General features: G+C 40.1%; 1 protein-coding gene, 1 long non-coding RNA gene and 1 other non-coding gene across 5 annotated transcripts; 1 reads left to right on the top strand and 2 right to left on the bottom strand.

Moving 5' to 3' along the window:
• The first annotated feature begins 59,512 nt into the window (after window positions 1-59,512).
• Window positions 59,513-88,583, top strand: LOC138743563 (integrin-linked kinase-associated serine/threonine phosphatase 2C-like). The gene is made up of 5 exons (XM_069899066.1): window positions 59,513-59,599; window positions 59,736-59,857; window positions 74,284-74,403; window positions 78,410-78,491; window positions 80,855-88,583. Exons 1-5 carry the CDS (start codon window positions 59,513-59,515, stop codon window positions 80,993-80,995), a joined length of 552 nt encoding a protein of 183 aa, XP_069755167.1. The 3' UTR covers window positions 80,996-88,583.
• Window positions 88,584-92,739: 4,156 nt separating this feature from the next.
• LOC138743721 (uncharacterized) lies at window positions 92,740-116,376 on the bottom strand. 3 transcript variants are annotated; one of them, XR_011345033.1, is made up of 4 exons: window positions 116,293-116,376; window positions 101,951-102,081; window positions 93,444-93,602; window positions 92,740-93,004 (listed from the first exon to the last, which is right to left on the bottom strand). It is a non-coding gene; the product is annotated as an uncharacterized lncRNA (long non-coding RNA). The 3 variants fall into 3 exon arrangements; XR_011345032.1 differs by lacking the exon at window positions 116,293-116,376 and adding an exon at window positions 103,608-103,768; XR_011345034.1 differs by lacking the exon at window positions 116,293-116,376 and adding an exon at window positions 103,608-103,768 and having other exon boundaries at window positions 102,011-102,081.
• Window positions 115,153-115,259, bottom strand: LOC138743754 (U6 spliceosomal RNA). The gene has a single exon (XR_011345057.1). It is a non-coding gene; the product is annotated as a U6 spliceosomal RNA (small nuclear RNA).
• Window positions 116,377-143,551: the final 27,175 nt, after the last annotated feature.

The raw sequence follows: 143,551 nt of genomic DNA, 5'->3' as shown, positions 1-143,551 counted from the left end.
AGGAGATGCTGTTAACATTGGCAAGTAAAGCAGTTTTAGTTGAATTTTGGAGGAGTAGGTGTTAACCTTGGCAAGGAAAGCAGTTTTAGTTGATTTTTGGAGGAGAAGGTGTTAACCTTGGCAAGTAAAGCAATTTTAGTTGATTTTGGAGGAGAAGGTGTTAACCCTTAGCAAGTAAAACAGATTTAGTTGATTTTTGGAGGAGAAGGTGTTAACCTTGGCAAGTAAAGCTGTTTTAGTTGATTATTGGAGGACAAGGTGTTAACCTTGGCAAGTAAAGCAGTTTTAGTTGATTTTTGAAGGAGAAAGTGTTAACCTTCGCAAGTAAAACAGTTTTAGTTGATTTTTGGAGGAGAAGGTGTTAACCTTCGCAAGTAATGCAGTTTTAGTTGATTTTTGGAGGAGAAAGTGTTAACTTTGGCAAGTAAAGCAATTTTAGTTGATTTTTGGAGGAGAATGTGTTAACATTGGAAATGAAAGCAGTTTAGTTGACTTTTGGAGGAGGAGGTGTTAACATTCGCAAATAAATCATTTTTAGTTGATTTTTGGAGGAGAAGGTGTTAACCTTGGCAATTAAAGCAGTTTCAGTTGATTTTTGGAGACGGTGTTAACTTTGGCAAGTAAAACAGTTTTAGTGGATTTTTGGCGGAGAAGGTGTTAACCTAGGCAAGTAAAGCAGTTTTAGTTGATTTTTGGAGGACTAGGTGTTAACCTTGGCAAGTAAAGCAGTTTTAGTTGATTTGTAGAAGAGAAGGTGTTAATATTGGCAAGTACAGCAGTTTAGGTTGATTTTGGAGGACAAGGAGTTAACATTGGCACGTAAAGCAGTTTTAGTTGATTTTGGAGGACAAGGTGTTAACATTGCCAAGTAAAGCAGTTTTTGTTGATATTTGGAGGAGAAGGTGTTAACCTTGGCAAGTAAAGCAGTTTTAGTTGATTTTTGGAGAAGGTGTTAACATTGGCAAGTAAAGCAGTTTTAGTTGATTTTTGGAGAAGGTGTTAACCTTGGCAAGTTTTGCAGTTTTAGTTGATTTTTGGAGAAGCTGTTAACATTGGCAAGTAAAGCAGTTTTAGTTGATTTTTGGAGGAGAAAGTGTTAACTTTGGAAACTAAATCAGGTTTTGTTGATATTTTGAGGAGAAGGTGTTAACCTTGGCAAGTAAAGCAGTTTTAGTTGATTTTTGGAGGAGAAGGTGTTAACCTTGGGAAATAAAGAAATTTTAATTGATATTTGGAGGAGAAGGTGTTAACCTTGGCAAGTAAAGCAGTTTCAGTTGATTTTTGGAGACGGTGTTAACTTTGGCAAGTAAAACAGTTTTAGTTGATTTTTGGTGGAGAAGGTGTTAACCTTCGCAAGTAAAACAGTTTTAGTTGATTTTTGGTGGAGAAGGTGTTAACCTTCGCAAGTAAAGCAGTTTTAGTTGATTTTTTAGAGAAGCTGTTAACATTGGCAAGTAAAGCAGTTTTAGTTGATTTTTGGAGGAGAAAGTGTTAACTTTGGCAAGTAAAGCTGTTTTAGTTGTTTTTTGGCGGAGAATGTGTTAACATTGTAAATCAAAGCAGTTTAGTTGAAATTTGGAGGAGAAGGTGTTAACATTGGCAAATAAATCAGTTTTAGTTGATTTTTGGAGGAGAAGGTGTTAACCTTGGCAAGTAAAGCAATTTTAATTGATATTTGGTGGAGAAGGTGTTAACCTTCACAAGTAAAACAATTTTAATTGATATTTGGAGGAGAAGGTGTTAACCTTCACAAGTAAAACAGTTTTAGTTGATTTTGGTGGAGAAGGTGTTAACCTTCACAAGTAAAGCAGTTTTAGTTCATTTTTGGTGGAGAAGGTGTTAACCTTCGCAAGTAAAACAGTTTCAGTTGATTTTTGGTGGAGAAGGTGTTAACCTTCGCAAGTAAAGCAGTTTTAGTTGATTTTTGGAGAAGTAGGTGTTAACCTTGGCAAGGAAAGCAGTTTTAGATGATTTTTGGAGGAGAAGGTGTTAACCTAGGCAAGTAAAGCAATTTTAATTGATTTTTGGAGGACTAGGTGTTAACCTTGGCAAGTAAAGCAGTTTTAGTTGATTTGTAGAAGAGAAGGTGTTAATATTGGCAAGTACAGCAGTTTAGGTTGATTTTGGAGGGCAAGGAGTTAACATTGGCACGTAAAGCAGTTTTAGTTGATTTTGGAGGACAAGGTGTTAACATTGCCAAGTAAAGCAGTTTTTGTTGATATTTGGAGGAGAAGGTGTTAACCTTGGCAAGTAAAGCAGTTTTAGTTGATTTTTGGAGAAGGTGTTAACATTGGCAAGTAAAGCAGTTTTAGTTGATTTTTGGAGAAGGTGTTAACCTTGGCAAGTTTTGCAGTTTTAGTTGATTTTTGGAGAAGCTGTTAACATTGGCAAGTAAAGCAGTTTTAGTTGATTTTTGGAGGAGAAAGTGTTAACTTTGGAAAATAAATCAGGTTTTGTTGATATTTTGAGGAGAAGGTGTTAACCTTGGCAAGTAAAGCAGTTTTAGTTGATTTTTGGAGGAGAAGGTGTTAACCTTGGGAAATAAAGAAATTTTAATTGATATTTGGAGGAGAAGGTGTTAACCTTCACAAGTAAAACAGTTTTAGTTGATTTTTGGTGGAGAAGGTGTTAACCTTCGCAAGTAAAACAGTTTTAGTTGATTTTTGGTGGAGAAGGTGTTAACCTTCGCAAGTAAAGCAGTTTTAGTTGATTTTTTAGAGAAGCTGTTAACATTGGCAAGTAAAGCAGTTTTAGTTGATTTTTGGAGGAGAAAGTGTTAACTTTGGCAAGTAAAGCTGTTTTAGTTGATTTTTGGCAGAGAATGTGTTAACATTGGAAATCAAAGCAGTTTAGTTGATTTTTGGAGGAGAAGGTGTTAACATTGGCAAATAAATCAGTTTTAGTTGATTTTTGGAGGAGAAGGTGTTAACCTTGGCAAGTAAAGCAATTTTAATTGATATTTGGTGGAGAAGGTGATAACCTTCACAAGTAAAACAATTTTAATTGATATTTGGAGGAGAAGGTGTTAACCTTCACAAGTAAAACAGTTTTAGTTGATTTTTGGTGGAGAAGGTGTTAACCTTCACAAGTAAAGCAGTTTTAATTCATTTTTGGTGGAGAAGGTGTTAACCTTCGCAAGTAAAACAGTTTCAGTTGATTTTTGGTGGAGAAGGTGTTAACCTTCGCAAGTAAAGCAGTTTTAGTTGATTTTTGGAGAAGTAGGTGTTAACCTTGGCAAGGAAAGCAGTTTTAGATGATTTTTGGAGGAGAAGGTGTTAACCTTGGCAAGTTTAGCAGTTTTAGTTGATTTTTGGAGAAGCTGTTAACATTGGTAAGTAAAGCAGTTTTAGTTGATTTTTGGAGGAGAAAGTGTTAACTTTGGCAAGTAAAGCAGTTTTAGTTGATATTTGGAGGAGATGCTGTTAACATTGGCAAGTAAAGCAGTTTTAGTTGAATTTTGGAGGAGTAGGTGTTAACCTTGGCAAGGAAAGCAGTTTTAGTTGATTTTTGGAGGAGAAGGTGTTAACCTTGGCAAGTAAAGCAATTTTAGTTGATTTTTGGAGGAGAAGGTGTTAACATTGGTAAGTAAAGCAGTTTTAGTTGATTTTTGGAGAAGGTGTTAACCTTGCAAGTTTAGCAGTTTTAGTTGATTTTTGGAGAAGCTGTTAACATTGGTAAGTAAAGCAGTTTTAGTTGATTTTTGGAGGAGAAAGTGTTAACTTTGGCAAGTAAAGCAGTTTTAGTTGATATTTGGAGGAGATGCTGTTAACATTGGCAAGTAAAGCAGTTTTAGTTGAATTTTGGAGGAGTAGGTGTTAACCTTGGCAAGGAAAGCAGTTTTAGTTGATTTTTGGAGGAGAAGGTGTTAACCTTGGCAAGTAAAGCAATTTTAGTTGATTTTTGGAGGAGAAGGTGTTAACATTGGTAAGTAAAGCAGTTTTAGTTGATTTTTGAGGAGGAGGTGTTAACGTTGGCAAGTAAAGCAGTTTTTGTTGATATTTTGAGGAGAAGGTGTTAACGTTGGCAAGTAAAGCAGTTTTAGTTGATTTTTGGAGGAGAAGGTGTTAACATTGGCAAGTAAAGCAGTTTTAGTTGATTTTTGGAGGAGAAGGAGTTAACCTTGGCAAGTAAAGCAATTTTAATTGATATTTGGAGGAGAAGGTGTTAACCGTCGCAAGTAAAGCAGTTTTAGTTGATTTTTGGAGGAGAAGGTGTTAACCGTGGCAAATAAAGCAGTTTTAGTTGATTTTTGGAAGAGAAGGTGTTAATATTGGCAAGTAAAGCAGTTTTAGTTGATTTTGGAGGAGAAGGTGTTAACCCTTAGCAAGTAAAACAGATTTAGTTGATTTTTGGAGGAGAAGGTGTTAACCTTGGCAAGTAAAGCAGTTTTAGTTGATTATTGGAGGACAAGGTGTTAACCTTGGCAAGTAAAGCAGTTTTAGTTGATTTTTGAAGGAGAAAGTGTTAACCTTCGCAAGTAAAACAGTTTTAGTTGATTTTTGGAGGAGAAGGTGTTAACCTTCGCAAGTAATGCAGTTTTAGTTGACTTTGGCAAGTAAAGCAGTTTTAGTTGATTTTTGGAGGAGAAGGTGTTAACCTTGGAAAGCAAAGCTGTTTTAGTTGATTTTTGGAGGAGAATGTGTTAACATTGGAAATGAAAGCAGTTTAGTTGACTTTTGGAGGAGGAGGTGTTAACATTCGCAAATAAATCATTTTTAGTTGATTTTTGGAGGAGAAGGTGTTAACCTTGGCAATTAAAGCAGTTTCAGTTGATTTTTGGAGACGGTGTTAACTTTGGCAAGTAAAACAGTTTTAGTGGATTTTTGGCGGAGAAGGTGTTAACCTAGGCAAGTAAAGCAGTTTTAGTTGATTTTTGGAGGACTAGGTGTTAACCTTGGCAAGTAAAGCAGTTTTAGTTGATTTGTAGAAGAGAAGGTGTTAATATTGGCAAGTACAGCAGTTTAGGTTGATTTTGGAGGACAAGGAGTTAACATTGGCACGTAAAGCAGTTTTAGTTGATTTTGGAGGACAAGGTGTTAACATTGCCAAGTAAAGCAGTTTTTGTTGATATTTGGAGGAGAAGGTGTTAACCTTGGCAAGTAAAGCAGTTTTAGTTGATTTTTGGAGAAGGTGTTAACATTGGCAAGTAAAGCAGTTTTAGTTGATTTTTGGAGGAGAAGGTGTTAACCTTGGCAATTAAAGCAGTTTCAGTTGATTTTTGGTGGAGAATGTGTTAACATTGGAAATCAAAGCAGTTTAGTTGATTTTTGGAGGAGGAGGTGTTAACATTGGCAAGTAAAGCAGTTTTAGTTGATTTTTGGAGGAGAATGTGTTAACATTGGAAATGAAAGCAGTTTAGTTGACTTTTGGAGGAGGAGGTGTTAACATTCGCAAATAAATCATTTTTAGTTGATTTTTGGAGGAGAAGGTGTTAACCTTGGCAATTAAAGCAGTTTCAGTTGATTTTTGGAAGAGAAGGTGTTAATATTGGCAAGTAAAGCAGTTTTAGTTGATTTTGGAGGAGAAGGTGTTAACCCTTAGCAAGTAAAACAGATTTAGTTGATTTTTGGAGGAGAAGGTGTTAACCTTGGCAAGTAAAGCAGTTTTAGTTGATTATTGGAGGACAAGGTGTTAACCTTGGCAAGTAAAGCAGTTTTAGTTGATTTTTGAAGGAGAAAGTGTTAACCTTCGCAAGTAAAACAGTTTTAGTTGATTTTTGGAGGAGAAGGTGTTAACCTTCGCAAGTAATGCAGTTTTAGTTGATTTTTGGAGGAGAAAGTGTTAACTTTGGCAAGTAAAGCAGTTTTAGTTGATTTTTGGAGGAGAAGGTGTTAACCTTGGAAAGCAAAGCTGTTTTAGTTGATTTTTGGAGGAGAATGTGTTAACATTGGAAATCAAAGCAGTTTAGTTGACTTTTGGAGGAGGAGGTGTTAACATTGGCAAATAAATCATTTTTAGTTGATTTTTGGAGGAGAAGGTGTTAACCTTGGCAATTAAAGCAGTTTCAGTTGATTTTTGGAGACGGTGTTAACTTTGGCAAGTAAAACAGTTTTAGTGGATTTTTGGCGGAGAAGGTGTTAACCTAGGCAAGTAAAGCAGTTTTAGTTGATTTTTGGAGGACTAGGTGTTAACCTTGGCAAGTAAAGCAGTTTTAGTTGATTTGTAGAAGAGAAGGTGTTAATATTGGCAAGTACAGCAGTTTAGGTTGATTTTGGAGGACAAGGAGTTAACATTGGCACGTAAAGCAGTTTTAGTTGATTTTGGAGGACAAGGTGTTAACATTGCCAAGTAAAGCAGTTTTTGTTGATATTTGGAGGAGAAGGTGTTAACCTTGGCAAGTAAAGCAGTTTTAGTTGATTTTTGGAGAAGGTGTTAACATTGGCAAGTAAAGCAGTTTTAGTTGATTTTTGGAGAAGGTGTTAACCTTGGCAAGTTTTGCAGTTTTAGTTGATTTTTGGAGAAGCTGTTAACATTGGCAAGTAAAGCAGTTTTAGTTGATTTTTGGAGGAGAAAGTGTTAACTTTGGAAAATAAATCAGGTTTTGTTGATATTTTGAGGAGAAGGTGTTAACCTTGGCAAGTAAAGCAGTTTTAGTTGATTTTTGGAGGAGAAGGTGTTAACCTTGGGAAATAAAGAAATTTTAATTGATATTTGGAGGAGAAGGTGTTAACCTTCACAAGTAAAACAGTTTTAGTTGATTTTTGGTGGAGAAGGTGTTAACCTTCGCAAGTAAAACAGTTTTAGTTGATTTTTGGTGGAGAAGGTGTTAACCTTCGCAAGTAAAGCAGTTTTAGTTGATTTTTTAGAGAAGCTGTTAACATTGGCAAGTAAAGCAGTTTTAGTTGATTTTTGGAGGAGAAAGTGTTAACTTTGGCAAGTAAAGCTGTTTTAGTTGATTTTTGGCGGAGAATGTGTTAACATTGGAAATCAAAGCAGTTTAGTTGATTTTTGGAGGAGAAGGTGTTAACATTGGCAAATAAATCAGTTTTAGTTGATTTTTGGAGGAGAAGGTGTTAACCTTGGCAAGTAAAGCAATTTTAATTGATATTTGGTGGAGAAGGTGTTAACCTTCACAAGTAAAACAATTTTAATTGATATTTGGAGGAGAAGGTGTTAACCTTCACAAGTAAAACAGTTTTAGTTGATTTTTGGTGGAGAAGGTGTTAACCTTCACAAGTAAAGCAGTTTTAGTTCATTTTTGGTGGAGAAGGTGTTAACCTTCGCAAGTAAAACAGTTTCAGTTGATTTTTGGTGGAGAAGGTGTTAACCTTCGCAAGTAAAGCAGTTTTAGTTGATTTTTGGAGAAGTAGGTGTTAACCTTGGCAAGGAAAGCAGTTTTAGATGATTTTTGGAGGAGAAGGTGTTAACCTAGGCAAGTAAAGCAATTTTAATTGATTTTTGGAGGACTAGGTGTTAACCTTGGCAAGTAAAGCAGTTTTAGTTGATTTGTAGAAGAGAAGGTGTTAATATTGGCAAGTACAGCAGTTTAGGTTGATTTTGGAGGACAAGGAGTTAACATTGGCACGTAAAGCAGTTTTAGTTGATTTTGGAGGACAAGGTGTTAACATTGCCAAGTAAAGCAGTTTTTGTTGATATTTGGAGGAGAAGGTGTTAACCTTGGCAAGTAAAGCAGTTTTAGTTGATTTTTGGAGAAGGTGTTAACATTGGCAAGTAAAGCAGTTTTAGTTGATTTTTGGAGAAGGTGTTAACCTTGGCAAGTTTTGCAGTTTTAGTTGATTTTTGGAGAAGCTGTTAACATTGGCAAGTAAAGCAGTTTTAGTTGATTTTTGGAGGAGAAAGTGTTAACTTTGGAAAATAAATCAGGTTTTGTTGATATTTTGAGGAGAAGGTGTTAACCTTGGCAAGTAAAGCAGTTTTAGTTGATTTTTGGAGGAGAAGGTGTTAACCTTGGGAAATAAAGAAATTTTAATTGATATTTGGAGGAGAAGGTGTTAACCTTCACAAGTAAAACAGTTTTAGTTGATTTTTGGTGGAGAAGGTGTTAACCTTCGCAAGTAAAACAGTTTTAGTTGATTTTTGGTGGAGAAGGTGTTAACCTTCGCAAGTAAAGCAGTTTTAGTTGATTTTTTAGAGAAGCTGTTAACATTGGCAAGTAAAGCAGTTTTAGTTGATTTTTGGAGGAGAAAGTGTTAACTTTGGCAAGTAAAGCTGTTTTAGTTGATTTTTGGCGGAGAATGTGTTAACATTGGAAATCAAAGCAGTTTAGTTGATTTTTGGAGGAGAAGGTGTTAACATTGGCAAATAAATCAGTTTTAGTTGATTTTTGGAGGAGAAGGTGTTAACCTTGGCAAGTAAAGCAATTTTAATTGATATTTGGAGGAGAAGGTGTTAACCTTCACAAGTAAAACAATTTTAATTGATATTTGGAGGAGAAGGTGTTAACCTTCACAAGTAAAACAGTTTTAGTTGATTTTTGGTGGAGAAGGTGTTAACCTTCACAAGTAAAGCAGTTTTAGTTCATTTTTGGTGGAGAAGGTGTTAACCTTCGCAAGTAAAACAGTTTCAGTTGATTTTTGGTGGAGAAGGTGTTAACCTTCGCAAGTAAAGCAGTTTTAGTTGATTTTTGGAGAAGTAGGTGTTAACCTTGGCAAGGAAAGCAGTTTTAGATGATTTTTGGAGGAGAAGGTGTTAACCTTGGCAAGTTTAGCAGTTTTAGTTGATTTTTGGAGAAGCTGTTAACATTGGTAAGTAAAGCAGTTTTAGTTGATTTTTGGAGGAGAAAGTGTTAACTTTGGCAAGTAAAGCAGTTTTAGTTGATATTTGGAGGAGATGCTGTTAACATTGGCAAGTAAAGCAGTTTTAGTTGAATTTTGGAGGAGTAGGTGTTAACCTTGGCAAGGAAAGCAGTTTTAGTTGATTTTTGGAGGAGAAGGTGTTAACCTTGGCAAGTAAAGCAATTTTAGTTGATTTTTGGAGGAGAAGGTGTTAACATTGGTAAGTAAAGCAGTTTTAGTTGATTTTTGAGGAGGAGGTGTTAACGTTGGCAAGTAAAGCAGTTTTTGTTGATATTTTGAGGAGAAGGTGTTAACGTTGGCAAGTAAAGCAGTTTTAGTTGATTTTTGGAGGAGAAGGTGTTAACATTGGCAAGTAAAGCAGTTTTAGTTGATTTTTGGAGGAGAAGGAGTTAACCTTGGCAAGTAAAGCAATTTTAATTGATATTTGGAGGAGAAGGTGTTAACCGTCGCAAGTAAAGCAGTTTTAGTTGATTTTTGGAGGAGAAGGTGTTAACCGTGGCAAATAAAGCAGTTTTAGTTGATTTTTGGAAGAGAAGGTGTTAATATTGGCAAGTAAAGCAGTTTTAGTTGATTTTGGAGGAGAAGGTGTTAACCCTTAGCAAGTAAAACAGATTTAGTTGATTTTTGGAGGAGAAGGTGTTAACCTTGGCAAGTAAAGCAGTTTTAGTTGATTATTGGAGGACAAGGTGTTAACCTTGGCAAGTAAAGCAGTTTTAGTTGATTTTTGAAGGAGAAAGTGTTAACCTTCGCAAGTAAAACAGTTTTAGTTGATTTTTGGAGGAGAAGGTGTTAACCTTCGCAAGTAATGCAGTTTTAGTTGACTTTGGCAAGTAAAGCAGTTTTAGTTGATTTTTGGAGGAGAAGGTGTTAACCTTGGAAAGCAAAGCTGTTTTAGTTGATTTTTGGAGGAGAATGTGTTAACATTGGAAATGAAAGCAGTTTAGTTGACTTTTGGAGGAGGAGGTGTTAACATTCGCAAATAAATCATTTTTAGTTGATTTTTGGAGGAGAAGGTGTTAACCTTGGCAATTAAAGCAGTTTCAGTTGATTTTTGGAGACGGTGTTAACTTTGGCAAGTAAAACAGTTTTAGTGGATTTTTGGCGGAGAAGGTGTTAACCTAGGCAAGTAAAGCAGTTTTAGTTGATTTTTGGAGAAGGTGTTAACATTGGCAAGTAAAGCAGTTTTAGTTGATTTTTGGAGAAGGTGTTAACCTTGGCAAGTTTTGCAGTTTTAGTTGATTTTTGGAGAAGCTGTTAACATTGGCAAGTAAAGCAGTTTTAGTTGATTTTTGGAGGAGAAAGTGTTAACTTTGGAAAATAAATCAGGTTTTGTTGATATTTTGAGGAGAAGGTGTTAACCTTGGCAAGTAAAGCAGTTTTAGTTGATTTTTGGAGGAGAAGGTGTTAACCTTGGGAAATAAAGAAATTTTAATTGATATTTGGAGGAGAAGGTGTTAACCTTCACAAGTAAAACAGTTTTAGTTGATTTTTGGTGGAGAAGGTGTTAACCTTCGCAAGTAAAACAGTTTTAGTTGATTTTTGGTGGAGAAGGTGTTAACCTTCGCAAGTAAAGCAGTTTTAGTTGATTTTTTAGAGAAGCTGTTAACATTGGCAAGTAAAGCAGTTTTAGTTGATTTTTGGAGGAGAAAGTGTTAACTTTGGCAAGTAAAGCTGTTTTAGTTGATTTTTGGCGGAGAATGTGTTAACATTGGAAATCAAAGCAGTTTAGTTGATTTTTGGAGGAGAAGGTGTTAACATTGGCAAATAAATCAGTTTTAGTTGATTTTTGGAGGAGAAGGTGTTAACCTTGGCAAGTAAAGCAATTTTAATTGATATTTGGAGGAGAAGGTGTTAACCTTCACAAGTAAAACAATTTTAATTGATATTTGGAGGAGAAGGTGTTAACCTTCACAAGTAAAACAGTTTTAGTTGATTTTTGGTGGAGAAGGTGTTAACCTTCACAAGTAAAGCAGTTTTAGTTCATTTTTGGTGGAGAAGGTGTTAACCTTCGCAAGTAAAACAGTTTCAGTTGATTTTTGGTGGAGAAGGTGTTAACCTTCGCAAGTAAAGCAGTTTTAGTTGATTTTTGGAGAAGTAGGTGTTAACCTTGGCAAGGAAAGCAGTTTTAGATGATTTTTGGAGGAGAAGGTGTTAACCTTGGCAAGTTTAGCAGTTTTAGTTGATTTTTGGAGAAGCTGTTAACATTGGTAAGTAAAGCAGTTTTAGTTGATTTTTGGAGGAGAAAGTGTTAACTTTGGCAAGTAAAGCAGTTTTAGTTGATATTTGGAGGAGATGCTGTTAACATTGGCAAGTAAAGCAGTTTTAGTTGAATTTTGGAGGAGTAGGTGTTAACCTTGGCAAGGAAAGCAGTTTTAGTTGATTTTTGGAGGAGAAGGTGTTAACCTTGGCAAGTAAAGCAATTTTAGTTGATTTTTGGAGGAGAAGGTGTTAACATTGGTAAGTAAAGCAGTTTTAGTTGATTTTTGAGGAGGAGGTGTTAACGTTGGCAAGTAAAGCAGTTTTTGTTGATATTTTGAGGAGAAGGTGTTAACGTTGGCAAGTAAAGCAGTTTTAGTTGATTTTTGGAGGAGAAGGTGTTAACATTGGCAAGTAAAGCAGTTTTAGTTGATTTTTGGAGGAGAAGGAGTTAACCTTGGCAAGTAAAGCAATTTTAATTGATATTTGGAGGAGAAGGTGTTAACCGTCGCAAGTAAAGCAGTTTTAGTTGATTTTTGGAGGAGAAGGTGTTAACCGTGGCAAATAAAGCAGTTTTAGTTGATTTTTGGAAGAGAAGGTGTTAATATTGGCAAGTAAAGCAGTTTTAGTTGATTTTGGAGGAGAAGGTGTTAACCCTTAGCAAGTAAAACAGATTTAGTTGATTTTTGGAGGAGAAGGTGTTAACCTTGGCAAGTAAAGCAGTTTTAGTTGATTATTGGAGGACAAGGTGTTAACCTTGGCAAGTAAAGCAGTTTTAGTTGATTTTTGAAGGAGAAAGTGTTAACCTTCGCAAGTAAAACAGTTTTAGTTGATTTTTGGAGGAGAAGGTGTTAACCTTCGCAAGTAATGCAGTTTTAGTTGACTTTGGCAAGTAAAGCAGTTTTAGTTGATTTTTGGAGGAGAAGGTGTTAACCTTGGAAAGCAAAGCTGTTTTAGTTGATTTTTGGAGGAGAATGTTAACATTGGAAATGAAAGCAGTTTAGTTGACTTTTGGAGGAGGAGGTGTTAACATTCGCAAATAAATCATTTTTAGTTGATTTTTGGAGGAGAAGGTGTTAACCTTGGCAATTAAAGCAGTTTCAGTTGATTTTTGGAGACGGTGTTAACTTTGGCAAGTAAAACAGTTTTAGTGGATTTTTGGCGGAGAAGGTGTTAACCTAGGCAAGTAAAGCAGTTTTAGTTGATTTTTGGAGGACTAGGTGTTAACCTTGGCAAGTAAAGCAGTTTTAGTTGATTTGTAGAAGAGAAGGTGTTAATATTGGCAAGTACAGCAGTTTAGGTTGATTTTGGAGGACAAGGAGTTAACATTGGCACGTAAAGCAGTTTTAGTTGATTTTGGAGGACAAGGTGTGAACATTGCCAAGTAAAGCAGTTTTTGTTGATATTTGGAGGAGAAGGTGTTAACCTTGGCAAGTAAAGCAGTTTTAGTTGATTTTTGGAGAAGGTGTTAACATTGGCAAGTAAAGCAGTTTTAGTTGATTTTTGGAGGAGAAGGTGTTAACCTTGGCAATTAAAGCAGTTTCAGTTGATTTTTGGTGGAGAATGTGTTAACATTGGAAATCAAAGCAGTTTAGTTGATTTTTGGAGGAGGAGGTGTTAACATTGGCAAGTAAAGCAGTTTTAGTTGATATTTGGAGGAGAAGGTGTTAACCTTGGCAAGTAAAGCAGTTTTAGTTGATTTTTGGAGGAGTAGGTGTTAACCTTGGCAAGGAAAGCAGTTTTAGATGATTTTTGGAGGAGAAGGTGTTAACCTTGGCAAGTTTAGCAGTTTTAGTTGATTTTTGGAGAAGCTGTTAACATTGGCAAGTAAAGCAGTTTTAGTTGATTTTTGGAGGAGAAAGTGTTAACTTTGGCAAGTAAAGCAGTTTTAGTTGATTTTTGGAAGAGAAGGTGTTAATATTGGCAAGTAAAGCAGTTTTAGTTGATTTTGGAGGAGAAGGTGTTAACCCTTAGCAAGTAAAACAGATTTAGTTGATTTTTGGAGGAGAAGGTGTTAACCTTGGCAAGTAAAGCAGTTTTAGTTGATTATTGGAGGACAAGGTGTTAACCTTGGCAGGTAAAGCAGTTTTAGTTGATTTTTGAAGGAGAAAGTGTTAACCTTCGCAAGTAAAACAGTTTTAGTTGATTTTTGGAGGAGAAGGTGTTAACCTTCGCAAGTAATGCAGTTTTAGTTGATTTTTGGAGGAGAAAGTGTTAACTTTGGCAAGTAAAGCAGTTTTAGTTGATTTTTGGAGGAGAAGGTGTTAACCTTGGAAAGCAAAGCTGTTTTAGTTGATTTTTGGAGGAGAATGTGTTAACATTGGAAATCAAAGCAGTTTAGTTGACTTTTGGAGGAGGAGGTGTTAACATTCGCAAATAAATCATTTTTAGTTGATTTTTGGAGGAGAAGGTGTTAACCTTGGCAATTAAAGCAGTTTCAGTTGATTTTTGGAGACGGTGTTAACTTTGGCAAGTAAAACAGTTTTAGTGGATTTTTGGCGGAGAAGGTGTTAACCTAGGCAAGTAAAGCAGTTTTAGTTGATTTTTGGAGGACTAGGTGTTAACCTTGGCAAGTAAAGCAGTTTTAGTTGATTTGTAGAAGAGAAGGTGTTAATATTGGCAAGTACAGCAGTTTAGGTTGATTTTGGAGGACAAGGAGTTAACGTTGGCACGTAAAGCAGTTTTAGTTGATTTTGGAGGACAAGGTGTTAACATTGCCAAGTAAAGCAGTTTTTGTTGATATTTGGAGGAGAAGGTGTTAACCTTGGCAAGTAAAGCAGTTTTAGTTGATTTTTGGAGAAGGTGTTAACATTGGCAAGTAAAGCAGTTTTAGTTGATTTTTGGAGAAGGTGTTAACCTTGGCAAGTTTTGCAGTTTTAGTTGATTTTTGGAGAAGCTGTTAACATTGGCAAGTAAAGCAGTTTTAGTTGATTTTTGGAGGAGAAAGTGTTAACTTTGGAAAATAAATCAGGTTTTGTTGATATTTTGAGGAGAAGGTGTTAACCTTGGCAAGTAAAGCAGTTTTAGTTGATTTTTGGAGGAGAAGGTGTTAACCTTGGGAAATAAAGAAATTTTAATTGATATTTGGAGGAGAAGGTGTTAACCTTGGCAAGTAAAGCAGTTTCAGTTGATTTTTGGAGACGGTGTTAACTTTGGCAAGTAAAACAGTTTTAGTTGATTTTTGGTGGAGAAGGTGTTAACCTTCGCAAGTAAAACAGTTTTAGTTGATTTTTGGTGGAGAAGGTGTTAACCTTCGCAAGTAAAGCAGTTTTAGTTGATTTTTTAGAGAAGCTGTTAACATTGGCAAGTAAAGCAGTTTTAGTTGATTTTTGGAGGAGAAAGTGTTAACTTTGGCAAGTAAAGCTGTTTTAGTTGATTTTTGGCGGAGAATGTGTTAACATTGTAAATCAAAGCAGTTTAGTTGATTTTTGGAGGAGAAGGTGTTAACATTGGCAAATAAATCAGTTTTAGTTGATTTTTGGAGGAGAAGGTGTTAACCTTGGCAAGTAAAGCAATTTTAATTGATATTTGGTGGAGAAGGTGTTAACCTTCACAAGTAAAACAATTTTAATTGATATTTGGAGGAGAAGGTGTTAACCTTCACAAGTAAAACAGTTTTAGTTGATTTTTGGTGGAGAAGGTGTTAACCTTCACAAGTAAAGCAGTTTTAGTTCATTTTTGGTGGAGAAGGTGTTAACCTTCGCAAGTAAAACAGTTTCAGTTGATTTTTGGTGGAGAAGGTGTTAACCTTCGCAAGTAAAGCAGTTTTAGTTGATTTTTGGAGAAGTAGGTGTTAACCTTGGCAAGGAAAGCAGTTTTAGATGATTTTTGGAGGAGAAGGTGTTAACCTAGGCAAGTAAAGCAATTTTAATTGATTTTTGGAGGACTAGGTGTTAACCTTGGCAAGTAAAGCAGTTTTAGTTGATTTGTAGAAGAGAAGGTGTTAATATTGGCAAGTACAGCAGTTTAGGTTGATTTTGGAGGACAAGGAGTTAACATTGGCACGTAAAGCAGTTTTAGTTGATTTTGGAGGACAAGGTGTTAACATTGCCAAGTAAAGCAGTTTTTGTTGATATTTGGAGGAGAAGGTGTTAACCTTGGCAAGTAAAGCAGTTTTAGTTGATTTTTGGAGAAGGTGTTAACATTGGCAAGTAAAGCAGTTTTAGTTGATTTTTGGAGAAGGTGTTAACCTTGGCAAGTTTTGCAGTTTTAGTTGATTTTTGGAGAAGCTGTTAACATTGGCAAGTAAAGCAGTTTTAGTTGATTTTTGGAGGAGAAAGTGTTAACTTTGGAAAATAAATCAGGTTTTGTTGATATTTTGAGGAGAAGGTGTTAACCTTGGCAAGTAAAGCAGTTTTAGTTGATTTTTGGAGGAGAAGGTGTTAACCTTGGGAAATAAAGAAATTTTAATTGATATTTGGAGGAGAAGGTGTTAACCTTCACAAGTAAAACAGTTTTAGTTGATTTTTGGTGGAGAAGGTGTTAACCTTCGCAAGTAAAACAGTTTTAGTTGATTTTTGGTGGAGAAGGTGTTAACCTTCGCAAGTAAAGCAGTTTTAGTTGATTTTTTAGAGAAGCTGTTAACATTGGCAAGTAAAGCAGTTTTAGTTGATTTTTGGAGGAGAAAGTGTTAACTTTGGCAAGTAAAGCTGTTTTAGTTGATTTTTGGCAGAGAATGTGTTAACATTGGAAATCAAAGCAGTTTAGTTGATTTTTGGAGGAGAAGGTGTTAACATTGGCAAATAAATCAGTTTTAGTTGATTTTTGGAGGAGAAGGTGTTAACCTTGGCAAGTAAAGCAATTTTAATTGATATTTGGTGGAGAAGGTGATAACCTTCACAAGTAAAACAATTTTAATTGATATTTGGAGGAGAAGGTGTTAACCTTCACAAGTAAAACAGTTTTAGTTGATTTTTGGTGGAGAAGGTGTTAACCTTCACAAGTAAAGCAGTTTTAATTCATTTTTGGTGGAGAAGGTGTTAACCTTCGCAAGTAAAACAGTTTCAGTTGATTTTTGGTGGAGAAGGTGTTAACCTTCGCAAGTAAAGCAGTTTTAGTTGATTTTTGGAGAAGTAGGTGTTAACCTTGGCAAGGAAAGCAGTTTTAGATGATTTTTGGAGGAGAAGGTGTTAACCTTGGCAAGTTTAGCAGTTTTAGTTGATTTTTGGAGAAGCTGTTAACATTGGTAAGTAAAGCAGTTTTAGTTGATTTTTGGAGGAGAAAGTGTTAACTTTGGCAAGTAAAGCAGTTTTAGTTGATATTTGGAGGAGATGCTGTTAACATTGGCAAGTAAAGCAGTTTTAGTTGAATTTTGGAGGAGTAGGTGTTAACCTTGGCAAGGAAAGCAGTTTTAGTTGATTTTTGGAGGAGAAGGTGTTAACCTTGGCAAGTAAAGCAATTTTAGTTGATTTTTGGAGGAGAAGGTGTTAACATTGGTAAGTAAAGCAGTTTTAGTTGATTTTTGAGGAGGAGGTGTTAACGTTGGCAAGTAAAGCAGTTTTTGTTGATATTTTGAGGAGAAGGTGTTAACGTTGGCAAGTAAAGCAGTTTTAGTTGATTTTTGGAGGAGAAGGTGTTAACATTGGCAAGTAAAGCAGTTTTAGTTGATTTTTGGAGGAGAAGGAGTTAACCTTGGCAAGTAAAGCAATTTTAATTGATATTTGGAGGAGAAGGTGTTAACCGTCGCAAGTAAAGCAGTTTTAGTTGATTTTTGGAGGAGAAGGTGTTAACCGTGGCAAATAAAGCAGTTTTAGTTGATTTTTGGAAGAGAAGGTGTTAATATTGGCAAGTAAAGCAGTTTTAGTTGATTTTGGAGGAGAAGGTGTTAACCCTTAGCAAGTAAAACAGATTTAGTTGATTTTTGGAGGAGAAGGTGTTAACCTTGGCAAGTAAAGCAGTTTTAGTTGATTATTGGAGGACAAGGTGTTAACCTTGGCAAGTAAAGCAGTTTTAGTTGATTTTTGAAGGAGAAAGTGTTAACCTTCGCAAGTAAAACAGTTTTAGTTGATTTTTGGAGGAGAAGGTGTTAACCTTCGCAAGTAATGCAGTTTTAGTTGATTTTTGGAGGAGAAAGTGTTAACTTTGGCAAGTAAAGCAGTTTTAGTTGATTTTTGGAGGAGAAGGAGTTAACCTTGGAAAGCAAAGCTGTTTTAGTTGATTTTTGGAGGAGAATGTGTTAACATTGGAAATCAAAGCAGTTTAGTTGACTTTTGGAGGAGGAGGTGTTAACATTCGCAAATAAATCATTTTTAGTTGATTTTTGGAGGAGAAGGTGTTGACCTTGGCAATTAAAGCAGTTTCAGTTGATTTTTGGAGACGGTGTTAACTTTGGCAAGTAAAACAGTTTTAGTGGATTTTTTGCGGAGAAGGTGTTAACCTAGGCAAGTAAAGCAGTTTTAGTTGATTTTTGGAGGACTAGGTGTTAACCTTGGCAAGTAAAGCAGTTTTAGTTGATTTGTAGAAGAGAAGGTGTTAATATTGGCAAGTACAGCAGTTTAGGTTGATTTTGGAGGACAAGGAGTTAACATTGGCACGTAAAGCAGTTTTAGTTGATTTTGGAGGACAAGGTGTTAACATTGCCAAGTAAAGCAGTTTTTGTTGATATTTGGAGGAGAAGGTGTTAACCTTGGCAAGTAAAGCAGTTTTAGTTGATTTTTGGAGAAGGTGTTAACATTGGCAAGTAAAGCAGTTTTAGTTGATTTTTGGAGAAGGTGTTAACCTTGGCAAGTTTTGCAGTTTTAGTTGATTTTTGGAGAAGCTGTTAACATTGGCAAGTAAAGCAGTTTTAGTTGATTTTTGGAGGAGAAAGTGTTAACTTTGGAAAATAAATCAGGTTTTGTTGATATTTTGAGGAGAAGGTGTTAACATTGGCAAGTAAAGCAGTTTTAGTTGATTTTTGGAGGAGAAGGTGTTAACATTGGCAAGTAAAGCAGTTTTAGTTGATTTTTGGAGCAGAAGGTGTTAACCTTGGCAAGTAAAGCAGTTTTAGTTGATTATTGGAGGACAAGGTGTTAACCTTGGCAAGTAAAGCAGTTTTAGTTGATTTTTGAAGGAGAAAGTGTTAACCTTCGCAAGTAAAACACTTTTAGTTGATTTTTGGTGGAGAAGGTGTTAACCTTCGCAAGTAAAACAGTTTTAGTTGATTTTTGGTGGAGAAGGTGTTAACCGTCGCAAGTAATGCAGTTTTAGTTGATTTTTGGAGGAGAAAGTGTTAACTTTGGCAAGTAAAGCAGTTTTAGTTGATTTTTGGAGGAGAAGGAGTTAACCTTGGAAAGCAAAGCTGTTTTAGTTGATTTTTGGAGGAGAATGTGTTAACATTGGAAATCAAAGCAGTTTAGTTGACTTTTGGAGGAGGAGGTGTTAACATTCGCAAATAAATCATTTTTAGTTGATTTTTGGAGGAGAAGGTGTTGACCTTGGCAATTAAAGCAGTTTCAGTTGATTTTTGGAGACGGTGTTAACTTTGGCAAGTAAAACAGTTTTAGTGGATTTTTTGCGGAGAAGGTGTTAACCTAGGCAAGTAAAGCAGTTTTAGTTGATTTTTGGAGGACTAGGTGTTAACCTTGGCAAGTAAAGCAGTTTTAGTTGATTTGTAGAAGAGAAGGTGTTAATATTGGCAAGTACAGCAGTTTAGGTTGATTTTGGAGGACAAGGAGTTAACATTGGCACGTAAAGCAGTTTTAGTTGATTTTGGAGGACAAGGTGTTAACATTGCCAAGTAAAGCAGTTTTTGTTGATATTTGGAGGAGAAGGTGTTAACCTTGGCAAGTAAAGCAGTTTTAGTTGATTTTTGGAGAAGGTGTTAACATTGGCAAGTAAAGCAGTTTTAGTTGATTTTTGGAGAAGGTGTTAACCTTGGCAAGTTTTGCAGTTTTAGTTGATTTTTGGAGAAGCTGTTAACATTGGCAAGTAAAGCAGTTTTAGTTGATTTTTGGAGCAGAAGGTGTTAACCTTGGCAAGTAAAGCAGTTTTAGTTGATTATTGGAGGACAAGGTGTTAACCTTGGCAAGTAAAGCAGTTTTAGTTGATTTTTGAAGGAGAAAGTGTTAACCTTCGCAAGTAAAACACTTTTAGTTGATTTTTGGTGGAGAAGGTGTTAACCTTCGCAAGTAAAACAGTTTTAGTTGATTTTTGGTGGAGAAGGTGTTAACCTTCGCAAGTAATGCAGTTTTAGTTGATTTTTGGAGGAGAAAGTGTTAACTTTGGCAAGTAAAGCAGTTTTAGTTGATTTTTGGAGGAGAAGGTGTTAACCATGGAAAGCAAAGCTGTTTTAGTTGATTTTTGGAGGAGAATGTGTTAACATTGGAAATCAAAGCAGTTTAGTTGACTTTTGGAGGAGGAGGTGTTAACATTCGCAAATAAATCATTTTTAGTTGATTTTTGGAGGAGAAGGTGTTAACCTTGGCAATTAAAGCAGTTTCAGTTGATTTTTGGAGACGGTGTTAACTTTGGCAAGTAAAACAATTTTAGTGGATTTTTGGCGGAGAAGGTGTTAAGCTAGGCAAGTAAAGCAGTTTTAGTTGATTTTTGGAGGACTAGGTGTTAACCTTGGCAAGTAAAGCAGTTTTAGTTGATTTGTAGAAGAGAAGGTGTTAATATTGGCAAGTACAGCAGTTTAAGTTGATTTTGGAGGACAAGGTGTTAACATTGGCACGTAAAGCAGTTTTAGTTGATTTTGGAGGACAAGGTGTTAACATTGCCAAGTAAAGCAGTTTTTGTTGATATTTGGAGGAGAAGGTGTTAACCTTGGCAAGTAAAGCAGTTTTAGTTGATATTTGGAGAAGGTGTTAACATTGGCAAGTAAAGCAGTTTTAGTTGATTTTTGGAGGAGAAGGTGTTAACATTGGAAATCAAAGCAGTTTAGTTGATTTTTGGAGGAGGAGGTGTTAACATTGGCAAGTAAAGCAGTTTTAGTTGATATTTGGAGGAGAAGGTGTTAACCTTGGCAAGTAAAGCAGTTTTAGTTGATATTTGGAGAAGGTGTTAACATTGGCAATTAAAGCAGTTTCAGTTGATTTTTGGTGGAGAATGTGTTAACATTGGAAATCAAAGCAGTTTAGCTGATTTTTGGAGGAGGAGGTGTTAACATTGGCAAGTAAAGCAGTTTTAGTTGATATTTGGAGGAGAAGGTGTTAACCTTGGCAAGTAAAGCAGTTTTAGTTGATTTTTGGAGGAGTAGGTGTTAACCTTGGCAAGGAAAGGAGTTTTAGATGATTTTTGGAGGAGAAGGTGTTAACCTTGGCAAGTTTAGCAGTTTTAGTTGATTTTTGGAGAAGCTGTTAACATTGGCAAGTAAAGTAGTTTTAGTTGATTTTTGGAGGACAAGGTGTTAACTTTGGCAAGTAAAGCAGTTTTAGTTGATTTGTAGAAGAGAAGGTATTAATATTAGCAAGTACAGCAGTTTTAGTTGATTTTCGAGGACAAGGTGTTAACATTGGCACGTAAAGCAGTTTTAGTTGATTTTTGGAGGAGAAGGTGTTAACCTTGGCAAGTAAAGCAATTTTAGTTGATTTTTGGAGGAGAAGGTGTTAACATTGGTAAGTAAAGCAGTTTTAGTTGATTTTTGAGGAGGAGGTGTTAACGTTGGCAAGTAAAGCAGTTTTTGTTGATATTTTGAGGAGAAGGTGTTAACGTTGGCAAGTAAAGCAGTTTTAGTTGATTTTTGGAGGAGAAGGTGTTAACATTGGCAAGTAAAGCAGTTTTAGTTGATTTTTGGAGGAGAAGGAGTTAACCTTGGCAAGTAAAGCAATTTTAATTGATATTTGGAGGAGAAGGTGTTAACCGTCGCAAGTAAAGCAGTTTTAGTTGATTTTTGGAGGAGAAGGTGTTAACCGTGGCAAATAAAGCAGTTTTAGTTGATTTTTGGAAGAGAAGGTGTTAATATTGGCAAGTAAAGCAGTTTTAGTTGATTTTGGAGGAGAAGGTGTTAACCCTTAGCAAGTAAAACAGATTTAGTTGATTTTTGGAGGAGAAGGTGTTAACCTTGGCAAGTAAAGCAGTTTTAGTTGATTATTGGAGGACAAGGTGTTAACCTTGGCAAGTAAAGCAGTTTTAGTTGATTTTTGAAGGAGAAAGTGTTAACCTTCGCAAGTAAAACAGTTTTAGTTGATTTTTGGAGGAGAAGGTGTTAACCTTCGCAAGTAATGCAGTTTTAGTTGATTTTTGGAGGAGAAAGTGTTAACTTTGGCAAGTAAAGCAGTTTTAGTTGATTTTTGGAGGAGAAGGAGTTAACCTTGGAAAGCAAAGCTGTTTTAGTTGATTTTTGGAGGAGAATGTGTTAACATTGGAAATCAAAGCAGTTTAGTTGACTTTTGGAGGAGGAGGTGTTAACATTCGCAAATAAATCATTTTTAGTTGATTTTTGGAGGAGAAGGTGTTGACCTTGGCAATTAAAGCAGTTTCAGTTGATTTTTGGAGACGGTGTTAACTTTGGCAAGTAAAACAGTTTTAGTGGATTTTTTGCGGAGAAGGTGTTAACCTAGGCAAGTAAAGCAGTTTTAGTTGATTTTTGGAGGACTAGGTGTTAACCTTGGCAAGTAAAGCAGTTTTAGTTGATTTGTAGAAGAGAAGGTGTTAATATTGGCAAGTACAGCAGTTTAGGTTGATTTTGGAGGACAAGGAGTTAACATTGGCACGTAAAGCAGTTTTAGTTGATTTTGGAGGACAAGGTGTTAACATTGCCAAGTAAAGCAGTTTTTGTTGATATTTGGAGGAGAAGGTGTTAACCTTGGCAAGTAAAGCAGTTTTAGTTGATTTTTGGAGAAGGTGTTAACATTGGCAAGTAAAGCAGTTTTAGTTGATTTTTGGAGGAGAAAGTGTTAACTTTGGAAAATAAATCAGGTTTTGTTGATATTTTGAGGAGAAGGTGTTAACATTGGCAAGTAAAGCAGTTTTAGTTGATTTTTGGAGGAGAAGGTGTTAACATTGGCAAGTAAAGCAGTTTTAGTTGATTTTTGGAGCAGAAGGTGTTAACCTTGGCAAGTAAAGCAGTTTTAGTTGATTATTGGAGGACAAGGTGTTAACCTTGGCAAGTAAAGCAGTTTTAGTTGATTTTTGAAGGAGAAAGTGTTAACCTTCGCAAGTAAAACACTTTTAGTTGATTTTTGGTGGAGAAGGTGTTAACCTTCGCAAGTAAAACAGTTTTAGTTGATTTTTGGTGGAGAAGGTGTTAACCTTCGCAAGTAATGCAGTTTTAGTTGATTTTTGGAGGAGAAAGTGTTAACTTTGGCAAGTAAAGCAGTTTTAGTTGATTTTTGGAGGAGAAGGTGTTAACCATGGAAAGCAAAGCTGTTTTAGTTGATTTTTGGAGGAGAATGTGTTAACATTGGAAATCAAAGCAGTTTAGTTGACTTTTGGAGGAGGAGGTGTTAACATTCGCAAATAAATCATTTTTAGTTGATTTTTGGAGGAGAAGGTGTTAACCTTGGCAATTAAAGCAGTTTCAGTTGATTTTTGGAGACGGTGTTAACTTTGGCAAGTAAAACAATTTTAGTGGATTTTTGGCGGAGAAGGTGTTAAGCTAGGCAAGTAAAGCAGTTTTAGTTGATTTTTGGAGGACTAGGTGTTAACCTTGGCAAGTAAAGCAGTTTTAGTTGATTTGTAGAAGAGAAGGTGTTAATATTGGCAAGTACAGCAGTTTAAGTTGATTTTGGAGGACAAGGTGTTAACATTGGCACGTAAAGCAGTTTTAGTTGATTTTGGAGGACAAGGTGTTAACATTGCCAAGTAAAGCAGTTTTTGTTGATATTTGGAGGAGAAGGTGTTAACCTTGGCAAGTAAAGCAGTTTTAGTTGATATTTGGAGAAGGTGTTAACATTGGCAAGTAAAGCAGTTTTAGTTGATTTTTGGAGGAGAAGGTGTTAACATTGGAAATCAAAGCAGTTTAGTTGATTTTTGGAGGAGGAGGTGTTAACATTGGCAAGTAAAGCAGTTTTAGTTGATATTTGGAGGAGAAGGTGTTAACCTTGGCAAGTAAAGCAGTTTTAGTTGATATTTGGAGAAGGTGTTAACATTGGCAATTAAAGCAGTTTCAGTTGATTTTTGGTGGAGAATGTGTTAACATTGGAAATCAAAGCAGTTTAGCTGATTTTTGGAGGAGGAGGTGTTAACATTGGCAAGTAAAGCAGTTTTAGTTGATATTTGGAGGAGAAGGTGTTAACCTTGGCAAGTAAAGCAGTTTTAGTTGATTTTTGGAGGAGTAGGTGTTAACCTTGGCAAGGAAAGGAGTTTTAGATGATTTTTGGAGGAGAAGGTGTTAACCTTGGCAAGTTTAGCAGTTTTAGTTGATTTTTGGAGAAGCTGTTAACATTGGCAAGTAAAGCAGTTTTAGTTGATTTTTGGAGGAGAAAGTGTTAACTTTGGCAAGTAAAGCAGTTTTAGTTGATATTTGGAGGAGATGGTGTTAACATTGGCAAGTAAAGCAGTTTTAGTTGAATTTTGGAGGAGTAGGTGTTAACCTTGGCAAGGAAAGCAGTTTTAGTTGATTTTTGGAGGAGAAGGTGTTAACCTTGGCAAGTAAAGCAATTTTAGTTGATTTTTCGAGGAGAAGGTGTTAACATTGGCAAGTAAAGCAGTTTTAGTTGATTTTTGAGGAGGAGGTGTTAACGTTGGCAAGTAAAGCAGTTTTTGTTGATATTTTGAGGGGAAGGTGTTAACATTGGCAAGTAAAGCAGTTTTAGTTGATTTTTGGAGGAGAAGGTGTTAACATTGGCAAGTAAAGCAGTTTTAGTTGATTTTTGGAGGAGAAGGAGTTAACCTTGGCAAGTAAAGCAATTTTAATTGATATTTGGAGGAGAAGGTGTTAACCGTCGCAAGTAAAGCAGTTTTAGTTGATTTTTGGAGGAGAAGGTGTTAACCGTGGCAAATAAAGCAGTTTTAGTTGATTTTTGGAAGAGAAGGTGATAATATTGACAAGTAAAGCAGTTTTAGTTGATTTTGGAGGAGAAGGTGTTAACCCTTAGCAAGTAAAACAGATTTAGTTGATTTTTGGAGGAGAAGGTGTTAACCTTGGCAAGTAAAGCAGTTTTAGTTGATTATTGGAGGACAAGGTGTTAACCTTGGCAAGTAAAGCAGTTTTAGTTGATTTTTGAACGAGAAAGTGTTAACCTTCGCAAGTAAAACACTTTTAGTTGATTTTTGGTGGAGAAGGTGTTAACCTTCGCAAGTAAAACAGTTTTAGTTGATTTTTGGTGGAGAAGGTGTTAACCTTCCCAAGTAATGCAGTTTTAGTTGATTTTTGGAGGAGAAAGTGTTAACTTTGGCAAGTAAAGCAGTTTTAGTTGATTTTTGGAGGAGAAGGTGTTAACCTTGGAAAGCAAAGCTGTTTTAGTTGATTTTTGGAGGAGAATGTGTTAACATTGGAAATCAAAGCAGTTTAGTTGATTTTTGGAGGAGAATGTGTTAACATTGGCAAATAAATCAGTTTTAGTTGATTTTTGGAGGAGAAGGTGTTAACCTTGGCAAGTAAAGCAGTTTTAGTTGATTTTTGGAGGAGAAAGTCTTAACGTTGGCAAGTCAAGCAGTTTTAGTTGATATTTGGAGGAGAAGGTGTTAACTATGGCAAGTAAAGCAGCTTAAGTTGATTTTTTGGAGGAGAAGTTGTTAACATTTGCAAGTAAAGCAGTTTTAGTTGATTTTTGGAGGAGAAGGTGTTAACCTTGGGAAATAAAGAAATTTTAATTGATATTTGGAGGAGAAGGTGTTAACCTTCACAAGTAAAACAGTTTTAGTTGATTTTTGGTGGAGAAGGTGTTAACCTTCGCAAGTAAAACAGTTTTAGTTGATTTTTGGTGGAGAAGGTGTTAACCTTCGCAAGTAAAGCAGTTTTAGTTGATTTTTTAGAGAAGCTGTTAACATTGGCAAGTAAAGCAGTTTTAGTTGATTTTTGGAGGAGAAAGTGTTAACTTTAGCAAGTAAAGCTGTTTTAGTTGATTTTTGGCGGAGAATGTGTTAACATTGGAAATCAAAGCAGTTTAGTTGATTTTTGGAGGAGAAGGTGTTAACATTGGCAAATAAAGGAATTTTAATTGATATTTAGTGGAGAAGGTGTTAACCTTCACAAGTAAAACAATTTTAGTTGATTTTTGGTGGAGAAGGTGTTAACCTTCGCAAATAAAACAGTTTTAGTTGATTTTTGGTGGAGAAGGTGTTAACCTTCGCAAGTAAAGCAGTTATAGTTGATTTTTGGTGGAAAAGGTGTTAACCTTCTCAAGTAAAGCAGTTTTAGTTGATATTTGGAGGAGAAGGTGTTAACCTTGGCAAGTAAAGCAGTTTTAGTTGATTTTTGGAGGAGAAGGTGTGAACCTTGGGAAATAAAACAATTTTAATTGATATTTGGAGGAGAAGGTGTTAACCTTCACAAGTAAAACAGTTTTAGTTGATTTTTGGTGGAGAAGGTGTTAACCTTCACAAGTAAAGCAGTTTTAGTTCATTTTTGGTGGAGAAGGTGTTAACCTTCGCAAGTAAAACAGTTTCAGTTGATTTTTGGTGGAGAAGGTGTTAACCTTCGCAAGTAAAGCAGTTTTAGTTGATTTTTGGAGAAGCTGTCAACATTGGCAAGTAAAGCAGTTTTAGTTGATTTTTGGAGGAGAAAGTGTTAACGTTGGCAAGTCAAGCAGTTTTAGTTGATATTTGGAGGAGAAGGTGTTAACTATGGCAGGTAAAGCAGCTTTAGTTGATTTTTTGGAGGAGAAGGTGTTAATCTTGGCAAGTAAAGCAATTTTAATTGATATTTGGAGGAGAAGGTGTTAACCTTCACAAGTAAAACAGTTTTAGTTGATTTTTGGTGGAGAAGGTGTTAACCTTCGCAAGTAAAGCAGTTTTAGTTGATTTTTGGAGGAGAAGGTGTTAACCTTGGGAAATAAAACAATTTTAATTGATATTTGGAGGAGAAGGTGTTAACCTTCACAAGTAAAACAATTTTAATTGATATTTGGAGGAGAAGGTGTTAACCTTCACAAGTAAAACAGTTTTAGTTGATTTTTGGTGGAGAAGGTGTTAACCTTCACAAGTAAAGCAGTTTTAGTTCATTTTTGGTGGAGAAGGTGTTAACCTTTGCAAGTAAAACAGTTTCAGTTGATTTTTGGTGGAGAAGGTGTTAACCTTCGCAAGTAAAGCAGTTTTAGTTGATTTTTGGAGGAGAAGGTGTTAACCTTGGGAAATAAAACAATTTTAATTGATATTTTGAGGAGAAGGTATTAACCTTGGCAAGTTTAGCAGTTTTAGTTGATTTTTGGAGAAGCTGTTAACATTGGCAAGTAAAGCAGTTTTAGTTGATTTTTGGAGGACAAGGTGTTAACCTTGGCAAGTAAAGCAGTTTTAGTTCATTTTTGGAGGAGAAGTTGTTAGCCTTAGCAAGTAAAGCAGTTTTAGTTGATTTTTGGAGATGGTGTTAACATTGGCAAGTAAAGCCATTTTAGTTGATATTTGGAGGAGAAAGTGGTAACATTGGCAAGTCAAGCAGTTTTAATTGATTTTTGGAGGAGAAGGTGTTAACCTTGGCAAGTAAAACAGTTTTAGTTGATTTTTGGAGGAGAAGGTTTTAACCTTGGCAAGGAAAGCAGTTTTAGTTGATTTTTGGAGGAGAAGGTGTTAACCTTGGCAAGTAAAACATTTCTAGTTGATTTTTGGAGGAGAAGGTGTTAACCGTGGAAAGCAAAGCAGTTTTAGTTGATTTTTGAAGGAGAAGGTGTTAACCTTGGCAAGTAAAACAGTTTTAGTTGATTTTTGGAGGAGAAGGTGTTAACCTTGGCAAGTAAAGCAGTTTTAGTTGATATTTGGAGAAGGTGTTAACATTGGCAAGTAAAGCAGTTTTAGTTAATTTTTGGAGGAGAAAGTCGTAACGTTGGCATGTAAAGCAGTTTTATTTGATTTTTGGAGGAGTAGGTGTTAACCTTCGCAAGGAAAGCAGTTTTAGTTGATTTTTGGAGGAGAAGGTGTTAACCTTGGCAAGTAAAACTGTTTTAGTTGATTTTTGGAGGAGAAGGTGTTAACCTTCACAAGTAAAACAGTTTTAGTTGATTTTTGGTGGAGAAGGTGTTAACCTTCGCAGGTAAAGCAGTTTTAGTTGATTTTTGGAGGAGATGGTGTTAACATTGGCAAGTAAAGCAGTTTTAGTTGATTTTTGGAGGAGAAAGTGTTAACGTTGGCAAGTCAAGCAGTTTTAGTTGATATTTGGAGGAGAAGGTGTTAACTATGGCAAGTAAAGCAGCTTTAGTTGATTTTTTGGAGGAGAAGTTATTAACATTTGCAAGTAAAGCAGTTTTAGTTGATTTTTGGAGGAGAAGGTGTTAACCTTGGGAAATAAAGAAATTTTAATTGATATTTGGAGGAGAAGGTGTTAACCTTCACAAGTAAAACAGTTTTAGTTGATTTTTGGTGCAGAAGGTGTTAACCTTCGCAAGTAAAACAGTTTTAGTTGATTTTTGGTGGAGAAGGTGTTAACCTTCGCAAGTAAAGCAGTTTTAGTTGATTTTTTAGAGAAGCTGTTAACATTGGCAAGTAAAGCAGTTTTAGTTGATTTTTGGAGGAGAAAGTGTTAACTTTGGCAAGTAAAGCTGTTTTAGTTGATTTTTGGCGGAGAATGTTTTAACATTGGAAATCAAAGCAGTTTAGTTGATTTTTGGAGGAGAAGGTGTTAACATTGGCAAATAAATCAGTTTTAGTTGATTTTTGGAGGAGAAGGTGTTAACCTTGGCAAGTAAAGCAATTTTAATTGATATTTGGTGGAGAAGGTGTTAACCTTCACAAGTAAAACAATTTTAATTGATATTTGGAGGAGAAGGTGTTAACCTTCACAAGTAAAACAGTTTTAGTTGATTTTTGGTGGAGAAGGTGTTAACCTTCACAAGTAAAGCAGTTTTAGTTCATTTTTGGTGGAGAAGGTGTTAACCTTCGCAAGTAAAACAGTTTCAGTTGATTTTTGGTGGAGAAGGTGTTAACCTTCGCAAGTAAAGCAGTTTTAGTTGATTTTTGGAGAAGCTGTCAACATTGGCAAGTAAAGCAGTTTTAGTTGATTTTTGGAGGAGAAAGTGTTAACCTTGGAAAGCAAAGCTGTTTTAGTTGATTTTTGGAGAAGGTGTTAACTTTGGCAAGTAAAACAGTTTTAGTGGATTTTTGGAGGTGAAGGTGTTAATATTGGTAGGTAAAGCAGTTTTAGTTGATTTTTGGAGGAGAAGTTGTTAACCTTGGAAAGCAAAGCTGTTTTAGTTGATTTTTGGAGGAGAATGTGTTAACATTGGAAATCAAAGCAGTTTAGTTGATTTTTGGAGGAGAAGGTGTTAACATTGACAAATAAATCAGTTTTAGTTGATTTTTGGAGGAGAAGGTGTTAATCTTGGCAAGTAAAGCAATTTTAATTGATATTTGGAGGAGAAGGTGTTAACCTTCACAAGTAAAACAGTTTTAGTTGATTTTTGGTGGAGAAGGTGTTAACCTTCGCAAGTAAAGCAGTTTTAGTTGATTTTTGGTGGAGAAGGTGTTAACCTTCTCAAGTAAAGCAGTTTTAGTTGATATTTGGAGGAGAAGGTGTTAACCTTGGCAAGTAAAGCAGTTTTAGTTGATTTTTGGAGGAGAAGGTGTTAACCTTGGGAAATAAAACAATTTTAATTGATATTTGGAGGAGAAGGTGTTAACCTTCACAAGTAAAACAGTTTTAGTTGATTTTTGTTGGAGAAGGTGTTAACCTTCGCAAGTAAAGCAGTTTTAGTTGATATTTGGAGGAGAAGGTGTTAACCTTGGCAAGTTTAGCAGTTTTGGTTGATTTTTGGAGGAGAAAGTTTTAACCTTCGCAAGTAAAGCTGTTTTAGTTGATATTTTGAGGAGAAGGTATTAACCTTGGCAAGTTTAGCAGTTTTAGTTGATTTTTGGAGAAGCTGTTAACATTGGCAAGTAAAGCAGTTTTAGTTGATTTTTGGAGGACAAGGTGTTAACCTTGGCAAGTAAAGCAGTTTTAGTTCATTTTTGGAGGAGAAGTTGTTAGCCTTAGCAAGTAAAGCAGTTTTAGTTGATTTTGGAGGAGAAGGTGTTAACCCTTAGCAAGTAAAACAGATTTAGTTGATTTTTGGAGGAGAAGGTGTTAACCTTGGCAAGTAAAGCAGTTTTAGTTGATTATTGGAGGACAAGGTGTTAACCTTGGCAAGTAAAGCAGTTTTAGTTGATTTTTGAACGAGAAAGTGTTAACCTTCGCAAGTAAAACACTTTTAGTTGATTTTTGGTGGAGAAGGTGTTAACCTTCGCAAGTAAAACAGTTTTAGTTGATTTTTGGTGGAGAAGGTGTTAACCTTCCCAAGTAATGCAGTTTTAGTTGATTTTTGGAGGAGAAAGTGTTAACTTTGGCAAGTAAAGCAGTTTTAGTTGATTTTTGGAGGAGAAGGTGTTAACCTTGGAAAGCAAAGCTGTTTTAGTTGATTTTTGGAGGAGAATGTGTTAACATTGGAAATCAAAGCAGTTTAGTTGATTTTTGGAGGAGAATGTGTTAACATTGGCAAATAAATCAGTTTTAGTTGATTTTTGGAGGAGAAGGTGTTAACCTTGGCAAGTAAAGCAGTTTTAGTTGATTTTTGGAGGAGAAAGTCTTAACGTTGGCAAGTCAAGCAGTTTTAGTTGATATTTGGAGGAGAAGGTGTTAACTATGGCAAGTAAAGCAGCTTAAGTTGATTTTTTGGAGGAGAAGTTGTTAACATTTGCAAGTAAAGCAGTTTTAGTTGATTTTTGGAGGAGAAGGTGTTAACCTTGGGAAATAAAGAAATTTTAATTGATATTTGGAGGAGAAGGTGTTAACCTTCACAAGTAAAACAGTTTTAGTTGATTTTTGGTGGAGAAGGTGTTAACCTTCGCAAGTAAAACAGTTTTAGTTGATTTTTGGTGGAGAAGGTGTTAACCTTCGCAAGTAAAGCAGTTTTAGTTGATTTTTTAGAGAAGCTGTTAACATTGGCAAGTAAAGCAGTTTTAGTTGATTTTTGGAGGAGAAAGTGTTAACTTTAGCAAGTAAAGCTGTTTTAGTTGATTTTTGGCGGAGAATGTGTTAACATTGGAAATCAAAGCAGTTTAGTTGATTTTTGGAGGAGAAGGTGTTAACATTGGCAAATAAAGGAATTTTAATTGATATTTAGTGGAGAAGGTGTTAACCTTCACAAGTAAAACAATTTTAGTTGATTTTTGGTGGAGAAGGTGTTAACCTTCGCAAATAAAACAGTTTTAGTTGATTTTTGGTGGAGAAGGTGTTAACCTTCGCAAGTAAAGCAGTTATAGTTGATTTTTGGTGGAAAAGGTGTTAACCTTCTCAAGTAAAGCAGTTTTAGTTGATATTTGGAGGAGAAGGTGTTAACCTTGGCAAGTAAAGCAGTTTTAGTTGATTTTTGGAGGAGAAGGTGTGAACCTTGGGAAATAAAACAATTTTAATTGATATTTGGAGGAGAAGGTGTTAACCTTCACAAGTAAAACAGTTTTAGTTGATTTTTGGTGGAGAAGGTGTTAACCTTCACAAGTAAAGCAGTTTTAGTTCATTTTTGGTGGAGAAGGTGTTAACCTTCGCAAGTAAAACAGTTTCAGTTGATTTTTGGTGGAGAAGGTGTTAACCTTCGCAAGTAAAGCAGTTTTAGTTGATTTTTGGAGAAGCTGTCAACATTGGCAAGTAAAGCAGTTTTAGTTGATTTTTGGAGGAGAAAGTGTTAACGTTGGCAAGTCAAGCAGTTTTAGTTGATATTTGGAGGAGAAGGTGTTAACTATGGCAGGTAAAGCAGCTTTAGTTGATTTTTTGGAGGAGAAGGTGTTAATCTTGGCAAGTAAAGCAATTTTAATTGATATTTGGAGGAGAAGGTGTTAACCTTCACAAGTAAAACAGTTTTAGTTGATTTTTGGTGGAGAAGGTGTTAACCTTCGCAAGTAAAGCAGTTTTAGTTGATTTTTGGAGGAGAAGGTGTTAACCTTGGGAAATAAAACAATTTTAATTGATATTTGGAGGAGAAGGTGTTAACCTTCACAAGTAAAACAATTTTAATTGATATTTGGAGGAGAAGGTGTTAACCTTCACAAGTAAAACAGTTTTAGTTGATTTTTGGTGGAGAAGGTGTTAACCTTCACAAGTAAAGCAGTTTTAGTTCATTTTTGGTGGAGAAGGTGTTAACCTTTGCAAGTAAAACAGTTTCAGTTGATTTTTGGTGGAGAAGGTGTTAACCTTCGCAAGTAAAGCAGTTTTAGTTGATTTTTGGAGGAGAAGGTGTTAACCTTGGGAAATAAAACAATTTTAATTGATATTTTGAGGAGAAGGTATTAACCTTGGCAAGTTTAGCAGTTTTAGTTGATTTTTGGAGAAGCTGTTAACATTGGCAAGTAAAGCAGTTTTAGTTGATTTTTGGAGGACAAGGTGTTAACCTTGGCAAGTAAAGCAGTTTTAGTTCATTTTTGGAGGAGAAGTTGTTAGCCTTAGCAAGTAAAGCAGTTTTAGTTGATTTTTGGAGATGGTGTTAACATTGGCAAGTAAAGCCATTTTAGTTGATATTTGGAGGAGAAAGTGGTAACATTGGCAAGTCAAGCAGTTTTAATTGATTTTTGGAGGAGAAGGTGTTAACCTTGGCAAGTAAAACAGTTTTAGTTGATTTTTGGAGGAGAAGGTTTTAACCTTGGCAAGGAAAGCAGTTTTAGTTGATTTTTGGAGGAGAAGGTGTTAACCTTGGCAAGTAAAACATTTCTAGTTGATTTTTGGAGGAGAAGGTGTTAACCGTGGAAAGCAAAGCAGTTTTAGTTGATTTTTGAAGGAGAAGGTGTTAACCTTGGCAAGTAAAACAGTTTTAGTTGATTTTTGGAGGAGAAGGTGTTAACCTTGGCAAGTAAAGCAGTTTTAGTTGATATTTGGAGAAGGTGTTAACATTGGCAAGTAAAGCAGTTTTAGTTAATTTTTGGAGGAGAAAGTCGTAACGTTGGCATGTAAAGCAGTTTTATTTGATTTTTGGAGGAGTAGGTGTTAACCTTCGCAAGGAAAGCAGTTTTAGTTGATTTTTGGAGGAGAAGGTGTTAACCTTGGCAAGTAAAACTGTTTTAGTTGATTTTTGGAGGAGAAGGTGTTAACCTTCACAAGTAAAACAGTTTTAGTTGATTTTTGGTGGAGAAGGTGTTAACCTTCGCAGGTAAAGCAGTTTTAGTTGATTTTTGGAGGAGATGGTGTTAACATTGGCAAGTAAAGCAGTTTTAGTTGATTTTTGGAGGAGAAAGTGTTAACGTTGGCAAGTCAAGCAGTTTTAGTTGATATTTGGAGGAGAAGGTGTTAACTATGGCAAGTAAAGCAGCTTTAGTTGATTTTTTGGAGGAGAAGTTATTAACATTTGCAAGTAAAGCAGTTTTAGTTGATTTTTGGAGGAGAAGGTGTTAACCTTGGGAAATAAAGAAATTTTAATTGATATTTGGAGGAGAAGGTGTTAACCTTCACAAGTAAAACAGTTTTAGTTGATTTTTGGTGCAGAAGGTGTTAACCTTCGCAAGTAAAACAGTTTTAGTTGATTTTTGGTGGAGAAGGTGTTAACCTTCGCAAGTAAAGCAGTTTTAGTTGATTTTTTAGAGAAGCTGTTAACATTGGCAAGTAAAGCAGTTTTAGTTGATTTTTGGAGGAGAAAGTGTTAACTTTGGCAAGTAAAGCTGTTTTAGTTGATTTTTGGCGGAGAATGTTTTAACATTGGAAATCAAAGCAGTTTAGTTGATTTTTGGAGGAGAAGGTGTTAACATTGGCAAATAAATCAGTTTTAGTTGATTTTTGGAGGAGAAGGTGTTAACCTTGGCAAGTAAAGCAATTTTAATTGATATTTGGTGGAGAAGGTGTTAACCTTCACAAGTAAAACAATTTTAATTGATATTTGGAGGAGAAGGTGTTAACCTTCACAAGTAAAACAGTTTTAGTTGATTTTTGGTGGAGAAGGTGTTAACCTTCACAAGTAAAGCAGTTTTAGTTCATTTTTGGTGGAGAAGGTGTTAACCTTCGCAAGTAAAACAGTTTCAGTTGATTTTTGGTGGAGAAGGTGTTAACCTTCGCAAGTAAAGCAGTTTTAGTTGATTTTTGGAGAAGCTGTCAACATTGGCAAGTAAAGCAGTTTTAGTTGATTTTTGGAGGAGAAAGTGTTAACCTTGGAAAGCAAAGCTGTTTTAGTTGATTTTTGGAGAAGGTGTTAACTTTGGCAAGTAAAACAGTTTTAGTGGATTTTTGGAGGTGAAGGTGTTAATATTGGTAGGTAAAGCAGTTTTAGTTGATTTTTGGAGGAGAAGTTGTTAACCTTGGAAAGCAAAGCTGTTTTAGTTGATTTTTGGAGGAGAATGTGTTAACATTGGAAATCAAAGCAGTTTAGTTGATTTTTGGAGGAGAAGGTGTTAACATTGACAAATAAATCAGTTTTAGTTGATTTTTGGAGGAGAAGGTGTTAATCTTGGCAAGTAAAGCAATTTTAATTGATATTTGGAGGAGAAGGTGTTAACCTTCACAAGTAAAACAGTTTTAGTTGATTTTTGGTGGAGAAGGTGTTAACCTTCGCAAGTAAAGCAGTTTTAGTTGATTTTTGGTGGAGAAGGTGTTAACCTTCTCAAGTAAAGCAGTTTTAGTTGATATTTGGAGGAGAAGGTGTTAACCTTGGCAAGTAAAGCAGTTTTAGTTGATTTTTGGAGGAGAAGGTGTTAACCTTGGGAAATAAAACAATTTTAATTGATATTTGGAGGAGAAGGTGTTAACCTTCACAAGTAAAACAGTTTTAGTTGATTTTTGTTGGAGAAGGTGTTAACCTTCGCAAGTAAAGCAGTTTTAGTTGATATTTGGAGGAGAAGGTGTTAACCTTGGCAAGTTTAGCAGTTTTGGTTGATTTTTGGAGGAGAAAGTTTTAACCTTCGCAAGTAAAGCTGTTTTAGTTGATATTTTGAGGAGAAGGTATTAACCTTGGCAAGTTTAGCAGTTTTAGTTGATTTTTGGAGAAGCTGTTAACATTGGCAAGTAAAGCAGTTTTAGTTGATTTTTGGAGGACAAGGTGTTAACCTTGGCAAGTAAAGCAGTTTTAGTTCATTTTTGGAGGAGAAGTTGTTAGCCTTAGCAAGTAAAGCAGTTTTAGTTGATTTTTGGAGATGGTGTTAACATTGGCAAGTAAAGCCATTTTAGTTGATATTTGGAGGAGAAAGTGGTAACATTGGCAAGTCAAGCAGTTTTAATTGATTTTTGGAGGAGAATGTGTTAACCTTGGCAAGTAAAACAGTTTTAGTTGATTTTTGGAGGAGAAGGTTTTAACCTTGGCAAGGAAAGCATTTTAGTTGATTTTTGGAGGAGAAGGTGTTAACCTTGGCAAGTAAAACAGTTCTAGTTGATTTTTGGAGGAGAAGGTGTTAACCGTGGAAAGCAAAGCAGTTTTAGTTGATTTTTGAAGGAGAAGGTGTTAACCTTGGCAAGTAAAACAGTTTTAGTTGATTTTTGGAGGAGAAGGTGTTAACCTTGGCAAGTAAAGCAGTTTTAGTTGATATTTGGAGAAGGTGTTAACATTGGCAAGTAAAGCAGTTTTAGTTAATTTTTGGAGGAGAAAGTGGTAACGTTGGCAAGTAAAGCAGTTTTATTTGATTTTTGGAGGAGTAGGTGTTAACCTTCGCAAGGAAAGCAGTTTTAGTTGATTTTTGGAGGAGAAGGTGTTAACCTTGGCAAGTAAAACTGTTTTAGTTGATTTTTGGAGGAGAAGGTGTTACCCTTCACAAGTAAAACAGTTTTAGGTGATTTTTGGTGGAGAAGGTGTTAACCTTCGCAAGTAAAGCAGTTTTAGTTGATTTTTGGAGGAGATGGTGTTAACATTGGCAAGTAAAGCAGTTTTAGTTGATTTTTGGAGGAGAAAGTGTTAACGTTGGCAAGTCAAGCAGTTTTAGTTCATATTTGGAGGAGAAGGTGTTAACTATGGCAAGTAAAGCAGCTTTAGTTGATTTTTTGGAGGAGAAGTTGTTAACATTTGCAAGTAAAGCAGTTTTAGTTGATTTTTGGAGGAGAATGTGTTAACCTTGGGAAATAAAGAAATTTTAATTGATATTTGGAGGAAAAGGTGTTAACCTTCACAAGTAAAACTGTTTTAGTTGATTTTTGGTGGAGAAGGTGTTAACCTTCGCAAGTAAAACAGTTTTAGTTGATTTTTGGTGGAGAAGGTGTTAACCTTCGCAAGTAAAGCAATTTTAGTTGATTTTTGGCGGAGAAAGTGTTAACTTTGGCAAGTAAAGCTGTTTTAGTTGATTTTTGGCGGAGAATGTGTTAACATTGGAAATCAAAGCAGTTTAGTTGATTTTTGGAGGAGAAGGTGTTAACATTGGCAAATAAATCAGTTTTAGTTGATTTTTGGAGGAGAAGGTGTTAACCTTGGCAAGTAAAGCAATTTTAATTGATATTTGGTGGAGAAGGTGTTAACCTTCACAAGTAAAACAGTTTTAGTTGATTTTTGGTGGAGAAGGTGTTAACCTTCGCAAAAAAAACAGTTTTAGTTGATTTTTGGTGGAGAAGGTGTTAACCTTCGCAAGTAAAGCAGTTATAGTTGATTTTTGGTGGAAAAGCTGTTAACCTTCTCAAGTAAAGCAGTTTTAGTTGATATTTGGAGGAGAAGGTGTTAACCTTGGCAAGTAAAGCAGTTTTAGTTGATTTTTGGAGGAGAAGGTGTTAACCTTCACAAGTAAAGCAGTTTTAGTTCATTTTTGGTGGAGAAGGTGTTAACCTTCGCAAGTAAAACAGTTTCAGTTGATTTTTGGTGGAGAAGGTGTTAACCTTCGCAAGTAAAGCAGTTTTAGTTGATTTTTGGAGAAGCTGTCAACATTGGCAAGTAAAGCAGTTTTAGTTGATTTTTGGAGGAGAAAGTGTTAACCTTGGAAAGCAAAGCTGTTTTAGTTGATTTTTGGAGAAGGTGTTAACTTTGGCAAGTAAAACAGTTTTAGTGGATTTTTGGAGGCGAAGGTGTTAATATTGGTAGGTAAAGCAGTTTTAGTTGATTTTTGGAGGAGAAGGTGTTAACCTTGGAAAGCAAAGCTGTTTTAGTTGATTTTTGGAGGAGAATGTGTTAACATTGGAAATCAATGCAGTTTAGTTGATTTTTGGAGGAGAAGGTGTTAACATTGACAAATAAATCAGTTTTAGTTGATTTTTGGAGGAGAAAGTGTTAATCTTGGCAAGTAAAGCAATTTTAATTGATATTTGGAGGAGAAGGTGTTAACCTTCACAAGTAAAACAGTTTTAGTTGATTTTTGGTGGAGAAGGTGTTAACCTTCGCAAGTAAAGCAGTTTTAGTTGATTTTTGGTGGAGAAGGTGTTAACCTTCTCAAGTAAAGCAGTTTTAGTTGATATTTGGAGGAGAAGGTGTTAACCTTGGCAAGTAAAGCAGTTTTAGTTGATTTTTGGAGGAGAAGGTGTTAACCTTGGGAAATAAAACAATTTTAATTGATATTTGGAGGAGAAGGTGTTAACCTTCACAAGTAAAACAGTTTTAGTTGATTTTTGTTGGAGAAGGTGTTAACCTTCGCAAGTAAAGCAGTTTTAGTTGATATTTGGAGGAGAAGGTGTTAACCTTGGCAAGTTTAGCAGTTTTGGTTGATTTTTGGAGGAGAAAGTTTTAACCTTCGCAATAAAGCTGTTTTAGTTGATATTTTGAGGAGAAGGTATTAACCTTGGCAAGTTTAGCTGTTTTAGTTGATTTTTGGAGAAGCTGTTAACATTGGCAAGTAAAGCAGTTTTAGTTGATTTTTGGAGGACAAGGTGTTAACCTTGGCAAGTAAAGCAGTTTTAGTTCATTTTTGGAGGAGAAGTTGTTAGCCTTAGCAAGTAAAGCAGTTTTAGTTGATTTTTGGAGATGGTGTTAACATTGGCAAGTAAAGCCATTTTAGTTGATATTTGGAGGAGAAAGTGGTAACATTGGCAAGTCAAGCAGTTTTAATTGATTTTTGGAGGAGAAGGTGTTAACCTTGGCAAGTAAAACAGTTTTAGTTGATTTTTGGAGGAGAAGGTTTTAACCTTGGCAAGGAAAGCAGTTTTAGTTGATTTTTGGAGGAGAAGGTGTTAACCTTGGCAAGTAAAACAGTTCTAGTTGATTTTTGGAGGAGAAGGTGTTTACCGTGGAAAGCAAAGCAGTTTTAGTTGATTTTTGAAGGAGAAGGTGTTAACCTTGGCAAGTAAAACAGTTTTAGTTGATTTTTGGAGGAGAAGGTGTTAACCTTGGCAAGTAAAGCAGTTTTAGTTGATATTTGGAGAAGGTGTTAACATTGGCAAGTAAAGCAGTTTTAGTTAATTTTTGGAGGAGAAAGTGGTAACGTTGGCAAGTAAAGCAGTTTTATTTGATTTTTGGAGGAGTAGGTGTTAACCTTCGCAAGGAAAGCAGTTTTAGTTGATTTTTGGAGGAGAAGGTGTTAACCTTGGCAAGTAAAACTGTTTTAGTTGATTTTTGTAGGAGAAGGTGTTAACCTTCACATGTAAAACAATTTTAGGTGATTTTTGGTGGAGAAGGTGTTAACCTTCGCAAGTAAAGCAGTTTTAGTTGATTTTTGGAGGAGATGGTGTTAACATTGGCAAGTAAAGCAGTTTTAGTTGATTTTTGGAGGAGAAAGTGTTAACGTTGGCAAGTCAAGCAGTTTTAGTTCATATTTGGAGGAGAAGGTGTTAACTATGGCAAGTAAAGCAGCTTTAGTTGATTTTTTGGAGGAGAAGTTGTTAACATTTGCAAGTAAAGCAGTTTTAGTTGATTTTTGGAGGAGAAGGTGTTAACCTTGGGAAATAAAGAAATTTTAATTGATATTTGGAGGAAAAGGTGTTAACCTTCACAAGTAAAACAGTTTTAGTTGATTTTTGGTGGAGAAGGTGTTAACCTTCGCAAGTAAAACAGTTTTAGTTGATTTTTGGTGGAGAAGGTGTTAACCTTCGCAAGTAAAGCAGTTTTAGTTGATTTTTTAGAGAAGCTGTTAACATTGGCAAGTAAAGCAGTTTTAGTTGATTTTTGGAGGAGAAAGTGTTAACTTTGGCAAGTAAAGCTGTTTTAGTTGATTTTTGGCGGAGAATGTGTTAACATTGGAAATCAAAGCAGTTTAGTTGATTTTTGGAGGAGAAGGTGTTAACATTGGCAAATAAATCAGTTTTAGTTGATTTTTTGAGGAGAAGGTGTTAACCTTGGCAAGTAAAGCAATTTTAATTGATATTTGGTGGAGAAGGTGTTAACCTTCACAAGTAAAACAGTTTTAGTTGATTTTTGGTGGAGAAGGTGTTAACCTTCGCAAGTAAAGCAGTTTTAGTTGATTTTTGGTGGAGAAGGTGTTAACCTTCTCAAGTAAAGCAGTTTTAGTTGATATTTGGAGGAGAAGGTGTTAACCTTGGCAAGTAAAGCAGTTTTAGTTGATTTTTGGAGGAGAAGGTGTTAACCTTGGGAAATAAAACAATTTTAATTGATATTTGGAGGAGAAGGTGTTAACCTTCACAAGTAAAACAGTTTTAGTTGATTTTTGGTGGAGAAGGTGTTAACCTTCGCAAGTAAAGCAGTTTTAGTTGATATTTGGAGGAGAAGGTGTTAACCTTGGCAAGTTTAGCAGTTTTGGTTGATTTTTTGAGGAGAAAGTTTTAACCTTGGAAAGCAAAGCTGTTTTAGTTGATTTTTGGAGGAGAATGTGTTAACATTGGAAATCAAAGCAGTTTAGTTGATTTTTGGAGGAGAAGGTGTTAGCATTGACAAATAAATCAGTTTTAGTTGATTTTTGGAGGAGAAGGTGTTAATCTTGGCAAGTAAAGCAATTTTAATTGATATTTGGAGGAGAAGGTGTTAACCTTCACAAGTAAAACAGTTTTAGTTGATTTTTGGTGGAGAAGGTGTTAACCTTCGCAAGTAAAGCAGTTTTAGTTGATTTTTGGTGGAGAAGGTGTTAACCTTCTCAAGTAAAGCAGTTTTAGTTGATATTTGGAGGAGAAGGTGTTAACCTTGGCAAGTAAAGCAGTTTTAGTTGATTTTTGGAGGAGAAGGTGTTAACCTTGGGAAATAAAACAATTTTAATTGATATTTGGAGGAGAAGGTGTTAACCTTCACAAGTAAAACAGTTTTAGTTGATTTTTGTTGGAGAAGGTGTTAACCTTCGCAAGTAAAGCAGTTTTAGTTGATATTTGGAGGAGAAGGTGTTAACCTTGGCAAGTTTAGCAGTTTTGGTTGATTTTTGGAGGAGAAAGTTTTAACCTTCGCAATAAAGCTGTTTTAGTTGATATTTTGAGGAGAAGGTATTAACCTTGGCAAGTTTAGCTGTTTTAGTTGATTTTTGGAGAAGCTGTTAACATTGGCAAGTAAAGCAGTTTTAGTTGATTTTTGGAGGACAAGGTGTTAACCTTGGCAAGTAAAGCAGTTTTAGTTCATTTTTGGAGGAGAAGTTGTTAGCCTTAACAAGTAAAGCAGTTTTAGTTGATTTTTGGAGATGGTGTTAACATTGGCAAGTAAAGCCATTTTAGTTGATATTTGGAGGAGAAAGTGGTAACATTGGCAAGTCAAGCAGTTTTAATTGATTTTTGGAGGAGAAGGTGTTAACCTTGGCAAGTAAAACAGTTTTAGTTGATTTTTGGAGGAGAAGGTTTTAACCTTGGCAAGGAAAGCAGTTTTAGTTGATTTTTGGAGGAGAAGGTGTTAACCTTGGCAAGTAAAACAGTTCTAGTTGATTTTTGGAGGAGAAGGTGTTTACCGTGGAAAGCAAAGCAGTTTTAGTTGATTTTTGAAGGAGAAGGTGTTAACCTTGGCAAGTAAAACAGTTTTAGTTGATTTTTGGAGGAGAAGGTGTTAACCTTGGCAAGTAAAGCAGTTTTAGTTGATATTTGGAGAAGGTGTTAACATTGGCAAGTAAAGCAGTTTTAGTTAATTTTTGGAGGAGAAAGTGGTAACGTTGGCAAGTAAAGCAGTTTTATTTGATTTTTGGAGGAGTAGGTGTTAACCTTCGCAAGGAAAGCAGTTTTAGTTGATTTTTGGAGGAAAAGGTGTTAACCTTGGCAAGTAAAACTGTTTTAGTTGATTTTTGTAGGAGAAGGTGTTAACCTTCACATGTAAAACAGTTTTAGGTGATTTTTGGTGGAGAAGGTGTTAACCTTCGCAAGTAAAGCAGTTTTAGTTGATTTTTGGAGGAGATGGTGTTAACATTGGCAAGTAAAGCAGTTTTAGTTGATTTTTGGAGGAGAAAGTGTTAACGTTGGCAAGTCAAGCAGTTTTAGTTCATATTTGGAGGAGAAGGTGTTAACTATGGCAAGTAAAGCAGCTTTAGTTGATTTTTTGGAGGAGAAGTTGTTAACATTTGCAAGTAAAGCAGTTTTAGTTGATTTTTGGAGGAGAAGGTGTTAACCTTGGGAAATAAAGAAATTTTAATTGATATTTGGAGGAAAAGGTGTTAACCTTCACAAGTAAAACAGTTTTAGTTGATTTTTGGTGGAGAAGGTGTTAACCTTCGCAAGTAAAACAGTTTTAGTTGATTTTTGGTGGAGAAGGTGTTAACCTTCGCAAGTAAAGCAGTTTTAGTTGATTTTTTAGAGAAGCTGTTAACATTGGCAAGTAAAGCAGTTTTAGTTGATTTTTGGAGGAGAAAGTGTTAACTTTGGCAAGTAAAGCTGTTTTAGTTGATTTTTGGCGGAGAATGTGTTAACATTGGAAATCAAAGCAGTTTAGTTGATTTTTGGAGGAGAAGGTGTTAACATTGGCAAATAAATCAGTTTTAGTTGATTTTTTGAGGAGAAGGTGTTAACCTTGGCAAGTAAAGCAATTTTAATTGATATTTGGTGGAGAAGGTGTTAACCTTCACAAGTAAAACAGTTTTAGTTGATTTTTGGTGGAGAAGGTGTTAACCTTCGCAAATAAAACAGTTTTAGTTGATTTTTGGTGGAGAAGGTGTTAACCTTCGCAAGTAAAGCAGTTATAGTTGATTTTTGGTGGAAAAGGTGTTACCCTTCTCAAGTAAAGCAGTTTTAGTTGATTTTTGGAGGAGAAGGTGTTAACCTTGGCAAGTAAAGCAGTTTTAGTTGATTTTTGGAGGAGAAGGTGTTAACCTTGGGAAATAAAACAATTTTAATTGATATTTGGAGGAGAAGGTGTTAACCTTCACAAGTAAAACAGTTTTAGTTGATTTTTGGTGGAGAAGGTGTTAACCTTCACAAGTAAAGCAGTTTTAGTTCATTTTTGGTGGAGAAAGTGTTAACCTTCGCAAGTAAAACAGTTTCAGTTGATTTTTGGTGGAGAAGGTGTTAACCTTCGCAAGTAAAGCAGTTTTAGTTGATTTTTGGAGAAGCTGTCAACATTGGCAAGTAAAGCAGTTTTAGTTGATTTTTGGAGGAGAAAGTGTTAACCTTGGAAAGCAAAGCTGTTTTAGTTGATTTTTGGAGAAGGTGTTAACTTTGGCAAGTAAAACAGTTTTAGTGGATTTTTGGAGGCGAAGGTGTTAATATTGGTAGGTAAAGCAGTTTTAGTTGATTTTTGGAGGAGAAGGTGTTAACCTTGGAAAGCAAAGCTGTTTTAGTTGATTTTTGGAGGAGAATGTGTTAACATTGGAAATCAAAGCAGTTTAGTTGATTTTTGGAGGAGAAGGTGTTAACATTGACAAATAAATCAGTTTTAGTTGATTTTTGGAGGAGAAGGTGTTAATCTTGGCAAGTAAAGCAATTTTAATTGATATTTGGAGGAGAAGGTGTTAACCTTCACAAGTAAAACAGTTTTAGTTGATTTTTGGTGGAGAAGGTGTTAACCTTCGCAAGTAAAGCAGTTTTAGTTGATTTTTGGTGGAGAAGGTGTTAACCTTCTCAAGTAAAGCAGTTTTAGTTGATATTTGGAGGAGAAGGTGTTAACCTTGGCAAGTAAAGCAGTTTTAGTTGATTTTTGGAGGAGAAGGTGTTAACCTTGGGAAATAAAACAATTTTAATTGATATTTGGAGGAGAAGGTGTTAACGTTCACAAGTAAAACAGTTTTAGTTGATTTTTGGTGGAGAAGGTGTTAACCTTCGCAAGTAAAGCAGTTTTAGTTGATATTTGGAGGAGAAGGTGTTAACCTTGGCAAGTTTAGCAGTTTTGGTTGATTTTTGGAGGAGAAAGTTTTAACCTTCGCAAGTAAAGCAGTTTTAGTTGATTTTTGGAGAAGCTGTCAACATTGGCAAGTAAAGCAGTTTTAGTTGATTTTTGGAGGAGAAAGTGTTAACCTTGGAAAGCAAAGCTGTTTTAGTTGATTTTTGGAGAAGGTGTTAACTTTGGCAAGTAAAACAGTTTTAGTGGATTTTTGGAGGCGAAGGTGTTAATATTGGTAGGTAAAGCAGTTTTAGTTGATTTTTGGAGGAGAAGTTGTTAACCTTGGAAAGCAAAGCTGTTTTAGTTGATTTTTGGAGGAGAATGTGTTAACATTGGAAATCAAAGCAGTTTAGTTGATTTTTGGAGGAGAAGGTGTTAACATTGACAAATAAATCAGTTTTAGTTGATTTTTGGAGGAGAAGGTGTTAATCTTGGCAAGTAAAGCAATTTTAATTGATATTTGGAGGAGAAGGTGTTAACCTTCACAAGTAAAACAGTTTTAGTTGATTTTTGGTGGAGAAGGTGTTAACCTTCACAAGTAAAGCAGTTTTAGTTGATATTTGGAGGAGAAGGTGTTAACCTTGGCAAGTTTAGCAGTTTTGGTTGATTTTTGGAGGAGAAAGTTTTAACCTTCGCAATAAAGCTGTTTTAGTTGATATTTTGAGGAGAAGGTATTAACCTTGGCAAGTTTAGCAGTTTTAGTTGATTTTTGGAGAAGCTGTTAACATTGGCAAGTAAAGCAGTTTTAGTTGATTTTTGGAGGACAAGGTGTTAACCTTGGCAAGTAAAGCAGTTTTAGTTCATTTTTGGAGGAGAAGTTGTTAGCCTTAGCAAGTAAAGCAGTTTTAGTTGATTTTTGGAGATGGTGTTAACATTGGCAAGTAAAGCCATTTTAGTTGATATTTGGAGGAGAAAGTGGTAACATTGGCAAGTCAAGCAGTTTTAATTGATTTTTGGAGGAGAAGGTGTTAACCTTGGCAAGTAAAACAGTTTTAGTTGATTTTTGGAGGAGAAGGTTTTATCCTTGGCAAGGAAAGCAGTTTTAGTTGATTTTTGGAGGAGAAGGTGTTAACCTTGGCAAGTAAAACAGTTCTAGTTGATTTTTGGAGGAGAAGGTGTTTACCGTGGAAAGCAAAGCAGTTTTAGTTGATTTTTGAAGGAGAAGGTGTTAACCTTGGCAAGTAAAACAGTTTTAGTTGATTTTTGGAGGAGAAGGTGTTAACCTTGGCAAGTAAAGCAGTTTTAGTTGATATTTGGAGAAGGTGTTAACATTGGCAAGTAAAGCAGTTTTAGTTAATTTTTGGAGGAGAAAGTGGTAACGTTGGCAAGTAAAGCAGTTTTATTTGATTTTTGGAGGAGTAGGTGTTAACCTTCGCAAGGAAAGCAGTTTTAGTTGATTTTTGGAGGAGAAGGTGTTAACCTTGGCAAGTAAAACTGTTTTAGTTGATTTTTGTAGGAGAAGGTGTTAACCTTCACATGTAAAACAGTTTTAGGTGATTTTTGGTGGAGAAGGTGTTAACCTTCGCAAGTAAAGCAGTTTTAGTTGATTTTTGGAGGAGATGGTGTTAACATTGGCAAGTAAAGCAGTTTTAGTTGATTTTTGGAGGAGAAAGTGTTAACGTTGGCAAGTCAAGCAGTTTTAGTTCATATTTGGAGGAGAAGGTGTTAACTATGGCAAGTAAAGCAGCTTTAGTTGATTTTTTGGAGGAGAAGTTGTTAACATTGGCAAGTAAAGCCATTTTAGTTGATTTTTGGCGGAGAATGTGTTAACATTGGAAATCAAAGCAGTTTAGTTGATTTTTGGAGGAGAAGGTGTTAACATTGGCAAATAAATCAGTTTTAGTTGATTTTTGGAGGAGATGGTGTTAACCTTGGCAAGTAAAGCAATTTTAATTGATATTTGGTGGAGAAGGTGTTAACCTTCACAAGTAAAACAGTTTTAGTTGATTTTTGGTGGAGAAGGTGTTAACCTTCGCAAATAAAACAGTTTTAGTTGATTTTTGGTGGAGAAGGTGTTAACCTTCGCAAGTAAAGCAGTTATAGTTGATTTTTGGTGGAAAAGGTGTTAACCTTCTCAAGTAAAGCAGTTTTAGTTGATATTTGGAGGAGAAGGTGTTAACCTTGGCAAGTAAAGCAGTTTTAGTTGATTTTTGGAGGAGAAGGTGTTAACCTTGGGAAATAAAACAATTTTAATTGATATTTGGAGGAGAAGGTGTTAACCTTCACAAGTAAAACAGTTTTAGTTGATTTTTGGTGGAGAAGGTGTTAACCTTCACAAGTAAAGCAGTTTTAGTTCATTTTTGGTGGAGAAGGTGTTAACCTTCGCAAGTAAAACAGTTTCAGTTGATTTTTGGTGGAGAAGGTGTTAACCTTCGCAAGTAAAGCAGTTTTAGTTGATTTTTGGAGAAGCTGTCAAGATTGGCAAGTAAAGCAGTTTTAATTGATTTTTGGAGGAGAAAGTGTTAACCTTGGAAAGCAAAGCTGTTTTAGTTGATTTTTGGAGGAGAAAGTGTTAACCTTGGAAAGCAAAGCTGTTTTAGTTGATTTTTGGAGAAGGTGTTAACTTTGGCAAGTAAAACAGTTTTAGTGGATTTTTGGAGGCGAAGGTGTTAATATTGGTAGGTAAAGCAGTTTTAGTTGATTTTTGGAGGAGAAGGTGTTAACCTTGGAAAGCAAAGCTGTTTTAGTTGATTTTTGGAGGAGAATGTGTTAACATTGGAAATCAAAGCAGTTTAGTTGATTTTTGGAGGAGAAGGTGTTAACATTGACAAATAAATCAGTTTTAGTTGATTTTTGGAGGAGAAGGTGTTAATCTTGGCAAGTAAAGCAATTTTAATTGATATTTGGAGGAGAAGGTGTTAACCTTCACAAGTAAAACAGTTTTAGTTGATTTTTGGTGGAGAAGGTGTTAACCTTGGCAAGTAAAGCAGTTTTAGTTGATTTTTGGTGGAGAAGGTGTTAACCTTCTCAAGTAAAGCAGTTTTAGTTGATATTTGGAGGAGAAGGTGTTAACCTTGGCAAGTAAAGCAGTTTTAGTTGATTTTTGGAGGAGAAGGTGTTAACCTTGGGAAATAAAACAATTTTAATTGATATTTGGAGGAGAAGGTGTTAACCTTCACAAGTAAAACAGTTTTAGTTGATTTTTGGTGGAGAAGGTGTTAACCTTCGCAAGTAAAGCAGTTTTGGTTGATTTTTGGAGGAGAAAGTTTTAACCTTCGCAAGTAAAGCTGTTTTAGTTGATATTTTGAGGAGAAGGTATTAACCTTGGCTAGTTTAGCAGTTTTAGTTGATTTTTGGAGAAGCTGTTAACATTGGCAAGTAAAGCAGTTTTAGTTGATTTTTGGAGGACAAGGTGTTAACCTTGGCAAGTAAAGCAGTTTTAGTTCATTTTTGGAGGAGAAGTTGTTAGCCTTAGCAAGTAAAGCAGTTTTAGTTGATTTTTGGAGATGGTGTTAACATTGGCAAGTAAAGCCATTTTAGTTGATATTTGGAGGAGAAAGTGGTAACATTGGCAAGTCAAGCAGTTTTAATTGATTTTTGGAGGAGAAGGTGTTAACCTTGGCAAGTAAAACAGTTTTAGTTGATTTTTGGTGGAGAAGGTGTTAACCTTCTCAAGTAAAGCAGTTTTAGTTGATATTTGGAGGAGAAGGTGTTAACCTTGGGAAATAAAACAATTTTAATTGATATTTGGAGGAGAAGGTGTTAACCTTCACAAGTAAAGCAGTTTTAGTTGATATTTGGAGGAGAAGGTGTTAACCTTGGCAAGTTTAGCAGTTTTGGTTGATTTTTGGAGGAGAAAGTTTTAACCTTCGCAATAAAGCTGTTTTAGTTGATATTTTGAGGAGAAGGTATTAACCTTGGCAAGTTTAGCAGTTTTAGTTGATTTTTGGAGAAGCTGTTAACATTGGCAAGTAAAGCAGTTTTAGTTGATTTTTGGAGGACAAGGTGTTAACCTTGGCAAGTAAAGCAGTTTTAGTTCATTTTTGGAGGAGAAGTTGTTAGCCTTAGCAAGTAAAGCAGTTTTAGTTGATTTTTGGTGGAGAAGGTGTTAACCTTCTCAAGTAAAGCAGTTTTAGTTGATATTTGGAGGAGAAGGTGTTAACCTTGGCAAGTAAAGCAGTTTTAGTTGATTTTTGGAGGAGAAGGTGTTAACCTTGGGAAATAAAACAATTTTAATTGATATTTGGAGGAGAAGGTGTTAACGTTCACAAGTAAAACAGTTTTAGTTGATTTTTGGTGGAGAAGGTGTTAACCTTCGCTAGTAAAGCAGTTTTAGTTGATATTTGGAGGAGAAGGTGTTAACCTTGGCAAGTTTAGCAGTTTTGGTTGATTTTTGGAGGAGAAAGTTTTAACCTTCGCAAGTAAAGCAGTTTTAGTTGATTTTTGGAGAAGCTGTCAACATTGGCAAGTAAAGCAGTTTTAGTTGATTTTTGGAGGCGAAAGTGTTAACCTTGGAAAGCAAAGCTGTTTTAGTTGATTTTTGGAGAAGGTGTTAACTTTGGCAAGTAAAACAGTTTTAGTGGATTTTTGGAGGCGAAGGTGTTAATATTGGTAGGTAAAGCAGTTTTAGTTGATTTTTGGAGGAGAAGTTGTTAACCTTGGAAAGCAAAGCTGTTTTAGTTGATTTTTGGAGGAGAATGTGTTAACATTGGAAATCAAAGCAGTTTAGTTGATTTTTGGAGGAGAAGGTGTTAACATTGACAAATAAATCAGTTTTAGTTGATTTTTGGAGGAGAAGGTGTTAATCTTGGCAAGTAAAGCAATTTTAATTGATATTTGGAGGAGAAGGTGTTAACCTTCACAAGTAAAACAGTTTTAGTTGATTTTTGGTGGAGAAGGTGTTAACCTTGGCAAGTAAAGCAGTTTTAGTTGATTTTTGGTGGAGAAGGTGTTAACCTTCTCAAGTAAAGCAGTTTTAGTTGATATTTGGAGGAGAAGGTGTTAACCTTGGCAAGTAAAGCAGTTTTAGTTGATTTTTGGAGGAGAAGGTGTTAACCTTGGGAAATAAAACAATTTTAATTGATATTTGGAGGAGAAGGTGTTAACCTTCACAAGTAAAGCAGTTTTAGTTGATATTTGGAGGAGAAGGTGTTAACCTTGGCAAGTTTAGCAGTTTTGGTTGATTTTTGGACGAGAAAGTTTTAACCTTCGCAATAAAGCTGTTTTAGTTGATATTTTGAGGAGAAGGTATTAACCTTGGCATGTTTAGCAGTTTTAGTTGATTTTTGGAGAAGCTGTTAACATTGGCAAGTAAAGCAGTTTTAGTTGATTTTTGGAGGACAAGGTGTTAACCTTGGCAAGTAAAGCAGTTTTGGTTGATTTTTGGAGGAGAAAGTTTTAACCTTCGCAAGTAAAGCAGTTTTAGTTGATTTTTGGAGAAGCTGTCAACATTGGCAAGTAAAGCAGTTTTAGTTGATTTTTGGAGGAGAAAGTGTTAACCTTGGAAAGCAAAGCTGTTTTAGTTGATTTTTGGAGAAGGTGTTAACTTTGGCAAGTAAAACAGTTTTAGTGGATTTTTGGAGGCGAAGGTGTTAATATTGGTAGGTAAAGCAGTTTTAGTTGATTTTTGGAGGAGAAGTTGTTAACCTTGGAAAGCAAAGCTGTTTTAGTTGATTTTTGGAGGAGAATGTGTTAACATTGGAAATCAAAGCAGTTTAGTTGATTTTTGGAGGAGAAGGTGTTAACATTGACAAATAAATCAGTTTTAGTTGATTTTTGGAGGAGAAGGTGTTAATCTTGGCAAGTAAAGCAATTTTAATTGATATTTGGAGGAGAAGGTGTTAACCTTCACAAGTAAAACAGTTTTAGTTGATTTTTGGTGGAGAAGGTGTTAACCTTGGCAAGTAAAGCAGTTTTAGTTGATTTTTGGTGGAGAAGGTGTTAACCTTCTCAAGTAAAGCAGTTTTAGTTGATATTTGGAGGAGAAGGTGTTAACCTTGGCAAGTAAAGCAGTTTTAGTTGATTTTTGGAGGAGAAGGTGTTAACCTTGGGAAATAAAACAATTTTAATTGATATTTGGAGGAGAAGGTGTTAACCTTCACAAGTAAAGCAGTTTTAGTTGATATTTGGAGGAGAAGGTGTTAACCTTGGCAAGTTTAGCAGTTTTGGTTGATTTTTGGAGGAGAAAGTTTTAACCTTCGCAATAAAGCTGTTTTAGTTGATATTTTGAGGAGAAGGTATTAACCTTGGCATGTTTAGCAGTTTTAGTTGATTTTTGGAGAAGCTGTTAACATTGGCAAGTAAAGCAGTTTTAGTTGATTTTTGGAGGACAAGGTGTTAACCTTGGCAAGTAAAGCAGTTTTAGTTCATTTTTGGAGGAGAAGTTGTTAGCCTTAGCAAGTAAAGCAGTTTTAGTTGATTTTTGGAGATGGTGTTAACATTGGCAAGTAAAGCCATTTTAGTTGATATTTGGAGGAGAAAGTGGTAACATTGGCAAGTCAAGCAGTTTTAATTGATTTTTGGAGGAGAAGGTGTTAACCTTGGCAAGTAAAACAGTTTTAGTTGATTTTTGGAGGAGAAGGTTTTAACCTTGGCAAGGAAAGCAGTTTTAGTTGATTTTTGGAGGAGAAGGTGTTAACCTTGGCAAGTAAAACAGTTCTAGTTGATTTTTGGAGGAGAAGGTGTTTACCGTGGAAAGCAAAGCAGTTTTAGTTGATATTTGGAGAAGGTGTTAACATTGGCAAGTAAAGCAGTTTTAGTTAATTTTTGGAGGAGAAAGTGGTAACGTTGGCAAGTAAAGCAGTTTTATTTGATTTTTGGAGGAGTAGGTGTTAACCTTCGCAAGGAAAGCAGTTTTAGTTGATTTTTGGAGGAGAAGGTGTTAACCTTGGCAAGTAAAACTGTTTTAGTTGATTTTTGTAGGAGAAGGTGTTAACCTTCACATGTAAAACAGTTTTAGGTGATTTTTGGTGGAGAAGGTGTTAACCTTCGCAAGTAAAGCAGTTTTAGTTGATTTTTGGAGGAGATGGTGTTAACATTGGCAAGTAAAGCAGTTTTAGTTGATTTTTGGAGGAGAAAGTGTTAACGTTGGCAAGTCAAGCAGTTTTAGTTCATATTTGGAGGAGAAGGTGTTAACTATGGCAAGTAAAGCAGCTTTAGTTGATTTTTTGGAGGAGAAGTTGTTAACATTGGCAAGTAAAGCCATTTTAGTTGATTTTTGGCGGAGAATGTGTTAACATTGGAAATCAAAGCAGTTTAGTTGATTTTTGGAGGAGAAGGTGTTAACATTGGCAAATAAATCAGTTTTAGTTGATTTTTGGAGGAGAAGGTGTTAACCTTGGCAAGTAAAGCAATTTTAATTGATATTTGGTGGAGAAGGTGTTAACCTTCACAAGTAAAACAGTTTTAGTTGATTTTTGGTGGAGAAGGTGTTAACCTTCGCAAATAAAACAGTTTTAGTTGATTTTTGGTGGAGAAGGTGTTAACCTTCGCAAGTAAAGCAGTTATAGTTGATTTTTGGTGGAAAAGGTGTTAACCTTCTCAAGTAAAGCAGTTTTAGTTGATATTTGGAGGAGAAGGTGTTAACCTTGGCAAGTAAAGCAGTTTTAGATGATTTTTGGAGGAGAAGGTGTTAACCTTGGGAAATAAAACAATTTTAATTGATATTTGGAGGAGAAGGTGTTAACCTTCACAAGTAAAACAGTTTTAGTTGATTTTTGGTGGAGAAGGTGTTAACCTTCACAAGTAAAGCAGTTTTAGTTCATTTTTGGTGGAGAAGGTGTTAACCTTCGCAAGTAAAACAGTTTCAGTTGATTTTTGGTGGAGAAGGTGTTAACCTTCGCAAGTAAAGCAGTTTTAGTTGATTTTTGGAGAAGCTGTCAAGATTGGCAAGTAAAGCAGTTTTAGTTGATTTTTGGAGGAGAAAGTGTTAACCTTGGAAAGCAAAGCTGTTTTAGTTGATTTTTGGAGGAGAAAGTGTTAACCTTGGAAAGCAAAGCTGTTTTAGTTGATTTTTGGAGAAGGTGTTAACTTTGGCAAGTAAAACAGTTTTAGTGGATTTTTGGAGGCGAAGGTGTTAATATTGGTAGGTAAAGCAGTTTTAGTTGATTTTTGGAGGAGAAGGTGTTAACCTTGGAAAGCAAAGCTGTTTTAGTTGATTTTTGGAGGAGAATGTGTTAACATTGGAAATCAAAGCAGTTTAGTTGATTTCTGGAGGAGAAGGTGTTAACATTGACAAATAAATCAGTTTTAGTTGATTTTTGGAGGAGAAGGTGTTAATCTTGGCAAGTAAAGCAATTTTAATTGATATTTGGAGAAGGTGTTAACCTTCACAAGTAAAACAGTTTTAGTTGATTTTTGGTGGAGAAGGTGTTAACCTTGGCAAGTAAAGCAGTTTTAGTTGATTTTTGGTGGAGAAGGTGTTAACCTTCTCAAGTAAAGCAGTTTTAGTTGATATTTGGAGGAGAAGGTGTTAACCTTGGCAAGTAAAGCAGTTTTAGTTGATTTTTGGAGGAGAAGGTGTTAACCATGGGAAATAAAACAATTTAAATTGATATTTGGAGGAGAAGGTGTTAACCTTCACAAGTAAAACAGTTTTAGTTGATTTTTGGTGGAGAAGGTGTTAACCTTCGCAAGTAAAGCAGTTTTAGTTGATATTTGGAGGAGAAGGTGTTAACCTTGGCAAGTTTAGCAGTTTTGGTTGATTTTTGGAGGAGAAAGTTTTAACCTTCGCAAGTAAAGCTGTTTTAGTTGATATTTTGAGGAGAAGGTATTAACCTTGGCAAGTTTAGCAGTTTTAGTTGATTTTTGGAGAAGCTGTTAACATTGGCAAGTAAAGCAGTTTTAGTTGATTTTTGGAGGACAAGGTGTTAACCTTGGCAAGTAAAGCAGTTTTAGTTCATTTTTGGAGGAGAAGTTGTTAGCCTTAGCAAGTAAAGCAGTTTTAGTTGATTTTTGGAGATGGTGTTAACATTGGCAAGTAAAGCCATTTTAGTTGATATTTGGAGGAGAAAGTGGTAACATTGGCAAGTCAAGCAGTTTTAATTGATTTTTGGAGGAGAAGGTGTTAACCTTGGCAAGTAAAACAGTTTTAGTTGATTTTTGGAGGAGAAGGTTTTAACCTTGGCAAGGAAAGCAGTTTTAGTTGATTTTTGGAGGAGAAGGTGTTAACCTTGGCAAGTAAAACAGTTCTAGTTGATTTTTGGAGGAGAAGGTGTTAACCGTGGAAAGCAAAGCAGTTTTAGTTGATTTTTGGAGGAGAAGGTGTTAACCTTGGCAAGTAAAACAGTTTTAGTTGATTTTTGGAGGAGAAGATGTTAACCTTGGCAAGTAAAGCAGTTTTAGTTGATATTTGGAGAAGGTGTTAACATTGGCAAGTAAAGCAGTTTTAGTTAATTTTTGGAGGAGAAAGTGGTAACGTTGGCAAGTAAATCAGTTTTATTTGATTTTTGGAGGAGTAGGTGTTAACCTTCGCAAGGAAAGCAGTTTTAGTTGATTTTTGGAGGAGAAGGTGTTAACCTTGGCAAGTAAAACAGTTTTAGTTGATTTTTGGTGGAGAAGGTGTTAACCTTCGCAAGTAAAAGAGTTTCAGTTGATTTTTGGTGGAGAAGGTGTTAACCTTCGCAAGTAAAGCAGTTTTAGTTGATTTTTGGAGAAGCTGTCAACATTGGCAAGTAAAGCAGTTTTAGTTGATTTTTGGAGGAGAAAGTGTTAACTTTGGCAAGTAAAGCAGTTTTAGTTGATTTTTGGAGGAGAATGTGTTAACATTGGCAATTAAAGAAGTCTGGAAGGCTGGCGGCAAAACTCTGCATGCCAAACTGCATGAGTTTTTCAAGCTTTGTTGGGACCAAGGTAAACTGCCTCAGGATCTTCGTGATGCCACCATCATCACCCTGTACAAAAACAAAGGCGAGAAATCAGACTGCTCAAACTACAGGGGAATCACGTTGCTCTCCATTGCAGGCAAAATCTTCGCTAGGATTCTACTAAATAGAATAATACCTAGTGTCGCTGAGAATATTCTCCCAGAATCACAGTGCGGCTTTCGCGCTAACAGAGGAACCACTGACATGGTCTTTGCCCTCAGACAGCTCCAAGAAAAGTGTAGAGAACAAAACAAAGGACTCTACATCACCTTTGTTGACCTCACCAAAGCCTTCGACACCGTGAGCAGGAAAGGGCTTTGGCAAATACTAGAGCGCATCGGATGTCCCCCAAAGTTCCTCAACATGATTATCCAACTGCACGAAAACCAACAAGGTCGGGTCAGATACAGCAATGAGCTCTCTGAACCCTTCTCCATTAACAATGGCGTGAAGCAAGGCTGTGTTCTCGCACCAACCCTCTTTTCAATCTTCTTCAGCATGATGCTGAACCAAGCCATGAAAGACCCCAACAATGAAGACGCTGTTTACATCCGGTACCGCACGGATGGCAGTCTCTTCAATCTGAGGCGCCTGCAAGCTCACACCAAGACACAAGAGAAACTTGTCCGTGAACTACTCTTTGCAGATGATGCCGCTTTAGTTGCCCATTCAGAGCCAGCTCTTCAGCGCTTGACGTCCTGCTTTGCGGAAACTGCCAAAATGTTTGGCCTGGAAGTCAGCCTGAAGAAAACTGAGGTCCTCCATCAGCCAGCTCCCCACCATGACTACCAGCCCCCCCACATCTCCATCGGGCACACAAAACTCAAAACGGTCAACCAGTTTACCTATCTCGGCTGCACCATTTCATCAGATGCAAGGATCGACAATGAGATAGACAACAGACTCGCCAAGGCAAATAGCGCCTTTGGAAGACTACACAAAAGAGTCTGGAAAAACAACCAACTGAAAAACCTCACAAAGATAAGCGTATACAGAGCCGTTGTCATACCCACACTCCTGTTCGGTTCCGAATCATGGGTCCTCTACCGGCACCACCTACGGCTCCTAGAACGCTTCCACCAGCGTTGTCTCCGCTCCATCCTCAACATCCATTGGAGCGCTCACACCCCTAACGTCGAGGTACTCGAGATGGCAGAGGTCGACAGCATCGAGTCCACGCTGCTGAAGATCCAGCTGCGCTGGATGGGTCACGTCTCCAGAATGGAGGACCATCGCCTTCCCAAGATCGTATTATATGGCGAGCTCTCCACTGGCCACCGTGACAGAGGTGCACCAAAGAAAAGGTACAAGGACTGCCTAAAGAAATCTCTTGGTGCCTGCCACATTGACCACCGCCAGTGGGCTGATAACGCCTCAAACCGTGCATCTTGGCGCCTCACAGTTTGGCGGGCAGCAGCCTCCTTTGAAGAAGACCGCAGAGCCCACCTCACTGACAAAAGGCAAAGGAGGAAAAACCCAACACCCAACCCCAACCAACCAATTTTCCCTTGCAACCGCTGCAATCGTGTCTGCCTGTCCCGCATCGGACTGGTCAGCCACAAACGAGCCTGCAGCTGACGTGGACTTTTTACCCCCTCCATAAATCTTCGTCCGCGAAGCCAAGCCAAAGAAGAAGAAAGAAAGAAAGAAGTTGATTTTTGGAGGAGAAAGTGTTAACTTTGGCAAGTAAAGCAGTTTCAGTTGATTTTTGGAGAAGGTGTTAACTTTGGCAAGTAAAACAGTTTTAGTGGATTTTGGGAGGCGAAGGTGTTAACATTGGCAGGTAAAGCAGTTTTAGTTGATTTTTGGAGCAAAATGTGTTAACATTAGTAAGTAAATGAGTTTTAGTTGATTTTTGGAGATGAAGGTGTTAACCTTGGCAGGTAAAACGGTTTTAGTTGATTTTTGGAGGAGAAGGTTTTAAACTTGGCAAGGAAAGTAGTTTTAGTTGATTTTTGGAGAAGAAGGTGTTACATTGGCAAGTAAAACAGTTTTAGTTGATTTTTAGAGGGGAAGGTGTTAACCTTTGCAAGTAAAGCAGTTTTAGTTGATTTTTGGAGGAGAAGGTGTTAAGATTGGCAAGTAAATCAGTTTTAGTTGATTTTTGGAGGAGAAGGTGTTAACATTGGCAAGTAAATCAGTCTTAGTTGAGTTTTGGAGGAGAAGGTGTTAACCTTGGCAAGTAAAGGAGTTTTAGTTGATTTTAGGAGGAGAAGGTGTTAACCTTGGCAAGTAAAGGAGTTTTAGTTGATTTTAGGAGAAGAAGGTGTTAACCTTGGCAAGTAAAGCAGGTTTAGTTGATTTTTGGAAGATAAGGTGTTAATATTGGCAAGTACAGCAGTTTTTGTTGATTTTGGAGGACAAGGTGTTAAAATTCGCAAATATAGCAGTTTTAGTTGATATTTGGAGGAGAAGGTGTTAACCTTGGCATTAAAGTAGTTTTAGTTGATTTTTGGAGGAGAAGGTGTTAACATTGGTAAGTAAATCAGTTTTAGTTGATTTTTGGAGGAGTAGGTGTTAACATTGGCAAGTAAAGCAGTTTTAGATGATATTTGGAGGAGAAGGTGTTAACCTTGGCAAGTAAAGAAGTTTTAGTTGATTTTTGGAGGAGAAGGTGTTAACCTTGGTAGGTAAAACAGTTTTAGTTGATTTTTGGAGGAGTAGGTGTTGACCTTGGCAAGTAAAACAGTTTTAGTTGATTTTTGGAGGAGTAGGTGTTAACCTTGGAAAGCAAAGCAGTTTTAGTTCATTTTTTGAGGAGAAAGTGTTAACATTGGCAAGTAAATCAATTTTAGTTGATTTTTGGAGGAGAAGGTGTTAGCCATGGCAAGTAAAGCAGTTTTAGTTCATTTTTTGAGGAGAAAGTGTTAACATTGGCAAGTAAATCAATTTTAGTTGATTTTTGGAGGAGAAGGTGTTAGCCATGGCAAGTAAAGCAGTTTTAGTTGATTTTTGGAGGAGAAGGTGTTAACATTCGCAAGTAAAGCAGTTTTAGTTGATTTTTGGAGGAGAACGTGTTAACATTGGAAAGTAAAGCAGTTTTAGCTGATTTTTTGTCTTCTCTTTTGGTCATTTTATGATATTTTTGTCAAGAACATTGAAAAATCGTGAGGAATATTGGGATCTATGAAACTGGCAGAGTCAAGAGCAGAGCATTAATGGATGCCAGTCATTGAGAAATGCTGCTCCCTGTCTATCCTATAATTCTACCATCTTGTTTTATGCTCTGCCAAAACTCAGGGTCTTGTCCTTGCCATTTGGTCCTGTTAGATCAACCTTCGCAATCTAACAAGATTGTATTTAAGAGAATCTCTACAGCAGTTCTCACTTGAGAATAAGATTCTGGGGATTAGATTTCAGCCTCTTCTTTCTTTTTTAAACTTTATTTAAAATTTTATAACATGAATAAAATAAAAATTACAGTTAAAGGAATAATAAAAAATAAGATATTAAAAATTAAAATACTACATCATTAAACTACACAAATTAACCCCCCCAATATTTATAACACAACATTAATTGTCTAATTTAAAATTAGTCCAACCCTCCCCCCAAAATAAAGAGTGAAGAGTTAATTGACAATGTTGTAAATAAAATAGAAAAAAACCCACTTACAAAAAAAAGCATAAAACTTAACAAAAAAAATTACTAACAACAAAAAAAATCAATGCTAAAATAATACCTTTAAACATATATTTAAATCAAACATAATACATGTATTTAACAAATGAAATCCACTTTAAAACTAAGTTCAAAATTCAAATCATATATCAACCACATATCTGTTATACAAAAGATCATAATTAATAATACATAAATACAGAATTTCCATTAATACCAAGTTTCCTTTATAATTCATCGAGAGAACAAAAACATCCCTTAGAAAAACAATCAGATAAACTTTTTATTCCCTTCCCCTCCCCTTATATAAAAAAAGGAAAAAAAAAGAAAAACAAAGTTTAAACTCTTATAAAATTCTCCATATTCTTCATTTATAACATCTTCAAAATTCTCTATCGAAATTAACTTAATTTTATTAAACTCTTCTCCCTCAATGTATTTGTACTTGGTTTTCTTCTTTTTCTTCTTATCACCTTTCCCCTCATTTTCCTCTTCATCTAATTCAACATCCTCAATTTTTGGCTTATTATCTTCTGTGACACCATCCTCTTAAAAAAGAGAGAAAAAAGAGAAAAAAAAACCCCAAAAAAGAGAGAAAAAAACCCTCCTAATTCCCTCTCAATTACAATCAGAAAACAAAAAGAGTTAAAAAAAATTTAAAAAAATTATTTATTTTAAAAAAATAATTAAAAAATCCTTCACTTCTTAACCTGAAAATTAAAAAGGAAAAAAAAACAGGTCGGGGGTCACGACTACCTCCTCCTGTTTAAACTGCCCAAAGCGGTAACTCCCCCAAAATATTGGGTGTGAGATAACTCACAGGTAGCTGATGACTTCTGGAAACTAGTGCCCACCCAGTTCCCTCTCCCAACTCCCATTTCATTAAACTATCATCATTATTTAAACTATTTAAACTCTTCTCAAAAAAAAAGATAAAAGATTTATTTTCTTAAATCAACGTTGCCACTTCGACCACCATTGCTTCCATTTCTTTTAAAAATCTGGGTCCCACCTTACATCTCTACTCTCTTTGGAGACCTTGAAGGACTACATCGTTCCTGAAACTGCATGATTGGTAGTGACTGAGCAAAGTCCATAGCCTCTTTAGGATTGTCAAAGAACTTTGGCTGATTTCCATCCTGAAAAATCTTCAGTACCACAGGATACCTGAATGTTGCCTTATGTCTTTTTTTCCACAACAGTTCTTTCACAGAATTAAATTCGCGTCGTTGAAACATAATTTCTTGACTCAAATCTTGATAGAAGAAAACAGGATTATTCTGAACCATCAAAGGATATCTATTTTGCTGGGCATTTCTAATAGCCGTACGTAAAATTGTCTCTCTGTCACAATAGTTTAAACAACGGATCAGAACAGGTCTTGGATTCTGTCCTGAAAAAGATTTTCTTCTTAAAACTCTATGAGCAAGTTCCAGTATTAAACCTTCAGGGAATTTATCTTGTCCTAACACTCGTGGAATCCATTCAGTAAAAAATTTTCTTGGATCTGGTCCTTCTATGCCTTCTGGCAAACCAACAATTTTCATGTTGTTCCATCTAGATTGATTCTCCAAATAATCAACCTTTTTTGCTAAATTTTTATTTTGGATTTGGAATGTTTCAATTATTCTATTTTCATCTTGCAGTTGATCCTGTACATCGACTAAACCTTGATCACACATTTCAAATCTTTCAATGGTTTCAAGCTTAAAAGCTCCATAATCATCCCTCTGTTGATTAATGGCTTCCGCCATCGCATTCATCTTGGAAATAAACGGGTTCACAAAATTAGCTAAGTGACTCAATACAGAATATATCTTATCTTCAAGATCCTTAACAGACATTTCAACAGAAGTAGATTCAGGCATAATGGGATCTTGCTGTTCCTTAGAGACCACGGGATCTTCTGTCCCTTCCCTTAATTTAGTATCTTTTCTAGCAGTTTGACTTCGTATAAAAATCCCTCTCAAAGTCCCCCCAGCAATGCCAGGAGACTGAAGATCAGGGTTATCTTTAAGCCAAATCTCTTTAATCATCTTCACTGAATCGATGTCTGGAAAAACTGTTGTAACTGAAGATGCATTTTGCAGCGCCACCACTGTAGCAGTCGAATGACAGCTCTTTTACTCTCCAGCTGGTGGCGCCCCAGCTGATTCAACTGTCAAAGTCTCAGTAACAGCACTCACAGTGGCCGTTGTGTGAAATACTGGCACCCGGCCAGCCCTTTGTTCTGAAAGCTGCTGAGTGCGACCTTCAGAGAGCCTTACCGGTTCAAAACGGAGTTTCAATGCCAAATTCTGTACGTCTTCTTCTGGATCCATTCTACGCTGAGTCCTGGCTTCTTGTAAACAAGTAGGCTCAGACAATTTTGGAAAATTTAGTTTTTTAACAGTCTGTTGATGTTTTATTTTACCTTTTTGTTTTGGATATAAACCATTCAGCACCTCTTATTATTTATAAACTTTTAAAAGAACTTTAACGGGCACTTAAAGACAAAACAATAAATCAGAGTCAGGAGAGGTCTGGAAGGCACATCTGTTCCCTACGGCATCTTGCCACGCCCCCAGCTTCTTATTCTTGAAGATATAAACAACAGCTGAAAAACTTTGTACATTAAGGATTATCACCAGATGAAGTGTAGAAATGTGCCTTGTCCTTTGTCTTGCCATAATTGCAGATTAGGTACAGTGAGTATATCAAATAATGCAATAATGTTCCATCTGTAATGTAAATAAATCAATAACAGTATAGAGATGATAGAATAGGTAATTTCTTAGTGTGTTCCCAGAAGGATGTCTCACTCATTGGAAGCATAAGATAATGAAGCAACCAGAAAAGAACCCTTATGGCATGTTGTAGTAAAGAACCCCAAAGTTAGGAGAATAAAGCCTCTAGTTTTACTCAGTGTACCTGAAATAATAGAACATCATCATAATACTTTTTCTATGAGATGTTTCAGTCACTGCATATCAAACCAATTTGCCTTCACTTCTGGACTTTTACACTGAGCAGAGACGTGGTGGGAATTGATGGCAGTGTGACTGGTGAGGAGAGTGAGTGAAATTGCCATTTTTAAAATTGGATGGGGATTTGAACCTTGAAAAACAAAACAGAGAGTTGGCAGAGTTATATGCTCATAAACATTATTAAATTGTGTTAGAAGGATATAGAAGTTTTAAATTTGCCCCTTGAATGTACAGTCAGAGTGGATTTACTTTGATGAATGTAAACCATGGGTTGTTTGACCATTGAGTACAGATGTCACAGACTGGTTGTCTTTTAGGAATCACCATCATCAGAAAGAAAGGTCATAGTAAATTTGTTCTTTACTTGTAAAATGCAAAATTTAGGTGGCAGCCCTCATTTGCATTTCTAGGTTCCCTCCACCATATTTAACCTTGCTCTAATCTTATGTTCTATTGAACTAATATCAGAATCAGAAGTTATTGTCATGAACAGATCACAAAATTCATTGTTTTGTGGCAGCATCACAATGCAAACATTTATTGCAACCACTTTACAAAATAAATAAAAATAGTGCAAGAAAATGAAAAAGACAAAGTGAGACAGTATCTATGGTTCATTGTTCATTCAGGAATCTGACGGCAGAGGGGAAGAAGCTGTCCTTGTACCGCTGAGTCCTCATCTTCCGGTTCCTGTACTTTTTTTCCAGGATCTTGTACTTTTTTTCCCAGGCTCCTGCTCTCATTATAAATTTTGGCCTTGTGAAAAGCAATATTAACCTTTGGTTCAATGACTTTGGGATAAACAGGAAACCAGTTGATGTTTGCTCATTCCTTTCCTCCTCTCCATAAACCCCCTGCCCAATCCACTCTTTACTATTTTCATGTTCTTTGTGTAATCATCTAAACTATTTTATTATCAGCCTTCCCTATGGAGAAACAAACTGTGGCTTGTTCCTGGCTGTGGGCTTCCACTATCACCAACAAAGAAGAATGATGTGTTAACCCTAAAAAATGATGACCAAAAATGCTAAATATTAACAATCAAGTATAAAATAATAATTTCTTCCCTTGTATTGGTATCATTATTATTAATAAAACATTCAATTAATTAGTCTTTTGTGTACATCTATATGCTCAATGTGGAATAGTCTATGTATATTTTTGAGTTTTGGAATTCAATTGAGTGGATGTTTGAACTGGGTGTGTTTCATATGCTAGTGAGTGCACAATCTCAGCATGTAAGAACATAGGTCATTAACTGTCAAGTTCAGGATGAACCATTTATACATACCTGCAGTGTGGTGAAGTAAACAGTATTATAAAAATAACCATTTATTGGAGTTAGAATGAACAGTTACCTGTGTTATCCTTCAGGCTATTCTGTGTCGTTTCAATGAGACAAGCAGGAAATTAACATCTGTACCACTGGTGAAGGAACATAATCCAACCCAATATGATGAAAGAATGAGAATCCAGAAAGCAGGAGGGACAGTAAGGTGAGCTGTAAAGAAGATTTCTAAATAAAAGATGGGGAAAGAATGGAAGATGTTACTTGGAATGGTTCTTGGAAGAGTAACACCTTATATTCTATCTGGGCACTCTCCAACTGAATGGCATGAACATCAACTTCACTTATTTCTGTTAAACCCTTCCCTCAAGTCTCTCTCTTAACCTATCCCTGTGTTTCCTTTACTTCTGTTCCCCAGCCTCTTCCCTTCCCATCAGAGAACTGCCCTCCCCCATCACAACAGCTTATTTTGTCTCCACTGAGACTTCTTACTGCTAGTCAGTTCTGTTTCCCTTGCTCCTTCCTCCCTCATCTCCTGCCCCCCCCCCCCTCACCTTTGTGCCTGCCTGTTTCTTGCTTGTACCTGGATGAAGGGCTCCTATGAATGCTGCTTGACCTGCTTAGTTTCTCCAGCACTTGTGAGTATTGTACTTAATCCCAATGACTACAGACTTTTTTGTCTTACTGGTCCTTGGGATCTGCTGTTTAGTATACTGTATATAGTCCTGAGTCCATTGTGCATATTATTCTGAATGCTCAAAAACTTGCCAAAAGATATCTTTCTTTCTATATGTTTTGGGAGGGGCATTTAGTTGTGCTAAATGCAAGTAGGTAGTATTCTCAGCTTCCTTCAGTATCACTGGAGGGATAAGGTGGTAAATGTAAATGGGATTAGGTCTAAGAGTTCTGATGAATCTCTTGAAGTGAATTCTTGAGATTCATTGGTGTTGCATGTACAAGCCATCACATTCTAAGTTCTGGAAGGAAATAAGAGTTACTAGATCCTTACAACATTACAGCTCAAGAAACAGGCCCTTTGGCCCTTCTACACTCTGCCAAATTATTATTCTGCCTAGTCCCACTGACCTGTACCCAGTCCATAGCCTACCATACCCCTCCCATTCATGTGCCTGTTCAAATTTTTCTTAAATGCTAAGATTGAGCCCACATTCACTTCTTCAGTTGGCAGCTCATTCCATACTCCTACTACTATCTGTGTGAGGAAGTTCCCCCAAAACTTTTCCCCTTTCACCCTTAACCCATGTTCTCTGGTTTGATCTCACCTACCCTCAGTGGAAAAAGCCAATCTATATTTAATTGTCTATACCCATCATAATTGTGTATACGTGATCTCCCCTCATTCTTCTACGCTCCAGGGAATAAATTCTTAAATTGTTTAACCTTTCCCTGATACTCAGTTTGTCAAGTCCCGGCTACTCCCTAGGAAATCTCTGCATTCTTTCTATCTTATTGAAATCTTTCCTTTGGTTGGCTGACCTAAGTTGAAGACGATGCTCCACATTTGACCTCACCAATATCATATACAACTTTACCATAACATTCCAACTTCTATTCTCAATACTTTGGTTTATGAAGATCATTGTGACATAAGCTCTTTACAACCCAATCCACCAGTGACGCCATTTTAAGGGAATCATGTCTCTGTATTCCGAGGTTCCTCTGTCGTACCACACTCCTCAGTGCTCTACCATTTACTGTGTAAGTCATACCTTGGTTTGTCCTTCCAAAATGGAACCATCTCACACTTGTCTGTGTTAAAGATAAATTTTATGGTCATCAAGAACCTCTGTTTTCAAGGGATATTTGACATCCGGTTAAGAAGAGAGATGTGTATAGCAGGTATAAAAAGCAAGGAGCCGATTTCAGATGTTCTGATTTATTGTCAGAGTGCATACATGACATCACATATGACCCTGAGATTCCTTTATCCTGTGGGCATGGCAGAATTTCCCCTAATTGGTAGTACAAAAAAAACTGCACGCAGCGTAAACATATAAGCAAATAAAAGAACTAGAACAAAGAAAATCAATAAAGTGCACAAGTAAGGCTCCTTAAATGAGTCTCTGATTGAGTTTGTCATTGAGGAATTTGATGGTGGAGGGGTAGCAGCTGTTCCTGAACCTGGTGGTGTGAGTCTCGTGGCACCGATACCTCTTTCCTGATGGCAGCAGCGAGAACAGAGCGTGTGCTGGGTAGTGTGGGTCCTTGATGATTCCTCCTGCCCTCTGATGGCTACGTTCCCTGTAGATGTTCTCAATAGTGGGGAGGGTTTTGCCCAATGCTGATTACAAGCAGGCACTTGCGGAGCTGCATGATGTGGTCAATAAACAAGAGACAGGCCGGCCCCATGCGCTACAAATCTTAGTCAGCGACTTCAACTAGGCCTGTGTCAAGAAAACCCTGCCTAACTACCTAACATCTCAACTAACCCAAATCTGAACTCCCTAACTAACCAGAACCCTAACCCCACCCGAGCTGGAACCCCATTCCCAACCCTACCCCCAAAACCTCACAGTAGGCCCTAACCCAAATAGAAACCCCACTAGGCAGAGGAAAATGCACCCCAGGACATACGAAAGGGCACAATAAATACCAAAGGTGGAGAAGGAACAAGACACCGATCGCTCCAGGAGCTAGAAATAGACACAGTGTAATGAAAGCATGGGCGAACCAAAAGTGGCAGTTTATAGTGACACAGAACCCCCAAGAGGGGAAACTAATGAACACAAGAGGGATTATTATCTTGCTGCCCGCATAATGACAACCTAACCCTAATCCTTGTAACCTGCTGCACCAGCACACTCGATCAATGCTACACCAAGATAAGGAAGGCCAACTATTCTTTCCCAAGACTGCACTTGGCAGTTGAAACACTTGGCTGTGCTTCTTCTGACTTCAAGCAGACAGAATCTAAAAGGAGAGGCTCCGGAGGTTAGGACAGCTAGAAAGTGGCTGCAGGAAGCTGAAGAAGAGTTCCTCGAGTCAGTGGATTGGTGGTGTTCAGGAATTCTGCTGGTAATCTGAAATGGTACATCGAGGCTGTTCACACTTCATCAAAACAGTTGTGGATGAGTGTGTCCCCACCAAATCATTCATGGTTTTTACCCAACCAGAAGCCCTGGACAATCAATGAAATCCAGAGGCAGGTGTGACCTGAGGAAGGCTATCACCTGGGCGAAGTGGAGATTCCAGATGAAAATGGAAACAACAAGGGACCTAAATGCCATAAACTGTTACAAAACTAAATCTGGTAAAGTAGCTGACAGCAAAGCTTATCTCCCAGAGGAACTTAATGCCTTCTACGTGCAATTTGATATCAGTGTTAGTGAAGAACCACCCCTCTGCACCTCCACGTCCTCTGATGATCCCACCCTATCTGTATCTGAGGATGACATGTGTGCTGCCTTCAGAAGAGTGAATCCAGCAGGGCGTGGTACACACCTGTTTCAGACAGGCGCCCAAGAAGAGTGCAGTGACCTGCCTTAGTGACTATCAACCAATAGCAGTTACATCAACAGTGATCAAGTGTTTTGAAAGGCTGGTGATGGGGCACATCAGCTCCTTTCTGAGCAGTGACATGATCCATTCCAATTTGCCTGTCGAGGCAATAGGTCTAAGGGAGTTGCCATCTCATTGGCTCTACACAAAGCCCGAGAACACCTGGACTGCAAATATGCAAATGAGGTACCTGAAAAGTATAAAAAAATGAAGGGGAAATCAGGAGGGTGAAAAGAAGATGATACCGCTTTGGCAGAGAGTGAGGGAAATCCTATTTTGCAGCCCATTTTTCCAGCTGGTCCAAATCCCTCTAAGATTTGAAAATCTTCCTTGTTGTCCATTACACCTTCAACCTTTGTGTCATCTGCAAACTTGCTGATTTAATTTACCACATTATCTAGATTATTTATACAGTTGTCAAACCACCATGGTCCCAGCACCAATCCTGAGGCACACCACTAGTCATAGGCCTCCAGTCAGAGAGGCAATCACCCACTACTACTCTTTGGCTTCTCCTATATTAGCCAGTGCTGAATCCATTTAGCTACTTCACCATGAATACCTAGCGATGAACCTTCCTGACTAACCTCCTATGTGAGACCTTGTCAAATGTTTTACTAAAGTCCATGTAGACAACATCCTTCATCAGCTTTCCAGGTAACCTCAAAAATTTTATGAATACCATACACAAAGCCATGTTGATTATCCCTAATCAGCCCCTGACTATGTAAATATTTGCATATCTGATCTCTTAGAACAACTAATAGTTTACCTACTACTGACATCAGGCTTACTGGTCGATAACTTCTTGAGTTAGTTTTGGAGCCTCTTTTTCACAATGGAACAATATGATCTACCCTCCTATCTTCCAGCACCTCTCATGTGGTCAAGGACATTTTAAATATCTGCCCTGCAATTTGTGTACTCGCCTGCCTTGAGGTCTGAAGGAATACCTTGTCAGGCCCTGGAGGTTTAACCACATATTTTTACTTTAAAATAGCAAGTACCTCCTCTTTAATCTGTAGAGGCTCCATGACCTCACTGATTGATTGATTCACTTTCCTAGATTGCCAGTTTCCTGAGTAAATACTGATGCAAGAAAAACATTTTAAGTTTGCCCCATCTCTTCTGGCGCCATACATAGCCAATTATTCTGATCTTCAAGAGGACCAATTTTAACCGTTACTATCCTGTTGCTCTTAGAACTTTAGAAGCCCTTAGGATTTTCCTTTACTCTGCCAAAGCACCCTAATGTCTTCTTTTTGCACTCCTGATTTTCCTCTCAATTATTTTCATGCATTTTGTATACTTTTCAGGTTCTTCATCTGCTCCTTGTTGCCTATACCTGGTTAACATCTTCTTAACCAGATTCCTAATATCCTTTGAAAACCAAGGTTCCTGATGCCTGTTAACTTTGTCTTTATCCCTCACAGGCACATACAAGCTACTCTCAAAATGTCACCTTTGAATACCTTCTATTTTTTGAGCACATGCTTGCCAGAAAACAATCTGTCCCAATCTACGCTTTCTAGATCCTTTCTCATTTCCACAAAAGTAGTCTTTCTCCAATTTACAATCTGAATCAGAAGACCAGATCTTATCCATTATCTTCAAACTAATGGCCCTATGATCACTGGACCCTATGTATACTTCTATCACTTGTCCTAACTCATTCCCTATTAGGAGATCCAGTATTGCACTCTCTCCATTTGGTGCCTCGATATATTGATGTAAAATACTCTCCTGACAAATTTGACAAACTCCAAGCCACCAAGCCCTTTTACAGTATGGGAGTCCCAGTCAATGTGTGAAAGTTAAAATCATCTACTATCACAACATCTTGCAACTGTCTGCTATCTCCCTGCATTTTTGCTTCTCCCAATTCTTGCTGACTGTTGGGTGGTTAATCCCATTAATTCCTTTCCCATTCCTCAGATCCACCTATGTAGCCTCAGTAGACAAGGCCTCTGGTCTGTCCTGCCTGAGGACAGCTGTGATATTTTCTCTAACAAGCAATGCCACTCACCCCACCCCCCACCCCTCTCCCCATCCCATCTGTTCTACCATCTCTGAAACAATAGAAGCCTGGAACATGGAGTTGCCAGTCCTTGGGGCAGCACAGTTGATGTAGTGGTTTGCACAACACTGCTACAGCACCAGCGATCCAGACTGGGGCTCAAATCCTGCACTGTCTGTAAGGAGTTTGTATGTTTTCCCCATGTCTGTGTGGATTTTCCCCTTGGGCTCCAGTTTCCTCCCACCATTCAGAAAATGTACCAAGGTGTAGGTCAATTGAGTGTAATTGGGCGGCACAGCTTGTGGGCCAAAATGACCTGATACCATGCTCTATGTTTTAATTTAAAAAAAAATAAAATTCCTCTCCTGCAACCCAGTCTCACTAATGGCCACAATGTCATAATTCCACATGCCAATCCATATTCTGAGCTGATCTGCCTTTCCTACAGTACTCCTTGCATCGAAATAGATGCACCTGAGAACATTATTTCCACCATGAACAACCTTTTGATTTCTTTCTTTATATGAAGTCTTAACATAATCATTTTCCCCTTCACTATCTGCTCTGACACTCAGGTTCCCTTTCCCCACAAATCTTGTTTTAACTCCCCAGTGTAGCACTATATACCTTCCTGCAAGGATATTTGTTCCCCTCCAGTTCAAATGCATGTGGTTCTGCCGGTACAGATCCCATCTTCTCTGGAATATTATGATCCAGAAATCTGAAGCCTTCCCCCCTGGAGCATCTCTTTAGGCTCATTTAAGATGTATTATCTTCATATTTCTAATAGCGCGTGGTACAGGTAGCAATCCTGAGATCATAAACCTGGACATCCTGTCCTTCAACCTCACATCTAACTCCTTGAACTTTCTTTGCAGGACCTCATCACCCTTTCCAACCCAAATCGATCATGACATCTGGCTGCTCGACCTCCCTCTTGAGAATGCCACGAATTTGATCGGAGATATCCCGGACCCAGGGAGGCAACATACCATTCGGGATTCTCGATGTCTTCCACAGAACCACTCATCTGTTTTCCTCACTATTGAATCCCGTATCACGACAGCTCACCTCCTTTCCTCCCTCCCTTTCTTAGTCATATGGTCAGACACTGAGCCACAGACCTGACTGCTGTGCCTTGTGCCTAGGAAATTGTCCCCCTCAGCAGTATCCAAAATGGTATACGTTATTGTGGGGTGTGACCACAGAGGTGCCCTGTTCCTTTCCCCTCACCTTACTGTCACCATCCTCCTGCTTTCTAGATATCATTGTGTCCCTGTAACTCCTGTCTATTACCCCCTCTGCCTCCCGAATGGTCTGGGGTTCATCCAGCTCCAATTCCAATTTCCTAACCCACTTTGTCAGGAGCTGCAGCTGGATGCATTTCTCACAGATGTTGACTTCCCTGACTATCCACATTTTGCAAGAGGAGCAATCCCCTGCCTTGGCTACCATTCTTACTGTTTATGAAATAGAAAAAAACGTTAGAAAAACGTGTCGGGTAAAAGTGAAAAGGTTCTAGGTTCTGAGTTAAAAATAGCTGTAAAAGTTTACAGTGCCAAAGGGAGGCTCACTAGCCCAGAGTGTATGTTAATATGTGCTTATCTGAGTGGTTCTAGACTTATTCATGTTCATGATTAATCATGTATTCCTGTAATCTATTATGAAGATGTAACCAGAACATAAATATGTTGACTGCCCAGTAATAAAATCTAAAATTAGGGAGAGCCATGTCTTCATTCCTTTTGTGTTTTTGAGGATAAACCTTGTTTAGATGAGGGTGCTTACCCCTCCATATATAAGACGATATAATTGAATCAAGTGAATCAAAAAACAATTTGGGAATAAAAATTGGTATAGATTGAAAAAGGTATAAAAATTTAGGTAATAGAATTAATACGACCAACCATGTGTTTTAATAAAGTAAGAAAATTTTCTTTAAAGAGGTATTTATGATTCTTTGTAACTATCATACCGAGATATTTAAATTGATTTTTTGCAGTCTTAAAGGGAAAATGCAAAGGGCAAAAGTTCAATTTTATGCAGATTTAATCTATATTCTGAAGACTTACTAAAAAACTTACTAAATTGGGAAAGTATTGACATTATTGACAGAAAAGATGTGTCTAAATTAAAGATTGGCCAGCCCTGGTCTAGGTTAAGAGGACACAACTTCAGCATTGAAGGGGGTCTACTTAGAACAGAGATGCAAAGGAATTTATTCGGCCAGAGGACAGTAAATCAGTTTAATTTGATGCCACAGGTGGATGTGGAGGCCAAGTCATTGGGTGTATTTAAGGAAGAGATTGATATGTTCTTGATTAGCCAGGGGATCAAAAAATTATGGAGAGATGGCTGGGCAGAGGGGCTGAGTGGGAAATTGGATCAGCTCATGATTAAATGGTGGAGCAGACTTGATGGGCTGAATAGCCTATCTCTTTAAGTGTTATAAGACCATAAGGTAGGAGCAGCCGTAGAGTCTGCTCCCCCATTCTCCCATTCGGTCTCGCTCTCCTTCCTTCTCTCCATAACCTTTGATACCTGGCTAATCAAGTGAGGTCTCACCAGTACCTTATAAAGCCTCGACATCACATCCATGCTCTTATATCCTATTCCTCCAGATATGAATACCAACATTGCATTTGGCTTCTTCACCACTGACTCAACTTGGAGGTTAACATCTAGGTTAACATCCTTTTGCACATCTGAATTTTGAATTTTCTCCCCATCCAAAAATAGTCTGCCCTTTTATTTCTTCAAACAAAGTGCATGACCGTGTACTTTCCAGCATTGTATTGAATTTGTCACATCTTTGCCCATTCTCCTAATCTATCTCAGTCTCCCTGCAGCCTCTCCATTTCTTCGTCACTACCTGCCCCTCCGCCCCTCCACCTTTCTTTGCAACTTAGCCACAAAGCCATTTATTCCACAATCAAAGTCATTAACATGCAGCAGAAAAAACAAGTGGCCCAACACCGACCCCTGCGGAGCACCACTGGTAACCAGTAACCAATCAGAATAGCATCCCTTCATTTCTCTTTTCTGTCGATCAGCCAATTCTCTACCCAGGCTGATCTCTTTCCTGTAATTCTATGGGCTCTCATTTGTGAAGCAGCCTCATGTGCGGCACCTTTGTCAGAGGCCTTTTGAAAGTCCAAATATATAACATCCACTGCATGTCCTTTGTTCCGCCTGCTTGTGGTTTCCTCAAACAGTTGCAGGTTGTCAGGCAAGATTTTCCCTTCAGGAAACCACGCTGAGTTTGGCCTATCTTGTCATGCATCTCCAGGTACTCCGTAACCTCATCCTTGACAATTCAATTGAAACAACTTTCCAACCGCCCACGTAAGATTCTAGAATTTCCATCCTGCTGCCTCCCTCCTTTTTTAAAAAGCGGAGTAACATTTGCAATTTTCCAGTTCTCCAGAACCATGCCAGAATCTATTGGTTCTTGGAAGATTATCACTAATGCCTCCATAATCTCTGTAACTATTTCTTTCAGTGTCCGAAGCACCTTCTCTGATGATTGTGACTGTACTCACTTCTCTTCCATGACACACTTGAAAGTCCAGTATACTGCAAAATACTTCTTCAGTTCCTCTACCACCTCCTTGTCTCCATTATAATTCCTCCAGCATCATTTTCTATCTGCTCTATATCTACTCTCGCCTCATTTTTACTCTTAATATACTTTAAAAAATATTTTGGAATCCTTTTTTGATATTATTTGCTAGCCTCATTTCAAAGTTGATGTTTTCCTTCCTAATTACCATCTTAATTGCCTTTTAAAAGCTTCCCAGTCCTTTATCTTGTGAATTTTTGCTTCCTTGTCTGCCTTTTCTTTTGCTTATAGTTTGGCTTTGAATTCTCTTGCAAACCACATTTGTGCCATTTTCCAATTCTAATATGGTTTTTTTTGGAATATACCTGCTCTGCATTTTCCTAATTTCATTCAGAAACTCCAGCCATTTCTACCCTGCCAGTGTATCTTCCAATTAACTTTTGCTAGTTCCTTTTCTCTACCTCTTGTTTTTCATCTCCCTGCAGAACACTGCAGCACAGATAACAGCCCATGCGGTCCTGATCTCTGCCGAAACATCATTCTGCTAGTCCCACTGACCTGCACCCATTCCATAACCCTGCAGACCTCTCCCATCCATGTAGCTATCCAACCTATTCTTAAAATTTAAGACTGAGCCCACATTTTCCATGTCAGATGGCTGCTTGTTCCACACTCCCACAACTCCCTGAGTAAAGAAATTCCCCCTAAACCTTCCCCTAAAGCCATGCCCTCTCGTATTTATCTCTCCCAATCTAAGTAGAAAGATTTTACTCTGACTATTCCCCTCATCATTTTGTAAACCTCCATCAAATTCCCTCTATACTCTAAGGAATAAAATCCTAACCTGTTTAATCTTTCCCTGTATCCCAACTCCTGCAGACCTGACAACATTCTATTAAATCTTTTCTATACTCTTTCAATCTGACTGATATCATTCCTGTAAATTGATGACCAGAATTGCACGCAATATTCCAAATTTGGCTTCACCGAAACATCTCAACTCCTGTGCTCAATACTTCGATTTATGAAGGCCAAGATGTCAAAAGCTTTCTTCACAACCCTGTCTACCTGTGCTCACTGACCTTTTCATGGTCCAGCAACAGCTCAGTTTTAGAATTCTAATCCATATTTTCAAATGCTCACATAGCTTCATCACTCAGTTGTTTGGTTAGGCTTTTGAGGTACAGTACAACTCCAGTTATCCAAAATCAGATTCTCTGAATTCCTCATTTATCCACTTTTTTTTGGAGCCAAACTGACCTCACAGGTTGAAAAAAAAATTAATCAACATGAAATCTGAACGATGATTGTTCTGGTTTAAGTTAACTCCCTCCCTCCCCACTCTCTCTTTCCATTTCTCTTTACCGTCCCCTCTTTCCTCTCCAACTCTCCCTATCAAACTGCGTGTCGCTGTCTCCCAGCCACAAGTGGTCAGAAGAATCCCTTGTCCCAGCGTCATCAAGGAGAAGGGCCTCCCGTGCAGGAGCAGGACATTGGGGCTCAGTGGAATTCCTTCTCCTCCCCTTCCCTCCCTCCCTCCTCAGCACACCAGAGCTCCCAATACCAACTCCAAACCCGCCCCTCAGCCTTGCACACGCACACTGGACTCCCTGGTGTGCATTTGCAGTAGGCCTAGGGGAGGATTTGGATTTGTGACCAGGGAGACAGGAGCCCACCTGGGAAGACTCCCCAGGGATCAACGGCGGCGGTGGGAGTGTGTTGGCGATTGGTGGCAGTGGTTGGGAGGTCTCAGTGATAGGCGGTGATGTTACAGCCAGCATATTTTTTGGTTAGAATTAAAAAGCCTTCCTTTGTTGTTTGTTGTTTAAACATTGTTACAAGTGATTTGCTGTTGCTACTGGGCTATTTTTAAAAAAAGATGACCAGTTATCTGAAAATACAACCTCAGGCTGCATGCAATTGGCCACCTGTCTAAATGCTATCTCATGCAGCCTGGAGGTTGGTAACTAATGGACCTCTGCAAGGATCTGTCTGGGACCCCTGCTCTTGGTGATTTTTATAAATGACCTGGGTCAAAGAAGAAGAATGGGTCAGTACCTTTGCAGATGATACAAAGGTTGGAGATGTTGTGGATCGTGTAGGAGGTAGTGCAGAGTGGGCAGAGAAGTGACAGATGGAGTTCAATCCAGATAAGTGTGAAGTGATGCACTTTGGAAAGTTGAACTTGAAAGGGAAGTATATGATTAATGGGAGGATTCTTAACAATGTGAAACAGAAGGATCTTGGAGTCCAAATCCATAGATCTCTCAAGGTTTCTATGCAGGTTGATATGATAGTTAAGGAAGCTAATGGTGTGCTGGTCTTCATTAGTTAGGGAATTGAGTTCAAGAGCTGTGAGGTATGTTGCAGCTCAATAAAACTCTGGTTACACCACACTTGCAATATTGTGTTCATTTGTGGTCACCTCAATACAGGAAGGATGTATTTAGAAAGAGTGCAAAGGAGATTTACCAGGACCTTGCCTGGATTGAAGAACGTGTCTTAGTGAGGTGACTTTATAGAGTTCTACAAGGTTACAAGAGGCATCAATAGGGTGGACAGCCAATGCCTTTTTCTGGACCAGAGGACATCTGTATAAGATGAGGGGAGGAAAGTTTCAGGGAGATGTCATGGTAGGTTTTTTTTAAATTAACAGAGCGGTGGGTGCCTGGAGTTTATAGGCAGGGGTGGTAGTGGAGGCTGGTGTAATAGGGACATTTCAAAAACTCTTAGGCACATAGAAGCATGAAAAATAGAGACTTATAGGTGTGAAGGAGGGAACATATAGATTGTTGAGTCAGTTTCTATAGGTTGGCACAACATCGTGGGCTGAAGGACTGGAATGTTCATGGTTTCATAAATTTTCCCTAACGGGTCTGTGAAGTCCTTTTAGATGTTGTACTGCATTAAAAATTATATTGAGCTAAAATATGGCATGAATATGCTATAGAAATAATTACATTTATAATATTTCATAGGTTTTGAATGTTTGTGACAGCATTGGTACCTGGGTGTGATCTTAGTTGGCGGTCAAAGCACCTCTTGGGAATAGAACCCGTCAATTATACTCAAAGAGGCCTGTACTGCATTGGACCTTGCCAATCAGCTTGGGAGCTGGCTACCCAATAAAAGGCTCCACTGGGGTCCTGCTGCACAGCTGTACTTTGAAGGTGAACGAAGGGGAAGCTTGGCATTCCTCTGGTCAACAAAAACATGCCAATATAGTTCATGATCAGAGATATCCTATCTAAAAAGACACTGCCTCCCTTCCTCTCTTTACAATGCTCTACTCATGCATTAGTACTATATCTCAGAAGAGAGTTTTAACAAGCATTTGTTTCAAACAAAGAGCCAAAAATTACAAACATATCCATCAGAATGAGTAAAACAGTAAGTAATTGTGTTCAATTCTGGTTGACCCATTACAGCAAGGGTATGGAGGCTTTGGAAAGGGTGCAAAAGAGATTTTCCAGGTTGCTGCCTGGATTAGATGGTATGACATAGGGAGGTAATAGACAAACTTGGATTTTTTTTTCTAGAGCATCAGAGGCTGAGGGATGACTTGTTAGAAGTTTCTACAATGATAGATTGGGTAGGCCCTCAGAACTTTAACTCTGATTGAAAATGTCACATACTCAAGGATGTGTCGGAATGTGCTGGGCAAGTTTCTACACAGAGAGTGGAAGGCACCTGGAACAGGCTGCCAGGAATAGTGGTGGAAGCAGATATGATAGTAGTGTTTGAAAGACATGAATATGAGGGGAATGGAAGGCTTTGTACCATGGGCAAGCATCAGAATTTTAATTTGGCCATCATGTTCGACACAGACATTGTGGATGGAGGGACTGTTTCTGTGCTGCACTATGTTCTATGAAATTTATGTGTTCTCTTTTTGTTATTTAAATTAATCTGATATCCTGCACTACTTGGCAACTCCAAGACAATCCTGTGCCCTGAAGCATCATCCTTGTGGGAAGGTTTGCTGGTGATGTGAGAGAGATTTAAAGTAGTTAACAGGGTTAGGCAAAAGAACATAACAATGAAAAGGAGTGAAGGGATGTACAAATAAATTACAGGTAGTGATCAGTGGCACCAGAGCAAGGAAAAGGAAGTGATACTGACTGTCCTCTCTCTCAGCAGCTGACTGAGACAGAGGGCAATAAGCCCTATAAAGAAGACTAGTGAGTCAATATACTTTCAAGTCATGACTATCTTGCCCAAAAGTCTCTGCCACCTGGAATAATTGTTTGCCAATGAGAGACACTTGGCTAAAAAATTCACCAGTTCTGGGTTCTATATAATTCCTGGACACTAGATTTAAGGAAAAATAGGGAATGGAAATGGGAGGATAGTGGCTGTATTGATGGAGGGAATTGTGCAGTCCTGGAACAATCAAGGAGGGAATCTTTCCATTAAGAATTAAGGAAGAATTGAATGTCAGTGAGGAAACAACAATCGTAATTCAGGTTTATCCAACTTTACGAAACTAGAGTTACTACTAGAAACTAGTATGGAACCTTTCATAAGCCAAAATGACGCAAAGCGTAGAAACGATTACCATTGATTTCTCTGGGACTCCCGCGGAGCACTACTGCTAACCAGTAGCCAATCAGAATAGGATCCCTTTATTTCTCTGTTTTCTTCTGATCAGCCAATTCTCTCCCCCCTCCCCTTCTGATACAAAGGCCCAGACTCTGTGCCAGAGACTTGACCACTATAATTTGTCCCCAGTAGATTGTTCTCCCCACCAACAGTATCCGAAACAGTATTCTTGTTGCTGAGGGGAATAGCCACTGACTCCCTATTCCCCTTCCCTCTCCTAACAGTCACCCAGCTACCTGCCTCTTGGATGTGACTGTCTCCTTATAGCCCTCTACCTCCAGATTGATGTGAATTTCATCCACTTCCAGTTCCCAAACACAATCTGTTAGGAGCTACAGCAGGATATGTAGTCATCAGGGACACTTGTCCTGTCCCAGAATTCCCCCATCCTGCAGGAGGAGCATACTGCTGCCCTAGTTTCCATCTCCAATACCTACTCTGCATTGCAATAAAACAAACTTCCCTAATCAAAGCAGCACACCCTCAAAGTCTCACTCCCACAGTGGCCACTCTACTTAAGTTCCCTTCCCTTTATTGCTACAGTTAATTAACTAGTGAAGGAATTTAAACGACCTTTATCGGTGCTTTTTAAACAATCCTCTTCTCGTTCCAAGTCCCACTCTCGCATCTTTCAATGAGAAATGAACAAGCACCTACGTACCTTGGAGATTTTTAATCGATCCTCTTCTCGTTCCAAGTCTCGGTCTCGCACCTCCCAACAAGAAACTAACATCCCCAGATTTTCAGCAAATGATCCTTGGGAATATATATACCTTAAAGGCTCTGATTTTGAACAACTTCTTGCAATGACTGCCCAGCTTAAGAATCAGCTTGCTGAGAGGCAGATTTCTTGTGAGTCAGGTTCTTATCCTGGATCTTACTTATTCTTTGTGTTGTATTGTGTATAGCCTAATGTGGATTTGTTTCTGCACAGGGATGGTCGTGTGATGGGTGTGCTGGAGGTATCACGTTCAATTGGAGATGGGCAGTACAAGCACTGTGGTGTTATATCCATACCAGATGTCAGACGCTGTCCGTTAACTTTCAACGATAGGTATGGTAGACCTGTTACTACTGTGGGTCTTTTGTGTTTACCACTGTCATTATTAAGAGTTGCTGCTGGGGCTTGGATATAAGGGATGAGAAGAGGCAGAAAGAAAGCATTTGACTCCTAATGGGTTCCACATCAAACACACCATCTGTTCTTGATCACCTGCAGTATGTTTTATTCAATATCTAACTGAGTTATTTTGGATTTCAGGATCAAAAAGTCAATTCACCTGTGCATTTTGGCTTTCTGGTGATTTTATTTTAATATTCCTTAATTTGAGAAGAGAATTTTTTTGATTAAAAAGGTCACCCACATTAACTGTTTCTCTCTTCACGGATTCTGCATGGAATACTATTTCCAGCATTCTGTGCTTATATTTCAGAGTTCTCACAGCTGTTGGGTCTTTTTTTTTGGTCTTGAGGTAAAAAAAAAAAAATTTCACAACTGTTCCATTTGAGCTGTAAACTTGTGCAGATTTATTAATTGAAGACTGGCAAGTTTATAGAAGTGATGATTGAATGAAGAAGTACAGTAGCCACAAATTAACCTTTCTTTTATGTTTGGTTCAAAATCCCAGAATTATGTGAACAGGCACTGACTCAAAGCTAAAGAATGTTAATCTTTCGGGAGCTTATTGTATATTGTTAACAATCTCTGGTCTGATGTTTTGTGGCAGGTATCTTTGGGTCAACTACCACATTTAAACAAAAAAAGACAATTATTTTTTTCAAAATTTGACTAGTATGAGGGAAATTCTACAATATTTTAAATTCAGAATTGCATTTGCACCAAATTTGCAGACAGCCAGTACTTGAAGCGAGCTTATAGTACCTGGCTAGACATAACATTACGTACATAAAAATCTCTGGAGTGTTTTAAGAAAAAGAGTCCATACCTGGAAAGAAATGAAATAAGCTCATACTTTGGTACATATTGATGGATAGTGTTTGTACAGTTGCATCTGGAACTGCCTGAAAGAGCCAGGAAGATAAAAGAGTCAAATCTTTCTGTAGAGCATCAAAGAGTTCACAAGGACATTGACATTTCTGGAGATGTTGGTGGGAAGCCAGTGGAAAAAAGTTTTTTTTTGACCAGTAACAGCCAGCGACATTTTCTGCAGCAAATTCCCACCTTCCACCACAGCTAAGCTCCTCCCATAGAGCTGTGACATTGACATGCTGAGGCATGTAAAGCTGTGAAAGATTTCCCAGATGTGACCACCACAGCGATTGGCCAGTTACTGTCCTCTAGCCCTCCGATAAATGGAGTTATCAACTGCAGTGTCATCACACAACATACATGGCTTTTAAAACTCAGTTTAGATTCTTCCATAATCACTCACCACTAGATGTCAATGCAGCCTTGATTCAAACATTGACACTAGCTGAATGCCAGATATCTGATGACAGATACAATCCCTGACATCGGCCACATAGCTTGACATTCAGAGGGTCCTAGAAAATCTAAAGTTTAATCCTACAGAGCCTGTAATCGTACCTGGCACTAGGAAAATTATCATAGTTGCTGCAGGCATTTCTAATTACAGATTATTGCCATAGATATTCCTTGATGAGGAGCTGTCCCTGACTAGTCCTTGCTCAGCTGTTTCAGAGATATATTTTCTTACAGGAGTTGAGTTAAGGATCAGACCTTTTGCTTGTCAACCGTTGGTGATTGGCTCCATGTACATTTCTTCTTGTAATGAAGTAGTCCATTCCGGTCCATGTAACCGTTCTTTTTTCTTTGGCTTGGCTTCGCGGACGAAGATTTATGGAGGGGGTAAAAAGTCCACGTCAGCTGCAGGCTCGTTTGTGGCTGACCAGTCCGATGCGGGACAGGCAGACACGATTGCAGCGGTTGCAAGGGAAAATTGGTTGGTTGGGGTTGGGTGTTGGGTTTTTCCTCCTTTGCCTTTTGTCAGTGAGGTGGGCTCTGCGGTCTTCTTCAAAGGAGGCTGCTGCCCGCCAAACTGTGAGGCGCCAAGATGCACGGTTTGAGGCGTTATCAGCCCACTGGCGGTGGTCAATGTGGCAGGCACCAAGAGATTTCTTTAGGCAGTCCTTGTACCTTTTCTTTGGTGCACCTCTGTCACGGTGGCCAGTGGAGAGCTCGCCATATAATACGATCTTGGGAAGGCGATGGTCCTCCATTCTGGAGACGTGACCCATCCAGCGCAGCTGGATCTTCAGCAGCGTGGACTTGATGCTGTCGACCTCTGCCATCTCGAGTACCTCGACGTTAGGGGTGTGAGCGCTCCAATGGATGTTGAGGATGGAGCGGAGACAACGCTGGTGGAAGCGTTCTAGGAGCCGTAGGTGGTGCCGGTAGAGGACCCATGATTCGGAGCCGAACAGGAGTGTGGGTATGACAACGGCTCTGTATACGCTTATCTTTGTGAGGTTTTTCAGTTGGTTGTTTTTCCAGACTCTTTTGTGTAGTCTTCCAAAGGCGCTATTTGCCTTGGCAAACCGTTAAAAGCTAGAGAATAAGCAGCTCTTTCTGACCTTGAGGTATGGCAAACCATTGTGACGTGTCAGGTGTAGAATCTAGGAAGTCAAAGGTCATGGAGAATGTGTAGAAGAGAGCTTTGTCAATATTTTTTAAAAATCTGCATATTATTAAAACTTTAGATTCTATGCATTAGAGTTATGTAGAGGAGGTCTAATACCTGTTTGAGCATTAACTATTTGGCCTGTACCGCAGGAAAAATAATATAGCTAACGTCATTGCTCTTGGGCCAAGAGGAGACAAACTGAGAAACAAGATTATTTTTCTCTGTTCATATAGTAATGTTTGCTGGAGAATGTAAAGTTCTTGAAAAGAAAATCTGCAAAGGATATAATTAACTCTGTCGAGTCCATATTTAGTATATTTATCCTGTAAAATACCTGTAAACTTTGAATTCCTTCTATTGAGGGTCTGAATTCCCATGATCAGGTCAGAAGGCCTGATGGGCTAAAGTGAACCAGATGGATTTCTACAAAAGTTATTTTCCTTCTGATGGTACCTTGAAATTATCAAATTTAGTGAATTTTTATGCAGCTTACCGGGAGTGGATTTAACTTCATAGCCAAGGCCACTCCACTTCTCTATCCTATTAATGGCATGTGACATTCAGATAAGGCTCAGTCATATTCCTACAGCTGTGGAATGTCCCGCAGGTAGTCAATGTCTAGGTTCAGAAATGAACAGTGTCATTAAATACATGCACTAAGGGCTACCTTTAAGATTGGCGAGAAAAAGAAATCTGCAAACCAACTCAGTATTTTTCCCTCTCTAATCTTCTTTGTAAACTATGGCTAAAATTTCACAGCCTGTAGAATGAACATGTGTTGACACAGATAATTTTCCATATTTTAATTGAAAGAAGGAAGGGGGTGAGAAAGGTGAGTTCAGGAATGGATGGAACCCTACTTTATGCTTTCAGTCAAGTCCAGACATCAGCAGTGACCTGTATTTCCTCACCCTGTTATGTTCACCAAATTATTTTGTGTTCCCTCATGACAGTGTTTGATAAGTAGGGACAGACTTGACAAATGAGTAATAATGTTGTTCATTCAGTTGATTTTAGCGTTAAGTAAATAAGGGACTTGTTCTTCTGCTGGTGAGGCCCACAAGATAACATCTCCCTGAGCTGTGACAGCACAATGCTGATAATTTAGCCATGGCTGTTTCACATTGATTAGATTGTACATGGAGAAAATTCCAGTTCAAATTACAAGGGGCAAGGGATGAGAAGTAATTGAAGAAGTGGAGGAGATAGACTAGGTTTTGGTTTAAGGATATAGTCCCTCATCAGAAATTCAAGTTGATATTTTTCCTAGTCATTTTATTTCTAAATGTAACTATATTGTTTAACAAGGAATGTTAAATCTATTTAATTCCAAAGCATGTTTATTACCACATTTAGTAAAACTGTCAAATTCTGTGTCATTAAATATATGAGACATTGAAAGAGGAAAATGTATTAATGGAAGTATTTTTTTGTAATGCCGTACCTTCCTTCTAGGTTCATTCTCCTGGCTTGTGATGGATTATTCAAAGTCTTCTCCCCAGAAGAAGCCATCCTCTTTGTTACAGCAATACTCGAGGTACAGATATTTAGACATACAGTACGGTTACAGGCTCTTCAGGCCCACGAACCTGTGCCACCCAATTGACCTACATTTTGCAGGGTGGGAGGTACCTGGAGTACCCGGAGTAAACCCACAGAGATACTGGAAGAATGTACAAGCTCCTTACATACAGCACCAGATTGGATCCCAGGTTGCTAGCACTGGAACAGCATTGCACTAAGTGCTACGCTAATCATGCTGTCCTGGGCACAAATTAATTTGTTCCCTCTTAGTAACTTTTTTTGGACTCAAATGCTATTTCTCATACTGAACTTTGATCTTTTGTTAAATGTGGGATGTACTGCTTAACCTATTACATCCTCTACTCTCCTAGGAAGTAGGTTTCCAACACTCCCAATGCACCATTACATCATTCTGATGAGTATCTAGTCTCTACCAATACTAGCAATTTTCCTTTCCCCCATTGCATAAGAATACTTGAAGGAGGTCAGTCAGCCTCTTTTGCATGCTCTCATTGAACATGATCATGGTTGATCAATTTTCCTTAGTGATGCTTTTCTACACTTCAGTCACCTCCGTCGAATCTTTGCCCACGGGCTTCATGAAGGTAGAAAAACACAAAATGCTGGAGAAACTCAGTTAAGTTACCTTTGCTACATAAAGGACACTGACCAGCTGAGTTTCTCCAGCATTTTGTGTTTTTAACCATAGTGTGTACAGATTTTTGTGATTTGCTTCATAAAGGTAGAGTCTGCAGTAAGATTATGCTTTCTGCCTGCTATCCACCCTCCTGACTCTGTGCCCTGTGATCCTGGACTTGGGGCTGGTGACTAACGTAGTTAACTGTAACTTGGAGTGTAGGCAAGGGAAGAAATAGGTCTTTGTCCAAGCTGGATGATAGTGTGTAGGTAAGTGAGAATCCTATATTCCACTGATATCAATGTAGATGAAAACCAAGCACCATGCAATTATCTCCCTTCCTCCCTATTAAAAAATCAATTTTTATTGCAATAAAAATCAACCATGGGCAGCACGGTTGGTGTAGCGGTTAGCGCAATGCCTTTACAGCGCCAGCAATCGGGACTGGACTGGGGTTCGAGTCCTGCACTGTCTGTAAGGAGTTTGTACAATCTCCTCGTGTCTGTGTGGGTTTTCCCCGGGGGACTCTAGTTTTCTCCCACCGTTCTAAACGTACTGGGGAGGGTGTAGGTAAATTGGGTGTAATTGGACGGCACAGACTCATGGACCGAAATTGCCAGCTATTTGATTATTCTGGCAAGTATTAGGGGATGGTGTATTTGAGTTGTTAGGGGTCAGTCTTTGGAAGTAAAATCGAAATGAAACAGCAAACATAACCAGTGCCAACCTCTTGTTTTTATTTATTTTTAGATCTTTGGATTTGTAGCTAAATTGTGTGAAGCCTTGACTTTCAATAACTTCAACATGAGCCAAAGGACTTCAAATGTCCAGAATTATTTTCCGTCCCAGTCCACCACAGCCTCATTTCAGTTTTGTCACCTTCCCATTCAGTGGCTGCCTCTTGCAGAAGTTAGACCATAGACCATAAGCCATAGGAGTAGAAATAGGCTGTTCAGCCCAGCAAGTCTCTCCCGCCATTCAATCATGAGCTGATCCATTTTCCCACACAACTCCACTGCCCGGCTTTCTCAGCATGACCTTTGATACCCTGGCTAATTAAGAGCATATTGATCTTTATCTTAAATACACCCGATGACCTGGCCTGACGTCTCAGATCTAAGTGGACGCCCTTCAATCCTAAAGTTGTGCCCTCTTGTCTTTCACTCTCTCGCTATTTACTTCTCCTCTGTCCATACCTTTCAACATTCAAAACCTTTAAATAACATCTCCTTCATTCTCCCAAATTCCAATGAATACAGGCTTTCAAATACTCCTCAAATGATAACCATTTCATTCAAGGAATCATCCCAGTGAACAACCCTTTCTTAAATGAGGAGTCCAAAACTGCTCACAATACTCTGAGTGAGGTCTCACCAGTGCCTTATAAATCCTCAGCATGACATCCTGCTCTTATATTCTGTTCTTCTGGGATTGAACGCCAGCATCGCATTTGCCTTCTTCACCTCTCATCCAAGTCTACCTTCAGGCTATCCTTCACGAGGGCTCCCAGGATTCTTTGCATTAGGTTCTTTCAATTTTTCTCCACATTTAAAAATTAGTGCATCCACCAAAGGTTGAGAGGAACTTATTCATACTTATGGATTGCAAGATACTTGCCATTAGCTCCAAGCTGGACTACCTTCTGGAGAAAGTTTAGTCAAGAGCTTGTCTGAGTTGGCTATAAATTATTATAGTGTTTATAAAGTATATTTTTAGTGACGTGGTTTCATCATCCACAGGATGAGTCTATCACAGCAAGGATGGGAAAAACTTCCCAGGATGTGCATTTTGAGGCTGCCTGTAACAGACTGGCCAATGAGTCTGTACGCCGTGGCTCTGCTGACAATGTCACCATCATTTTGGTAGCTATTGGACACTAGCTGCCGAGGAACTCTCTTCACTTTGAAGGTCCTGTAAATGATCACAGGTGACCAGAAGGGACTGACAATCCCAAAAAGGAAAAAAACTAAACAAACTCAGGCCACTCAAGAAACCTATCTCGATCTTCCTGTATGTCATCCTGTTAGACCACTTACCAACATTCCGACATGCAAACCACCATGCACTAGCTGCATATCTATTGACTCACAACTCTGCTTAGCAAGATTGTCCCCCATGAAATAACTACACAGAAGCTTTAAACTAATCTTGGACCATCCACGTTCCGAGTGACACATGGTAAAGCTGATCTCCCAGAATTTAACTGGTCTCAAATAGCGCTATTGATAGACTTGCAAAATATAATGTGGCCACCCTCTCCAGATCAGAGACTTTAATGTTACCTAGATTGCAATTTGCAAGGGTTGAATTTTCTGCCTTCATGTTGTTATTGTCACTGTTTGTTCATATTTATGCTGCTGTTGAGGACTGTGTGTTTTAATTAGATTATAGACTACCAGCCCCCCCACATCTCCATCGGGCACACAAAACTCAAAACGGTCAACCAGTTTATCTATCTCGGCTGCACCATTTCATCAGATGCAAGGATCGACAACGAGATAGACAACAGACTCGCCAAGGCAAATAGCACCTTTGGAAGACTACACAAAAGAGTCTGGAAAAACAACAAACTGAAAAACCTCACAAAGATAAGCGTATACAGAGCCGTTGTCATACCCACACTCCTGTTCGGCTCCGAATCTTGGGTCCTATACCGGCATCACCTACGGCTCCTAGAACGCTTCCACCAGCGTTGTCTCCGCTGCATCCTCAACATTCACTGGAGCGCTTTCATCCCTAACGTCGAAGTACTCGAGATGGCAGAGGCCGACAGCATCGAGTCCACGCTGCTGAAGATCCAGCTGCGCTGGGTGGGTCACGTCTCCAGAATGGAAGACCATCGCCTTCCCAAGATAGTGTTATATGGTGAGCTCTCCACTGGCCACCGTGACAGAGGTGCACCAAAGAAAAGGTACAAGGACTGCCTAAAGAAATCTCTTGGTGCCTGCCACATTGACCACCGCCAGTGGGCTGATATCGCCTCAAACCGTGCATCTTGGCGCCTCACAGTTCGGCAGGCAGCAACCTCCTTTGAAGAAGAACGCAGAGCCCACCTCACTGACAAAAGGCAAAGGAGGAAAAACCCAACACCCAACCCCAACCAACCAATTTTCCCCTGCAACTGCTGCAACCGTGCCTGCCTGTCCCGCATCGGACTTGTCAGCCACAAACGAGCCTGCAGCTGACGTGGACATTTACCCCCTCCATAAATCTTCGTCCGCGAAGCCAAGCCAAAGATGGATGGATAGATAAAGTCAATTCTTTTGCAAATGAATGATATCTGGTGATTTTCCAGTCTACTTGCTACCGCTTGTGGAAGCATCTTTCAGAATGCTGCTCATGCCTGATTTACATTCATTCAAGATTCAATTTATTATCATAGTTATAAAACAGTGTCACATTACATGAAATTTCTTTTTGCCTGCTGCAAGACGTACATGTTCGCCAACGGCAGAAATTACCTAATCACCTTTTTTAGTCAGAGAGAAGCAAAAGAGAGTGTTTCCCCCCACCACCCTCAGAGTCCTAGACTTTAGGGAAGTGGAGGATTGGAATTGAATGCCAAGTGTTCGTGGATTCTCCTCCAGCGCTTCCACAGCCACACAGAGTCTTGTCCAAATCATTGGTGACCCGAACTCCAGTTACGAATCTCTGACCCAGTCAGGGACCCTTCAGCGCCCTTGGTACCTCCTCGCACCCTAGTTCCGATACCTGGTACCCCTCCAGCCAGTTTTGAGCCAGTCTCCTGACAGCCATCTCCAGCAGCACCAAGGGTTCCTCACCTTGAGCCGCCAGCAGCCTGCCGCATGCACTGGTCCCTCAGCCGCAGAGCCCCCTCACTGGTTCGCCACCATGGTCACCATCCCTGCAGGTCATCTCCTCCACTTCTCCCTCTCAGAAGGGATGTGATCTTCCCATCCTCTGGTGCCCTGCTCCAATCCTCCTCTTCCCCAACTTCTGCAGCCCTTCATGGCTGCTGCCGATTAATAGGTACTGCCATCTTGGACGCAAACCTGCCATCATGGGGTTTCAACTAAAACTACTGTCAGCTCCTTCAATAGGCTGTTCAAAGCCTGTGCAGAGCTAACGGCAGTCGACTGGGAGCCTGGACCCTGTGGGAGCACTGCATCTCCGATTCCCGCGGTTTCACACCAGTGCTGCTGCTACATCGGGTCTGGCAGCACTCTTCATTCCAGATAGGACAATATCACCCTCGAAAGGGTTATGTAATCCACCACTGATAAAAGCATGCAGCTCAGTGGCCTGGAGATCCCTTCTATTCGAAAGGCCAAGTGCTCAGCTTGACTGTACAGGAAAGCTGGACAGTGTTCATTAGCTGTGAAACCTTAGTCATTAGATTTGCCTTATGTGTATAAGATTTATGGAGAGTAAATATTTCAAGCCGGCCACTCTAAATCTATGCCAGGAATAACCAAAAGAAACTGATTGAGTGAAACCAGCTGGAAGAGTCAAGGCTTCAGTATGACTGAAGCATAGTCCATTTTTAAATCAAGTCTCATTGTAATCCTCTTGTTTGAGCACTGAGTACAAGTTTCCAATGGGAATATTAACATCTCAAATATGATTCCTTGTGTGGAATTTTCTCCAAAATATATGTGGAATTATCGAGAAGATATATGAGTACAGGGCTGTGACTTGGGGGTTAAAACTGTTCCAGTTTGGTTCCATGCAAACCTTCAAAGCAAAAGGCCATCAAGAGACTGGACTCAACGGATGACATCGGATAGTACCTCTCTTTGGTTCTGTGTTCTCCATCGTCTAATAGAACACATCATACCTACGTGTCAAATACTTAAAAGCATTTTTAAAAAGATCATTATACCTTCTCTCCAAGTTAGCAATTAATGTAGTTAAATCCTTCACCATTTGATTCATCTAAATGATGATTGACCCTCTTTCAGTCCTTGATTTTAAAGAGTCTGTGGACATGAATGTGCATGGTACAAAGGAAGCAATAATTTAAGACCATTTCTGAGGCTATTGGTGGGTAAGAATATGGAATTAGAGTAATTATCTGCATGTTGTCTACTCAACCATAATACCAGCATGTCACAGGTCCACGAACTGGCATCATGTAAATCAGTAGACAGCTCTCACTTCTGCCCGCCTTTGCTGATTGTCATTTTTGGAAAATAAAGTATAAAACTTTTCCTGTTTGGATTCACATGGCTGCCCTTTAGACATAATTTCAGAATAGCTCCATATCCATACAGTAGATACTTATCCGGGAGTTGCTCCAAACTATTAGTTAACTATTTATTTTAAGGAATGATCAGATTTCAAAATTAATTGCGAGACCTGGAGTCTTTGGCACAAGGACTGCATTTTTTTTTCTGAATGGAGGACAAGAGCTGAAGCATCTTCTTGTTACAGCAAGATTTCTCCGTTCAAAGTACTGTCTGATGTGCGAGAGTTGCTTTGCAAAAGCTGGAGCAGTGGATTCTGGAGCTGAAGCCCAGACCTCTTCCCAAATTTTATTGCATACTGTTTGATTCTCGTGCAAACCTTCGCGTGGTATTGGATGTTCCACAATATCATGAATTGTGCCTGAGATTTTTTTTTGGGACGATCTCTGTTTAAGGAATTTATTGAGAATCTGAATGCAAAAGGAGGTTGTATTTCTGACATGTATGAACAGTGTTCTCAGGTGTACAATTTATTGTTATGAGAAAACCACAGATGAAATATGCTATAATGTACTGGAGAAGAGAGACAACGTGTAAGAATATACGCTAGTGTTCAATAACACACTGAAATGAAATCTGGCCACCCACAAAAGCCTCCAGCTCATCTTAAAATCTGTAAAATGCCAACATCATCCGAAACCTCTTGGTCTATCCAAAACCATTTTCAAATGTGTGGAGTGCTTGTAGTTGTATTCAGAGGTGATGATCAATTTGATCTAAATAGGTGATCATCAATGGTGTCATCTCATGAAGGAGGTGGCTATGTTGAAGGCTATTGTACCCAAGGATTTGCAAGATTTTGGGCATGACCCTTTTCTTCCACTTGCCCTTCATGTTCCTCATCCTGCCTTTTTGATAAAGGTAAGGAGTGTAAACACTTCCATGCTACCAAATCTTTGGAAAAACTTTGGCCAGTAGAATGGGTACAATTGACAAAACTATCGAAATGTTGGCACTGCTGTAAGATTTTGATCCACTATATGGAAAATAAGAAGTCATCTCTAAAAGGAATATAAATCCATATTTGATGATGCCTCACCATCCCCAAGATTGCAGCCTATCATCTATCTCAGTGGTTCGCAACCTTTTTCTTTCCCCTCACATCCCACTTTAAGTAATCCCTATGCCATCGGTGCTCTGATTAGTAAGGGATCGCTTAAGGTGGGATGTGGGTGGAAGGAAAAAGTTTGTAAACCACTGATTTAATCATATCTAATTGACTCGTTATGTGCACGATTTCAAAACTCCAAAGGAAATGGGCCAATGACAAGTTTTCTCAAGCAGAATATTTCAGTAACAATTGGGTTTAGAGCAGAGATTCTCAACCTTCCCTTTCCACTCACATCCCACCTTAAGCAATCCCTTACTAATCACAGAGCACCGATGGCATCAGGATTACTTAAAATGGGATGTGAGTGGAAAGAAAAAGGTTGAGAACCACTTCTATCATCATCTGAGTTTTTGGGTGGGTTTTCGAAGAGCTTTATGTTATATTTATGTTATATATTTAGTTTATTTTGCATCCAATGATGTTGTGCTATTAATTTTGCATTGTTGGTTCAAAGATTCATGGTGTTTGGTAAGAAAAGCAGCTCTGTAATCAGGCCCACTCCAGCTGTGAAGATTGCTTAATTCTATTACCTGATTAGCAGCACAAAAGGATCTTAATTGTGATGCTCTCCAGCTCAGTTTAGAGGTGATTGCTTTTCTGTCTGCCTTTTTATATGTGCTGTCTGCTCTTCTTCATTTGACTGAGTACCATAGTGAGTACCATAGTGCTCATCCACTCAGAGGTGAGGTTTACAAAATTATGAGGGGAGTAGACAGAATAAATGCGAATAGGCTCTTTCCACTCAGAGAGTGGAAACTTGTGGAACAAGTTGCCATCTGATGTGGTAAATGTAGGCTCACAGGTTTTAAGAATAAATTGGATAGATACACGGATGGGAGAGGTCTGGAGGGTTATGGAACGGGTGCTGGTCGTGGGACCAGCAGTGTGATGTTTCAGCACTGACTAGGAAGGCTGAATGGCTGTTTTCTGTGCTGCAGTTTCCTATGGTTCTATGAAGGTAAAGGGGTCACATGTTTCCCAGACCTAAACCAAGAAATCGGAGGTCCTAAGTTTTCTTTTGAGGTTTGACTCAGAAACATTGAAATTGACAGACTGGGATGCCATGCCATTGCAAAATCTGTCTATTGAGCCATTTTTGCATTCTGACTTGCATGCAAAAATACAAATCTATTACACCATGGCACCCACCCACACATCCAATGCAATTGTGACATATAATTGAAATATCTGAAGATTTCCAACACGTAGGTGCCACATTGTCTCCTTAGAAAAGTTTAAGCAGCTATTTAGGCACTTCTGTAGGTTTTTGCTATTTAGGCCTTGCTACTTAAAAGAATGATTTGCTAAAACACCCCGTGTCAGATCACAATCCATATATTTGCTGTGAGAATGGAGCAGATATTCTCCACCATGTCAGGGGATGAAGCAATGCTCTTTGTGTTTGTCTATGCTCCCATTGGACACATGCAGAGGTCTTGTATAGCCTTGTTTGTCCAAATGCCTGGGACTATGTAATTTGTAACAGGAGCTCTGACACATTTATCAATTGATCAGAAGCAGGTAATCTATCCACCACCAAAAGAGATTATTTCAAAATTGTCCATCTTTGTCGAGTCAGTCATGAAGTCTAGAAACAGGCCCCTTTGGCCAAACTTGCCCACACTGACCAAAATATCCCACCTGCCTTCATTTGCCTATATCCTTCTCAACTTATCCTATTCATGGATCCATCCAAATTTTTCTTAAGCATCATCTCTGGCGCTCACTGCCATCTGTGTAAAAAAAAAGTTAGCCCTTCGATTCTTGTTAAGTCTCTTCCCCCTCACCTTAAACCTATGTCCTAGGAATCAGAATTTATTGCCATGAACAAGTCACAAGATGTGTTGTTTTGTGGCAGCATCACAGTGCAAACATTCATATAAACCAGCTTACAAAAATAAATAAAAATAGTGCACGAAAAGTCAAGGTAAGGCAGTGTCTGTGTTCATTGATTATTCATGAATCTGATGGCAGTGGGGAAGAAGCTGTCCTTGTGCTGCTGAGTGCTCATTTCAGGCTCCTGTACCTTTTCCCTGATGGTAGCAGAGTGAAGAGGGCATGGCCTGGGTGGTGGGGTCTTTGAGGATAGAGGCTGCTTTCTTAAGACACCGCCTCCTGTACGTGTCCTTGATGGGGTGAAGTCTGGTGCCTGTGATGTCGCAGCCGAGTTTTAAAACTCTGGTGTGTTTTTTTTCTTGTCCTGTGAGTTGGTGTCTCCATACCAGGCAGTGATGCAACCAGCGAGAATGCTCTCCACAGTACACCTGTAGAAGTTTTAGAGTTTTCAGTGTCATACCGAATCTCCTCAAACACCTCACAAAGTATAGTTGCAGGCGAGGTTTCTTAGTGATTACATTATTCAACTCCCATTTTAGTAAAATGGGATTATCACTGTAAGGGATAGTATAGACAGGAGGAACTGAATGGTCACATTTAACATTTCACACAAGCACCATCATAATACGAGTCACAGCCCAGCGACGATTTGATACATTGGAAGAAATGAGGGCAGGTTTGTCACAGTCTGTTCTAGATTTGATAAATTTGCAAAGACACCGTGATTGTGCAGGGAGAACCGTTCTGACCATGGAGAGAAAACAACTTTTTGAAGCAGCTCTTGTGACCAGCCATTTTGTGGAATTCAGAGCAAAACAAGCTCTGTGAATGACTGGGCCTTTTCAGTGGATTGACCTGTGCCAGGAGGATCTTTTGGGAAGCAAAGTGCTTCATTTTGATTCTGATTAACAGTGAAGGTCACTTGGTGAGATCGGTGCCAGGGTCTTGGAAGCTTCATGGAGGACGCCCAGTTCGAGTCTTGCCTACAGAAGGACCAGGAGTGTTTTGACCACAGCTTGTGTGGATGGACATTTCTTCAAAGGCAACGCAAGGAGAATTCGTGAGTCTGTAGGAGCCACAACTCCAGTCTCCCCATCAGTTCATCATTTATTCTGGACATTAAATTTCAAAGGCCTACACTTCAACAGGGAATGTGAATGACTGAACTTTGAAGTAATTTTCTAAATTTTGGCCTGGACTGTAATGGTTTTGATATCACACACACAGACACACCTACCTGTCCATAGTTGGGGACAGGTTTATTGTTGAGGATAGTTTTAGAGTTAGAAATAAAATTAGTGTTTTAAATTTAAACACTGTCTGGTTCATTGTCTATTCCTGCTCGTTACGTGCTGTCGTAACAGCATCCACATGGAGGCTTGGAAATGTTGACACCCAGGAATTTGAAGTTCTTGATCCTCTCCATTACTGAGCCCTCAATGAGGACTGGTTCCTATTCTGACTTCCTCTTAAGGTCCACTAACTTTTTTTAATTATTAAGTATTTTCAATCAACATGGAGTTACAAACCAAACAAAATCAAAGAAACATCACGGATATATACAGTAAAATACTGGAACCAATCTCCATGTTGGTGTACAAAGAAGGAAGAATCAATATTATCACAATTATCAAATTTTTCTCTATTGTTTATAATACAAAATTACACACCGTGCCAATCCTTCAAAGAAAAGTAGGAGGCAGAAAAAAAGAGAAAGACCCCTCTCCCCCAAAAGGAAAAAAAAGGGGTAATTCTCCCTTATGATGTAACAAAATCATCTGTTTTCCAAAGCATTGATTAAATATAGATGAAACATTATGTCATTCATCCAGAGCTACTTCCTCCCTTAAGGGATAAATGTCTTGACATAGACATCACTAGGGATACCGGAGATAGTGGTATTGGAGACGGGAGGGGCGAATCATCAAAGGTAAACCCCCTGTATATCTTAAATACAGGTTCTGTATTCTTAAAAACATGTCAAAACTATTTCTGAGGTTGTAAGTTATCTCCATGGGAACACAACTATGCATTTCTGACTTCCAGTGGGTCACTCAATTGGGAATCAGATTTCCCAGTAATGGTTATGCATTTCCTGGCCACCATAAAGCAAGTTTAACAAACTTCAACTGATATTTTGAAAGCCTCGTTTTAGGTCTTATATCTGGTAATTTCCCTAATAAAAACGATTCTGGCACCTGAGGGTATCGAATTCCGGAGATTCCCAGATCTTTTCAGAAGGATCTCACCTTAGGGCATGACCAGGTCGAATGTAAAAAGGTCCCTGTTTCTTGACCGCATCGAAAACATAAATTGGAGAATTCAGATTTCAATGCATTTAATCGTTGCGAGCCAGGTACAAAAAATGTCTTTGCCCAATTTACCTACACCCCCCCATCCCCATACATTTATTTTTAATGGTGGGAGGAAACCAGAGCTCCGAGAGAAAACCCACGCAGATATGGGGAGGACATACAAACTCCTTACAAACAGCGTGGGATTCAGACCCAGATCTGATCCTGATCGCTGATGCTGAAAAGGCATTGGGCTAACCACTACGCAAACCATGCCACCCAATGGTAGATGTTATTGCTACTGGGGGTAGTCGTTGAGGCCGCTCACACAGCTCTTCTTGGGCACTGGGATAATCGATGCCCTTTTGAAGCAGGTGGGGACCTTTGACTCCAGCAATGAGAGATTGAAAATGTCCGTGAACACTCTGGCTAGTTGGTTGGCACAGAATTTCAGTACCTTGCCAGGTACACCATCAGTGCCTGGCACCTTACAAGGGTTCACCATGGTTACTGATTTTCAGTACTCTGGGCAAAATACTCTGTGTTCCCCCGATCTATTCCTCTCTAGGTATATACTTGATCCTGCACCTTATACCTGCTCCATATCTCCTATTTGCTCTGGGCGAGAGCCTGCATTTCCCTCATCATCCAAGCTTCCCCACACTTGCAAATTTGACCCTTCACTTTAACAGGAAAATGCACATCCTGGACTCTTGTCAACACATTATTTTCCTAACATTCTTCTTCCTTTAGACAACCTGTTTCAATTAACGAGCTAATTCTTGTACCTTCAAAGTCAGCCTTGCCCCAATTCCAAATTTTAACTCATGGTCTTGCCCTGTCCCCCTCCATAACTTAATCTTATAGAACAATGGTCACTAGTTCCCAAAAGTTCATCAATGAAAGCTTAATCTGCTTGCCCTTCCCAATATCCCAAGACTAAATTAAGTATTACCCTCTCCCTCGTGGGACCTTCAACATATTATTGCTGGAGGAAACTTGCCTGAACACATTTGATCATTCCACCTTTTCTAAACCTTTCACACTATGATTTTCCAATTCAATATTTGGAAAGTTAAAGTGCTCCACTATGATTACCTTATTTGACCTACAGCTGACAACAATCTTCCAGCATATTTGATCCTCGACATACTGTTGACTATTTTGAGGCCTGTTGTATACTCCCATCATGCCGATGTACCTTTCTTGTTCCTCAGCTCGACCCATACAGTTTCACTAGCCCACCTGTTATTTCTGACCACTGCCATGACTCTCTTCTTAACCAAACATGTAACATCCCCTCCCACTTCTTCCCCCTCTGCAGCACCTGTACCCTGGATTCTTGAGTCTTCAGTCCTGCCCCTCTCATAACCAATGGTTCCACATTCCAGTCACATGTGTTTATACATTCCTCATTTCAGCCCATTTACCCAACGAGCCTCCATCATTAAGATACACAATTTAATCCCTGCTTCTCCCTGCTTTTCTCTTGCCCACTGAACTTTCTCTTATCACCCTCCAGACCATATTCTAACCTCTCACCTGCCTCTATCCTGGGATCCCACCCCCCCCCCCACCCCCCAAGCAAGCTCATTAAAACCCATTCATGTAGCACCAGTGAATCTGCCAGGATGAATGTTCTTCTCCAGTTCAAATGCAACACGTTCCTCTTGGACAAAAACCTGAATCCCAACCCACTCCACCAGATCCTAAGCCATGAAGTTATCTGGTCTACCTCTCTAGCATTTGGCACCAGGAGTAATCCATCGATCACTACCCATGAGCTCCTGCTTCTCAACGTTTTACTGAACTGTCTATCCTCATCCCTTACTCTCATGTCAATTGTATCAACAGGTACAATGACCTCTGGCTGCTATCCTTGGACAATATTCTCCTACCACGCAGTGACCTTGCACCCAGGAGGCAACATACAATCCTGGCATCTCTTCTCTATCCACAGATCCTCTCGTCTGTACCCCTCACTAATGGTGATATTTCATTAGGAGGTTGAGGAGATTTGGTACGTCACCAAAGACTCCTGCAAACATCTACAGGTGCACTGTGCAGAGCATTCTGACTGGTTGCATCAATGCACAGGACAGGAAAAGGTCACAGCGAGTTGTTAGCCTGGCCATTGCCATCAAGGGCATCAGTCTTGACTCCATCTTTAAGAGGTGTTGCCTCTTGAAAGCAGCCTCTATCACCAAGAACCCTCACCACCGAGGCCATGCTATCCATGCTATCAAGGACCCTCACCCCACCAGGCCATGCTATCCATGCTACCAAGGACACTCATCACCCAGGCCATGCTATCAAGGACCCTCACCACCCAGGCCATGCTATCCATGCTACCCAAGGACCCTCACCTCCCAGGCCATGCTATCCATGCTATCAAGGACCCTCACCACCCAGGCCATGCTATCCATGCTACCAAGGACCCTCACCACCCAGGCCATGATATCCATGCTATCAAGGACCCTCACCACCCAGGCCATGCTATCCATGCTATCAAAGATCGTCACCATGCAAGCCATGCTATCAAGGACCCTCACCACCCAGGCCATGCTATCCATCAGGAAGGAGGTACAGGAGCCTGAAGCCAAACACCCAATGTTACAGAAACAGCTTCTTCCCCTCCACCATCAGATTTCTGAATGGACAGTGAACCACAGACACTACCCAACTTTCTTCTCTTCTTTTGCAGTAATTATTTATTTTTAAATAATTTATGGAAATGTAACTTGTAGCATTTTTTTGCACCTGTAACACACAACATTTCTGCTGCAAATACCGTGACATGCTCATGACAGTAAATACCCTGACACGGTCATGACAATAAACCTGATTCTGAGTCTCCTCTCACTTCTGATGAGATTCATCCAGGTTTTTGGCTTCATTCTTCCTGCATTGCTGCTGCTTCCTTTTCAATGAACTTCACCCAATCAAACTAATAATCTAAGTATTGGTCTAGATGGACAATTATCCAAATCCTTTCACCCTTTCTTCATGAACTCCTGACTTACAGTTATGGTTTCAGTCTTCATTGCTTCTGGGCACAAGCGGTGAAGCGAACACCTGATGTTGTACACTGCCCTCACATCCACAATCCCAAGGCTGATACAGCCTGTGATGCACTGTTGGTCAGAAGCAAAACACACAAAACCAAAAGACTGTACAACAGGCTTTATTTGACATAACCTTCCACAAAGTCAGCTGTGAGTAGAGCTGTTGTAAACTGAGAGTGTCTTTGAAGGGCCGGCTCAGGCTTGTATTCCGGAGGGTGATTGACACCCAACTGGGTGAGGCTTGGTCCATTCAGGTCGGCTGATTGTCAACTGGCCAGATGTTGTCTGGTCCCCCATGCTCTTCTGCAGATACAGAGGTAGGCCTGCAGTAGGCCAGTGATGTACCACCACATTCAACCACTTCTTTGAAATTGACCTAGGGGTGGGTGGGGAAGAAGTTGCAGTAAAGCCCCAAACATATACACAGTGTTTACAGATTAAGATAGTCCAGCAGCCGTCGGAATCTCTGCGACCATTGCAAGACTGGCTCTGGTCATTGATCAGTGAGGGTGTGGGGTGGGGGGGGGGGTGGTGGTGCTGGGGCAGGGGCCAGAGCAGCTGGTATGGTGTAATGCAGAGAGGTGACTGGGGGGGCTGGGGTTAAGTCATGTGTATGGCATCAGATGGGCGGGGGGTGGGCGGGTTCGTCCACCACGGTTGTAGCAAGTCCTTGGTGCCCAAGAAGGTCTTGAGTGCCCCATAGCTGTTCGGGGTCAGGGCTGTGTGTCAGATCGATAGGGTCCTGGGCTGGAGGATGCTGTGTTGTAGTGGATGCTCCTGCTGGTGCCAGGTCCCTGGTTGAGACAGTGGCCTACCTGCCGCTGCCGAACCTAACGTAGACATAGCTGTTTGCGTGTAGGAGGAAGCACCTGCTCGATCAGGGTTTGGGCTTCTGCGCCCACACGTGTCTATGCAGGAGAACTGGTCCTGAGGATGTGAGCCATGCCGGGAGGGACGTTCTTGTCGCCGATCTCCTGGAGAACAAAAACAGATGTTTGTGAGGGGTCACGTTGGTAGCCATACACAGAAGTGACCGAATGGCATGGAGCACCTCAGAAGAGTGTCCTGCCAGTATTCTATGGACCACCCTTTTGAGTTAGGGGCCAGAAGAACTGCCTTCCAGTGCCCTGATGATGGTGGAGGTGTATGGGCAAGGGGTGGCAAAAGGGGAAGCGGGAGTTCTCGTCTATGACCGTGAGGAAATTAACGTTGTGATTTGTGGAAGGGAGGGGCTCCTTGATGTCCATGCTGTGGTGCTCAAAGGGCCGAGGGACATTCACGACAAGAGTCTGGGGTGGGTGGAAAAAGCGAGGTTTCCATTCCGTGCAGACCCGGCATGCCTCCGTCATGTTTCTAACATCCCTGACAGTGTACGGGAAGGTCTGGGACTTGATAAAATGGTGTAAGTGGATGATGCCCTGGTGGCAGAGGGACTCGTGCAGTGCCTGCAGCTGGTCATCGTGGAGCGATGCGCAGGTCCGGGAGTGGGCTTCGGTGGAGTCATTAAACTTCCCAGGACAATACTGGATGCCGTAGCTGTATGTTGTCAGCTAGACTCTCTTGTCGTTCTTAATCTTGCCCCTGTGTATGATGTTGAACATGAACACCACTGCCTGCTCGTCGGTCACTGAGGAGTGCAGTAAAACAGAGGGATCCGGGAATACAGAAACATAATTCCTTGAAAGTAGCATCACATGCGGATAGGGTTATAATGAGAGCTTTTGGCATATAGGCCTTCATAAATCAAAGTATTCAGTTTAGGAGTTGGGATGTTATGATGAAGTTGTATAAGACATTGATGAGACCAAACTTAAAGAATTGTGTGCAGTTTTTGTCACCTAACAAAACTGATATCAATAAGATAGATAGAATGCAGAGAAGATTTACTAGGATATTGCTTGGATTTCAGGAAGAGTGAAGGGAGATCTGATAGAGCTAATTGGAAGTGTGAGGGGTAAATGTAGTTAGGCTTTTTTCTCTGAGGGTACGTGAGATACAAACTGGAGGTCATTATTAAGGGTGAAAGTGGAAAAGTTTAGGGGGAACATCTTCACATAGAGAGTGGTGGGAGAAAGGAGTCATGTGATGGAGTAGTGGCCGGTCAGGGAATTCCAGCCCTCTCCGGAAAAGTTAAAAAAAACGCACAAAACACAAAGGTAAAAGATTAAAATTTAAAACAAAGTAAAAATAAAGCTGAGAAGAAAATGGCAGCGAAGAGAGAAAAGTCGAAAACAACGGGAAGAAGAGAAGAAGAAAGAACGTCGGAAGAAGAAGGTGAAGGCCTTACCTGTCCGAGGAGGCCCGCCGCGGAGAGAGAAGCCCGCTCCCTCAGGTCAGTGGAAGTCCCAGGCTCGGGACTACAAAAATGGCTCGCAGAGCCGAGTAAAAGTGCGATGCGCATGAAAAAAAACACACTGACGGGAGGGGGGAACAGCTGCGGAGTCGATCTCCACAGCTGAGAGAGACACCTGCAATACAGCAGCGGGTGCAGAACAGAGAAAAAAACGACAACAAGAAAGAAGAGGGTAAAAAGAAAACAAGGAAACAACAGATGGTCAACCCAGAGGAAGGAGAAGAAGAAGAACAGAAAGAAATGGAAGAAGAAGAGAAAGGCAAGACAATGGATATTGTCTTTTTTTAAAGAATATATGGAATCAGTGAAAGAATGGCAATTACAAAAATTTAATGAGATAAAAAGAAGAATTAAGAATGCAGAAGAAAAAATGAATAAAATAGAAATGGTCATATTAGAGATAGGAAAAAGAAAGTTAATGAGGCACATGAGCTGTTAGCTCAGAAGATAGATATAATGGAAAACTATAATAGAAGAAATAATATAAAGATAGTGGGCCTTCAGGAAGATGAAGAAGGCAAGAATATGAGAGAATTTATAAAAGATTGGATCCCCAGGGTCCTAGGAAGACCAGAATTACAGGAAGAAATGGAAATAGAGAGGATACATAGAACATTAGCCCCGAAACCACAACCGCAGCAAAAACCAAGATCCATTTTAGTAAAATTTTTAAGATATACAACAAGAGAAAATATATTGGAGAAAGCAATGAAGAAAATAAGAGAAGACAAAAAGCCACTGGAATACAAAGGTCAAAAATTTTTTTTCTATCCAGACATAAGTTTTGAACTCCTGAAGAAGAGGAAGGTGTTCAATACAGCAAAAACGATCTTATGGAAAAAAGGATATAAATTTATGTTAAAGTACCCAGCAGTACTTAAAATAGTTATTCCAGGGCAACAAAACAGACTATTCTCGGATCCAGAGGAAGCACGAAAATTTGCAGAACAACTACAAAACAAGCAGAGAGATGAAGACATGTAATGAGAGTAAAAATGACCACGAACTATATGTATGTGTGTATATGGGTATATGTGTACATATATATGTAGATGTGTATCTATGTGTGTGTATACATGAATGTATCCATATTTAGAGGAAAATATATAGAATATAGATAAGAATTAATAAGGGAATGAAAGGAAATAGAGGGAATAAGGAGGGAATTAAAAGAGTGACCTTTGTTACATATGAAAATTGAAATCTTTTCGGGGGGGGCTGGGTGGGGAGGAGTTACGGTCACTGCAAAATCAGTTGACGTTTGCGAGTGAATTCGCAAATCCAAATGGAGAGGGAAGATGTGGTTGCCCGACAAGGGATAAAGGGCAACTCAAGAGGGGGAGGGGAGAATGGGGTTAAAGAAGTTTTAAATAGGAGAATAAGGAAAATGTTTGATGTTTTAGAAATGTTGTCTTATAAAGTGTTCAAAACAAGAAAGCAGAAATGGATAAGAAGGAAAGATGATGATGGAGAAACGGAAAGGGAAGATAAACAAAGTATGAAATGGCTATGTTGAACTATATGACTTTAAATATTAACGGAATACATAACCAAATCAAAAGGAAGAAACTGCTAAATTTACTGAAAATAGAAAAAATTGATATAGCATTTGTGAAAGAAACACATTTAACTGAATTGGAGCACAAGAAATTTAAGAGAGATTGGGTAGGACATGTAACAGCAGCGTCGTACAATTCAAAAGCAGGAGAAGTAGCTATATTAATCAGTAAAAATGTACCAATTAAAATAGAAGACGAAATAATAGATCCAGCAGGGAGATATGTAATGATAAAATGTCAGATATATTCGGAGTTTTGGAATCTACTCAATGTATATTCACCTAACGAAGAAGATCAAAAGTTTATGCAAGATATTTTTTTGAAGATAGCAGATACGCATGGGAACATATTATTAGGAGGGGATTTTAACCTTAATTTGGATTCAAATATGGATAAAACTGGGAAAAATATTAACAGAAAGAACAAAGTAACCAAATTTATAATTAAATCGATGCAAGAAATGCAACTTTTGGATATATGGAGGAAACAACACCCAAAGGAAAAGGAATATTCATATTATTCGGGTAGACATAAAACATACTCAAGAATAGACCTATTTCTGTTATCAGCTCGTATGCAAGATAGAGTAAGAAAAACAGAATATAAAGCTAGAATATTATCGGACCATCACCCTTGATATTGACAATAGCGTTAGAGGACATCCCTCCAAGAATGTATAGATGGAGATTAAACTCCATGCTACTTAAAAGACAGGATTTTAGAGAATTAATTGAAAGACAAATTAAAATGTACTTTGAAATAAATGCGGAATCAGTGAAAGATAAGTTTATACTATGGGATGCAATGAAAGCGTTCATTAGAGGGCAAATAATAAGTTATGTAACCAAGATGAAGAAGGACTATAATCAGGAAACAGAGCAGTTGGAAAGGGAAATAGTAAATATAGAAAAAGAATTAGCAATGAAGGAAGATACAACTAAAATAAGAGAATTGGCAGATAAAAAAATAAAATATGAAACACTACAAACATATAAGGTGGAGAAGAACATAATGAAGACAAAGCAGAAATATTATGAACTAGGGGAAAAAACGCACAAAATTCTAGCATGGCAGCTTAAGACAGAACAAGCTAAGAAAATGGTATTGGCATCAAGGAAAAAAGACAAACAAATCATATATAATCCAACGGAGATCAATGAAAACTTTAGAGAATTCTATGAACAATTATACCAAACTGAAAACGAAGGGAAAGAAGGCAAAATAGATGAATTTTTAACTAAAATTGAACTACCAAAATTACAAATAAAGGAACAAAATAAATTAACAGAACCATTTGAAATAGTAGAAATACAAGAGATAATAAAAAAACTACCAAATAATAAAACACCAGGAGAGGATGGATTCCCAATAGAATTCTATAAAACATTTAAAGATTTATTAATTCCTCCCCTCTTGGAAGTAATCAACCAGATTGACAAAACACAATGCTTATTAACAGAAAGAACAAAGTAACCAAATTTATAATTAAATCGATGCAAGAAATGCAACTTTTGGATATATGGAGGAAACAACACCCAAAGGAAAAGGAATATTCATATTATTCGGGTAGATAATTCATGTAAAACAGCAATAATTACAGTAATACCAAAGCAAGGGAAAGATCCACTCGCACCAGCGTCATATACACCAATATCATTACTTAACACAGATTATAAGATAATAGCTAAACTATTAGCAAACAGATTAGCAGATTATGTACCTAAAATGGTAAATCTAGACCAAACTGGATTTATTAAAAAAAGATGCACAACAGACAATATTTGTAAATTTATTAACTTAATTCATGCAGTAGAAGGGAGTAAAGCGCCAACAGTAGCAGTTGCTTTAGATGCAGAGAAGGCCTTTGACAGAGTAGAATGGAATTATTTATTCAAAGTATTGCAAAAATTCAGTTTACCAGAGAAGTATATTAATTGGATTAAAGCATTATATAAGTGGCCATTGGCGAAAGTGACAGTAAATGGATATATATCAAAGCAATTTAACTTAAGCAGATCAACAAGCCCACTATCACCCTTATTGTTCACATTAGCTATAGAACCACTAGCAGAATTGATAAGAACAGAAAATAATATAAAAGGGATAAAAATAAAAGACAAGAAATATAAAATCAGTTTATTTGCGGATGTTATAGTATACTTAACAGAACCAGAACTATCAATAAAAGAATTATATAAAAAATTGAAGGAATATGGAGAAGTGTCGGGTTACAAGATTAACGTAAATAAAAGTGAAGCAATGCCAATGAATAATGCGGATTTCTCAAAATTTAAGAAGGAATCACCATTCAGATGGCAAATGCAAGCAATAAGATACCTAGGTATACAAATAAATAAAAATCTCGGCCATCTATATAAACTCAATTATTATCCACTAATGAAAAAATTACAGGGCGATTTAGAGCATTGGAAAGATTTACCATTAACACTAATAGGAAGGATAAACTGTATTAAAATGAACATTTTCCCAAGGATATTATACCTATTTCAGGCATTGCCAATACACTTGACAGAGAAATTCTTCAAGGAGTTAAAGAAAATAATAAGGACATTTTTATGGAAAGGGGGGAAACCGAGGATAGCACTAGATAAATTAACAGAATGGTATAAACAAGGAGGCTTACAACTGCCAAACTTTAAAAATTATTATAGAGCCGCACAATTAAGATACCTATCAGATTTTTACCAAACAAGGGAAAAGCCAGATTGGACTAGATTAGAACTAGATAAAATAGGGGAAAAGATACCTGAACACATATTATATAAATGGGATGAAAAATTGGTACAACGTAGGAGTTCTCCAGTATTACATCATCTGCTCAATATTTGGAAGAAGATTCATGTAGAAAGGAATAAAACAAATTACCAATTACCAAAACTAATAATGACGCAAAATCAGTTACTCCCTTTTAGATAACCTTTCCTTTAGAGAATGGGAGAAAAAAGGGATCAAAAGAATAGAAAATTGTTTTTCAGGAAATAGATTATTATCCTTTGAATAAATGAAAGATAAATACAATGTAACTCAAGATACAGTGCTGGCATATTACCAATTGAGATCCTACTTGAAGGACAAATTAGGAAGCAGTCTGAGGTTACCAGAGGGAAGTAACTTTGAATATGTGATTACAGATACAATGATAATCAAAAGATTTATAACAAATATGTATATTAAACTGCAAGAAAAGGAGAATGAGGAAACAAATGGTAAAACTAAACAAAAATGGGAACAAGATTTAAATATAAAGATAAAAAAAAGGAAACATGGGAGAAATTATGTTCTGGAACGATGAGAAATACAATAAATACGAGGTTACATATGATACAATATAACTGGATACACAGGCTATACATTACACCTCAAAAGTTAAATAAATGGGACCCAAAAGTATCTGAGATGTTTTCATTGTAAAAAAGAAATGGGAACAACAATTCATGCAATCTGGACATGTGAGAAAGTAGAAAAATTTTGGGAAGATCTAAACCAGATATTAAATAAAATTACAGAAAACAATATACCAAAAAACCCAGAGATCTTCCTCCTAAGTAACATAAAAAACAAAGAATTTGGACTTGATTTGGATGGTGCACAAAAAAGATTTGTTAACATAGCTCTAGCTGTAGCAAAAAAATGTATTATGTCAACCTGGAAATTGGAAGATAATTTGAGAATACAACAATGGTATATAGAAATGAATAAATGTATTCCATTAGAAAAAATAACATATAGTTTAAGAAATAATATTGAAATATTTGAACAAATATGGGAGCCATACATGAAACACAATAGAGAAAACCTACCGGAGACATTTACCACCTAAATTAACGAAAGGAGAAGGAAATGAAAAGAATTGACTGAGTGAAATTTCTTGTTTATTTTTATTGAATGACAACATTGTTTGACTGGTTTAATGTATCTTAGATTTTGTACTTTAAATGGATGGGGGGGGGGAGGTAGGGAGGGTGGGATGGGAGGAGGGAGGGGGGGAGAAAATGACACTGTATATATTTGAAAAGGAAAATGTATGTATCATGGTCAATGTGGTTTATGGTGTGAAAAATAAAAAATTTAATAAAAAAGAGAGTGGTGGAAATGTGGAATGGTGAATGGAGGATCAATTTTAATATTTAAGAAGAATTTGTACAGGTACATGGATAGGACACCATTTTTAGGGAATTATGTATTTGTATTCCCAGTTCTACTGCACATATGAAAATACAATACCTCACACTTGTTGCCATTTTTTAAGCTTCTTTTCCAGCTGGTTCAGATCCCTCTGCAAGATTTGAAAACCTTCTTCGCTATTCACAACATCTCCAGTCTTAGTGTTATCTACAACTTGCTGACCCAATTGACCACATTATCATCCAGATCATTGATATTATCTTCAACATCTCACTGCAGCAAAGCATCGTTTATGCAGGGTTCAAGACAGCCACCATCATCCAAGGGGGTGAAAATAACAGGCATCAATGACTACTGCCCATTATGAAATGCTTCGAGTTTGGTGATAGAACGCATCCAGAGAAGCTGGACCCATTTCAGTGTGAAACCTTTCCTCAGAGATTCTATAAACTTGTTTCACTCTATCCTGGCCAACTTGGAGAATGATGCCTCATATGCCAGGCTGTTGTTCAGTGACTTCAACTTGGCATTGAATACGATCATATGCTAGAGGCTGGTGGAGAGGCTGTTCTTGCTGGGACTCAACACCCCACTAAAACTTTACAAATTTAGACATTTACCACAGTAACAGGCCATTTTGGCCCACGAGTCTGTGCTGCCCAATTTACACCCAATTAACCTACACCTTTGGTACATTTTGAACGATTGGAAGAAACCAGACCCCCCCCCCCCAAGGAAAACACATGCAGACACAGGGAGAACATACAAACTCCTGACAGACAGCGCGGGATTCAAACCCCTGTCCCAATCGCTGATATTGTAAAGGCATTTTGCTAACCGCTATGTACACTGTGCCACTCTGTAATTGGATCTTGGACTTCCTAACAGAAAGACCACAGTCTGTCTAGAAGAATATCATGTACCAACAGACTGAGCACTGGCCGTGTGCTCAACCTGCTCCTTTTCATGCTACTGACCCACGACTTCATCGCCAGATCCAGGTTCAACAGTGTCATCAAGTTTCCAGATGGCACAATAGTCGTTGGCCTCATTAGTACCAACGATGAGGTGGAAAATCTTGCGAGTTAGTGCGAGAGTAACAACCTGAGTGTCAACTGGACAAGATGAAGGAGATGATCGTGGACTTCAGGAGGACCAGGAATGACCACCATCCACTACACATCAATAACTCTGTAGTAGATAGAGTGGAGAGCACTAAGTTTCTTAACTAGTGACCTATTGTGGACACTCGACATCTCCTCACTTATCATGAAGGTACAATATTGACTGCAATTCCTGAGAAGAATGAAGCGGGAAAGGCTACCGGCCACCATCATGTCCACAGGAGCTCTGTCGAGAATGTCCTGGCAGCTGCATCACAGTGTGGTACGGTTCCTGCAGAGAAATGGATTGGAGGTTAATCCACACGTGCATAAGAGTGGCAGAGAGGATCACTAATGTCTCCCTCCCCCCCCAACAACGTGATCTACTGGGATTGTTGTCTGAAGAGGGTGCAAAATTCATTGAAGACCCCATCAAGGAAGAGATACATGAGTATCAGAGCCAGCATCACCAGGCTGAGGAACAGCTTCTTCCCACGGGCAGGGAGAATGTTGAACGACCAAAGGAACTGCTCATACTAACCATCTGAAACTCGCATATGTAAAAAATAATGTTTATTTATTTATTTGTTTGTATAGATAAAATACTTGCCATGCAAATGTATTGTTTGTATGTGTGTTATGTCTGGTTGTGTATTTACATGTTTTGCGCCGAGGACTGGGGAAAGCTGTTTCATCGGGTTGTACATACAATCAGATTCAATAAACTTGACTTGTCTTGATAACAAACGATGGTCCCAGCACCGACCCCTGGGATCACCACTAGTCATCAATGTAAAAAATTGTGCTATCCAGAGCCCTTCTCTCATTTTTTTAAATTCTTTTATATCTGTATATCTGGGTTGACTAAACTACAGTTTATGGGTCTCAACAATTGTGACACTGACATGCAAGTAATTCCTAGGCTCAGACATTTCTCTGCTAAGAATACATGGGTATCCTGCATGGTAGATTTTCCTCTATGGTTACCTGGCATGGGGATAAGAGACATCACAACAGAAGTGCCACAAATTGGATCACTGAGGTTAATGGGAGGATTGGGGAAGGCAAAAGGATCACGACAATGGTAGAGAAAGGAATTTAAAATAGGATCCAAGTCTTGAGGAGGTCATAGAGAAATGGAGGGGTTAGTGAACAGGTCAAAGTCTTGAGAAAATATTGCAGGGGAAGTCACAGAGTATTTTGCTGAGAAGATTTTGGAGAGAGAATTGGAACTGGGGTAACACAAAGGAGAGGTGGGTGGAAAGTGATTATTTATGATGAATGTGCCTTGGACATCTTGGATGTTTCCATTATAAGATCAATCCAATAACTAATGTCGCAGCAGGTCCCAAGCCTCGTGCTAAGACCTATTTTAATGTTTGAGGCTGGTACTGTTAATACACTTTTTATAATAGGCAGACTTCTTCACATCCACAGTGAATTCAAGATGCAGTTCAACAGCCTCTCTGAGCCAGATGATCTTAACCCAAAACTTTGGACAGTGTTACTTGATTGGTGACCAATGGTGAGCATGGATGGTGATTTAAAATTTTTACATTAAATTTAAAAAAAAATCTTAAAAACAGGCCCTTTTGGCCACAAGCCTGTGCCATTCAATTACACCCAAATGACCTGCAACCCCAGTACGTTTTGAAGGGTGGGAGGAAACCGGAATCCTCGGGGAAAACCCATGCAGACACGAAGAGAATGTACAAACTCCTGACAGACAGTGCGGGATTCAAACTGCTACGCCAACCATGTCACCCCATAAACTACTGACATTGACAACTGAACACGAACAAATAGGGTGAGACTTACCCCATAATGATGGACAGTTGCAGAGGGAATGTGAGCAGCTTTGATTGGATTTTGACATCCCTCAAGCCAAGAGATTGGTGAGAATGACCATTGGGTGCCAGCAGCCCAGCACAGTGCCAAACAAAACTACGGACAGCCCCAGATGCGAGTCTAAAGTTATGAAGGCAAGGAGGCAGACTGAAAAGCAGCAGGATATGGATTTGTTACTTGAGCCAAAGGTGCAGACAAAAACGTCATACACACATCACTTTATAGCAGTAGTGATTTGATGACTGAAGGCAGATGGAGGTTCTGAAGGAGATTTATTTCCTGGGGGATTTAAATCATGCCTTACCCACTCTCAGAAATGTTTTTATGATTTATATTTTACTCACTGACAACAGTAACTACTCTATTTAATTAATTGTGTATGACATTTCTGAGTGATGCAATCAAGTACGAAGTAAAGGCTTCTGGCATTTCAGAGCCTTCTTTAACTTTGAGCCAAATAATTATTTCTCCTCTGAGGATCAGAAACTAAATCCGACAATATAATAACTTGCTTCAGCTGACTTTACTGGTTTGACCAACTCCTTGTCCTCTTCAGCAATACTGGGCTGTATCCCTTGATCAAAATTTGGATCCCACATGTTTATCACAAAATCAGAGGATTGCCATCGTATGCATCTTTCAGGCCATCATGATTTGAACATTTCTTGCCTGTCCGTTCATTACTGGGTCAACGTCAAGGAGTGTCTACCTAACACTACCATCAACACAGTGATTACAGAAGTCTAAAGTTATTTCAGATTTATTGTCAGAGTACACACATGACATGACATAAAACCTGAGATTCCTTTTTCTGTGGGCGCAGCAGAATTACTTATCAGTAGAGAGAAAAAAACTGTACACAGCATACAGATATAAACTTTTTGAGGTTAATAAGATTTAGCTCATTTAAAAATACATCGCAAATCGAAGGATAGCTTGGTTTAAATTGTGAATAGAGACAATTTACACCAGACTTATTGATACATCCCAATCCAATTCCCTGCCCCATGCTGACATGTCTGTCCAAGGTCTCGTGCTCGTGCCTGTTGGCCTGTGCTCCTCCCCCTGACCTTTCTTCCCTCTCCCCAACCTTTTTATTCAGGCGCTGACTTGCTCTTTGCTCAAACCTTGAGGAATGACTCAGGCCTGAAAAGTTGTTTTTTTTAATATATATATATAGTTTAGTGTCGAGGTTAGCACAGCAACCAGAGTTTAAATCTGGCGCTGTTTGTAAGCAGTTTATATATTTTCCCCTTGGCTGTCAGGTTGGAAGCCTGTGACAAGTGGGGTGCCTCAGGGATTGATGCTGGGTCCCTTGTTGTTTATCATTTATATTAATGATTTGGAGGAGGGTGTGGTTAACTGGCTAAGCAAATATGCAGATAATATGAAAATAGTGCGAGTGGTGGATAGTGAGGAAGGTTTTCTTGGATTACAGAAGGATTTGATTTGTTTGGAAGTGTGGGCTGAAAGATGGCAGATGGAATTCAATGTAGACAAGTGCGAGGTGCTGCATTTCGGAAAAAAATAACCAAAATAGGACATATGCAGTTGAGGTACATTGAGGCACGCAGAGGAACAGAGGGACCTGGGGGTTATGGTACAGAGTTCATTGACGGTGGATTTCCATGTAGACAGGGTGGTTAAGAAGGCATATGGTATGCTGGCCTTCATAAATCATAGTACAGAATATAGGAGCTGGGAAGTGATGCTGCGGCTGTTTAAGGCATTGGTGAGGCCCCAGGTTTGGAGTATTTGTTCAGTTCTGGTCTCCAAATTATAAGAACGATATAGATAAGGTGGAGAGGGTGCAGAGAAGATTTACAAGGATGTTGCCTGGCTTACAGCATCTTGATTACGGAGAAAGATTAAGGAGACTGGGACTTTATTCATTGGATTTGATAAAGGTATTTAAAATTATGAATGGAATCGATAGACTAGACATAAATAGACTCTTTCCCCTGAGGGCAGTGGAGATTGGAACAAGAGGGCATAAGTTAAGGGTAAGGGGGCAAAACTTTAGGAGAAATATTAGAGGATGCTTTTTCACTCAGCGTGTGGTGGCAGAATGGAATGATCTTCCAAATGAGATAGTTGTGCCAGGGTTCCTTCTGTCATTTAAGAGAAGATTGGATGTGTACATAGAGATGAGGGGGTTGGAGGGTTATGGGCGGAGAGCAGGGGGGGAGCTAGTGGAGTTGTTCAAGTGAATCGGCGCGGACTCAAAGGGCTGACCTGGCCTGTTTCCGTGCTGTAAACGGTTATATGGTTATATGGTCTACGAGGGTTTTCTCGGGGTGCTCCAGTTTCCTCTCACCATTCAAAAATATATGGGGGTTGTATGTTCATTGGTGTATTTGGGAGGCGTGGCCTTGCGGGCCAGAAGGACCTGTCACCAATGCTGTACGTCTAAATTGCTTTACCTCCCATAGACGATGATCTGCTGAGTTCTTCCAGCATTTTTGTGTTTTTACTATAATCTCAGTATCTGCAGACTTTCGTGTTTCACTCCAATCAACAATGTGTTCAGTGGTTGCTGGGCATAATAGATTGATCATTGGACCTGCATCAGCCCAGAAACAGGGATGGTGTTACATGACTAAGGTTATATTCAATTTTTCTGTAGAGTTATATGGTTATATGGTTATATGAAACTTACTTAAGCCTAAAATTAAGTTTTCCAGTTTATGTTCACATCAGCTTTCAGCAGAAAGTGAGAACTGTGCATTAGTGTAGATATAAAATATCTTCTCTTCTCCAATGTACAGAGGAAAACTGCACTGAATTTGTACTGATTATTAATCATCCACTACCCAATCCTATTCTTAAGACCATAAGACATAGGAGCAGAGGCTATTCAGCCCATCAAATCTGCCCTGCCATTTAATCATGAGCTGATCCATTGCCCCACTGCCTGGCCTTCTCCCCATAACCTTTAATGCCCTGGCTAATCAAGAACCTATCAATCTCCATCTTTTTTGAAAATTTTATTTTTCAATTTTTCCAAAAACATAGTATCACATCTGAAAAAACAATTGTTTTTAATGTATTTACACTTTATTTTAGTATAATTCATTTCTCAGATGCAAACACTATGTCAGCTTACTTACAATTTCCTTCCCTCCCCACAAAACTTTCAAAATTAAACAACTAAAGGAATTAAAGTGACAAACAGAAAAATGGTAAGAAGGAAAAAAAAGGAATTCAGCGACTTCCACTCCTTGAGATGCTTCACTGCTGTGTCTTTATGCATTTTTTGGCTTTTTCGAACTGTGGGCTGTTGTTATTGCTGGACACCAATGTACTCTCGATAAGCTTGCCATACTTTAGCAAAAGCATCAGATTTATTTCTTAAATTATATTATTTTCTCCATGGGCACACAGTTGTGCATCTCTGTGGTCCATCAAGTGATGAGCAGGGCAGAGTTGGGCTTCCAGGTGATCACAATCCATTTTTTTTTGCTACTGTCAAGGCAATGTCTACAAATTTAATTTGGAATTTAATTAATGTTTTGCCCACGTCCTGTAGGTTTCCCAATAAATACAGCTCCAATTCCAATGGGAAGTCTGTTCCCGTAATCCTAGTTAATATATGACATAATTCCAACCAAAAGGGTCTCACCTTCGGGCAAGTCCATGTGAAGTGCATAAAGGTAACAATTTCTAATCCATATCTGAGGCACATTTCCGATATCTCTGGTTTTCCTTTATGTAATTTTTGAAGTGTGAGATATAATTGGTGTAAGAAATTATATTGTGCCATCTTCGTCTGGTCTTGATCATCGATATTACACTTTCTCTACATAAATCTGACCAACACTCTTCATTGATCATTGTTCCCCTGTCTGACTCCCACCTCTCCCTCGATCATTGCAGGCCCGGCTTTGGGCTCTCACTTTGAAATACAAAGTACATTCTGGATGTAAATTTGGGAGCGCCGCCCAGTCAAAGTAGCCCTTCCACCTCATTCCCTTCAGGTGGGGTGATTTTCGGGCCCCATCTTTCCCTCAGGAAGGATCTTAACTGTAGAAAGTAGTGAAAGGTTCCACGAGGTAAATCATATTTATTCTTCAGTTGTTCGAAGGACATGAGCTGTCTATTCTCATCGCAGTCCTCAATAGTTCAGATCCCCTATTGGTCCCAAATATCCAGAATTTTGTTACCTAAACTCATGGACATCAGTTTGTTGTGTATTGAGGGTGCTTCGGGCAATATTGCAATCTCTTTAGTGATACAATCATTAATTTCCTTCCAATTTTTACCAGATGTTTTAGGATGGGGTTATCTGTTCTTTTATTTATTAATTTGGTATTTGTTTTGTAAATGAAATCTTTCACTATCCCCTCCCCCATGCTATGTAATATTTTAAAAAATGTTCATGGTAGATAAATAGGAATGGATTGAATTAAATATTGTAATCTCAGCAAACATCCATTTTGATACAGTTTACCCTGCCCATCAAAGATGGCTTCTCCATCTGTTTAAATCATCTCCGATCTTTTCAAGGATAGGGGTATAGTTACATTTGTATAAGTTTCCCAAGTCTGTTATTATCCCTAGGTATTTAAAATAACCTGAATACCACTTGAAGTGACTCTCCTGTTTATAGTCTTAATCAGTCAGTGGCATAATTCTACTTTTTTCCAAATTTACCTTATATCCAGAGATTATGCCATAATCATCCAGAGTGGCCTGCAATTTGGTCAATGACTGAGCTGGTTCCGAAAAGTATAATAGCACATTGTCTGTGAATAGGTTTAATTTATGTTCAGCTTGACCCACCTTGAATCCCTTTAAGTGTGGGTCCTTCCTAATCTATTCTGCTAATAATGCAATAGTTAATACAAACAGCCTTGGAGACAATGGACAAAGCTGCCTGCTAAACCTACTGAAGGGGACTGTCAATGAAATATGGCCATTTGTTATGATCCTTGGTTGTGGTTTGGAATATAATGTTTTTACCCAATAATTGTCCCAGCCCACATTTTTCCATGACTTTAAATAGATGTGGTCATTCCAATCTATCAAAGGCCTTTTCTGCATCTACTGCTACATGGGAGTCTTCTCTGGATTGTGCCAGATGTATCTTATTCAATAATCTTCCCAAGTTGTCAGCAGAATGTCTCTTTTATGAAACCTGGTTGGTCCAGATTTATTAATTTTGGGAGATATTGGCCCAATCTCTCAGCCAGTGCTTTGGCTATTATCTTGTAATCTGTATTTAATAACGAGATGAGTCTATAAGATGCAGGTTTTAATGGATCTTTATCCTTCTTAGATAACATCACAATTATTGCTGTTGAAATGGTGTCTGGGAGAATCTTTGCCTCCACAGCTTGATTAACCGCACCCATCATGAGTGGCATCAACAAGTCTTTATATTTTGTAAAACTCAGGTGGGAAACCATCCTGCCCCCGGAGACTTAGTAACATGTAACAGTCCCAAAGCTCTTTCAATTTCCTCCCTGGTGAGGGAGGCATCTAACCTCATCTGGTCCTCTTGGCTTAATCTTGGCAGCTCAGTTCCATTCAAAAAGTCATCTATTTTTGTGTGATCCTATGGTGATTCTGATTTATATTTGGAATTTAATTAATGTTCTGCCCATGTCCTGTAATAAATACAGCTCCAGTTCCAATGGGAAGTCTGTTCCCCTAATCCGAAGTAAACTGTGTAGAATTGTTTAAAAATATCGTTAATTATTTTTGGACCGTGAGTTATAGTTTCTGACTCCAGTTGAACTTCATTGATCGTCCTCAGGTTTCCTTTGCCTTTAACTGACAAGATAAAACTTTGTGCGCTCTTTCCCTCAGTTCATAATATTTTTGCTTCGATCTCATTATGTCTCTTTCCATTTTGTATGTTTGTATTGTATGTATTTGTCCTTTGAGCCAGATTTTTGATTTTCTTTCTCTAACAGCGTAATGTCTTTTCCCAGATTGTTAATTTCTGCCATATGTTTTTTCTTTACATTTTTAGTGTATGATATTATCTGCCCCCTTAAATCGGCCTTTAGTTGGTCCCACATCAGGAAATGGTTGTTAGTCGATGGGTAGTTAGTTTCACAAAATACGTTAATTTGTTTCTGTATAAACATACAGTAATCCCCTCTTTTCAACAGCATAGAATTGAGTTGCCACCGATACATTGATGCCTGTTTTTCTAGCATCATTATCGTCGATGCCAAAGGTGCACTGTCTGTTAATAATCTGGCTAACTACTCCGATTCAACCATCCTGCATTCTAACTATGCCAAAGTTAGGAAATAGTCAATTCTGGTGAAAGAATCATGGGGTTGTGGGGGGGGGGGGTGGGTGGGGGGGCGTGACAAAATGGCGTAGGACGAAGACGTGGGGAATCACCTCTCCCTGACTGGACTGTTTAAAAGCCGACTTTAGAGGACTGATTTACATGGTGATTAACTGGGAAAAAAATCTTCATCTGTTGAGGATGAAAGAGACAAGAAAAGGGAAAATCACAACCATCGAAAAAAAATCACGATTTAAGACACTGGAAAAAACAGAAGACTTTGAGCCTACCGAACAATTGAAGCCTGAAAATCAATTTTCAATGGATCCGAAGCCTCAACGCTCTTGGAAGGTTAGGCTCAGCGTCGGCATCCTCTGTGCGTGGTGGAACACAAGATGGTGCCGATGCTACTGCGTTGGTGTCGCTCCAGGACGTTGGTGGGGGCGCCGAGGTATGCGCTGCTAGTAGCGAGTCTGGGCTGCGGAGGGGGGCCTCTCACCACTGCACCATCGATGTCGGCTCAGCTTGGATGGGGGTCCAAACCCGCAGCCAGGCTACTAAAGAAGAAGTTTTGATCCCAGAAGAAGAGGAACAAGAAGAAGACGACGACATGGATGAAGAGGATCAGGAATTATTGATAGCAGCTGCCAAGATTATTGAAGATAGGCCTTGAACATTAAAGGCACCTTCACCTATAAATCACCAAGTTTTATGTCCTTCATCAGGCCCTGATGTGATTTCAATGTTTGAAGAATTAACTAAAAGAAGTGATAACGTGATGGAATATATGTCTAATAGTTTTCAAAGTTTTGATGAGCAGTTTGCAGATATTACAACTAGAATATCTGATATGTCAGGAGAAATTGCTTCAATTAAATTGGATATTAATAAATGTCTGACTGCTGTTGATGTAGTTCAAGGAAGAATGAAGAATGCTGAAGGTAGAGTTGGTCAAATTGAAGAGTCACTTACTGGATGGCAACTGGAGGAAAAAATTCTGCAAAAAATGGATTAATTGGAGAATCAAAGTCGGCGGAATAATATTAAAATTGTGGAGCTACCTGAAGGTTTTGAAGGAGCGAATCCAACAAGATTTTTCAAGGACTGGATTCCAGAAGTGTTGGGGACTGAATATTTTCTGGAATGTTTGGAATTAGATAGGGCTCACCGTGCTTTAAGAAGGAAACCTTTCCCAGGTCAATTTCCGAGAGCAGTATTGATTAGATGTCTTCGATATCAGGATCGGGAAATGATTTTACGTGCGGCAATTCAGCAAGCTCATATGAATCAAGGCCCGATGATGGTACAGGGTAACATGGTCTTCTTTTATGCAGATTTAAGTCAAAAAGTAATTCAGAGGTGAAAGGAGTTTAATCCAGCTAAAGCAGTGTAGTGGAAGAAAGAGTATAGATCAGCTTTTTGATATCCTGCGATACCAATTGCAAATTTTTTCAATAGGTACAGGATGCTTTAACTTGTGCTAATTCTTTGCCAGATTCCAAGTTGACTCATGATCTCTCTGGAAGACCCTTGGTGAATATTGATAAAGCTGGAAATGGAAAAGGGTACAGAAAGTTGGAAACCAAACAATTGGTGGTTCTGGAGGTGGATTCTTAAATTATATCTGAATCATGAATGGACTAAATATTTTGTTGTGAAGTCTGGTTGGGAGAGTGGATGACCCGGATGTTTCCGAAGTCATCAGTCACAGGTGGTATTAACTGTACTTTGGGGGGTGGGTGTTTTTGTTTCAGTTTTTAGTTTAGATTTTTTAAAGTTTTTTTTGTCTGTAGTGTTTTATATATAACGAATAGTTAGGAGCCTTTTTTTATATTTTATTGTGGTGTGTCTGAATTGCTTGTGTTATTATGTCTAATTTGAATTTTGCAACCTTTAATGTTAGAGGGTTGAATAACACAATAAAAAGGAAACGAGTGTTGGGTTATATTAAGAAAATGAAAGTGGATATAGCTTTTTTGCAAGAGACTCATTTAACTGAAAAAGAACATTTAAAGTTAAAAAGGGACTGGGTTGGACATGTTATTGCATCTTCCTTGTGGGGTAGCAATTTTAATTCATAAGAAATTGCCTTTTACATTGGAATTAGTTTCGGAAAAGAAAGGTAGAGTTTTGATGGTTAATTGTAAGATTTTTTCTGAAGCAAGGGCATGGTTAAATTTTTATGCTCCTAATGTAGATGATGAACAGTTTATTACGGAGACTTTTATGGGATTGACCCCATATATTGGTGGGAGGAGATTTCAATTGTTGTTTGGAACCGTTGTTGGATAAGTCTCCAAAATCTGTAAGAAAATCTAAAATGGCGCAACGATCGGTAGTGGTTATGAAAGATTTTAATTTGGTAGAGATTTGGAGAAGGTTCGGCAAGGCATGATTCTCTTCCCAGAATGGATTTTTTAAAATATCTGCTCAATTACAAGGGAGAGTAATTACTGTAGATTATAAAAGTCGAACATTATCAGATCATTCACTCTTATTGATGACATGTTCTTTTGTTGATATGGTACCAATTAGTTATAGATGGAGATTTAATGCAGCACTGTTGAAAAAACCTGAATTTATTATCTTTATTAAAGAACATATTAAATTGTTTTTACAAATAAATGAGAATTACGTAAAAATAAATTTATATTATGGGATGCTTTGAAAGCTTATTTAAGAGGTCAAATTATTAGTTATACAACTAAAATTAAGAAAGATTACATGGCAGATAGTCAAAAACTTGAAGAGGAGATTAAAGAATTAGAGAAAAATGTGCAGAGAAATGTGACAGAAGATAAAAAGATACGATTATCTAATTTGAAAATGCGCAATAATACTTTACAGACATATCATTATGAGAAGTTAATTCAAAAATCTAAGCAGAGGTATTATGAGTTGGGAGAGAGAGAGCTCATAAGGTTTGGCAATTAAAAACAGAACAGATTTCTAGGATAATGAAGAGGTTCAGAAGTTACACAGGAAATTAACAATGAATTTTGTTCTTTTTATTACGATTTATATACGTCAGAGATTGAACATGATTCTGATCGAGTAGAAGCTTTTCTGGCTGGGTTAGATCTTCCGTTTTTGGATGATTTAGATGTTCAGGAGTTAGATTCTTCATTTACTGATTTGGAAATTAAGGAGGTATTGCAGACTATGCCTAACGGAAAATCACCTGGAGAAGACAGGTTTACGCTGGAATTTTATAAGGAATTTTATGATCTATTACTTCCAATATTTAGACAGGTTTTGTCTCAAGCTTCTGAAACATCTTCTCTTCCTGAATCTTTTACTAGAGTTTTGATTACGGTTATTCCAAAGAAAGTTAGGGATCTTTTGAAAGTAACATCATATAGACCAATTTCTTTGTTAAATGTAGATTATAAAAATGTGGCTAAAGTATTAGCAAATAGGATTGCAAAATATTTGCCCAAATTGATTCATATAGATCAAGCTGGATTTATTAAAAATCGATATTCAGCTGATAATATTAAATTAATTGTGTTAATTAATGCATCTAAAATTATCAAAATTTACTTTTAATTGGATGCAGAAAAGGCTTTTGATAGAGTTGAATGGCATTTTTTGGAACATTTTAAGTTTGGTCCATTTTTATTGGTTGGATAAAGGCTTTATATAAAAAAATGCCTCAGCAAGAGTAGTGACAAATTAATTAATTTAATCTTCATTTAAATTTTCAAGATCGACTAGACAAGGTTGTCCATTATCACCAGCTCTTTTTGTCTTGGTTATTGAACTATTAGCTCAATATAATAGATGGAATATTAATATTAAGGGTATATTAGTAGGAGAAACAGAGTATAAAATTAACTTATTTGCTGATGATGTGTTAATATATTTAACAAATCCTAACGATTCTTTAAAACCTTAGCAGGATTGTTTGGAACAATATGGAAAAATGTCAGGATATAAAGTGAATTGGGATAAAAGTGAGTTATTACCAGTTTCGAATGAAGATTATTCAGAATGTAAACAGATGACTCATTTTTGTTGGTCGGATAAAATAAAATATTTGGGAGTGATTGTGAATGTGGGGTATCTACAATTGTATCAACTAAATTATATACCTTTATTGAAAAAATTAAGGCAGATTTGAAGATGTGGAAAGATTTGCCCTTAACTTTAAAGGGATGCATGAATTGTATTAAATTGAATATATTTCCTCATATACAGTATCTTTTTCAATCTATTTCTTGTTTTTTGCCAAATATATTTGTTAAAGAATTTAATGTTTCAATTTGTTTATTTTTGTGGAAATGCAAATTATCTAGATTTTCTTTGCAAAAATTGACTTGTAAGTATGCTTTAGGAGGGTTGCAATTACCAAATTTTCAGAATTATTATGAATCAGCACAATTGAAATTTATTAGTCGAATGTTTGATATTGAACAGATTCCTACATGGGTTAATATAGAGTTGATTCATATTTTGGAGAATAATGCTAATGATTTTATATATAAATGGAGGCCAGATCTTTTGAAAATGTATAATGTACCTGTGATTAATCATTTATTAGAAATAAGGATCCAAGGGTAGAATTTCAGTTCAGATTCCCATTTATAGAAATAAAATTATTCCGTTTTCGATGGACAGTTGATATTTAAAGGACTGGGATTTGAATGGTATTCGAAAGGTGGGAGATTGTTTTGAGAAGGGTGCTTTTATGTTATTTGTACACTTGCAAGAGAAATTTAGAATATCATCAAAGTCAATATTTGCTTATTACCAGTTGCAGGCTTATTTCAAAGAGAATTTTGAAAAGGAACGTAAACTTCCAGTGATGATGAGGTTTGAAAAGTTAATTATGGAATCTTCTAAAAAGGATTTTATATCAGAAATGTATGCACTATTGCAGGAAAAGATGGATAAACCAAATGTTTTTAAAATAAAATATGTGGGAAGATGAACTATAACTTTCTATATTGGAAGAAGATTGGGTAAAAATGAGTGAAGATGCGGTAACTAGGTTAATTAATGTGAGATATAATTTAGTTAATTATAATTTTTTGCATCAATCGTATTGGATGCCAGAAAAGTTAAAAATATATGGTTTTAAAGATTTAGATTTATGTTTTCATTGTGGAATTCAAAAAGGGACTTATTCACATTCAGTTTGGTTTTGTAAAAAGGTGTTTAATTTTTGGTTGAAAATTAGAGAATTTTTAAATCAATTGTAAAATATTCATATATTAATTGATCCATTAGTCTTTCTTTTTTAAATTTTTTTAAATTTTTTTTATTTTTCTCTTGGAACGCTTCACGAATTTGCGTATCGTCCTTGCGCAGGGGCAATGCTAATCTTCTCTGGATCATTCCAATTTTAGTATATGTACTGCCGAAGCAAGCACATCTATTAGTCTTTCTATTGGGTTTTCTGAAGGGTCTAAAAGAAGGATTAAAATTGGACATATCTCAAATTGCATTTATTTGCTTGGCTCTAGCTGTGGCAAGAAAATGTGTAGCGGTAACATGAAAGGATGATGTAAAAATAAGTATTCAGAGATGGCATAATGAATTGAAAATGTGTATTCCTTTCGAGAAAATAACATGTAGTTTGTATAATAATAATTATTTTTTTTTACTAAAATGTGGGTTCCATATTTAAAGTATAAATATATAATTATTTTTTATATATGTTAAAATGAAGTTCATATTTATCAATATACAAAGCTCCATTATTATGAAGGGGTAGGGGTAGTTTGGGGATTTCTTTTGTAATGAGGTGATTGGGTGGGGGGGGTAGTGTTATAATTAATTTTTTTTGTGTTAGTTTATTGATGATATGTTAGGGGTTTTTATATATCTGTATTTTATATATTATAAATAGTTTAAAAAAAGAAAGTATCATGAGTAGGAGTAGTCTCTAGCTTGGGGGTAGAACCGTTTCCAGGCATCTATTATGTTTAAATCCTTCATATATGATAGTGTGGCAGTTGACACCTTAGTTTTTTCTCACAGTCTGTGATATAGAAGTCAATATAGGAGCTAAACAAAAACTGAAATCTCCTCCAATTAAAACATTGTTTTGTCCTCCAGATATTTTAAGAAAGACCCTTTATATAAATAGCTTATTGTCTGTATTTGATGCATAAAGGTTCATAACTGACCAAACCACTGAGTAGATCTGTCAGTGTGCTATAATATATTATCATTCATATCCACTTCTACCTCCTTCACCACCACTGGAACATTTTTATTCATTAAAATGGCTACCCCGCTCACCTTGGAATTATATGAAGATGATATAACTTTGTGAAGTGCTTCCTGAACAAATGTTATATCTATCCATAATTTTTTGAGGTGTGCTAAAACTCACTTTCTTTTGATAAATCCATTCAATCCATTTATATTAATACTAATGATATTTGTGTTTATGCTTACCTGTCTCTGGAAGCCTACATATGTTATTTTACAGCCGGGTGCATGCCTCATTCAAGTATTTCTTTCCTTCACGCTGGCAGTCCCACTGAAACAAAAACACGAAAAAGAAAAGACAGAAATAAAACACAAATCCCCTCTTTATATATACTACATTTTTTTCATTTTATTTTGGCGCCAATAGCTAACCCCTGGTGCCATTGTTCCCCTGCTGCTCTCATTGAAACTTTTCCCCTTCTATTTGGTTCTCTTTCCCACTCCTCATTATATATATTTACATTGACTGTCTTTGTCTCCTCCTATTGTTAATACATCCCTTAAATTATGTTCTATATTGTTTTGTTATCCATCTTTGGATTATACAATAATGTCAAGAAAAATATTATCTCATTATTTTCCTTATCCCTTATGCCCTTTGTCCCTTGGTCTATTTTGCTTGCTCTTCCATCTCCCCCTTGGGTCTTTCTTTCATTTTCTGTGCCAGCTAACATTAATATTTTCTTTCACGCCCGGCATGTCGATTCGTAATGTCGCTGGGGACAATAGGGCATTTCCAATTTTTTTATACATAGAATTCTTTAAATGGCGTTGAATTCTTTTCTCTTCTTGACCGGTGCTGCATTCAAATCAGGGAAAAAGCTAATCCTCGCCCCTTTGTCTATATGTGGTCCATCATGTTCCCTGGCCATGTGGAGTATCATCTCCATGTCTTGATATTTATGCAGTCTTATCAATATTGGGCGTGTGCATTGGTTTGGCCATGGTCATGGACCAGAGGTTCAGTGGGCCCTCTCAATTACAATGGGCTCATCACGTCCGTTTATTCACAAGATCTTTGGGATCCATTCCCCCCCCCCCCAAAACACCAACTCTTTCCCCTCTACCCATTCCCCTTAGCCCCAAATTCAGCCACTTGTTAAAATTTTCTAGCGAATCCAGTTTCCCCAGTAATCTCTCTCTTTAAATATTCCAGATCCGTATCGTTTTTAATTTTCTCCAGTGGGCCTTTATGTCCTCCATTTTGTCTTTGGTGGCTGCCATGTGGTTGGTTAGAATGGTGAGTGGAATCTTCATTTCACTCCCTCCTTCCATTCTCTTTTGGACCCTCTTCCCTAGAGTCTCAATTTTGTTAGCCAGTGATTGTACAACGTCCATCACGTTGCCAATTGCCAGCACTGATCTACTGCTTGCTGACCCCAGGTCCTCCGCCATCATGTTGGGCTCTTTCTACATCCAAACTCTCCTGTGCGTCAGTTCTGACTGCATTTGTCTCCGCCCGTCTGTCTCCTCTGTTTTCAGGAGGACTGCTCTGTTCTTTTTACCCATGCTGAGATGATTTTTGGGCTTTGTTTTCTCTCTTTCCCGAGATTTGTAGTCAATTTACAGGATTGTATTAGGAGCTCTTGTTGGTCCATCTGTTCAGCACCTCCATATCACATGACTCCCAACAATCTCTGTCTTAAATACATTCAATAACCTGGCCCCCACAACCGCCTGTGGCAACAAATTCCACAGATTTACCACACTCTGGCTGAAGAAATTCCTACAAATCTCTGCTCTAAGTGGACACCCTTCAATCCTGAAGTTGTCCCCTCTTGTCCTAGACTCTCCCGCCATGGAAAACAACTGTTCTACATCTGCTCTGTCCAAGCCTTTCAGTATTTGAAATGTTTCAATGAGATACCCACTCATTCTCCTAAATTCCAATAAGTAGATTAGATTTTTAGATTTATAGTCAGAGTGGATACTTGCAATAACATAAAACCACGAGATTCTTTTTTCCTGTGGGCAAGGCAGAATTACCACTTATTTGTAGTGCAAAAAAAATTGTACTCAACGTACATATGTAAACAAATAAAGAAATGTAAACAAACTGTCAGAGAGAATGATTAAAAAAAATCAATATAGTGCAAATGTAAGTCCTTAAATGAGTCTCTGATTGAGTTTGTGGTTGAGGAGTCTGGGGTAGCAGCTGTTCCTGAACCTGGTGGTGTGAGTCTTGTGGGACCAACTCCTCTTTCCTGATGAGAACAGAGCATGTTCTGAGTTATGTGGATCCTTAATGATTTCTGCTGCTCTCCAACAATAGTGTTTCCTGGAGATGTTCTCGATGGTGGTAAGGCCTGTGATGTCCTGGGCTGTGTTCATGAACTTTTGGTTGTACAGACCAAGAGGTCCTCAAGCCTTTCATTCCTGAAATTGTTCTTGTGAACCCCTTCTGAATCTTCACCAGCATCATCACATTCATTCTTTAACGAGAAGCCCAAAACTGCTTAAGTGAAGTCTCACCACTGCCTTAAAAGCTCTCAACATCACATCCCCCTCTTCTATTCTATTCCTCTTGAAATGAACACCAGCATTGTATTTCCCTTCTTCACCACGTTTCAACATGCAAGCTTACCTTCAGGCAATCCTGCACAAGTACTCCCGGGGAACTTGGCATCTGGGTATTTTCAATTTTCTCTCCATTTAGAAAATAATCTGGCCATTTATTTTTCTAGCAAAGCGTATGACATTCAATTTCATTGGCCTCTTTTCTGCCTATTCTCCAAATCTGTCTAAGTCCTTCCGCAGCTTCCTCTACGTGACCAGCTCCTCCACCTCCCTTCTTATCACCTTCACACTGGCTACTCATTCCATAATCTAAATATGAAACATAAAAAGAGGTAGCCCCAACACCAACCCCTGTGGACACCACTCACAATTTGCAGCCATAGAACATTATAGAACCGAACAAGCCCTTTGGCCCACGATGTTGTACTAACCAAATAAAATCAAAGCCACCTCATAACCCTCTAATTTTCTTTCATCCATGTGCCTGTCTCTTAAATACTCCTATTGTTTCACTTTCCACCATCCCAAGCAATGCATTCCAGGTACCCACAACTTTCTGTGTAAAAAACTTATCCGTGATGTCTCCCCTAAACTTTACTCCCTTCACTTTGTACAGATAACCTCTAACGTTTACTACTCCCACTTTGGAAACAAAAAGGTGCTGGCTGTTTATCTGATCCTTTCCTCTCATAATCTTGAAGACCTCTATGAAGTCAGCTTTCACCCTTCTTTCCTCCAAAGAGAAAAGTCCCAGTTTTGCTAACCTTGCCTCATAAAACATATTTTCCATTCAGGGAAACATCCTGGTAAATCTCCTCTGCACCCTCTCCATAGCCTCTACATCCTTCCTATAATGAGGTGACCAGAACACAATATTCCAAGTGAGGTCTCATCAGAGATTTACAGAGCTTTAATATCACCTCATGACTCTTGAATTCAATCCCCCAACTAATGAAGCCCAGCATACCACAGGCCTTCTTAACTATCCTACAACCCGCGCAGCAAACTTGAGAGATCGACAGATTTGGATCCCAAAGTTCCTGTTAGGTACTGTTAGGTATCTTATCATTAAGCATATACTCTGCCTTCGGGTTTGACTTCCACAATGCATCGCCTCACATTAATACAGGTTGAACTCCATCCGCCCTACTCTGCATCCTATCCATATCCTGTTGTAATCAACAACAACCTTCAACACTATCCACAACAACTCCAACCATCATATCATCTGCTAACTTACTGACCCACTCCTCTGCGTCTTAGTCCCACTCATTCATAAAAGTCACAAAGATCAGGGTCCCAGAACAGTTCCCTGCAGAACTACACTAGCCACTGATCTCCAGGTTGAATACTTTCCATCCACTACTACTTGCAGTTTTGTGCAGGTAAGCCATTTCTGAATCCAAGCAATCAAAGTTGTATGGATCCCATGTCTCATAAATTTCTGAGTGAGTCTTCCATGCCTTATTTAAATCCATAGAGGTTCATGTCCCTGCCCTGCCTGTCATTTGCCACTGTCTATTGAAGAGGAAAGAGTAAGAAAAACCTGTCCTTACCTTTCCTCAACTCCTGTACCTCCACCTCAGTCTCTGTTTACCAAAGCTTCCCCAGTCATAGCCCACTCCTACACTGGGCCACTCTCACACTGACCACTCTATAATGGGTACTCCTCTTGATCTTCCCTTCCTTTTATTAGCTACAACTAATTAGCCAATGGATTGTATTCCCACCAACTTCCCAAACTCCCAATTCTCCTCCCCACCTCCATACGGTGCAATTTACAATATACAATTAATTTACCAACCTGCAATCTGTTCAGCAGCCAGAACCCCTGGGTGAAAATCCATTTGTCACATCTCCACACTAACACACTAGATATCAGCAATGAACCCAGATTTCCGCCTGAGCTGACCATTGCGCAGCCTCTGTTGAATATATTCCAGCACAAATGTATCAACAACTAAGAGCTTTCAAGTTAGGCAGCTGTGGTGAACTACTGTATTCCTGATTACCTGGTTCCGTCCCGTTCTGTGACTGCACCTGTGGCCCCTCCCTCTTTTGACCTTGAATAAAGCCTCTAACTTCTTGACCCTCCCCCCAGAAAGCCCGGGTCATGGTGCAGGAGGAAGTCCTTGTCCATTGTGAATGAAAGCCTGTAGATCAGGGACTCAGTCTCAACCGCCCAAGTTATTTACTATGTGTAAATTTTATTCACAATTTTTTTGTTTTAATTGCCAATTATGGACCAACTCCTGAAACCCGACAAGCTGGAGATCAATGCACAGTCGCCAGGTGCCTCAGACAGCTTCAAACTCTGGCTACGCTGTTTCAAGGTCTTGCGACAAACTCAGCTGGCATTGTGGCCACCGATGCAAACAGGCTACATCTATTCTTCTCGGGTCAGACCCCAAGTGTTCCCAGTGATCAGGGATGCCACCATGTATGTGGAAGTAATGGATATACCCAAGGGCCAATAAAGGGAGAAAGTTAACAAGGTATATGCCAGACACATGCTGGCCACCTGCAGGCAGCAACTGGGCAAATTGGGCGATGAGTTTCTTTGGGCAATGCGTGGACTCACGTGGGCATGCAACTTCCAGGCAGTATCAACCACACAAAACATGGACGACATGTTGTAGGCATCAGGCTTGACTACATGTGCCAGAGGTTACTCGCGCAGAGTAAATTAGACTTAAAAGGGGCGATCGATCTTGCAAAGTCGTTGGAATTCGCCCTCTACAATGCAGAAGCGAACTTTGCAAATGGGCCCACACGAGGGTCGCCATCCTTGGTCTACAGGCCACCAGTTCGCTACCCTACCCGATTAACGAGACCACCACAGCCACTGCCTCCCAGGAGCACCTGAAGTGCAACTTCTGCAGCCAAACACCCCCAAACACAACAGGATATGGATAGGATGCAGAGTAGGGCAGAGGGAGTTCAACCTGTATTAATGTGAGGTGATGTGTTCCAAGTGCAGGAAGAAGGGCCATGATGTAAGAGTATGCCATTTACAGCCCTCCAGCCCCAGCATCACCACATGCATGGCATAGCAGCTGCCATCTTGGATGCCAGCATCCTCCTGGGATGACCACACCAAGACATGGGGCTACCATCTTGGACAACACTGACTTCCAGGGTGACCCATGCCGCCGTGTGGGCACCGTCATCATGCCCCCAGATGGGTGGGTGTTTAGCCATGGACTGACCCTGGCCTCAGTGGTGCTGGACCAGAACAGCCCTCACCAACTTACCCTCCTCCTTTTAGCGGGAGCACCGAGAGATTTATTCATCCTGATGCTGTCCAACATTACACACTTGAGGTAAAACCGATCACCTAGAAAGTCTCCCTAGCCTCAAATTCTCACTCAGCAGAAATCATGCAGGGCACGACACATAGAGACTTTAAGCTCCTCATTATGCTGCAGCTCAGTGCGCCAGTACTGTTGGGGCTAGACTTCCAGAGCCACTTAAAGAGTGTCACTATGCAAAATGATGGCCCTCTTCCACCCCTCACGGTTGGCACCCGCAGTTCCTTAACCAGCTGCTCTGCCCCCTTCACCTCCCTTCCACCCCCGCTGGCCCAACCAACGCAAAGTCCCCCTACCCTCTGATTCATCAATTCTCTGCCACTGTTCGCCAACCTCACCTTTGACTGTAAGCCAGTCACCACAAAAAGCAGGCAATACAGTGAGGAGGACAGGGTGTTTATAAAGTTGGAGGTACGATGACCCCTGGACAAAGGAATTTTTGAGGCCAGTACCAGACCTGGAGAGCTCAGGTAGTGGTGGTCAAGGGTGGGGGTACATGCAGAATTGTGATCAACTATGGATGCATACCCATTCATTCACATTGCAGATATGGTCAACCAAATTTCCCAATATTGTATGTTCTCCACAATAGACCTGAAATCCACCGACAACCAACTCCCCATCAGCCCTGAGGACCACCAGTACACAGCTTTTGAGGCAGACGGCTGCCTCTAACACTTCCTCAGGGTTTCCTTCGATGTCACTAATGGTGTTTCCGTCTTCCAACGGGAGATGGACCAGATGGTGAACCAAAACAACCTGCCGCCACCTTCCCATATCTGGATAACTCCACAATCTGCGGCCACAACCTGCAAGACCATGACGTGAACCTCCAGAAATTTCTCACCACTGCCCAAAGGCCTGAACCTGACCCACAATAAAGATGTGTGTATTCTGCTCTACCCAAATTGGGATCCTTGGCTGCGTTGTGGAGAATGGGGTCATTGGCCCCAACCCTGACCGCATACCTCCCCTTTCCCACGCCTCAAAGCCCTGAAAAGGTGCCTGGGGATCTTTTCTTATTACACCCAGTGGGTTCCAAATTTATGTGGATGAAGCCTGGCCCCTTATCAGGTCCACATCCTTCCCCCTGACAAATGAAGCTCGGGCAACCTTCTGCCACATACAGGAGGACATCGCAAATGCTGCATGTGGGGGCTGAATCTTCCCCCTTCCAGGTGGAGAGCAATGCATCTGATTTTGCCCTGGCCTCCACCCTTAATCAGGCAGACTGTCCCGTTGCCTTTTTCTCCCGCACCCTCCAGGGCCCTGAAGTCCAACACTCCTCTATAGAGAAGGAAGCAGTACAGCACTGGAGGCACTACCTGGCTGGCAGACGTTTCACTCTGCTCGCAGACCAATGGGCCATGACATTCGTGTTTAGCAATAAACAGCGGGATAAAATAAATAACAATAACATTTTGAGGTAGAGGATCGAGCTCTCCACCTACAATTATAATATCCTTTACCGACCAGCAAAGCTTAATGAGCTCTCAGATGTCCTGTCATGAGGGATATGTGCCAGCGCACAAATGGATCACCTAAAAGCCCTCTACAACGACCTCTGCCACCCCAGTGCCACGAGAGTTTTTCACTATCAAATCTCAGAACCTGCCATACTCCATTGGGGATGTCAGAGACATGACTAAGGACTATATGGTCTATGCGAAGTGCAGGCAGCACCTCTAGCTACCGGGCAAGGCGCACCTGATAAAACCCATGCACCCCTTCGAACACCTGAGCATAGACTTCAAGGGCCCCCTTCTCTCCACCAACTGCAAAACTGTTGTATTCATAGTTCCCCTTTGCCATCCCCTGCCCTGATATGACCACTATTGCAGTCATTTGGGCCCTGCACAACCTGTTGACCATGTTTGGGTACCCGTCGTAAATCCACAGTGAGTAGGGGTCCTCGTTTATAAGCAATGAGCTGCGCAAATTCCTGATGGCCAGAGGTATCACCACCCAGCAGGACCACAAGTTATAATCCCTAGGGGAATGGTCAGGTAGAGAGAGAGAACGGCACCATGTGGAAGGCCATCCTTCTTGCCCTAAAGTCCAAGGGAATGCCTGTCTCTCACTGGCAGGAGGTCCTTTCACCAGTGCTCCATGCCACTTGATCTTTACTGCCTCTAACGCTACTCCTCATGAAAGAATTTTCTCCTTCTCCAGGAGGTCCTCATAGGGGAAACCCTCCTCTCCTGGCTGACGTCACCAAGGCTGGTCCTGCTATGAAAACACGAGGGGCCATAAAACAGACCCCCTGTTTGAAAGGATTCAGTTCCTCCAAGCAAACCCCAATATGGGCACGTGGCCTACCCAGACGGGCATGAGGAAATGGTCTCCATCTGGGACTTTGCGCACCCAGGAGGCCCCAACGAGCATACCCATCAAGCAGCAACCTCCCTCCTTCCACAGACAAGCAATACATATCACTGCACCAATCCCCCACCCCAGTCACTCCAGCCAAGCCCTCACACCCCCCCCCCCAGCAGGTTGATAGAGCGCTGGAGGTCCGGGTCGAGACAGTGGACCCAGCTGCAACACCACAACCGGCGCTCTGCTGGTCGGTATGGAAAATCAGACCAGCTTAACCTGTAAGACTTTGTGCCCCACATCACCCCACTGGACAATTAATAAAAACAAGGGGTGAATGTGGTGAACTGCTGAACTGTGGTATTCCTGATTACCTGGGTCTGCCCCGTCCTGTGACTCTACCTGTTGCCCTTCCCTCTATGACCTTATATAAAGCCTCTAACACCGTGATCCTTCCCTAGAAAGCCTGCGTTACAGCACATTGAGGTCCCTGTCCATTGTGAATAAAAGCCTCTAGATCAGTGACTCAGACTCAGCCTCTCCAGTGATGTTACTGTGCGTCAGTAACATATCCAGGAGTTACAACTTAATTAAATATCTAGAAAGCCTGGGCAATCTCCAAAAGTTGTGACCAGGCCTCCAATTGAAATTGATTAACACATTGCACGTCAAAACCTCCCTTAATCTAACCAAAGAACAACCAGGCACAAAGTTATGTTGGGAAAATATAATATTGCAAGCTTTTTTCAAAAACAACTTCTTTTGAGGAAACCAACCTGTAACTTTAACTTTCAGACAGCATCATTTCACCTTAAAAGCATTTTGCCTTAGGTCTACAGGTAAGTGACAGAAAGATAATTTAAATGGATTCCCCAACAATCATTATTCTTTCTCACTCTATGATTCTTAAGTAGGAAGGACATACAGATTGCCCTTGAAACACTCTTGAATGGACTACTTTGCAGTAATGGCAGTGCGACCCTTAATTTGCCTTAGGATGTGGTCATTTTGTGGAGGAAGGACAAAACCAGGTCTCATTGACAGAAGTAAAACACGAAAGTTGAAGACACCTTGGTTGAAGTAAAAACACAATGCTGGAGAAACTCAGCTGGTCAAACAGTGTCCTTTATTCTTTCTTTGGCTTGGCTTTGCGGACGAAGATTTATGGAGGGATAATGTCCATGTCAGCTGCAGGCTCGTTTGTGGTTGACAAGTCCGATACGGGACAGGCAGACACGGTTGCAGCGGTTGCAAGGGAAAATTGGTTGGTTGGGGTTGGGTGTTGGGTTTCTCCTCCTTTGCCTTTTGACAGTGAGGTGGGCTCTGTGGTCTTCTTCAAAGGAGGTTGCTGCCCGCCGAACTGTGAGGTGCCAAGATGCACGGTTTGAGGCGATATCAGCCCACTGGCGATGGTCAATGTGGCAGGCACCAAGAGCTTTCTTTAGGCAGTCCTTGTACCTCTTCTTTGGTGCACCTCTGTTTCGGTGGCCAGTGGAGAGCTCGCCATATAACACGATCTTAGGAAGGCGATGGTCCTCCATTCTGGAGACGTGACTTACCCAGCGCAGTTGAATCTTCAGCAGCGTGGATTCAATGCTGTCGGCCTCTGCCATCTCGAGTACTTCGATGTTGGAGATGAAGTCGCTCCAATGAATGTTGAGGATGGAGCAGAGACAACGCTGGTGGAAGCGTTCTAGGTTATATAGCAAAGATATAGATACAGAACCTTCATCAAATGTGGCTTTTCTAGCTTTTCCAGCTCTGCGCCCTATAACAGTGGGACAGATAAGAAATGGTGGGTCTGTCGATTGACATGAAAAACAAATTTTACAACACAGAGTATGGTTGAAGGTAACATAACCTGTCAAAACGATGAGAGCTGCGTCAAGCAGAATCAGAATCAGATACAGGTTTATTGTCATGAACATGTGACAGGAAATTTGTTGTTTTGCCACAGGACTAATGTGCATTACAGATGCAAATTTTGCTCTAAATTATATTTCCTTAAATGCACTATTTAAAAATAAGCAATTAGTGCAAAAAGAAGAGTAAAAGGTGACTATAGTTCATTGTCTATTCAGAAATCTGATGGCAGAGGGGAAGAAGCTGTTTTTTTTTGTGTCTTCAGACTCCTGTACCTCCTTCCTGATTGTAGCAGTGTGAAAAGGGCGTGGCCTGGATGGTGGGGGGGTCCTTGAGAATAGAGGCTGCTTTCTTGAGACACCGCCTCTTGTAGATGTCCTTAATGGAGCGAAGATGGATACCCAAGTTGGCCAAGTTTACAACCGTCTGTAGCAATTTCCTATCCTGTGCATTGGCACCTCAATACCAGACAGTGATGCAACCAGTCGGAATGCTCTCTGTGGTACAGCTCTAGAAATTTGCAAGTCTTTGGTAACATACAAAATCTCTTCAAACATTAATTTAACACGGAGGAGTCAAGTGATGGAGTAGTGGCCAGTAGGAGAATACTAGCCCTCTCCAGAAAAGAAGGAAAAAAGTAAAGAAAAAGCAAAGCCACAGAGACACAAACCACAACAAATAAAAAATAAAGATGTGCAGGAAATGGCACCAAAGAAAGAAAAGCCAAAAACAACGGGAAGAAAAGAAAAAGGAAAAACGCCATAAGAGAAAGGTGAAGGCCTTAGCTGTAGGAAGAAGCAGGGTCCCGCCATAGAAAGAGGTCAGTGGAAACCCCAAAGGGTCGTCACCCACCGAGCGCAGGACTACAAGGATGGCTCACGGAGCCAAACAGAGATACACGATGCGCACGACAAAGACAAAACCGACGGGAGGGAGGACCAGCTGTGGAGTGAAACTCTACAGCACGAACAGCTGAGTAAGACCCGACAGCAGGGCTCCCAGTGGGAAGATATAGGAAATAACAGGAACGGGAGGGAGGAGAATGAAAAAAGGAAATCAGAGACACAGCAGATGACCAGCCCAGAGGAAGAGGACTAACATCAAAACACCATTAAAAAAAATACCCAGCAAACTGAGATAAACAGCCCAACAAGAAAGTCAGAAGAGACACAGATACAAGGAAGAGAGGTAGAGGACACAGGTCCTGGAGTGGACACAGGGGAAGAGGAGGGAGAGCATCAAGCTCTGCACATAGAAATGGAAGGGTATGGACAGCACATGGATAAAAAAATATTTGAAGAATATATGGAAGCATTAAAAGAATGGTTGACATGAGAATTTAGTGAAATAAAAAGAAGAATAAAAGGTACAGAAGAAAAAGTGAGTAGATTAGAGATGGTCATGACAGAAATAGGGAGAAGAGTAGACAAGGTGGAAAAATGAGAAAGAGCCATAGAAATGGAAGTGGACAACTTAAAGAGGAAATTGGAAGAATCTGATAAAAAAGTTAAAGAAACACAGGAGCTGTTAGCTCAGAAGATGGATATAATGGAAAACTATAATAGGAGAAACAATATAAAGATAGTGGGCCTTAAGGAAGATGAAGAAGGCAAAGATATGAAAGAATTTATAAAAGAATGGATTCCCAGGGTCCTAGGAATGCCAGAAATACAGGAAGGAATGGAAATAGAAAGGGCTCACAGAACATTAGCACCTAAACCACAGCCACAACAAAAACCAAGAGCCATTCTAGTAAAATTCCTGAGATATACAACAAGAGAAAATATATTGGAGAAGGCAATGAAAAAAATGAGAGAAGACAAAAAGCTACTGGAATACAAAGGTCAAAAATAAATTTTCTACCCAGACATAAGTTTTGAGCTTCTGAAGAAGAGGAAGGAGTTTAATGCAGTAAAATCGATCCAATGGAAGAAAGGCTATAAATTTATGTTAAGATATCCAGCGGTGCTTAAAATAGTTATCCCAGAGCAGCAAAGCAGACTGTTCTCGGATCCGGAGGAAGCACGAGAATTTGCAGAACGTCTGCAAAACAGACAGAGAGATGAAGAGATGTAACAAGAACAAGAATGACGACAAACTTCATATAAAGAAGAAAAAAAGTGTAAGTAAGAACTAAGAAGGGGAAGAAAGGAAGTAAGGGGGGAATTAAGAGGGTGAGCTTTGTTATATGTGAAGATAAAAGACTTTTCTGGAGGGGGCTAGGTGGGAGAGAATAACAGTCACTGCAAAATCAGTTGACGCTTGCGAGCGGGTTCGCAAATCCAAATGAAGAGGGGAGATATGGTTGCCCGGCAAGGGACAAGGGCAACTCAGAGAGGGGGGGGGATATTTGGGGTTAAGGGAATTTTAGATATGGGAATAGTGGAAATATTTTATGTTTTAGAAATGATGTCTTACAGTGTGTTCAAAAAAAGAAAACAGAAATGGATAAGAAGGCAAGGTGGTGATGAGGAAGCGGAAATGAAGGGTAAATAAAGTATGAAATGGTCATGTTGAACTATATGACTATAAATATTAATGGAATACATAACCAAATCAAAAGGAAGAGGCTGTTAAATTTACTGAAGAAAGAAAAAATTGATATAGCATTCGTGCAAGAAACACATCTAACTGAAGTGGAACACAAGAAATTAAAGAGAGATTGGGTAGGACATGCAACAGCAGCGTCATATAATTCAAACGCCAGAGGAGTAGCTATATTAATCAATAAAAATGTACCAATCAAAATAGAGGAGGAAATAATAGATCCAGCAGGGAGATATGTAATGATAAATGTCAGATATATTTAGAATTTTGGAATTTGCTCAATGTATAAGCACCTAATGAAGAGGATCAAAAATTTATGCAAGATATCTTTTTGAAGATTGCAGATACGCAGGGGAATATACTAATTGGAGTGGACTTTAACCTTAATTTGGACTCAAACATGGATAAAACTGGAAAAGAGACTAGCAGAAAGAACAAAGTAACAAAATTTATGGTTAAATTGATGCAGGAAATGCAACTTTTGGATATATGGAGGAGAAGAAATACTCATATTATTCGGGTAGACATAAAACATACTCAAGGATAGACCTGTTCCTGTTATCAGCCCACATCCAAGGGAGAGTTAGGAAAACGGAATATAAAGCTAGATTGTTATCAGATCACTCATCCCTGTTATTAGCAATAGAGCTGGAGGACATCCCACTGAGAACGTATAGATGGAGATTAAACTCCATGCTACTTAAAAGACAGGATTTTAGAGAATTTATTGAGCGACAAATTAAAATGTACTTTGAAATAAATACGGAATCAGTGAAAGATAAGTTTATACTATGGGATGCAATGAAAGCATTCATCAGAGGGCAGATAATAAGTTATGTAACTAAGATGAAGAAGGACTACAGTCAGGAAATAGAACAGCTGGAAAGGGAAATAGCAAGTACAGAAGAAGAATTAGCAATAATGGAAGATGCAGCAAAAAGAAGAGAATTGGCAGACAAAAAAATAAAATATGAAACACTACAAACATACAAGATGGAGAAGAACATAATGAAGACAAAACATAAATATTATGAGCTAGGAGAAAAAAACGCACAAAATACTAGCTTGGCAGCTTAAGACAGAACAAACTAAAAGAACAGTATTGACATCAAGGAAAAAGGACAAACAAATTACATATAACCCAATGGAGATCAATGAAAACTTCAAGAAATTTGATGAGCAACTATATCGAACTGAGAACGAAGGAAAAGAAGACAAAATAGATGAGTTTCTAGCTAAAATTGAACTACTGAAATTGCAAGCAGAGGAGCAAAATAAATTAATAAAACCATTTGAAATAGAGGAAGTACAGGATATATTTTTTTAAAAACTACCATACAATAAAATGCCAGGAGAGGATGGACTCCCAATAGAATTCTATAAAACATTTAAAGAGTTATTAATTCCTCCTCTCCTGGATGTAATGAACCAGATAGAAGAAACACAAAACTTGCCAGATTCATGTAAAACAGCAATAATTACAGTAATACCAAAGATGGGGAAAGATCCACTAACACCAGCATCATATAGACCAATATCTCTACTTAACACAGATTATAAGATAATAACTAAGCTATTGCAAACAGATTGGCCGACTGTGTACCAAAAGTAGTAAAACTAGATCAAACTGGATTTATTAAGAAAAGAAAAACAACGGACAATATCTGTAAGTTCATTAACTTAATCCATGCAGTACATGGAAACAAGACGCCAACAGTGGCGGTTGCCTTGATGCAGAGAAAGTCTTTGACAGAGTAGAATGGAATTATTTATTCAAAGTACTACAGAGGTTCAACCTACCAGAGAAATATATTAATTGGATTAAGGGACCATTGGCAAAGGTGACAGTAATTGGATATATATCAAACCAATTTAAATTAAGCAGGTCAACTAGTCAGGGATGTCCACAATCTCCCTCACTGATCGCGTTAGCTAAAGAACCACTGGCTCAACTGATAAGAACAGAAAATAAAATAAGAGGGATAAAAATAAAAAAAGAAGGAATATAAAATCAGTCTATTTGCAGATGACATCATAGTATACTTAACAGAAAGATTCCGAGGCATGGGGTCCAGACTGCAGTCCACAGGTGGATTCTGACCCATGGGGACTAGGCTGCAGGCCACGGGCAGATTCTAAGCCATGGGATCCAAGCTGCAGGCTCCGGTAAGATTGTGTTCCATGGGGTCCAAACTCAAGATCACAGGCGGATTCTGAGCCATGGGATCCAGGCTGCAGCTTATGAGCAAATTCTGAGCCATGGGGTCCAGGATGCAGGTCACTGTCAAATTCTGAGCCATGGGGTCCAGGTTAGAGACCATATGTGGATCCTGAGCCAGGGGTTCCAGGTTGCAGGTCATCAGCTGATTCTGAGCCATGGGGTCCAGGCTGCAGGCCACGGGTGGATTCTGATCCGTGGGATCCAGGCTGCAGGCCACGCGCATATACTGAGAACTGTGGTCCAGAGTGCAGGCCATGGGTGGATTGTGAGCCATGGGATCTGGGCTGCAGGCCACGGAGAAATACTGAGCCATGGGAAGCAAGCTGCAGGCCATGGACTGATTCTGAGCCACGGGGTCCATACTGAATGTCATGGGTGGATTCCGAGGCATTGGATCCAGGCTACAAGCCACGTGCAGATTCAGAGCCCTGGGATCCAGGCTGCATGCAATGGCCAGATTCCGAACCATGGGGTCCAGGTTGCAGGCCGTGGGCAGATTCCGAGGCATGGGGTCCAGGTGCAGTCCACAGGTGGATTCTGACCCATGGGGACTAGGCTGCAGGCCACGGGCAGATTCTAAGCCATGGGGACCATGCTGCAGGCCACGGACAGATTCTGAGCCAGGGGTTTCAGGGTGCATGCCATACTCAGATTCTGAGCCATGGGATCCAAGCTGCAGGCTCCGGTAAGATTGTGTTCCATGGGGTCCAAACTCAAGATCACAGGTGGATTCAGCTTATGGGCAAATTCTGAGCCATGGGGTCCAGGATGCAGGTCACTGTCGAATTCTGAGCCATGGGGTCCAAGCTGCAGGCCCATGGCAGATTCAGAGCCCTGGGGACCAGCCTGCAGGCCTTGGGTGGATTCTGAGCAATGGGGTCCAGGAGGCAGGCCACGAGTTGATTCTGAGCCATGGGGACTAGGCTGCAGGCCAAGGGCAGATTCCGAGACTTAGGGTCCAGGCTGCAGGCCATGTGCGAATCCTGAGACATGGGGTTCAGGCTACAGTCTACGGGCAGATTCCGAGCCATTGATTCCAGGCTGCAGGCTGTGGGCCGATGACCAGCTATGGGATCCAGGCTGCAGGCAACGGGCCGATTCCAAGCCATGGTGTCCGGGCTGCAGGCTACCAACAGATTCTGAGCCATGGAGTCCAGGCTGCAGGCCACGGACAGATTCTGAGACTTGGGGTCCAAACTCAAGATCACAGGCAGATTCTGAGGCATGGTTTCAATTTTGCAGACAATGGACAGATTCTGAGCCATGGGGTCCAGGTTAGAGGCCATATGCGGATCCTGAACCATGGGGTTCAGGCTGCAGGCTACGGGCAGATTGCGAGCCATTGGTTCCAGGCTGCAGGCTGTGGGCTGATGACCAGCTATGGGATCCAGGCTGCAGGCAACGGGCCGATTCCAAGCCATGCTGTCCAGGCTGCAGGCTACCAACAGATTCTTAGACATGGAGTCCAGGCTGCAGGCCACGGGCAGATTCTGAGACTTTGCGTCCAAACTCAAGATCACAGGCGGATTCTGAGGCATGGTTTCCATTCTGCAGGCAATGGACAGATTCTGAGCCATGGGGTCCAGGTTAGAGGCCATATGCGGATCCTGAACCATGGGGTCCAGGCTGCAGGCTACGGGCAGATTCCGAGCCTTTGGTTCCAGCCTGCAGGATATGGGCAGATTCTGGGCCATTTGATCTAGGCTGCAGGCCATAGGTGGATTCTGAGCCATAGGGTCAAGGCTGCAAGCCAAGGGCAGATTATGAGCCTTGAGGTTCAGGCTGCAGGCCATATGCAGATTCTCTGCTAAGGGATCCAGGCTGCAGGCCATGCGCAGATTCTGAGCCATTGGATCCAAGATGCAGTCTCCGGTATGATTGTGTTCCATGGGGACCCGGTTGAAGGCCACAGGCAAATTCTGAGCCATGGGATCCAGGCTGCAGGCCACAAGCAGATTCTGATCCTTGGGCTACAAACTCAAGATCACAGGCGGATTCTGAAGCATGGTTTACAGGCTGCAGACCAGGGAAGGATTTTGAGCCATCGTGTCCATGCTGAAGGCTTTGGGTGGATTCTGAGCCATGGGGGTCCAAGCTTCAGGCCACGGTCATATTGTGAGCCATGGGGTCCAGTCTGCAGACCAGTGCCAAATTCCAGACCATCGTGTCCAGGCTGCAGGCCATGGGTGGCTTCTGAGCCATGGGATCCAGGCTGCAGGTCATGGGCAGATTCTGAGCCATGGGGTCTAGGCTGCAGGCAACGGGCAGATTCCGAGTCATTGGTTACAGGCTGCAGGCAGTGGGCCTATTCCCAGCTATAGGGTCCAGGCTGCAGGCCACGGGCCGATTCCGAGCCATGATGTCCAGGCTGCAGGCTACAAACATATTCTGAGCCATGGAGTCCAGGCTGCAGGCCACAGGCAGATTCCGAGCCTTGGGGTCCAGGCTGAATGCCATGGGCAGATTCTGAGACCTGGGGTCCAGACAGAAGGCCACGGGCGGATAGTTAGCCATGTGATCTGGGCTGCAGGCTACGGAGAAATACTGAGCAATGTGGTCCAGGCTGCAGGAAACGGCCGATTCTGAGTCATGGGATCCAAGCTGCTGGCTCCGATAAGATTGTTCCATGGTGTCCCGGTTGCAGGCCACAGGCAAATTCTGAGCCATGGGGTCCAGGCTGCAGGCCACGGGTGGATTCTGATCCGTGGGATCCAGGCTGCAGGCCACGCGCATATACTGAGAACTGTGGTCCAGAGTGCAGGCCATGGGTGGATTGTGAGCCATGGGATCTGGGCTGCAGGCCACGGAGAAATACTGAGCCATGGGAAGCAAGCTGCAGGCCATGGACTGATTCTGAGCCACGGGGTCCATACTGAATGTCATGGGTGGATTCCGAGGCATTGGATCCAGGCTACAAGCCACGTGCAGATTCAGAGCCCTGGGATCCAGGCTGCATGCAATGGCCAGATTCCGAACCATGGGGTCCAGGTTGCAGGCCGTGGGCAGATTCCGAGGCATGGGGTCCAGGTGCAGTCCACAGGTGGATTCTGACCCATGGGGACTAGGCTGCAGGCCACGGGCAGATTCTAAGCCATGGGGACCATGCTGCAGGCCACGGACAGATTCTGAGCCAGGGGTTTCAGGGTGCATGCCATGCTCAGATTCTGAGCATTGGGATCCAAGCTGCAGGCTCCGGTAAGATTGTGTTCCATGGGGTCCAAACTCAAGATCACAGGTGGATTCAGCTTATGGGCAAATTCTGAGCCATGGGGTCCAGGATGCAGGTCACTGTCGAATTCTGAGCCATGGGGTCCAAGCTGCAGGCCCATGGCAGATTCAGAGCCCTGGGGACCAGCCTGCAGGCCTTGGGTGGATTCTGAGCAATGGGGTCCAGGAGGCAGGCCACGAGTTGATTCTGAGCCATGGGGACTAGGCTGCAGGCCAAGGGCAGATTCCGAGACTTAGGGTCCAGGCTGCAGGCCATGTGCGAATCCTGAGACATGGGGTTCAGGCTACAGTCTACGGGCAGATTCCGAGCCATTGATTCCAGGCTGCAGGCTGTGGGCCGATGACCAGCTATGGGATCCAGGCTGCAGGCAACGGGCCGATTCCAAGCCATGGTGTCCGGGCTGCAGGCTACCAACAGATTCTGAGCCATGGAGTCCAGGCTGCAGGCCACGGACAGATTCTGAGACTTGGGGTCCAAACTCAAGATTACAGGCGGATTCTGAGGCATGGTTTCAATTTTGCAGGCAATGGACAGATTCTGAGCCATGGGGTCCAGGTTAGAGGCCATATGCGGATCCTGAACCATGGGGTTCAGGCTGCAGGCTACGGGCAGATTGCGAGCCATTGGTTCCAGGCTGCAGGCTGTGGGCCGATGACCAGCTATGGGATCCAGGCTGCAGGCAACGGGCCGATTCCAAGCCATGCTGTCCAGGCTGCAGGCTACCAACAGATTCTTAGACATGGAGTCCAGGCTGCAGGCCACAGGCAGATTCTGAGACTTTGCGTCCAAACTCAAGATCACAGGCGGATTCTGAGGCATGGGGTCCAGGTTAGAGGCCATATGCGGATCCTGAACCATGGGGTCCAGGCTGCAGGCTACGGGCAGATTCCGAGCCTTTGGTTCCAGCCTGCAGGATATGGGCAGATTCTGGGCCATTTGATCTAGGCTGCAGGCCATAGGTGGATTCTGAGCCATAGGGTCAAGGCTGCAAGCCAAGGGCAGATTATGAGCCTTGAGGTTCAGGCTGCAGGCCATATGCAGATTCTCTGCTAAGGGATCCAGGCTGCAGGCCATGCGCACATTCTGAGCCATTGGATCCAAGATGCAGTCTCCGGTATGATTGTGTTCCATGGGGACCCGGTTGCAGGCCACAGGCAAATTCTGAGCCATGGGATCCAGGCTGCAGGCCACAAGCAGATTCTGATCCTTGGGCTACAAACTCAAGATCACAGGCGGATTCTGAAGCATGGTTTACAGGCTGCAGACCAGGGCAGGATTTTGAACCATCGTGTCCATGCTGAAGGCTTTGGGTGGATTCTGAGCCATGGGGTCCAAGCTTCAGGCCACGGTCATATTGTGAGCCATGGGGTCCAGTCTGCAGACCAGTGCCAAATTCCAGACCATCGTGTCCAGGCTGCAGGCCATGGGTGGCTTCTGAGCCATGGGATCCAGGCTGCAGATCATGGGCAGATTCTGAGCCATGGGGTCTAGGCTGCAGGCTACGGGCAGATTCCGAGTCATTGGTTACAGGCTGCAGGCAGTGGGCCTATTCCCAGCTATAGGGTCCAGGCTGCAGGCCACGGGCCGATTCCGAGCCATGATGTCCAGGCTGCAGGCTACAAACATATTCTGAGCCATGGAGTCCAGGCTGCAGGCCACAGGCAGATTCCGAGACTTGGGGTCCAGGCTGAATGCCATGGGCAGATCCTGAGACCTGGGGTCCAGACAGAAGGCCACGGGCGGATAGTTAGCCATGTGATCTGGGCTGCAGGCTACGGAGAAATACTGAGCAATGTGGTCCAGGCTGCAGGAAACGGCCGATTCTGAGTCATGGGATCCAAGCTGCAGGCTCCGATAAGATTGTTCCATGGTGTCCCGGTTGCAGGCCACAGGCAAATTCTGAGCCATGGGATCCAGGCTGCATGCCACGAGCAGATTCTGAGACTTGGGGTCCAAACTCAAGATCACAGGCGTATTCTGAGGCATGGTTTCCATGCTGCAGGCAATTGACAGATTCTGAGCCATGGGGTCCAGGTTACAGGCCATATGCAGATCCTGAGCCATGGGGTCAAGGCTACGGGCAGATTCCGAGCCGTTGGTTCCAGCCTGCAGGATACGGGCAGATTCTGGGCCATTTGATCCAGGCTGCAGGCCATAGGTGGATTCTGAGCCATAGGGTCAAGGCTGCAAGCCAAGGGCAGATTATGAGCCTTGAGGTTCAGGCTGCAGGCCATATGCAGATTCTCTGCTAAGGGATCCAGGCTGCAGGCCATGCGCAGATTCTGAGCCATTGGATCCAAGATGCAGTCTCCGGTATGATTGTGTTCCATGGGGACCCGGTTGCAGGCCACAGGCAAATTCTGAGCCATGGGATCCAGGCTGCAGGCCACAAGCAGATTCTGATCCTTGGGCTACAAACTCAAGATCACAGGCGGATTCTGAAGCATGGTTTACAGGCTGCAGACCAGGGCAGGATTTTGAGCCATCGTGTCCATGCTGAAGGCTTTGGGTGGATTCTGAGCCATGGGGTCCAAGCTTCAGGCCACGGTCATATTGTGAGCCATGGGGTCCAGTCTGCAGACCAGTGCCAAATTCCAGACCATCGTGTCCGGGCTGCAGGCCATGGGTGGCTTCTGAGCCATGGGATCCAGGCTGCAGGTCATGGGCAGATTCTGAGCCATGGGGTCTAGGCTGCAGGCTACGGGCAGATTCCGAGTCATTGGTTACAGGCTGCAGGCAGTGGGCCTATTCCCAGCTATAGGGTCCAGGCTGCAGGCCACGGGCCGATTCCGAGCCATGATGTCCAGGCTGCAGGCTACAAACATATTCTGAGCCATGGAGTCCAGGCTGCAGGCCACAGGCAGATTCCGAGACTTGGGGTCCAGGCTGAATGCCATGGGCAGATTCTGAGACCTGGGGTCCAGACAGAAGGCCACGGGCGGATAGTTAGCCATGTGATCTGGGCTGCAGGCTACGGAGAAATACTGAGCAATGTGGTCCAGGCTGCAGGAAACGGCCGATTCTGAGTCATGGGATCCAAGCTGCAGGCTCCGATAAGATTGTTCCATGGTGTCCCGGTTGCAGGCCACAGGCAAATTCTGAGCCATGGGATCCAGGCTGCATGCCACGAGCAGATTCTGAGACTTGGGGTCCAAACTCAAGATCACAGGCGTATTCTGAGGCATGGTTTCCATGCTGCAGGCAATTGACAGATTCTGAGCCATGGGGTCCAGGTTACAGGCCATATGCAGATCCTGAGCCATGGGGTCAAGGCTACGGGCAGATTCCGAGCCGTTGGTTCCAGCCTGCAGGATACGGGCAGATTCTGGGCCATTTGATCCAGGCTGCAGGCCATAGGTAGATTCTGAGCCATGGGGTCAAGGCTGCAGGCCAAGGGCAGATTATGAGCCTTGTGGTTCAGGCTGTAGGCCATGGGCAGATTTTGAGCCATCGTGTCCATGCTGAAGGCTTTGGGTGGATTCTGAGCCATGGGATCCAGGCTGCAGGTCACTGTCAGTTTCTGAGCAATGGAGTCCAAGGTGCAGGCTCACGGCACATTCAGCACCTTGGGGTCCAGCCTGCAGGCCACGGCTAGATTCTGAGCCCTGGGGACCAGGAGGCTTGCCATGGGCGGATACTGTGCCATGGGGACTAGGCTGCAGGCCAAGGGCAGATTCCGAGACTTGGGTTCCAGGCTGCAGGCCATGTGCAGATCCTGATCCATGGGGTTCAGGCTGCAGGCTACGGGCAGATTCCGAGCCATTGGTTCCAGGCTGCGGGCTGTGGGCTTATTCGCAGCTATAGGGTCCAGGCAGCAGGGCACAGGCCGATTCCGAGCCATGGTGTCCAAGCTGCAGGCTACGAACAGATTCTGAGCCATGTCCAGGCTGCAGGCCACAGGCAGATTCTGAGACTTGGGGTCCAGACTGAATGCCATGGGCAGATTCTGAAACCTGGGGTCCAGACAGAAGGCCACGGGCGGATAGTTAGCCATGTGATCTGGGCTGCAGGCTACGGAGTGATACTGAGCAATGTGGTCCAGGCTGCAGGAAACAGCCGATTCTGAGTCATGGGATCCAAGCTGCAGATTGTTCCATGGTGTCCCGGTTGCAGGCCACAGGCAAATTCTGAGCCATGGGATCCAGGCTGCATGCCACGAGCAGATTCTGAGACTTGGGGTCCAAACTCAAGATCACAGGCGGATTCTGAGGCATGGTTTCCATGCTGCAGGCAATGGACAGATTCTGAGCCATGGGGTCCTGGTTAGAGGCCATATGCGGATCCTGAGCCATGGGGTCCAGGCTGCAGGCCACGGGCGGATTCTGATCCGTGGGATCCAGGCTGCAGGCCACGCGCATATTCTGAGAACTGTGGTCCAGAGTGCAGGCCACGTGCGGATTGTGAGCCGTGGGTTCTGTGCTGCAGGCCACGGAGAAATACTGAGCCATGGGAAGCAAGCTGAAGGCCACGGACTGATTCTGAGCCATGGGGTCCATGCTGAAAGTCATGGGTGGCTTCCGAGGCATGATATCCAGGCTACAGGTCACGTGCAGATTCAGAGCCCTGGGATCTAGGCTGCATGCAATGGCCAGATTCCGTGCCATGGAGTCCAGGTTTGAGGCTGCAGGCAGATTCTGAGCCATGGGGGTCCAAGTTGCAGTCCACAGGTGGATTCTGACCCATGGGGACTAGGCTGCAGGCCACGGGCAGATTCTAAGCCATGGGGACCATGCTGCAGGCCATGGACAGATTCTGAGCCAGGGTGCCAGGGTGCATGCCATGCTCAGATTCTGAGCCATGGGATCCAAGCTGCAGGCTCCGGTAAGATTGTGTTCCATGGGGTCCAAACTCAAGATCACAGGCAGATTCTGAGCCATGGGATCCAGGCTGCAGTTTATGAGCAGATTCTGAGCCATGGGGTCCAGGATGCAGGTCACTGTCGAATTCTGAGCCATGGGGTGCAAGCTGCAGGCCCATGGCAGAATCAGAGCCCTGGCGACCAGCCTGCAGGCCTCGGGTGGATTCTGAGCAATGGGGTCCAGGAGGCAGGCCACGGGTTGATTCTGAGCCATGGGGACTAGGCTGCAGGCCAAGGGCAGATTCCGAGACTTAGGGTCCAGGCTGCAGGCCATGTGCGGATCCTGAGCCATGGGGTTCAGGCTGCAGGCTACGGGCAGATTCCGAGCCATTGGTTCCAGGCTGCAGGCTGTGGGCCGATGACCAGCTATGGGATCCAGGCTGCAAGCAACGGGCCGATTCCAAGCCATGCTGTCCAGGCTGCAGGCTACCAACAGGTTCTTAGCCATGGAGTCCAGGCTGCAGGCCACGGGCAGATTCCGAGACTTGGGGACCAGGCTGAACCCCAGGGGTATATTCTGAGATCTGGGGTCCTGACAGAAGGCCACGGGCGGATAGTTAGCCATGTGATCTGGGCTGCAGGATACGGAGAGATACTGAGCAATGTGGTCCAGGCTGCAGGAATCGTCCGATTCTGAGTCATGGGATCCAAGCTGCAGGCTCCGATAAGATTGTTCCATGGTGTCCCGGTTGCAGGTCACAGGCAAATTCTGAGCCATGGGATCCAGGCTGCAAGCCACGAGCAGATTCTGAGACTTGGGGTCCAAACTAAAGATCACCGGCGGATTCTGAGGCATGGTTTCCATTCTGCAGGCAATGGACAGATTCTGAGCCATGGGGTCCAGGTTAGAGGCCATATGCGGATCCTGAGCCTTGGGGTCCAGGCTGCAGGCTACGGGCAGATTCCGAGCCTTTGGTTCCAGCCTGCAGGATACGGGCAGATTCTGGGCCATTTGATCCAGGCTGCAGGCCATAGGTGGATTCTGAGCCATGGAGTCAAGGCTGCAGAGCAGGGCCAAATTTTGAGCCATCGTGTCCATGCTGAAGGCTTTGGGTGGATTCTGAGCCATGGGATCCAGGCTACAGGTCACTCTCGGATTCTGAGCAATGGAGTCCAAGGTGCAGGCTCAGGGCACATTCCGAGCCACGGTGTCCAGCTGCAGGCTACGAACAGATTCTGAGCCATGGAGTCCAGGATGCAGTCCACAGGCAGATTCCGAGACTTGGAGTCCAGGCTGAACGCCATGGGCAGATTCTGAGCCCTGGGGTCCAGACTGCAGGCCACGGGCGGATTGTGAGCCATGGGATCTGGGCTGCAGGCCACGGAGAGATACTGAGCCATGTGGTCCAGGTTGCAGGAAAAGGGCCGATTCTGAGCCATGGGATCCAAGCTGCAGGCCACAAACAAATTCAGAGCCTTGGTGTGAGAAGTGCCTTCACGTTCACAAAATATGCTCGAGACAAAAGTTGAGAACAAAGAACATTTATTTACATTTACAACATTGCAAGGTTGTTTACTGTCCCCCTACCTCGGGAAAGTACACCAAGGGCGGGAAGCTTCTTTGTTTTTATACATTTTTCAATTCACCTCCCCTTACATTTTTCTTACATTTATCCTTCTTGGATTGGTTTGGCACTTTTCCCTATTCGCCTGACTCTTGACTGACTCCGACTTTCTCCTATCCCGTTCTCACACCTCCTTTCCCCACCCCCTATTAAACAAGCCCTTTGTGTGTATGTGCATATTTCTATATCTCCTTAAATTCCTGTTATCTTGTCTACTTTTTCATGCGCCATTTTACACAAAGAACATTTTAGCTATTTCCTTGCTTTTTTTCCCTCTATAACTGTTTCTAAGCTCCTACAATAATCAAAAAGTAACTGTTTCTAAACTCCTACAATCCACCCCTTAAAAAGAGCTACGCTTTCAAACCTGTCTAAATAATAGAGGTATCTTTTTCCCATAGTTCCAGAAGGTTCTCTGCTGCTTCAGCATAATTCTGTTGTTGCAGAACCATAATGGGGCTGATTTGTTGGACGGCTCGTTTAACTAAACACTGGAAGCAAGGAAGAATACAAGGGATTAGAATTAAGACAAGAAGAATAAAGGCAACGAAGACAAGTGCTGAATGTATCCATGACCAGGAACCTCTAAACCATTTAGAAAACCATGAGTCAATGGCAGGGTGCCATGTCTGCACCGGTACATGAGAGAGTTTCCGTATACCTGAAGAGATGTCTTTAACAGCTTGTCCATTATCATCAATTTTAAGGCAACAATTAGAGAGATTCAGCTTGCCACACACACCACTTTCTGCAGCCAATAAATAGTCCAGGGCCGGGCGGTTCTGATAAACTGTTGCTCGTATCTGTTGCTGTTCCTCTGCCAATAAATCCAAAGCTGTAGCTGTCTGGTTAGTAATAATTTCTAGGACAGCCTGCAAATGGATTAAACGATTGAGCATGTAGATTGGAGTTCGGTACCCCCATGACCCATCCTGTGCCCACGTAGCTGGTCCATAGTATAAAATAATGTGTTCAGGGGCCAGTCATCTGCCAATCTCAACCGAACGGCGTTGTATGGGGGAATGTAGTCGAGTGGAAATATGTTTATCAGAATCTGGAGGAAGAAGATGGAAGTGTGGTTGTATCATTCTAATACAACAAGTTCCACTCCAGTCAGGTTCAAGGTATGTATAAGCCATATTACCACAAATCCAATATAAGCCGTCGGGTGCATAGCCGGAAGGACTAGAATTTTCCCAGAAGGATCTCAGCGCAGGAATTGCCTGATAAGGGTTGAAACCAGTGCAATTCCAAAACCCAACATCGGCAAGGTCAGATGTATCATTAATGGGAACCATGGATACACAGGGAACATCTGATCGATTAGAAAGGGACAGGAATCCGGTAGGCGGGGCAGGAACCCAATTTCCACTAGTGATATTTTTCCAGCGCCGGCAAGCCAAATCGCCTTTTGGGTACCTGCCTTGTTCTTTTACCAAACACTCAAAGCCTTGTGGATAATTTTCCAACTTCCAAAACTCACGGGATCGATCAGAAGAGCTAGTAGAAATATTGGAGGCAAGGAGTGTACGATCGTCTAATGGCTCACCTCTCCATGGCCAAGTTCCATCCCGGGTTGTTCTACTACAAATCCAACAGTTGCGAACACCAAGCTCTTGGACTGTAAGTTGATGCAAATCGACCCATAGGTTATCCCGAGCCTATGTTTGTTGGCTTGTTTTCTTGCCCTTTCGTATAAATCTTTTGGATCACCTTGTGGCAGAGCAGGCGTATCTTGAGGCCTCTCTGTTGTATTCTGGCGCTCCACTTTAGAGAAATCCCGACCAAGGTACCATGATGACCTGACAAGGGGTTCCCCCTGTTTTCCCAATTGAGCTAAGCATATTGGCCCAATAGGTGGCTAGGATGGAGACCTACTCCGTTTAGAGCCCTCCCCTGTACTCAGGTGGACAGTATAGATTTTATTCTCGTTCCTGCACCAGGAACATTCAGGGAATAAACAGTTCAGACTTTCCTGTTGAGTTAAGCATCGTGCCTGTGTACCTGACCACTCCTCAAAATACTGAACTTTCCAAACTTCCCCTTTATCTTTCCCAGTGCGGCCCCTTTTCCAATAGGACTTCACACAACCAAACTGAGAATAGGGAGGTATGGCAGATTTTTACATTCCTTTTCCCCCTTTTTCTTAATACAGTGAATAAGATTTGGTGATGTAACATTAACCAAAAAACAACCCGTAACAATATCACAAAATAAAAGATACATATTCCTCATTTTCTTGAAATATTCTTCCACAAAGTCAATTTAAGTCCATCGGTATGTCGTTCAGATTGCCACTCTGAGTCTCTGGAGTCCTTGCAATTTTCAGGGGGAGGACAAAAACGTTTTACTCATTGCACCTCTCTCTCGAGTCCAAACAGCAGTGTCTGTAACTAAAAGGACACAATAAGGACCATCCCAGGTTGCCGTCAGCTTAACGTCTTTCCAACACTTAATCAATACCCAGTCACCGGGTTGAATGGTATGGATGGGGAATTCCAAAGGTGGTGTCTGCGCTAGAATCCCCCTTCTCCTCAGATCAACCAACGCGGTGGAAAGTTCCTGCAGATACTTAGATATAAATTGGTCATTTGCCTCCGGTATTGGGAGGTCTGTATGGGAGCCCAGATAAGGAAGGCTGAACATTATTTCATACGGGGAGACGGCAACATCGCGACGGGGAGCGGTACGGATACGGATCAAAGCCAGGGGTAAACATTTAAGCCAGGAAAGACCTGTCTCAGCACACAGACGGGTGAGCTGAAATTTAAGCGTCTGATTCATACGTTCTACTCATCCTGAACTCTGAGGGTGCCATGGGGTATGTAATTGCCAATCTATGCCCAAAAATCTACAGACCTCTTGTAGCACACGGGACGTAAAGTGCGGTCCTCTATCCGAGTCAATGGTCTCGATAATTCCGTATAGCGGAATTATCTGCTCTAGAATTAATCGAACCACTGTTCCGGTTCGGTCATTTGAAGTAGGAAAAGCTTCAACCCAACGGGTAAAGTGGTC

The sequence above is a fragment of the Narcine bancroftii genome, chromosome 9 (genome assembly GCF_036971445.1).
Source record: "Narcine bancroftii isolate sNarBan1 chromosome 9, sNarBan1.hap1, whole genome shotgun sequence".
Classification (NCBI taxonomy): Eukaryota; Metazoa; Chordata; class Chondrichthyes; order Torpediniformes; family Narcinidae; genus Narcine; species Narcine bancroftii.
The sequence above is the reverse complement of the archived record's forward strand: the minus strand, read 5'-3'. Positions and strand labels throughout refer to the sequence as shown.

Excerpts from the sequence above, each read along its gene's own strand:
- LOC138743563 (XM_069899066.1), top strand. The coding sequence starts at position 59,513 with ATGTATATTTTTGAGTTTTGGAATTCAATTGAGTGGATGTTTGAACTG. Across the intron at positions 59,600-59,735 it reads TGAGTGCACAATCTCAGCAT|GCTATTCTGTGTCGTTTCAA; the intron begins GTAAGAACATAG and ends GTTATCCTTCAG. Across the intron at positions 59,858-74,283 it reads AAAGCAGGAGGGACAGTAAG|GGATGGTCGTGTGATGGGTG; the intron begins GTGAGCTGTAAA and ends GTTTCTGCACAG.